The 123,135-nt window shown below is 35.4% G+C and overlaps 7 protein-coding genes and 1 long non-coding RNA gene across 10 annotated transcripts; 5 read left to right on the forward strand and 3 right to left on the reverse strand.

Annotated features, from left to right (window-relative positions):
• The first annotated feature begins 14,529 nt into the window (after nt 1-14,529).
• Nucleotides 14,530-19,279, forward strand: LOC107187712 (serine/threonine-protein kinase SIK2-like). Its single transcript, XM_015575865.1, has 9 exons — nt 14,530-14,759; nt 15,982-16,186; nt 16,303-16,449; nt 16,522-16,842; nt 16,921-17,044; nt 17,156-17,367; nt 17,465-17,610; nt 18,182-18,726; nt 18,816-19,279. The coding sequence occupies exons 2-9, from the start codon at nt 16,061-16,063 to the stop codon at nt 19,244-19,246; spliced, it is 2,052 nt and encodes a 683-aa protein (XP_015431351.1). The 5' UTR covers nt 14,530-14,759; nt 15,982-16,060; the 3' UTR covers nt 19,247-19,279.
• Nucleotides 19,280-22,601: 3,322 nt separating this feature from the next.
• LOC107187739 (39S ribosomal protein L41, mitochondrial) lies at nt 22,602-23,733 on the reverse strand. 3 transcript variants are annotated; one of them, XM_015575901.1, is made up of 3 exons: nt 23,658-23,733; nt 23,077-23,244; nt 22,602-23,007 (listed from the first exon to the last, which is right to left on the reverse strand). In XM_015575901.1, the coding sequence occupies exons 2-3, from the start codon at nt 23,234-23,236 to the stop codon at nt 22,667-22,669; spliced, it is 501 nt and encodes a 166-aa protein (XP_015431387.1). In that variant the 5' UTR covers nt 23,237-23,244; nt 23,658-23,733; the 3' UTR covers nt 22,602-22,666. The 3 variants fall into 3 exon arrangements, with proteins under 3 accessions (XP_015431387.1, XP_015431388.1, XP_015431389.1); XM_015575902.1 differs by having other exon boundaries at nt 23,618-23,689; XM_015575903.1 differs by lacking the exon at nt 23,658-23,733 and adding an exon at nt 23,335-23,401.
• Nucleotides 23,734-24,499: 766 nt separating this feature from the next.
• Nucleotides 24,500-25,941, forward strand: LOC107187743 (general transcription factor IIF subunit 2). The gene is made up of 7 exons (XM_015575906.1): nt 24,500-24,639; nt 24,744-24,915; nt 24,993-25,144; nt 25,211-25,300; nt 25,371-25,495; nt 25,570-25,713; nt 25,784-25,941. Exons 2-7 carry the CDS (start codon nt 24,767-24,769, stop codon nt 25,937-25,939), a joined length of 816 nt encoding a protein of 271 aa, XP_015431392.1. The 5' UTR covers nt 24,500-24,639; nt 24,744-24,766; the 3' UTR covers nt 25,940-25,941.
• Nucleotides 25,942-27,174: 1,233 nt separating this feature from the next.
• Nucleotides 27,175-29,206, reverse strand: LOC107187748 (mannose-6-phosphate isomerase). Its single transcript, XM_015575913.1, has 6 exons — nt 29,125-29,206; nt 28,408-28,738; nt 28,024-28,339; nt 27,780-27,947; nt 27,463-27,665; nt 27,175-27,381 (listed from the first exon to the last, which is right to left on the reverse strand). Exons 2-6 carry the CDS (start codon nt 28,723-28,725, stop codon nt 27,175-27,177), a joined length of 1,212 nt encoding a protein of 403 aa, XP_015431399.1. The 5' UTR covers nt 28,726-28,738; nt 29,125-29,206.
• A 927-nt stretch (nt 29,207-30,133) lies between these two features.
• LOC107187710 (60S ribosomal protein L30) lies at nt 30,134-31,045 on the forward strand. Its single transcript, XM_015575863.1, has 4 exons — nt 30,134-30,217; nt 30,308-30,352; nt 30,465-30,610; nt 30,830-31,045. The coding sequence occupies exons 2-4, from the start codon at nt 30,332-30,334 to the stop codon at nt 31,005-31,007; spliced, it is 345 nt and encodes a 114-aa protein (XP_015431349.1). The 5' UTR covers nt 30,134-30,217; nt 30,308-30,331; the 3' UTR covers nt 31,008-31,045.
• A 323-nt stretch (nt 31,046-31,368) lies between these two features.
• On the forward strand, nt 31,369-32,962 carry LOC107187734 (O-glucosyltransferase rumi homolog). The gene is made up of 6 exons (XM_015575895.1): nt 31,369-31,520; nt 31,590-31,761; nt 31,828-32,029; nt 32,104-32,382; nt 32,451-32,683; nt 32,758-32,962. Exons 1-6 carry the CDS (start codon nt 31,394-31,396, stop codon nt 32,960-32,962), a joined length of 1,218 nt encoding a protein of 405 aa, XP_015431381.1. The 5' UTR covers nt 31,369-31,393.
• A 2,397-nt stretch (nt 32,963-35,359) lies between these two features.
• LOC107187698 (matrix metalloproteinase-14) lies at nt 35,360-93,643 on the reverse strand. The gene is made up of 10 exons (XM_015575850.1): nt 93,454-93,643; nt 57,666-57,789; nt 49,625-49,729; nt 44,353-44,504; nt 43,200-43,502; nt 42,944-43,109; nt 42,081-42,217; nt 40,958-41,278; nt 39,833-39,914; nt 35,360-35,483 (listed from the first exon to the last, which is right to left on the reverse strand). The coding sequence occupies exons 1-10, from the start codon at nt 93,580-93,582 to the stop codon at nt 35,437-35,439; spliced, it is 1,566 nt and encodes a 521-aa protein (XP_015431336.1). The 5' UTR covers nt 93,583-93,643; the 3' UTR covers nt 35,360-35,436.
• Nucleotides 37,056-37,789, forward strand: LOC107187699. Its single transcript, XR_001516214.1, has 3 exons — nt 37,056-37,104; nt 37,384-37,607; nt 37,727-37,789. It is a non-coding gene; the product is annotated as an uncharacterized LOC107187699 (long non-coding RNA).
• Nucleotides 93,644-123,135: the final 29,492 nt, after the last annotated feature.

Raw genomic sequence — 123,135 nt, forward strand, 5'->3', positions numbered from 1 at the left:
AGATTTCATTAACCATGTAAAAAAGATTACGTTTTAATCAATTTTTGCATGGCTTTAACTAAATGAGGTACGTTAAAAATATCGTCCCCAGCTTTCGATCACAAAAATGGTGTAGAATTTTCCAAATTTAATGTGAATGTAAATGAAACAGTGTAAGATCGTTGATCATAATAGAAAATTGATTTCGTCCAGAAATAGTGGATTATTTATTGAAACACTTAGTATTACTAATAACATACTGACATTTGATTATTAATAGTAAAATGAAAAATAAGCTTGGCAAATCTAGGAGGAGGAAACGGAAGATAATAGAAGGTGTTGTTATCCAGTAGCTACATGTGCAACCTGGCATTTTTCAAATATGCATACGGCAACGATATATCACGGCGCAGCACTGAAAGGGTTAGGAAACGGATTGAACGAGCTTCGAATCGATGAAAACCGTACTCCTGTTAACTCTTAGAGCTTATTAGATTCAAACCAAGGATTTCATTATTATAGTTGAAATTAGCTATTGTTAGTCAAGCATTGTTACCGTTGTTGTTAAATTAATCTGTAATCACATTGTGATATATCATAAAGTAATCTATTTGAAAGATTATTTAACGTAAAAAATTACTAAAAGTTAAATATTCATTTCAATTAATATGATTCTAGGATAGTATGAGGGCTAAATAATCTCACTGTCAATATTCCAACTCAAAATATGAACCAATCTTTACCCTAAACCTACCATAACCAATCAAAGGACTCGTTTTGCCGCTTTAATTTTTTCCTTTTTTGGAGGGTTCGGTAGGTTGAGTGTTAACTCGACATCCACCAAAGAGTAGCTTATATGTGTATGTGCCTCAGTGACAAAAATTATAGGTTTAAGAAAAAGCATACATTAATTAGTTAAGAAATGTATGCATGTACATTATTACAGTCACAGTCATCCAATGTCTCAGACAATGCACTGCCATTAATTGGACAGAATTTGCATGAGAAATTACAGACCAGACCATTTAGTAAGAAAAAGAAGCACTTTAATTATTGAGTATACCAACAAGTAATCAACTTTTTTTTCAAACTTCGTATTTGTTCTGGAATAATTCATATTCAATATTCATTGTTGAGGTCTATAATCCTTCAAAAAATATTTTTAATTTAAATTCTATCGCCGTAATATTGATGCGATAATAGATTACTTATTCATGCAGCCTAAAACCAAGTGTAACGTATTGTTATTACAGCCTTAACGTTAGATTACTAAATTATCGTAAAAATTACGACCTCGAATTTAAATTCTCAGGTCAGGTTCTCACGTGTCCAGGTTGTGCTGAATAATTACTCTCTTAATTTTTCATTATTTTTAAGTCTAACTATCATAAGTACTTATAACGTAGGTTTCTACCTCAATAAAAATAATATTTATATTTTTTTTTGTATGATTAATAATAACGTAGGTCACAAGACAGTTTAGTAATGTAGGGTTAGGTACGAATAACAGTAACACTATTAACACTTTACTGGCCGGTAATCTATTAATAGACTTAAATTTCAGTGCTTACAGATAAGAAGCCTATTAATTTACCCTTAGGCCAGGGTTAAAAAAGAAATTATTACATTATTAGAGTTTTGGTATTTTTCATGAATGTGATTTTCTACTGTTAATAGTCCTTTGGTTGTCAACCCATAAATCTAAACCTATTAAACATCAGCCGGTAGGCAACGTATTCAAATAAAACATCCAAAAACAACAATATAAACATTACCGAAGAACTCCACTTCTTCCGTAGGTACTTCAGTACTCTCCATCTACCCTGATTCCATCATAACGTAAATCCCACGTCTCTAATCCTCAAGCTGTCGCCAAACGAGCATCCAAGGAGTCCCTAAACCACCCACGGAATCTCTCCTGAAAAGTTTCCCCCATTCCACAAAAAAGAAAAACGGTTTTCACAAAAAAGAACGCGTTTCACAAAAACAAAACAAAAAACGTGTATCCCACGAACCGGAGGGAACGCGTTATCTTTTCTCCGTTCCCGCCAACGAACCTCTTCCCCCTCCCCGCGCTACGACCCTCTTCCCCCGGCGGTGAACCTCCTCCCCCCGTCCTCTGCCGGCGAACCTCCTCCCCCCATCCTCTGCCGGCGGCAAGCACCTGTTATTTCAGGTTGATTCCAGTTCTATTTGCAGATGCTCGGGGCAGAGAACATAGCGGTGGCATTTCGTAAATCTCGCCGGTTGAACCGTATCGGGCGACGTGTGTAGGAGTCACTTTCCGAGGGCTGATTTGACGCCGCCAGCCGGGTGGCGCGCGGTGGGTTGCCGTCTTCTTACGTTGCCGCGATAAAGCGCCGTTCGACGATCGGCCACGGGGCAGGGGGAGGGGATCCGCGGCGGGGCCCGGCCGATTGACGTCATTCGATGACGTCAAACGCAGGACCGTGCCGAAAGCGCGCAGGAACCACCGTCCATAGCGTGTGTGTTACCTACACCCGAATGTCCTGCTGCCTACGGCTGACCTACTGGCTCGGCCACCCTCGAAACAAAACGGGGTTGGGGGGAGGTGCAAAAAAACGGAACAAAAGGGATCTATTTCCGCGGCCCGCTACCAAAAACCTGGCGCAGGTAATAATAAAGCTTCCACCATGAACGGGAAGTTCACTCGTTAAACAGATTCCCGGCTCTGTTTGTCGAACCAACTGTTTATATCCGCCCCCGTTTTGACTGTCGCCGTCTATTGTTTCCGGTCGTAGACCGGGGGAAAACATCGAGGGGACGAACTTCGTGGGCGGAGGGATTGGAAATCCATTCGGAGACTGTGAAGAGGTTCTTCCCTTTCGATTTTCCGACTGGAACTCTTGAGTTCGAGACACCTTCTTCGTTGGTGCTTGACGCGCCGGGGATTCGGTGTTAATGGTATTACCTTTCAGGGGATGATGATGGGTGGAGTAGAATTTAGCTTGTGTGTGTATGCGTTTTTAACTTGTTCCTTGGTACTTCACTTGTTTTCGGTGTTATTTGTCAATCTTGGTTTGGTTGTTTAGTTATTTCATTTGTTTTATTGGTTTGAAATGTGGCTAGAGATTTTTGTAACTTAATGTATAATGTGTGAGTGATTAACAGTTGAGTAACTGATAGGATTTGTATTAAACGAACTCTACCGAAGAGAAATATGAAGTCATCCGGTAATCGCATTTTTTACTTCCATAATATATACAATACGTACGATCGAAGTTAAAAATAAAGTAGTGACGTTGGTAATAGAACTGCCTATTAAATTATTTATTTCCAATTCGATTGGCAGAGTGTTAAATAGGTACACAGATCCAGGTCTTCCTCCTCACTGTGAATGGTGCTCTAGTTTCTTGAAAAATAAATTATCACCGTGAACTTACGATTTTCAAGGTGAATAAATCACCCAGCTAAATAATTAGATAATTTATGTAAATAAGTCATCTAGCTAAATAATTTGATTATTTAGGTAACTAAATAACCTATTCTTTCTCTAAATTTCGTACAAGTTATTTACATTAACTTCATACCCAGTTTTCTGCCAATCAATCAGACGAACAATTTAAATGGAAGTACCCTTTGACTAATTGCGCAAGCGGAAGGTAGTTGTCTGTAAGCTATTTATACACGGTTTGTTAATTAACAATGCCTCGTATACCGTCTTAATCAACTCCCCGTCATTTGTATCTAGGCGATCTAACCGTTCGAACGTCAAGAATCATTGAAGTAATATTTATATACGTGTACGTGCAGTTACACGTGCGATCAAATGACTGATGTGTCATACGAACGATTAATAGATGACCTCGCCGTGGACATGTCATGTTATGGATTATTTCAGTTTACGTCTTGAGCACCGCCTGATCATCGTTTTGAGCGACTGATACGAAAAACGAAGGAAAACGCGGCTCCTATTCCGCAACACGTGTACCCAGAGGGGAGAGAACTATTGACTCGCAAATTAGACAGCTGAATATCTTTGAAAGTATTAGCTCGCAGACGTTCATTAAGACTTGTTACCTGGCTTCAAGTTCTAACAACCCCCAAAGTCCTATATTTATGGTTTATTTATAGGTACACGTTAATGAGTGTGTAGTACTTGATGAAATGAAGAGAAATTTATAATCATTTCAGTCTCTGACAATCATTTGTTTTTACTTTACGAGCTGGTGAATTTTTAATTCGATCTACGGTTTATTTACCACATTAACGAGTGTGTAATGCTTGTTAAAGTAAAGAGAAATTTATAATAATTCTAAACTGAAAGTTATTCAGGTGCCACCATTACGAGCCGAGGAATTTTTCTTTACGACACCACTGCACGAGAAGTGATTCCTCCGATACTGAAGAATTTTTATGAATGCAGGGTGTATAAATTTTACGACTGAGTAGTATGGGATATTCAGAAAAAAGGAATGCGTGGTGTGGTCCCTTGAAGAGGCTGAAAGCAATATCTTTAGCATTTCTCGTCGAAGTAGAATAAGTGCGTACTGGTAAGACACTTTCGGAAAGAGTCCAAGTAAATCACATAAAAGCAACATGTGAGTAACACTGATATTCAAATCACTTTATTAAAATATTTCAGATGATTTAAATTTAAAAAGTTATTACTAGTGAAAAAACTTTAGTATTTATATGTTTAATTTTAAATTTAAATAACTTTAGTGTCTTAAACTACGCTTCTTTTCGTCGTTGCAATCAAAACACATAATAATCTACCTCCTTTTGACTCATACAATTTAAAAAACACTACAAAATTCTAAATGCAAATAATGATTCTAACCTCTCAGAGTACAGAAACAGAAGCAAGACATTTTCATTATTAGAACTCTAACTCTTACTGTTTTTGTATATTAAATGAAAACTTTAAAAAATTCTTAACGTAAGCAGTAGTCTCAAATTTTTTAAGTACAGTAACGAAAATAGGGAACATCTTGTCAGATGTACAGAAAAATGACGGAACACATGTCCGTCGTTTATGAAGTTCGTTCAGTGTGCTCCAGATGACCAGGAACGCAATTCTCAAATTGTTTTGAAACAGAAGTATCCCCTTAACTAAATTGGCCTGCCACTCGACGGCAGGTTTACTATTGTTTCGGATTGCGGTGTCTGAAAACCAAGGAAGGCCATATTCGTGGGAGCGGGAAGCGTGATCGTAACACTTCGGAGGAGAATCCTTGTAAAAAGGTGGAAAGTGGACCAAGACGGAGGAGGCTGGGATGGGGGAAAGTGGGTTTCCTTGCGAAAGAAGTTTGTTTATCGCGGCCCAGAAGGCAAAATCATGCACGAGTGACGGACAAGTGGGCATTAACGTTTATTTGCGACTAACTATTGTCTCCTTTTATAGGAACAAACCAAGTAATCGTACGCAGATAACATCTAAAAATAACTTTCCTAATTGAATCATAAGAATATAAAATCTGAAATACATACCATAGTAAACATCAAATTTTTGTTCATATTGTTACTAAACCAATTATTTTTGCAAAAATAATTTTTGCTTACAATTTATCGTTTCTTTGCTCTGCAATTATTCACCTATTTCAATATATCTGGAAAATAGTTTTAAGATGAGCAATGTTCGATCAAGCTACATTCACGAGTCGCTTTTTTAAAATTGGATAAGTCTAATTTTGAAGAAAATAAGTTAAAGTTGGATTCAGCTACAGACGAATGTCTTCTTTTTATGTCTATAATAACAAAATCAATGTAATACAATGTTCTCACGAGTTAGTCAAAAGAAGTTTGCCTGTTAAATGAAATTTCATAAATGTTTTTTTATAAAATAGTAAAGGAATAGTGAAGCTTTCGTGGTATAAGTCCATTTTCAAATAACAAAACCACTGTTTTACTTTGAGCATATTCATATTGTAAAATATGTATAAATTATGTTTATTGAACATTCATAAATTATAAAAATAGTCACATAATAGAATTAAACATGGAATCTTCAAAGCATAAAAAAGCTTATCATATAAGAATATTTTTCGATAAAACAAAATGCAAGACATTAAATATCTCCTCGCAAAGAATAGACTTGTACCAGTTGAAAAAAAAAGACTAGATTCATACATGCCTATGATTTTAACACGTGAATTCCGATCGTATGAAAGAATATTCGACGCAAGTGGAGAGAATGCATAAAATTCAGTTCGTTCGATAAAAACCAAGGGAGGCTAAGCGGAGATAAGAAGTGAAATTCGGTTCGGCGTAATAAAAACCGAGCAAAAATCCGTCGAAATTGCGCGGGAACTTCGCCGCTAGGGTATAGGGAGGAAGTGAAACGAAGTAATGGTCGATTTTGAGACGGGTATTTGAGACTTCGACGAACGAACGCCCCTCCTCACGGTGGAAACCCTTTTACGGCCCTTGATTCCACTACACTGTTTAAGGTCTGGGGCCGCATAGAAATTCCACGTTCAAGGCGAAACCGAATGGATCAAGCGAAACGAAAAGAAAGGCGAGACCGTGCAATTATTTATTTTAGAGACAGTGTCGCCGTGCGTGCGCGGCTATTTTAAACCGCGTCAACGTGGAAGTCTTTGGAGGCACGCAGACTGGCTGACGCTAGGCTTCTTGTTTAAAATTATCAACCGACAAATTAATGTCCCGGGCGCTGATAAATTTTCCGCGGCGGTGTTGCTCGGAGTTTTCATCGTTCAACGTACCTTACGGCTAACCCGCTCGGCGGTTTTAAAACCAATCTTTCTGATCCCATTATTCTATGATCCCATTACTGGGACTGGTAATATTGCTCCAACAACTCGTGTGGCGTTGTTATATTCTACTCTGGTTCAAACAGTTTGTTCCCCTTTTACAACATTGTTTTCATTTTATACGTTATATTCTATATTGTAACCATTTCATTAAAATCGTTTTTAATTTTGTGTTCTAATATTACACACAGCCGACCGTGAGATGGAAATATAAATCACATGTCGTGTCGGTGTACAACGAAAATTCAAATATGGTGGAACAGATAAAAATGTAATAAAAAAAAAAGTGGTCAGAAAAACGTGTGAATTTAAAGCAACAGATGATAAATAAAGTTGAAAGAATGTCCGAAATGGTGGGAGTATTTATTTCCGTTTTTCTGTATTTACGTACATGTTTGTCTGGTAGGACTGACTGAATATGTTATCTTCGACTCTTGCTCGCATGCTCGTTTGTACGATACAATTCGATACCAAATCTTAAAATACTACAAATTACCAATTTATACAATCTTCGTCTCAACAACGTCACAAATCAATAGAATCATATCTTGCCGCCAAAATACATGAATTCTTGCGCCTAACCTAAAAACATATAATGCATACAACCCCCAATTCAAGAGTGTCGCAATTTATATTTCCCTCTAAATTATCGTTACCACTTATTCTCCACGATCTTTACAGCTCGATCAACGAAAATGTCTAGCGTCCCGTTACGCATAATCGATTCGAACGGATCACGAGAGCGAAAGTTTTATTTCGAGCGGCAACAACTAACGACGAATCGGTTAACGACTATGAGTCCGCGCATTTTCGTCCTGCCGTGAAAACGAGCCGTTAATTATCGCCACGTTAAGAACAGGCTGCCGATCGAAGCGCTGGTGATATTTTACATCGCGCCAGTGAAACGCGTCTGACGCACGAGAGAGAACTTTGTTATTGGAATAAAAAACCAGGACGAAAAAAAAGGGATGGAGAGACAGAGAAAGAAATCCTACACGCACACGATTTGTTGGTATCGAGAAGAAAACAAGGGAAATCACTGAACGCGAGTATTCGCCAAGTCTCGGCTACGAACTTCCTTCCGTGATCGTCATGAGCTTTCGACGAGTGCATCACGCACCCGCAGGCTGTTTTAATTATGACGCACTTCGAGCATATTACGCGAAACCGTCCGTGGCATGATGCCGAAAATACGTCGATGAAAGAACCGCGATGACGCTCAAGATCCACCGGGGGTACAGGGGATTACATTTTCGTATAACTTGGATGAATTGCAAACATCTCGACCGGGCTAGATCGACGGTTAACGTTGCTATTCGATTCGCCGTGGAGACTTGTTGCGTGTTTATTAGATGTGTAGGTATACTAACATACGAACCGTTCGGAGACCAAAGTGACAAAATCTATTTTCGGAATTTTATTCAAATTTTTTGTGCCAGAGAACTTGGTCGATGCTTACTTTTTCATATTTTTTTGGAGTTAATGACTTTGGCAAATGAACAGCTCGTGTAATTTACTATGGCCTCAATGTACAGTGAATCTTCGATTAATGCTCGAAACTCGAGACTGCTTTGGAACAGTTATCGTATAAGGATACTATTTCCGCAATTTCAGGTCGAGCTTCGATAGCTGGTTTTTGTATTTTTCCGACGGCTGACAAAGATTAAAAGCAGTAGTGGGGATGAAGCAGGTGCATTTAACGTAGAGATCTTTCCGAGCATTTATCGAGAATTTACTTAGCGATATACAGGGTGAACCACGAATCGTGATCAGTAGAGATTACTCTGTTATTAGCAGTCCAATCGAAAATGTTTTTATCCAGTATAGCATGGTTTTAAGAGAACTTTAACGTGATTATAGCAACTTTTTTTTCATGATTTTTCAAGGTCACATTCAATTTCTTGCAAATACATCTATAATTTTTTTACGCCTATCTGTTAGAGTTAGAGGATTTCAAGACGAATTCGATAAGTATCACAACATAACATGTGTTAGATGTAAAAAAATGATAGGTATATTTGCAAAAAATTGAAGGTGACCTGGAAAAATCATGAAAAAAAAGTTGCTACAATCACGTTAAAGCTCTCTTGAAACCATGCTATAACTAATAAAAACATTTTCGATCGGACTGCTAATAACAGAGTAATCTCTACTGATCACAATTCGTGGTTCACCCTATACATATACTACCGGTCATAAGTATGAGGACACCTGGTCTGTATGAAGAAAATCTGATGTTTCTTAAAGACGATCTATTTTACGTTATGTTTGTTACTTCATAGTAGTGTATGCATTGTCCATCGAGTTTCAATATCCCCGAAAGAATATTTACTTCAGAGTTTCAGCAATTTCGTAATGATTTGTGACATTTAAGAGTGTGTGTAGTTTCAGAATAGCACCACCGATCTTCTATCTAATAAAAATGGACAACGATGGAAACAAATAATAAAAACTGTTAGTGTAGTAAAAAGGGTTTTGAATTGTTTCAAAACAAATACAAAAATTCATAGAATATAGTGGACCTGGATTTTATCGAGAAAAACTGCAGCTCGAAAAGACTTCCATGGAATCTTGTGAAATGTGAATGTACGATAAATGGAAAAAGTGTTTGCAGACCAGGGGCTTCCAAATATAATAAATATTTGGAACACAACACGGAACACATGACAGTGAAAAAACATAGTTATTTGGAAGCTTACCACGATGGAAAGTGGATTTTCTAAGGTAGTCTAAGAATTTATAAAATCGTTTAGAGAAGAGTGTACGAATATTTTCCATTGAAACCATTAAGTACCATTAAAATGTCTCGCTATGCATGGCTGATGGATATTGATAATAAAAAATGTTATATAAAGATTCTATAAAGCGTTATTTTATATGTATAGAGAACCTCGATAAAACTGGCATTAAAAGTTTCCGAGTATAGGATACTGTGATACCCGCAGGAGTAAAAATATCGTAAATAAATTATAAATACGGTATAAAGTTTATAATAATAAATGCTTCAAGTTCTACGGGCAGATTTTTAATCAACTTCATAACTTTCACAAGTGCAATCGCGAGCTCCATAATAGGCAGTCCTTTCTTAAGGAGAAGTGGTCCTGTCATGGTCAGACAATAATGGCGTTCTCGTGAACTTTCCGTTTATTTTGCCGACCAATAAAAAATTTCCTGTACAATCTTCATCTTGTTCATTTTACGCGTTAACTACTTCCGTAGTTAATGTTACAAAATGAATATTTAGTTACTAATTAAACACGCTCGATCGATTCATTCATTCGTGGTTTAAACCTGAGTTCCGCATCCTGTTGCATAAAAAGTGAAAATCAAGACCACCACCACGTAAATTTAAATACTGCAACCCAGGCCTATTAAATACAAGGTATCCAAGTGATTCGACTTCTTTTTATCGACCTTGTTCAGGGTTGAGTTACGTCAACGGGAGACCTTCGTCTGGTCTAGATTAAACGGGAACGAACGTTTTGGAACAATTTTTTTATCAATTTTATAAAAAGGAAAGGCACCTACGTAACTGATTAGCTCATATTTACTGTCATTCTCACAGCGATAAGATAACGACAGTCTAATTATTGCCCATGGTCGTTTCGATGAAAAAAATCATCTATGCAACTTAATGAAACTCTCATTCATTTCCAAACGAATGCATTTTCATTCAATGGGACGGTTATGCAAGCAGTTTTTCGAAGTTATCTATCGCTTTTTTAAAAAGGAAACGCTCCTACGTAACCAATTTGCTTATTTTTGACGTCATTCTAACGACAAGATAAGGACAATCTAATCCTTGATGATCGCTAATTCGATAACAAAAAGTCATCTATGCAATCAATTGAAAATCTCATTCATTACCAACAAATGCATTTTATTCAATTAAACGATTATCCAAGCAGTTTTTCGAATTTCAAACAAAATTCGGAACAATTATCGAAATAGTTTTTCAAATCAATTTTCTAAAAAGAAAACGCTCCTACGTAACTAATTTACTTATCGTTGACGTCATTCTGGCGACGACAAGATAACAATCTAATTTTTGGCGATGGTCGATTCGATAACAAAAAGTCATCCATGCAATCAATTGAAAATCTCATTCATTACCAACAAATGCATTTTATTTAATTAAACGATTATCCAAGCAGTTTGTCGAATTTCGAACAAAATTCGGAACAATTATCCAAATAATTTCTCAAATCAATTTTCTAAAAAAGAAACGCTCCTACATAACTAATTTACTCACTTGTACTGTCACACTCACAACGACAGTGTACAACAATTTTTGGCAATGATCAATTCAATGGAAAAAACAAATCTTCCATGCAGCCGAATCATTATCATCGAACGAAAGCCTTATTCATCGCCGGGCGAATGCATTTTCATTCAATCAACCGGTTACGCAAGCAAAGTTTCTTATCCATGCGATTACCTATGATTACATACGTTATGTTAATTACACTGGACGCGTCTATCCGTCTTGTGCAATAAATCGTTTTGCGCGAGTCGCTCGCGCATCGTACGTACATATGTAACTCTGCATTAACCATGTATTATAAGATCCTCCTCCGTGGTCTTGCCTGATTAGAAGCGTAACCGCGTTCGATTAATACCATCAGCCCGCCGATGCGCTTAAATTATTAGAAACGTAATAACGCCACGTGAATGGAGGAACATGGTACGGCCCGTGTGTATGTATAACTTTACACCATAACGCCATTACATACCCCCGTACCCTCTATGTGTGCGGGGGAATTCTCTCTAGCTAGTGCAAGCTTTACCTAACATGCGATAAATACGTCGACGATTCATGAATATTTCATTTTACTCGCGCATGGAGCTACGATTACGTGTGGGTACATACAACGTACACGGGGAGACAGAATACGACGATGACGGTTCGATGGCCACCGATGAAACCGAGAAAAAGAGAAAAAAAGTGGCCTTCGAGTGCTCACGAATTGAATAGGAATTCAGTTACGAATAAACAAATGCACGCCGTTGTACATCGTGCAACGGTTCGATTAACGTGCGTATTGGGTTACCTGTCAGTCAGGTGTCGATCTTTTTACAGCGATATTAATGGCGGGAATTCCGAACTTGAATCTCGTTCCGAGTGAATTTTCCATACGGTATGACGTAGCTCGCGTGTTTAGTTCATTTTAAAGTGGGAATTTAGAATTATCGTAGATAAACATTGATTAGTATTACTTTTTACATTATTAAGATATATTCTTAATTTATTCTTAAATATTTTGTAATGTTTATTTAAAACAGTATTGCTATTTCTGGAATTAACACTCCAACGGTAAGATCTGGGTCGTATACGACAGAATTTATAGTTCCTCTTGTGCTGTCCCCACTACATTTTTTGTTATTGCCTTATTATTCTTGGTTTAAAATATTTTTCATTATTTAGTACACATTTAATATTTATTATATTATTATATGTTATATTAACAAAATTATTATTCCTTATTATGTAAATAAGTAAAAATTCAAGTTGAAAATAATAACTCATTTTCACCCATTTGAAAATAGCAAAACAGAGTTTGAGTCGAATCCGACAGATCAAAATATATTAAAACTAACCAATAGTCAAAATGTTTTAATAAGTACTCGAACCTTTGACTATGTTCCATCCTACTCCTACGAATTTCATATTACACAATCCACAATCAAGCTCCACATAATTTATTACATCAATTCCATCAGAGTTCAATAAGTCAACTAATTGAATCAACCGGCACGAATCCCCTTCTCACGCTCATTTTTAATACATAAAAATTATTTTTAGACACAGTTGCGTCACTACAGTTCCCTGCACGTCTAACTTTCATCGTGTTATATTTCCATACATCAAAATGATGCAATTTTACAACGTAAACAACAAACTGACAAACGTCGCGCGTTTAATCTGCCTGTCGCGCGCGAAGTAACTCATTACGCTTGTAATATAACATTCAGAGACACTGTACGAAGACGTGAATACACACACTGTATCTCTGCTCCCTGTTCCAATATCTCTCGTCTATAACACGTCGAGGAAACGTGACCGGCGCGACCGACACACGTATCTAAGTGAACAAGGAAGATTCGACTCTCTGCTTATGCATTTTATCAAGCCCGATAACAACGCGGTGAGAGGATAATCACGCGATGTGTGTGTCCCTTGACCTATGACAACAGGACGAGCTATATTACACGCGTACACGCCACAAGGCCGGTTTTTATTATTCCGTGTACCGTGCCCCCTCCCCCATCGCCAACACCGCCCTCCCCCCCCAAGAAGCACCGAAATTCCACGATCTACAAAAATAGGTAGGTTCGCGTGCCATTAAAAAGTGCTTACGGTAGTGAATCAAGCTGACTTTGACGTCAATTTCTCCAAAAAAAAAAAAACGACACAGTCACCAGTATTTGCCGGAATTAATTATCCATCGATCCGTCAATGACGGTGCACACACGCACGCGATCGTCGAACTGCTGACGATCAGTCGAACTGCTGACGATCGTAGGAAGCGAGAAGTTGTGTGAACGTATCCGAACGGCGCGAAAAGAGAACCGCGGGATCGTCCCATCGCGAGTAATAAAGTCCGGGCGGCATCTTGATCGTCATAGAACGTAAAATAGATCGCGACGAGTAGCTCGTGATCGCGCATGAAATCTTATCGAAACCGTATCCGCGGGAGACGTGGGGAGGGGATACGCAGGGGGGAACATCGGTGTCTCCGAGCCAACGGTGCATCACCTCCGTCACGTAACCGTATTCCATTTTCTCTCTCTCGGTCGCAATTTACAGGGGCATCTCGTTAAAACGACGGATCGAATTGTGCCGGCCGAGCCGCGTTTTCGGCCAGACATGCCCTCGCACGAATCATTTTGCAATTGAAATACATCCCGAGATGCTGGTGTACCCCATGTTGTTGCACGCTTGTTTAGAATCCGCGCCCTACTGCGCTTGATGTATCGAATGTCGAGCTAACCTATCGGAGAAGTGACAAATAACATTGGCAGATTGTATTTCATCGATTGTCAAATATGGAAAGCTTAAGAAAAAGTAGATCAGTTATATCTGGCGAACATACGTAATTCGGTATTATTACTACCGTAACGTAAATCGGTGGCCCCTAGTCAGCGACAAATGCACACAATGTATGATAAAACAAATTAATTGAATCATCCTCGTACAGGGGTCAGGTCATCCCAATGTCAATCGATAATAAATTCCAACGAAAGAAAACATTTTAATTCCGAGTGTCATTGGCACAAAAGATTACTTTCGAAATAAAATGAAAAAATTCACCATTTAAGATACGTATGTTACACCGAGAGGCCTATGGGTCCACAACGTGATCAGCGTGAGTGGGAAGCGTTCTCGTTCCGCGGTACAAAGCCGAAAGGAAAGATGCCCGGGGAGAGAAGTCAGTCGGTCGAACCACGTGGTGGCTGGCTATTTGCCTTGCAATTACACCCAGAAAACAATTAACGTTAAAACGATAGTAGCGCGTACGTTGACGTCAATTGTCGAAGATAACGTGCGCGCGCGCGTGCATCGCTCCGGTGACGGTGGTGGTACGCGCGCGACCGTGTCGTCGTCGCGGGTAGGGGAGGGGGAGGGAGAACGATGGAAGGGTGGCGGTGGTGGTGGTGGTAGCGGTGATGTTCACTAAGAATGGCTGAGATGTGCACAGACGTGCATGAGGGGGAGGACGGGGGGTATAGTGGGGGGACGGGTGACGGGGCCGGCGACTCTGGCGTAGCAGGGGGTTAGCAACATGGCTGTCCGGTCAGTCGGTATCGAACCGCCGCGTTACGCGAAGCTCCTACGAGTCCACGCGTAGGAAAAACGCCGCCTCTACGGGACGAGATTTGGAAATCTCGTGAACGTGAAGGACGACGTCTCACCGATGGCATCGGCTCTCCGACCTTACGCACCCGTCGAGGTCGGCAGCGCCAACGTGTTTCACTCGTGTCAGAAACGGTTCTACCGGTCCGCGCCGTGCAGCACCCGGTAATTCCGGGCCAGGATCGAACGTAAGTACCATACATACACACTTCGTCGGGAGTGCTTGTCAGACGACGTTCAAAAATGCTTTGGTTTGTCCCCTACTTCCGTATCTGTGTGCAGACAAAAGCGATTGCCCGAAGGACACGCACACGTATAGCCTTCTGTCTCCTCGGAATTTTTCTCTTTTTTTTCTCTCTCTCTCTTCTTGCTCTCTGTTCATTTTCGCTTTTTACCGTCGTCTCGTCGAGGACTATCAAGGGGTATCGATCCTGGACCCGTCGATGAGCAAGAGGTCGTTGTCGATCCGTGACGTCAGCCGAGAATACCTATTGTACTTGTTGCGGGAAGTTTTTGCACACTTTTGTGATGAAGCTTCTAGTTTGCCGAGGGGGTTCCGTTCCGATCCCTCGACACTCCGTCCCCGAAATCACAATGTCGGTTTTCTCGTAGATGGACCCCGCGTACTGACGCGTGAACGCTTCTACCGCGAGCACGTCCCTTTGGTGGTCCCACTTTAGTGAATTAAAAACCTTCCAAATGGTAAACAGTGAACGATTCGGTTTATCGGCGGGTCCCCGATCGAAGTGTAATGTTTGTTTTAAGGCGGATTGGTGTGACGGTAATAACGTCGTCTTGTTTGGAATAGTTTATTCGTCAGAGGAACTCATTTAGATCTTGAATAGTGATCGAAATCAGTTAAGTAACAGAAAGGGTATTGGACGGATCGTATAAACTTAGGGAACAATGAGATTTTATGTGAACAGTTCGGAACATTTTCTCTTCGTTTTTAATTTCGTTATGACAGATGGTGTATCGAGTATCTAATTTCCAGAAATTTCGTTGATTTTGATAGTAGTGAAAATAATGTATGGATTTTGAAATAATGATATTTTGTGCTCCATTAATTTGCAAAATCGGTTTTGCAATTCACAGTGTGATGACCTGAGACAGAGCCCCCAGTTTATTGCACTTTGGGGCAATAGAACCCAAGACTTATGAGACTCAGAATAAAACATTTTCAATTTATTATGTAGATAAAACTAAATTATATCTCAAGGTTTTATGATATATTTACAATATAATATCTGCAAATTTCACATGTCTGCAATTTTTGCATATATGACACACTGGTTGCATACATGACATAATGGTAATTGATGTAAATTATTCAAAGAGTGATTAGGTAGTTTAAAATTGAAAGATTATTTCTTATACAGACATTTCAAAATTGTTTGTTTCTCTTTGCAGTAATTTCAGTCATTTTTAAAATACAATAAGGAAAGAACAATCATCCAGAAGCTGTTCAGAGGACAATTTTTATAGAAAAATGGATTCTGGAGTAGGACAAGGCAAGAAGCAGATTCGTGTAGGATTTTATGACATTGAAGGCACCATTGGTAAAGGGAACTTTGCTGTGGTAAAATTAGCTAGACATCGCATTACTAAGACAGAGGTAAATATAATTTACAGTGACACATATTTGGTACTATTTACGTTATCAGAGCCACTCCCTTTAACTAGAAACTGAGAACTTGACTGAACCTTGTTCTGTTTTTTCATTTCTTTCAGGTAGCCATTAAAATAATTGACAAAACACAATTGGATCCTACCAATCTTGAAAAAGTTTATAGAGAAGTAGAAATAATGAAGCAATTGGAACATCCGCATATTGTCAAATTGTATCAAGTTATGGAAACAAAGAATATGATATATATGGTATGCTTACATGAAAATTTATGATAGATTTATGGAATTAGAGGGACAGTATAACAAGCATACCTTTCTTAGGTGTGTGAATATGCAAGCAAGGGCGAAATATTTGACTATATTGCACGGTACGGACGAATGGGAGAACCCCGAGCTCGTGCAACATTTGCTCAAATACTCTCCGCGGTTGAATACTGCCACGCGACCGGTGTAGCGCATCGTGATCTCAAAGCTGAAAACTTACTCTTAGATGCTCAGATGAACGTAAAGATCGCTGATTTTGGATTTAGTAATAGATTCACGCCTGGTGAGAGGCTAAGCACATGGTGCGGTAGTCCCCCTTATGCGGCACCAGAGGTTTTTCGGGGAAAACATTATGCTGGTCCTGAAATCGATGTGTGGGTAAGCATTTTTACATACTTGTCTCGTGCATAATATTTAGCGTGAATAGTTAAATATACTATGCTTTTATTGTTGCAGAGTTTAGGTGTTGTATTATATGTATTAGTATGTGGAGCACTGCCCTTTGATGGATCTACCCTTCAATCCTTAAGAGATCGTGTTCTGAGTGGAAGGTTTAGAATTCCATACTTTATGAGTACAGGTACTTTTCGCAACCGATTGTTTAAATATTCTAAATAAATTATCAATCTATAATTTTAATAACATTCGTACTGTTATACTTCAGAAGATGTATATTCAATTTTTGTTACAGACTGCGAAAGTTTAATTCGTAAAATGTTGGTCTTGGAACCTTCGAAACGATACACCATCCCACAGATAAAGAGACATCGCTGGATGGCGGGATCTGCCGACACTGTTTGTTCGATGATCATAACAAGACCATCTTCGTCTATACAAGAACCAAATGAACAAATACTTCGACTTATGCATAGCTTAGGCATAGATATTACACGGACCAGAGAGGTACTTTCCCTTCCTCGTTGTACGAAGTGTTTTTGACTGAACTAGTAAGCACAGACAAGAAATAATTTACGTTAAAATGTGATGATGTTTTCAACAGTCTTTAAAGGATAGCAGCTATGATCATCATGCTGCTATTTACTTCTTGCTGCTGGAGAGGCTGAAGCAACATCGTATCAGTAGTTCAGCGAACAATAGTTGCTGGCCTAGTGTAGCAAGAACAAAAGAAGACAAATTCAAATCGAGGTAAGTTCACATTAGTAACTAAAGTATTTCGTCGCACTTTATCATTTTCTAACTCTTGTTTGAACTGACATAACATAAATTTATCATACGACTTCCAATCCTGCCAGTCAGAAATAGTTTCGAAGAAATTCCATTTTAATTTTACAATTATTTCTTTTTCCAGCGATAGCTTAGTGGGACGTTGATCTTTAGTGTCGGTGACGCATATTTGGAGATTTTATCGGGACAGGTCGGATTGGAAACACTTTGGTGTCACTTTAGTTTTGGTAATTCTACATTTTATTTCATTGCTTTCTTTTTACTTTGAGTTTTTATTCCTTACAACAGAATGTACACGTGCTTTCTGTTTATATTTACATTTTCTAATAGTTTCGTTGTGTTCGAATTCATTGATTTGCATTCATAATTTTTAATATTCCTAAAGTATTAATATAATTAATACAGCGAACAGGACAAGCAAGAATATCGAATCTTCATAAGCGAATATCCACACTTTATCAGCATAAACATCTGCATGTAAACTAATCATTATAAATACATATGTAATACACGTTACATTTTCGGTGTTTAGAACAAGGGAAGATGCGACTCGAGGAGGGAAACGGTTTAGTTCGACTAGTTCTTCAACCGACGAAGGATGCTGCAGCGCAGAAGGTGACCTGGAAGAAGGTCCAAGCGGCGATGAATTGAGAGAAGCTCAGATTAAACTTGAAGAACATAGACTAGGCCTAGATCACGATATCAGTCAACGAATTGACAGTCAGATAGTCAATCGAAGATTAAGTGATTATCAACAACATTTTGATACCCCACTTATGGATCCTATTGATCCTCCTAGTCGGACAACATTGTTCATTGCGGGCGGTAGCGGTAGCTCGTCATCCGAACTTTTTGAATCCAGTTTTGATTCTGGTTGCCCGCCAGATTACTCGGGGGCGAATTCGTTCACAAGCAGCCTACCATCCTGCACACCTCCACCACCTTTAAGTCCATCGCCAATAACTGGTAGAATGTCTAGAGTATCTCAAGGACGCAGAGCCTCCGATGGTGGACCCAGACTGCTGTTCTGTCAGCAAGGCGGTGGAGACAGACCAACCAAGCAACGAAGTATTCAAGGTATTAAAATATAAACAGTAACGATGTCAATGATATATAATTTTACATTAGAAAAAGAAAAAAGCAAGAATTTTCGATCATTTTTATAGATTCGGGCAAGGCAAGGGGTCATTTAGATCTTGTACATTTAAGACCGCCGTCTACACCACCTGAGAATCAACCACAATTTAAACTTCGTGGTGACTCAAGCACACAGTTGCAATTGTTAGTGCAACAACGAATGTTACAACAGAAACGAAATCTCTATCATAGACACAGAGGTGGAGGAAGCCCTACTCCGATATCGGTGTCGACGAGTACGGCGAGCAGACGTGCTGATCACGTACCAAGACAAGATAGTTATAAACTAGCTCAGAGAACGCAAATTTTACCACCTTTATCTCAGGGACACGTTGACAGAGACTTTGATAGAGAAAGAAAACGAGACGAAGAAAGATGGAAAAGCCTACCATCGCGACTGGCAGCAGACTGTCAGTTGGCAGAAAGGACATTGCTGTGGAGTCAACAGGTAATTCTATAAATAGAAATTTAAAAAAAACACCGTTTGGATTGAGCCGCCTAATAAAAAAAAAAAACGTTATCGGGCTGAAATAAAAAAGAACATAAAATAACTCTGGTATCTGTTCAACGATCGTGACGTCATTGCTTTTTTGGAGCAAATTCAAATCGTGCCAGAAGTGCGTACTGATACTCAAATTCAAACACAGAGTATTATATTACGGTTCCTTTTGTAATGTCAACATTGTTGTGAGCGTGTATCATGTTCACAACGATGATTCGATGTAAATATTATTAGCATTGTTTATGACATTAGTGACTTAGATGTTACTTGTGATACGATAGCACAATTATTTGTGTTAGATGCAAATAAACAATTATTTTTCTTTAATTTGGCCGTTTATTGTTCACTCTGATTTGCCTTACTTCGTGCATGTACCGATCCTCGACTGAACACCACTGTACAGTTAACAAAAAGAAAAGATAGGGAATTATTTTTATCATTCGGACGCAAATTGGAGTATATAATTTGTACGTATTATGAACAAAAAATAAACTTTTGATAACTGTGCAATATAATTTTATATAGATATGTTTGCCTGTTAAATACACTATTCAAACAATAACACGAATTTATGCACTGATACACCATTGCTATACAGAGAATGATAGGCTCTGCCATACTTTAGCATAACTGTGACCAAGGACTCCCTGAACAGTACAATATTAAAACACCTAAACATGAAGCTTGAAAAATGCATATAATTTGTAGTACCTTTCCCTTATTTGGCTTCCTAGATATTATTATTTGGAACATCTTGATAAAGATATTGAGCACAAATATGATACAAAATGTAAATAATTTAAAGAAGAAAATATATCAGGTGGGTCTCAGTGGAGGAGCATCATACTTGCCACCTGGCAGTGTTGGTGGCTTTTTGTGGGCCACTGGAAGCAACCCTCATTCAACCATCTTCGAAAACGTTGGGGATCCAATGGAATGAGCATCTATCCTGTTGTACTTTTAGCGTTGAATTGGAGATTTTGAGTCTGAAAGACTAGATTCTATATACCAAATACAATAAACAGTATTGCCTTCCTAGTCTTTCCATATCAGTATTTTTATTTATATAATTATGTATATTATCATATCTATTTTCTATGTGTCCAAGAACGACTTTGTACACGTTTATTTGTAGAACTGTTTCCTCCATGTTACTCTCTAGCTTTCATACACAAAATCTTTGATTAGATGGAAGGTACGTGTTACTAAATGCCAAAGATTTGTTACCATTCAGAAATTCTTTTTTCAAAACTTTCTGCTTTGAGCATCAAATTTTATCACCTATATTTATATGCGTATACATGTACTTCATTCATGGAATAATTACGTACATACAATACATATATAACGAAACTGTAATGTTACTAAAAAGAAAAGAAATCTTTGTCATGTAGTAGCATACGCACCTGCCTTATTGACTGGCTGATGTTTATCAGTCAAATATCCAATTATATCATAGACTGATAATTAACAACAAAAAAAAACACCAATCAAGTTTATATTTATGAGCGAGTGGCATATGTCTTGCTATACAATGGGTATGTTTAATTGGAAGTAAACGTGCATAGTCATGCAGATTTTAATGATAATTAACGAAGAGTGCTTTAGATGTGCTTCCTGAATACATTTCAGCAAATTATCATGCGATGGTGGTATCGCGTATGCGTCTCTCCCGACATTTCTATTGTTTCGAAGATATTCTGGTCTAATGCAAACAATGAACAAAATTTTTAAGTTACTTCATCGATTCTATAACTTCCATTTAACGAACTGTCTGATATGGAAAAAATTAGTGTACTGTCACAGAGTGAAAAAAAAAAGTACCAGTGCTCAAATTAAGGACAACTAATTATATGTACATTGTAGCATAAGATAGAGAATTGCAATAATATTTCCTTCACAGAAACGACTGAAATAAGATTTATTTCGAATTACATGCAAGAGTTATGCCACTTCTGCTTTTCTATGCAATTAATTGAAGAGTGGATTTAAAATAATGATGGGAATTACGTTGGAGTCTTTTGTTACAAGTTTTTATTGATAACTCTTTCAATAATGTTGTACAAAAACTAGTCGTTTTATCAATCCACTCTTCATTATGATGGTTATAGCAAGTTAGGAAATAATAAAAACAATAATAAATAGCGATAAATAGTAGCTGCTGTTTGAAAAAAAAAAGCAAAGTGCTGCATTCTGTAAAGATGTTTAAATAAAACTGTTGTATACACGATCGTGAATGAGAATAATGATTGTTTACATGTTAAATTATACATTTTGTATGCGTCCTGGTTTTCTACGAAGGATGCGAGTTGCATTCATAATTACTGGTAATATTACCCGCGCATAAATGTTAGTACAAAGTTATCATTTCACTCGGAACAAAAGAAATGAGCAGTTCTGCTTCACGAGCTTCTTGCACGATTGCATTTAAGAAGAAAAAGAAACGAATCGATGACAACCAAAAAATGTTTGTACATTTTGATACGAATACAGCACTTTTCAAAGCAAATATATATTAGATTCTGGTAGTCTAGTCAGTAGGAAGCAATACCGGCCGCGCACAACTGACAACGATTTTAATATTCAGAGTTTCCGCCATTTTTTACCCAATAAAAAAAACAATCAAACTTCGCTCAAAGTCTTTTGATAAGTAAAAAAAAAAAACGATAGCTGTTAAGTTAGCATAATCAGACTGGGAACTTGTTCTGGCATATTCTTCTCAAAAGGTCCTTTCAAAAACGTGCGAGCAAAACCTCAGAAATTGAATATCAGTTTTGGCACTGTTGCGTATTTTTTTTTTTTTTTCGAACGACAGACTTTCAAGGTGCATGAAATAGATATCGTTTATGAAATGTATGGCGTTCGATTGATTGATGAATAAATTCTAAAATCTCATTTTTACGTCTAGTAAACTTTTTTGCGTGAACATCGTGAACTATCGTTGACAATGAGGCATTACTATTATTTTGTAATATGTCGTCCGATTATGTGAACAATTACTTTATGGAGTAATTGCTTACTCTCAGTGACGTGTTCAAATGTATTGTATTAAGAGTGAGCAATACAAAGTGAATGAAAAATATAGCAAAGTTGCTAACTAAATCATCTGTTTTTACATTGACAGTGAATTAGTTGTTTTGTTATTTCTTTACTGTTACATATGATAGTGAATAATTACTGTTTATCAACTGCAAAATTGTCAGCAAGTGTATACACTGAGTGTACGATAATACTAAATAAAACCATATGCAGACTGCAAAATTAAATACTACCTTATCTACGGGTTATTTAGAGCTTATTTAAATACTATAAATTATCGTTTTAATCCATTTTTTTTTCTTAATTAGTATTCACATTAAGTACAATATTGTGTGTAACTTAAAAACCTTCCTCGTTTAGAGCAAAAATATCTGTGCCAGTTTGTTCAGCCCTAATTCTAGCTTCCTCTGGAGTCAATTCCTCATATTCATTGGGATATAATGGTGTACCATCTGGTCCCAATCGATTTTTCTCAAAGTCGTCCACTATTTTCGCTGCATATATATAATTAAACAAGTCTTTAGCTGTGAATTCACGCACTGTAATTTCTTCAACTCTATAAGAAACATATGGTTTTAAATGAAAATCCTTAAGCGAAGGTACAATAATCTCTGGTATCTTTTCTGGTATGTCAACCCAGTCATCTCCTATTTGTTCTCCTGTCAGTCTTACTCCTCTTCCTAAAAAAATTGTTTAAGTACAGTGGAGATCATTTCTCATTTATATTTTCCTTTAAAAATTTAACTTACGATCAATTGGAATTGGAAAATTCGGATCTGTGGATTGCCTCTCTCGAAACTGACGGTTACCTCGTTTATTGTACATGTAAAATTTTCGAAAATTTCGCTTGCCATAGGAAATAGAGGAAGTAGAGATCTGTCGACTGATAACCATGTACGGGGATACCATTATGACTTCTAAATAAATAAATAATATAAATTATTCATTCAATTCCTGGATGATGATTTATTGCATTTGCTATTGAAAGCCAAATTTGTTAACTGTACAGGTTAGATTTTCTGCCGAAATCTGATTGTCTAATCAAACTGTTCTAATGTAGCATTCACTCAATTTAAATGACGTTTGGGTAGCTCATAGCGCTGTTACTTATAAACACAAAAACTAACTGTTCATCATAGCGCAATTTCATAAAAATTTGAATGAAAAATATGTATTGTGCATTTGCACGAAATTTGGAAATTCAAAATTACGAAATGTGACAAGAATTTTTAGCGTTATATACCATTTCATAAGTTTATTAAAAACTAACAAGAAAAGGACCAAATTTACCGTATACTGATACTTTATATATGGTTCACAATCAACTTACATTACACTTTGATATGTTTACTCTATAGACTCTATACTAGAGATGGCGTGCATTATCACTAACGGTGATTTATCAGTGTTCGCCGAATCACCATCACGGTCATGATTTAACTTCATTCACAACCGTAATTGCGATGTTTTTTATCTTGAGTGAATTTGCTCACTGCGATCATAAGTCCTTGATCAGAAATTCTAAACGAATGATTTGCTAGGTAACATGTAGATTATAATTTATAATCATTAATTTATTCATTATTCTTCATTGTTTCTAATTATTCCTTCACTTTATACGACATAACTCGAATTTTTATTTTGATATCGTTAATATAAAATATACAGATTATGTGTCGCGTGTAAAGAACTGTTAGGTTTCTCCACCAATCAGAAACGATCAGAGCGCATATGGTACAGACGTGGTATACTGATTTTAAATTCTATTTGATTTTTATATACTACTAAAAAAAATAATGTAATTAATTAAAAATGTTAACTCGATATAATGTTCACAATATATCACAGTTTGGTACTCGATCCTTATATCATAAAGGCTCTAAAAGTATTATATAGAAATTATTGGAGTTAATATTGTATTCTGTTCAGGGAATAGATGGATTTATTAATGAAGTATAATATAATGATTTAAGTACGTAACAATTATTTATATATATATACATATAAAAGAAATTATAGAGAATTGTAGGGACTTCTGATATTTTATAAATGTTGCTTAGTAGCCCTCTATTGGCGTATATGAAATCAGACATGCACTTTTGAGTACGTTATGAAACAATCTTGAAAAACTTTGATCATTGCTTCAGATCAGTTGTATTTCTGGAATTTCTGTAAAGGAAACTTTGTTTTCGGAAGAGTCAAATTGTAATCTTAATGTTAAGCGTATGGAAAAGAAATAGGGTCGGAAACTAGTTTCCTATGTTAGATAATTAATTAAACTATTTCTCTTCGGACTGGAATAATTACAAGTTGTAATTCTACGTTCTTTGATTGTATTTTTATAAAATATAAATATACCAAGTGTTACAAATAATAACTTTTTTTCATTTCACGAATATAATACCTAATTTCTCAGATAATTTGTTGAAAAAGACAACAATGTCGGCAAATACTTCGCACACAGAAAAGGACTTAGATTTAAGCAATGCTGGGAGAGGTGTATGGCTAGTCAAAGTACCCAAATATATAGCTAACAAATGGGAGAAAGCACCTGGCAACATAGAAGTTGGCAAATTAAAGATAACTAAGTAGGATTTCATTTTAATAGTGTTTTATTAGACTTTCTTGATCCTGTAAGAATAGTAAATTTTATATGCATTCTTAGAAACCCTGGTCAAAAGGCAGAGGTATCTCTGAAATTGTCAGAGGCTGTTTTGGCTTTAAAAGAGCCAGGGGAAGAAGAAATTCCTAAACAACATAGATTAGATGTTACAACTGTAACAAAACAGATGTTAGGTGTATTTTCTCATGTTATACGTAAGTTTATAACATCTTGTACTATTGGTTTAAAGACGTATTTCTTAATAATATTCTCTTTTGAAGCATCAAATAATTCAGACGCCATTGTTCCTGAAACTGAGAAACTTTACATGGAAGGGAGGATAGTACAAAAATTAGAATGTCGACCATACGGTAAAGATTTTGTAAAATATTTCAAAGGTCTACACAGAACATATTTGCTATTTATTCATATTGTTTTCAGCTGATAATTGTTATATGAAATTGAAATTACAAAGTATTAAAAGAGCTTCTGTGCCACAGAGGCAAGTTCAGCAATTAGATAGGGTGGTTCAAAATTTCAAGCCTGTTTCTGATCATAAACATAATGTAAGTACTTTATTTGAAATGTTTGGAGTTCTAATATATTTGATATTATATTAATGTAATTACATGGTTTGTAGATTGAATATGCAGAAAAGAAAAAGGCTGAGGGCAAGAAAATGCGAGATGACAAAGATGCAGTATTGGATATGCTATTTGCTGCCTTCGAGAAACATCAGTATTATAATATAAGAGACCTTGTGAAAATTACAAGGCAACCTATTGTAAGTGTTGTTCAACATTATCTGTAAGTCTTCCATGTATTTATATTGATTGTTAATCTTTATTTCCCAGGTATATTTAAAGGAGATATTGAATGAAGTATGCAACTATAATCTAAAAAACCCTCACAGAAATATGTGGGAATTGAAACCAGAATACAGACATTACAAGGAGGATGATAAAGCTGCTGAAAATGCCCAGAAAAAAGAAGACTCTGATGATGATTAATCAATGATATTTGTATATACACTTATTTTTCTTACGTTTGACTAATCGAAATCTAGATAAATATCAAATTTTGTATATCATCTTAAAATCAAGGCTGTGCAGAATTTATATGATTCTGACAATTTCTACAATTTTATAGTTATGATTGTAACAAATAAGTTATTCCTTTATTTTTGTGAACACATACAATCTCCAGTCGAATTAATTTACCGTATCATGTTAACGATGAAAACCTTTTATTGTTACATAAGAGAAAATTGTAAATTTTTAAACTATATATTTATACTTCATAAAAAGTCCACTGTATAGTTTTAACTACATGATTGTTACAAAGTCTTTAAATATTTCTTAGACTGTAAATAAAGAATAGCATGCGCATTAAGATTTTTCAAAAACGAATGCTATGAACATTTTTAAAAATAAATTAACCTTTTTTTTTTATCATAAATACGGCAATATGGAATGACTATTTGTAAATGCTGATTTCATAAGATTAAGCTACTTAAGCTTATACACTTAATACTACATTTAACAATTTATACATCGTAAAATAAGAAAGTGCCATTTGCAAGAACATTATACATAGTCTTTCTGTATACATATGCAGTGGCAAATGTAAATAGTTAAAGAAAATTGACTAGTACAGATTGCACATTGTCTGCAATTGCTACATGGTAATGAGCAAGTATGTAATTATCTAATTATATCTCTCCTTAAGTTGAGCAACTGACATAATTATGAAATTAACTATACTTTTTTAAGTGAAGTAAAAAAGAAACTGATGATTTCTTTAACATATAAAAATACTATTTAACAATGGAAGCCAGAAAAGTTTATGTAATACGTACATATATCATGGCAGGAATTATATACGATAAATGCTATATAGTCTAGGAATGTCTCTACATTTTCGCCCTCATGCATCGACGTCAGAAACATTATACACACGCCTTAACTCTATTGTCTAGTGTTTCTGATATAAATTACGGAATGCCCTACTATGGACATAACATTTGTAGTATATTAATAAAAATACAAGATTCTAAACGGGCTTTTTTTGAATGGAGTCATCGAATGCCGATTCATGACTAGTACTTATAACTACTGATAAAATTCAAAGATCAACAAGCACTTACGTTAATCTAAGAAGCCTTTAAAAGTGCAATAATACTTAGTACGTGCAATCTTGCCGTTAGCGTTCGTCACGTCTTCTAAATATCCAGAACAATTGTTTCCTAAACATTTACGAATGCCTGAAACATCAGCATCGGGTGACATCCGCACAAAACTTTCATTCCGATTTTTTCATTCGCCGGAATAAATATAACAGATCCTCGGTAAAGAACTTTCGACGATGAAATTTCACCTTTTCCGTTTATAATAATTAAAATACTAGCTGTACTTCTAGGAATGATGTTGTAAGAGGACCTTCCTGGAGGTATCTGAAAAATGTATACACATTACATATTGTGGTATTTATGATGCAAGTAATTAAAAAGAAATACAACGATTAAAATGCTCACTGTAATTTTAGCAACAGAAAATTCTGATACAGGAGGACGAAATACTTCTGTACATTCATCTTCGCGATAAGGCTGAAACCTTTTTGCGGACACGGGTTCACAGCTGTATGTTAACATTTCAATCAATGTTGGCACATCTTTCAATTTTGGAGTCAATCCCGCGCGTACTACGTTATCAGAACAAGCCATACACTCTATACAGTCTGGAAATATATTTAATATTGTATACCACAATTTACAATATATATGAAATATGTATATTTAATACTATGTATCACAATGGAAATATAATATAAAATACATGATAAAATACTCACCACCAAAGAGATATGCATGCGGTTCATTTGGTCCTAGATAAATAGCCTCTCCAGGCTGCATTGTTATAAAATTAAAAAAATAAATGCTAAAACATCCAACATCTCCTGGATAATCTGAGTACAGTCTTTCTAATAAGCTAGCATGTAAGGTCTGCCTTAATGAATCATCTAACATCAAGGAAGTCTATTAATCATAGTCACTAACAAAATTTTTACATATAACTAGTTGTTAAACAAAAATTACCCAAGTTAGATAATCTATCAAGTAGCTTTCTAAGTTGCAATGCTACTAAACCAGGATCACATGTCATGAGACTATGGAAACATATTTTCAAAGCTTTGCTAATGCTTGCTTCGTCTGTGGTCATAAATTTCAGTACTTTATCTTCTCCTATTACAGCGCGCAACTCTGGAAGAATTTCCAGAAGCTCTTTTATCTCTCTAATTGGACGGAAACCACAAAGTGCTTCAAATGGTGTTAAAGCTATCGCAAGCTCAGGCTTATGATTTGCATCTTTGTAAATAGTGGGATACTGTTGGTGCAATTCTTCTGCCTTTTCCTGCAATGAAATATGACATTTAAGAACACAGTACAATGATTAAATATTGTTGCAGTGAATATATGTACCTTGTTTGGATGTGCTTGAATTGATAATGCTTTGTTAACAGATAAAACCTTAAAAAGGAATGGTAGATGTTTGCCAAATATTTTCTGAACATCATTGCCTAAAACTATGCTATTTTCTTTTATATATTTATCTAAAGGTATATTCAACTCTTTCATATGTGAAGGGCCATTTGGATGTGTACCCATCCATAATTCTGCATATGGTTTCTTTTCATCTAATGTGAAGTCTGAGTTAGCAGATTTTGCTAATGTTGCAACAGTGCTGTCAATCCCATGTCTTCCCCAGTCATAAGTTTGTATTTTACATTTAAGTTCCATTCTATAAATATATCTAAAACAGGAAATAGAGAAATATCACGTATGACTATTTTATATACATACAATAATTATTTATATAATAACGAAAATAATAATAAAAATATTTTACATGTGTTTTGTATAAGTAATGACAAATTTATAGATATGCTATGAAAAATTTTAATTTCTAATTGAAAATATACTTTTATCGATTATTCCTTTTTATGAAATTACCAGATATGTTTCCAATACAATTATTTAATATTATATTTAAATTAACAGTATATGTTTATAATTTTTTATAACATTACGTACGACTCAGAATCTGTAGACGTTCTCGCAAGATTCAACTATTTACTTGTGACGTTTACGCAAAGGAAAGACCCGATAAAAAACGGAATTTATAAATACACTTATTACCAGTTGAACTGATAACACCTGCAACAATTCGCTTATATCTGTTATCATATTTACAAAACGATGTTTCAGCTGTGCCGTTTCATTTTTCCTGTTTCCTTGCTTCTTATCGATCTCATTGATTTTCAAATTATTTCCATGTTCCAATGTAATCTTTTTAATGTTTCTTTATTTATTTTGTAAACAAAACACTTTCGTTTATTCATCATTTTACATTATACATTATACAAAGTTATAACATTTTATTACAAGCATAAGGGAGGTATTCACGACATTCACGAAACCCTAATGAGCAAGGAATGGACGGGGAATCACAGATAAATAGCTCTTCCACAAAATAAACAGAATACACGGAATATGAATTAACAAAAAAATAGTATAGAATTGTCTTAAAAATAATACAAATTTTGAAAATGTAAGTATATATTGAAAATTACAAAAAAGTACAGAGCAAATCTACAAAAAGATATAGCTTCTTTCAAGTATATCGCAGTCTTTCTCTTGTTATTAATAATTTAGTGTTCATAATTCTTTTTACATATATATTAGTGTATTTTTACAGGAATTAAATTTATGGTATGGAATGTACATAAATACATATGTATGTAGTTGCACTTCATTTGTCACAATGAAGTGTAGCGCCATTTACGACAAAATGCCCAAGCTAATAGCCAATTAATACCATTGTGGTACCATCTTATGATAAGATAGCGATATTAATTAGTAAAAGTTTAAGCGTTTTACTATAGTCGGCGCTATAAGTTGTTTCGATTACTTTTCCATTACATATGTAAATATGTACAAGAAGTAAATATTAATTAATAATTCCACATTCGATGAATAATCTAGGATCTTTGGAAAAATACAAAGTACTTATGCGCGTGAATTACAGAAATAGTTTTATGCGAAGGGACTGTTTAATTTCCACACTCGACCTTGGCGCTATGAACCAACCGTTGAATATAATAAAAAATGTTCTGTCTATGTAATTTGTATTCCATGGCCATCTCGATCTCGAACTGGATACATTCGAGTTTCGAGATTGCTGAACTCTTTCACGTCCGGCGTGTTCCGTGGCAATACGTGTAGGAGGAAGGTAGCGTATCAATATTTTAATATTTGTACAATAATTCACTATATGGATAAGTGAAAACTTAACTAAGTGTTTCTTAAATGTTTTTTTCAGACACAGATTTAGTTAGATAAAAAAATGGTGGCTAAAAAGAAGCAGGTAAATATATTCACTTAATGCACATGTTTCATCCAACTTCCGAAGCACGTGTTAAATTCTATTTTCATAAGGCACTGATATAATTCCATGAATTGTGTTTCTGAATCAACAGAAGAAGTCCCAGGATGGTATTAACGCCAGATTGGCTCTGGTTATGAAGTCAGGAAAATGTGTCCTGGGCTACAAACAGACACTCAAGTCCCTTCGGCAAGGCAAAGCGAAATTGGTCATCATTGCTAACAACACCCCTCCTCTAAGGTGAGACTGAGATGTAGTACTCCCCTGGAAATGATGAAACAGTTGTAAAATTATAAATTTCAAACTTATATTGAACTTATTCTATTTGTTTGAATATTAATTCATCTACTCATAATGGGAGTTCTGCGGAGTAGTCTCACGTCTCTGCTTGTAAGTGCAGAGACATTTCACGTATAAGATCATTGGCTGGATCTATAAATATCTGTCTTTTTGTAACAGGAAATCGGAGATCGAGTACTATGCTATGTTGGCCAAGACTGGTGTGCACCATTATATGGGAAACAACATAGAATTAGGTACAGCATGCGGAAAATACTTCCGTGTATGTACACTTTCCATTACAGACGCTGGAAACTCTGACATTATCAAGAGTATGCCTACTGGTGACCAATCATAACTGTATATTTTTTATTTAATAAAAATTTCAAAAACCTACATTGTTCCATATTGTTCAATGACCTTTCCTACTTATTCTATAATTTCTAATTTGCCACTGGAAATATTCTAAGTTTCAGTCATTGCAACGGATCACATTCGTAAAATTAACTAAAGTGTAACAAGGTACTTGAACAGAAATGTCACCAAGTATTTTATAAATTTCGAATAACTTATACCTACTTATACACTTAACTAGAATTTCTCATAAATTCATTAGAATGTGCTGTGTATTTTTCGACCTTATAGATGTCGCTAGGGTTTGTCAGTTACTTTCGTATAACCATTAAACAATCCTGTTTGTCAGAATTGGTCAGAATCTGTCATGCCGGTGTTTTTGAAAGAAGTATGCTAACGTTAAGTTATATATTTTTGGTTACTATTTTTTGGATAAGTAATTGCGAGGAACAATATTGTTCCATCGAGAGTGTAGGGCACTGTAAAGAGGAAAAGAAAACTAACATTTACAATAAAGGTATTCGTATGTCATTTTTAAAATGTTCCTGTATGTATAATATTTTCCATAAATTGTTGTTTACAATAGATTTGAATAAACGATTCAATAAGTACTATCATGCACTGGAAGAAGCAGAACAAAATTACAAACCTTGTAATAATACAAACAATGGTTGTTACAAAGATGTTATTATACGTGACTTGAAAACTTTCAAACAGAAGGGTATAAACAAAGATTTAATAAATACTTCAAAGAATAGGTATGTAAATGTGTTAAAACATGCGTGCAATAAACTGTTTACAATATAATTTCCTGTTCCCTGCAGAGGAACATTTTATCAAATAATAGGAGGAAATGTATATAGACAGACAGATTGTATGTTTCCCTCAAGATGTGCTGGAATAGAGCACTTTCTTTTAAAGCTAGCACCTGACTTACCAGACGTGGATTTAGTGATAAATACACGAGATTATCCTCAAACTTGTAAGCACTTTGGTGGTCCATTGCCTATATTTTCATTTAGTAAGGTATATAGTATTATGTAGTAAAGCTTATATTTAAAAATAATCAATGATTTTGAGTATTGTAAATGTATTTATAGACCCCAGAATATTATGATATTACATATCCAGCATGGTCATTTTGGGAAGGTGGCCCTGCAATTTCTTTATATCCCCGTGGCCTTGGTAGATGGGATGAACATCGTGTATCATTAGATAAAGCTAGCAAAAATGCACCTTGGTCAAAAAAAGAAGGCAAAGGATTTTTTAGAGGGTCTAGAACTAGCTCAGAGCGTGATAATTTGGTACTATTAAGTCGTAGTAAACCAGATTTAGTAGATGCACAATATACAAAAAATCAAGCATGGAAATCTGATGAAGTAATTATTTTGTATTTACATGATTGTGTATGTTTATATGTTTGGTATAATTTTGGGTTTTGTTGCAGGACACATTATACGCTGCTCCAGCTTCTGAAGCTCCATTAGAATCTCATTGTAAATATAAATATTTATTTAACTTTAAAGGTGTTGCAGCATCATTCAGACACAAGCACTTGTTTCTGTGCCAGTCTTTAGTCTTTCATGTTGGTGATGAGTGGACAGAATTTTATTATGATGCAATGGTGCCTTGGATTCATTACATACCTATTCCTAAGGATGCAGATCAAATAGTATTGGAGTAAGATATTTCTCGTTTTAGTTCCTAATATTATTCTGTGATATATGAAATTTCTAATGATCTTATACATTTAGGGAGATAATGCAATTTGCAAAAGAGAATGATGAATTATCTAAGAAAATAGCAGATCAAGGGAAGGATTTTATATGGAATAATTTGAGAATGTCCGATATTGTACATTTTTGGAAGAAACTCATACGAAGATATTCTAAACTTTTAACATATAAACCTTCCTTAGACGAAACTTTGATTAGGATCGAAAAGAAGGAGAGATCTTAATAACACTACAATTCGCATTTAATATAAATAATTTTATATACCTTTTTATTAAAATTTCAATTTTATGATGTAAAACATTAATCAATAAAAATAATTTGGTAATAATCTTTAAAATATGCATTAAGTAAAATGAAAATTTATTTTTTATTGATACTGTACAGTGTCAGGGCATAGCACAGCGTGGCAAGTTTCAATATGAATCATTTTTATTGCCCTGACCAAAGATCTAGTGCAAATAAAGGCCTTGTACGTTGCATCACATTAAAGATATAGTGTGTTTGCATATTAAATAGTTTGCAACAATAATGATATAGAACTTTGCATTTGTCATAGTTTTTTTTCTTTCGAAAAACAATTTATTTAACAATTACTAGAAAAAACTGTACAAGGCTTTTTGTGCTTGGTTCACTCTTAAAACTAGGTAATTCTTAAGTACTCAATTATTTATTTGTAACAAAATTATGGAAACATTTCTTAGAATGTAAAGAAACATATGATAATGTCATTAATGTTTCTACGGCAATATATATATGCTATGAATTGTGAATGTTACTCACTTAAAATTTTTTAAATCATTTTTTATTCTTACTTGAAATAGTTAAGTAGTACGTATGAAAGAGAGATGTGCCTTGAAACACTCTCATAATTCACAGCATACATATATTCCTATGATGTGTACAACATACATTACATTATATTGCTTTTAATGTCATTTTGGTTTCAAAGCATAATAAAAATAATTATTGTTTTTAGAATTATAAACTCATTCTTGACACATACTACATTAAATCTCACATTTCATAGCATGGTCATCAGAGATTATTATTAGTAACTATTATTAACATTATTTAATATAACATTCTACTGTATAATGCAACAGATTATAGCAATGGAAAGAAACTTACTGAAGAAAACAGAAAATAATACATCTAAAGTAAAAAAATTTGTAATTAAAGGATAAGATTTTTCATTGAAATGAAAGTAAATAAAAGACACATAGTAGCTGTTTTTAACTAATAAACTCTAGTAACAATAGAATGGCAGAAAGTCATAAAAAAAAGTTAATGTTTATTACATTACGTCGAAAGGATTTTGAGGCACTTGTATGGAAGATAGTTATTGTTTTCTTTTTCTGGTATAGTCACTACCATGAGTACTATAGATGTTTCTATACGTTTTAACAATATCTAATGCTGTCCACATCAAACTTTCAGAGTTTCTATGTTTCCTTACATTCTGAGAAGTGAAAAACTCTATAATACTCATAATACTGTCAGTCAGAGAACCAATTGACCTCCTTCTTTATTCGCTATTTGTCATGTCTCAACTTATGTTTCGCACAAATACGCAAAATAAGTGCCTTCAACATTAAAGATCTATACAAAACCATGATGTACGAATAAAGAATAAATAGGCAGTGTAAAAGGTTTGGTGACACATTATTGCATGCGACTTACAACATTATGTATAAACATATTTTACAATATACTTGTATACTTTACATATATACAGGATGCCTTGTGAGATGCGACCAATTTATTAATCAACAAATAGACATATAGAAAATAATTGAATGAAACGCAGCTCGCAAGACATGCTGCGTGAAATACTTACAGCTACGATGAAGCAAAATATTTAAAACGATATTCGGGCAACATCGCTTCAACAATGGAATGATTGTTTCATGAGAGATTAAGATGGGCTAACAAACGATCTGTCACAAAAGCGTGTGATAATCCTAAAGGAATTAACGGCCACGATTCATGGGTATAAATCAGCGTATTGCCGTTTTGGCACTGTTTATCCACTTCATTCTCGGCACACGTCGAGCCACGTTTTCCCTGTTCAAAGGTTCAGTTCAAACGTTTCCAGTGGCAACCCTCTCGTCGAGAAACTTCCATCGCTCAATAATCCCCGTGAAAAAACGTTCTCTTACGTCGCGGCGATTATTTTAGCGACGATCATGGTCATCACATTGAGTGAAAGGTACCACCATTTCGACGACGATTTGAAAACGCTTCCCGCCCCGGAGTCCGTGTCCTGATTGGAAGACGTGACTAGCTGCTCGTCCGTTTCGCCTGTCGAATTTGATTGAAAAAATCGTAGGAAGGGGCCTATAGGAAGCTTTTAAGAGAATCGTCGCTGATTGGATGGCTCACTGCACCGGTCGCGGTCAAAACGCAGTTTCGCGGGTGAAACAACAGAGGTGATACGGTGGGTTACAAATCGTGTAGGCTCTCGTCGTTGTTTGGAACTTTATTTAGTTTGCTTTGGATTGGTTATCCCCCGTGAGTTCTGCTTCGTGAACCTGTCCCTCGTAATCCTGTGCTTTATTATTTATTTACTTTTTGTTTTGTTTTGTTTGCAAGTGACCTTTTCCCTGGAAAATTTGTCGTTCCATTTCGCTGCCTTCTAACCCGAGTTTACGACTCAACGAGATTCCTTGAACGAACAAGTTTTTCATTCTCGCTCGTTCACTTTTTCCCGAACCCGCGCGATTCCGAGTGCAGATTGTTGTCCTCTGGAAAAAGTGAGTTTTTCCGAGTTAATGGAACCGCGCGCAAGAGACGCAATACTCGTGAGTCATTTTGAGATCTGTCGCTGCCGCGTACGTGACAACATTGACGGTGCATCTCGTTTGGGTAAGTATAAATTATAAATAATTAATGTACATATTATCCGCAGGACCATAAGATTTTTGTGCTTCGAAAACGTTTCTTTCATTGTTCTTTTTCACGACTTTTGAAATTTGAAGTATAATTACTAAATAGGTATTACTAATGACAGGGATTACTAGTGGATAAAATTGATGGACACGTTTGTCTTCGAAAGCGAACAAATTTCAGGTATTGACTTTGTGCATCTGTGTGTCAAATGTATGTTAAAAAGAGTCAGGCTTATACAAAAAAGACATAATTCAAATAAAAGATTATGTATCAATGTGGAACGGGATTCAATTGTGACATCGCCTTGTTAAACGTAAATTTATAATAGTATACCGAACAAAACAGGTGGTCGAAATTATACAGTGCACAAAAATCTTTAGTATCAAGAGTATACGTGGCGAGAAACAAGCTGTTTTTCCATAATCATTAATGGTAGCAGCAGATTCTTTCGTTATTTAAGCTTCAGTGGAATTCTTTAAATGACACTTATCGGACTGTCACGTGACCAAATCTGAAGAGAGGAATGTCATTCAATTTTTTCAAATAACGTTTTAAAAAGTAGATGATATTTGTTCAAATATTTTATGACTAAAAATCCAAATTGCTGAAACAACTACAGAACAATTGTTACAATTTAAACAATTATAACGATGACCGTTCAAATTCTCCCTCTTCTAAACATAGTCACGTGACGATAACTACGCGAATCATAAGATTCCGGTAAATTCGAAGGAACTTTTGTCGTTACATGTCATCGCCAATGGCAAAACAGTTTGCAACGTCTTATGGTCCATCTAGCAAAATAACGTTCTGTAAAAAGAAACAGACTACAGGAACTAATGTTACGGGCATATCGTGTCAGAGAATAGAAATCAGAGGGAGAGTTCTAAATTTCCAGCAGCCTCCACATAAACCGTACCAAAGAATCACCCGAAGTAGAAGAATGGGTGCACAGGGAGAGACCGAGGATTCAACATGCCCTATTACCAGAATAACTCCTCGTGTAACGAAATCATTAGAACTAAAAGTAACTCGTGCATGTAAACCGCGTGTAAGAGATAAAGAAATAAAAAACACGTGCACGCGAATGTGGAAAATGGGTAAGAACAGAAGTCCCGAACAAAACAGAGAAGGATGAAAGGGCAGAGAAGAAATGAGTGAAACGGAGCTGGGACGTGTGGAGTTCAAGGTTGGTTCTGTTTATTTTGGTTAGATGGCGGGGCCGGGAGGGGAACGGGGGGAGGGGAGAAGGAGATACTGTCCTACGGTAGATTAAGTTCCAAACAACGTAACCGTCCTCTCCGTACAGTTTTACCATGCACCTGTTTTGTTTCACACTCGCGTAGAAAATATGTGCGTGCACACGTGCATATTGCTCACACGTTTACGCGCGACTCGTGCTGTGATGCATCCGTTTCGTGTATAATGTAGAAATTCGTGCAGAACAATCAGTGATTATATGCTCCTAAAATACAAGTAATTTCATCTAAAGCAGGCCTGTCCGTAGATACAGCTCGTTAGTATTTTCTTCACTTTTGTTTACGTTTCTCTTAATGTCATTGCATTTTGCGAAAAAATTTTTATAGTGGTATAATTTAGCTCTCTGAGCTGATCGTGGACAGGTCTGATTTTTGAAGTTTGGACGAAATATTATTTTGCACTGTCGTGATTAATAAGAGTGGTACAGAGTTTGTTTACGTTTTAAAAGAAACGTAGTGCATAATAATATATCATTTTTGAAAAAATACTTTCTAGGCAATACGGTGTTAGTGAACAAAGACGTGCAGTAAATGGTAATTGTGACGATTAAAAAAGGTAGTGCTATGATACCTCTCCGTAAATGAACGTTAGGAGTGGTGACACGCGGGAGCCGATATTTGAAATCGGAGTGAGGATGTACGGCACACGGAACAGCCAGAAAAACACAGAGAACAAGGCCAGAGAGAAAACAATCAGGAGAGGAAAGAGTACGCAATACCGTAAGTAGTTTGCAGTCGAATGCAATTTTTGTGAACAAGCAAAAACGTAAAAAATAACAATAGGAGAAAATGATAGACAGGGAAAGCTTAACATTATAATATTTACTGTTCTTTTTCAGCAAACTGGGCCCGGCGACGGTGACTGGCCATAGTTCACGGTTATCCCCCTTCTCGTGGCCGGCATTTTCAATTCAACTATTTCTTTTTTTTTTTACATATTCGTACTTTTTTTGTTGGGAACATAAAACTTCATGTGCCGCCTGGCTAGTAGATACTTTGGGCTTTGAGATTTTTGCGAATTAATGTTCGCGGAATGATAGTTTTGTATAGGGTTTTTTTTTAAGGTTGGATTTTGCGGGGAGGGTGATCGCGCACCAAATTGACCTTAGAACGACTTCCGGTTCCACAACCGATGCCGTGCGTGTCTCGATAACTTTTATTAATATTGATATCTTTAATAATATTTTTGTTTCTTGAAATTGAGATGTTCATATAGTTAAACATTATTCCAGACGTATTTCCAAAAATGAGAATTGTGAAGATGTTTAAATTAAGGAATGAAAATATGGACATTAATAGAATTGCATAAATATCTGCAGTCTACTGATTATTTTTGAAAAGTTAGTCAATTATGTTTCAGTATATTTGTAAAAATAGATTAATATCACCGCTTTTATTAAATTTGAATAAAATCGAAGCGTTTGGGAGTCAAATTTAGCGGAAGTCGTTCTAGGGACAATAAGTTAATTGGAATAATGATAATTTTGCATATCGGCAGAAACACATTAATCTGATTTTTAGGAATAAGGAATAAGGTTATCCAAATTCTCTGTTAATATCATACATTAAATAAATTATTATTTAATTAGAGGAACACTGAAATTTGCAAATACTGTTCTATAAAGCAACATATCTTCATACCTTTGTTTATAACAGTTTTAGAATTGAATTTCACTTGTGTTAGTATTACTGCCGATCTGCAGATATGATTCAACCGGGAACGAACAAAAACAGATGATGTATGAAAGAAAATTCACGTGTTTGTTAGTAAATCAAACGGGGATGATTTGTGCCGCGATATTAATGATTCTATAAAATTCGATCAGTTCGATATTAATGTTAGTACCACCACCATTTAACACTCAAGTCACAAGATTACCGCGTTTCTGATTGTTGTATCACCGAAGAAGTTTGTGCAAACAATATGATATAATTGTAGCGTTGTAACGATCGATCGAAATCTACACGAAGGAAATTAAATAACCTTTGCTTTTTCAATGTGAATGTCGACGTGCAATTTACTTAATTTTTACAACGTGATGCTGTTACGTGGCGTGGCGCATACTAACTGAAATATTGCGATAATGTGGACTTTTTCAATGTGGAAGAACTGTTGAATAACAATTGTTGCGATATCTAATGTCGTTACCTATTGTACTTTGAGTATCTACGTTTTAACACTTTACCCTTGAATATAATCTTTTTTTTTCTATTGTTCTCACAACAACGCGTTTTACTATGAGATTTTGTAGGAAACAATATCGACTAAAATTGTTATATTTACATATGCACAAATTTCTTCGATGTATGAGAGCCCTAGGTATGTAATAGCCAGGTGTTCGAGACACCAAATACTGTATCCTCGCCTCTTTACCCATTTGTACTAAAGTTTCAGTTATCCACTGTCCAAAACAACAAAGAACTTCCAATAAAACAAATGTACAAAAGATGGAAAAAATAACAGTATAGAATTATTTATAAAAGTTCATAGATAGTAAACTCTAATTTTAGTTACAAAAACTGAAACGATCTGCAGATACAGACTCATTGATAAATATTCTCATTATAAAAATATATCAAATTCCAAATATTTCCGAATAGATTGTAGAACCCAGAAATTCTTGAGCCAATGCACCTTTCTGTAGACTCTATTTCAATAAATCCTAAATGTTTCGAAAGTGATCACTTCTTGTTTGATATAAGTCTTTGCAACTTTTGGACAAAAAGTAGTGGATGCTGAAACTTTGTTCACGGCGAGGCAAGGATCTGGTTTGACTCGAATGAAGCTTTAGTACCTGCGTCTAGAATGATGTCTCCCACGTCCCCATACTCGTCATTATCGTCATCATCACCATCGTGGCCGTTAAAGTCACCGCCGGTGGAATCCAGGATGCCGGCATGCGGAAAACTGTCTTCGGGATTTTCACGCAGCCATTGGACATTACCTAATGTTCCTTTGTTCGCGGACCTGCACCCGAACCACCAGTAGGCTGTCGATCTTGGGAATGCTGGATCGGCCACGTCCACCTGAGGATTCGCGTAGATCGTCGGATTAACGGTACTGTGACTCCATTTATTTACTTTAGAAAACATATCTGAGATATTATCTATTTATAATTTGTAGATAATATATCTATCTATATGTATATTGTAGTAAATGTATATCTACAATATCTGCCAATAACTTGTAGAAAATGTATCTAAGATATCTGTCTATAAGTGGTAGAAAATATATCTAAGATATTTGTCTATAAGTTGTAGAAAATATATCTAAGATATCTGTCTATAAGTTGTAGAAAATATATCTAAGATATCTATCTATAAGTTATAGAAAATTTGTTTATAATATCTATCTATAATTTGTAGAAAAAATGTCTACAATATCTGTCTATAACTTGTAGAATTATGGGTAGTATCAACAAATTCTAATAGAAAATCATTATCGCAGAAAACATCCTTCAATTCTTTATGCAAAAGAAACATTATATAGTAACGTAATTAGTAAGTAAATTCAATTTCATTAATTGCTACAGAAATAATATATAAATATTGATCATGATCAGAGCAAAAGAGGCGGTGTCTGACCAGAGTGTCGCCATGTTTCAATGTTTCACGTTATTCTACTTCTTTTGTACTTCGATCATATGTTCTTCTATCAAGATTGTTTCTGTTACACATTCGATGGACGATGCCTCGAACTATTTAGTTACTTCATCAACACGGGGTAGCTAATAATTCTGTAGAAGAATTATTTATTCTAAACTTTCAGAACCGTTTCCGACTTATTTATAGATCAATTAATAAGACTGTATTCTGCTTGGAAAATTCGGATAAATTCCACGTTCTAGGTAAACCTGCATTATAAAAGAATAATCTGTTTTTGGAAACTCAAACACAGTAAATCATTTCACTAGTGCCTCGAAGAAATGATTTCTGTAAATTGTAAGTGAACAGTTTTACCTTTAATCGATCAACATTCTACACCTGTATGCATTAAAACGAATACAGTCGATTCGTAAAATCGAATAGACTGAGAGAAATTGTATGAAAAGAATCGACGAAATACTAACGGAGAAGGAACTGTCGTGGAATCGATAGTATGCGTCGCCTTTGAAGAAGTACGTGTAACCGCGATAGACGACCGATGCGTCGAGATTATCTGGAATGCCTTCCCAGTTCGAGATCAGTTTCGGATAGGTGTTCTTCACCGGCGGCTTCGAGGCTGGATCGAACCTCCAGAATTTGCTGCCCTTGTAGAAATAGATCTTCCCATTTCCGGTCCACACGATCACGGTGTCGATGTTGTCCGGGATCCCGGTGAAACCTTCGCTGATTTCCTTCGGGTAATCACCGTCCATTCTCTTGCCCACGTATCTCCAGTACTTCGAGCCCTGTGGCAATGGAATTGCTTATTCTTGTTGGTCAGCTAACAGAAACATGGTTTGAAATATCGTTCCTCTATGAACGTGACTAATAAGAGAATTTCTGTTTATTTAACCCTCATTTGTCCTTCGTGTCAATTTGACACATTTTTCTCCTGAGAAATTATGATATTCTGTCATGTGTAGATGAATTTACCTAGGACTTCATGATGTGTATTTTAAAGAATTTGCAAATTTAACTATTTATGCCTTCATTATATTAATTTTTACCACTGTGTCAACTTGACACTGAGAGACAAATTAAGTTGGAAAAATGAGGGACGGTTGAGGGTTAAAGGGATAAAGCTGGGATTGTTCGGATATGTAAGGTATCTTTTTATTAGAAAATTAAGACGTTTAACTAGTTGGATCTGATATATGTCCAGACCTATTTTCTTCATCTTATAGGTTTTCAAAAAATCGGAGAAAATTCGGGAATACTTCTCAGAGTCTCCACTACACGAACCAATAGTTGTTAAAGTTAAATGTTAAAAGTTTTTTTTTAAATAACAATCCCTTCGTTTCGGAGATATTTGAGCACGAAATTTCGCATATGCCATGAAAGACTCAAAGAGGCCATAGAAGGTTAAGTTGCTTCTTGTTGTTAAGATATTTCTCATTGAAAAAGTCGATGAAAGGTGATGATGTCGTTTTGGGAACTCAGTATTTTTATTGATGATTTAGTACCACTAGGTTTGAAAAGTTCTGTAGAATATCGAAGAATTTTTGAAAAAATAATGACAGTGGAAAATGAAGTTAATTGTTTTCTCACCTTGAAGAAGTAAGTCTTGCCGTTCTTATATGTAAACGCGGCGTCTATGTTCCCTGGCAGGCCCTTCCACGAGTGGGAAATCAGTTTAGGATAGCCGACTGCGACACCATCCGCTGTTAATCGCCAGTAACGATCGCCTGAAGTCAAGAAGATTTTATATACCATTAAATAATAATTTTACAAAATGCATAAATTAACTTGTAATACCAGTACTTGTTTCGATAGCTTCAATCACTAATACGTTCAACAACAAAATCTCTGATACCAATTAGGCAAGCAGAAAGTACTAAGTTTATTCCAGGAAATGAACTACTTAAATCTCATTCAAGAATCAGTTTCAGTTAATTAGATATCATTCTAGATAGCACATGACGCCCAATGACGTCTTGAAGATGGCTTCAAGGCGCCCTAAAATAGCCGTAACATCGGCGTCTTTAAGGCGTCGTGTGTTATCTGGAATTGGTAATCTCCAAGATTAATGTCACATTATTTAATTCTACAGACCTGTCGACAAAATTATTAAAAGAACGACAGTGTTTTGAACTCTGACCGAAGGAAGCTGATCATTCTCGTTAATATATAGGTACGATGAAGTTCAAAAGAATTTTCAGAATATTGAAGGATACTTTAAAAAAAGATTAAACTCCACGGAGGATCATAACTTACAATTTTTACATGACCACACAAGATTCTTTTAAATTCTTATTATTTTTCTTTCGTTCCAGGGTAGATGAATCCCAGATAATACATGACGCCTTGATGACACCTTAAAGGCGCCTCAGATCTAAAATAGCCGTAAAATGGGCGTCTTCAAGGCGTCGTGTGCTATCTGGGATGAAATATTTCCTGTGAATCACACGTACCCTTGAACACGTATATGTGACCCTCCGCGGAATTGAACATGGTGTCCACTTTCGGGTCGGTGCATAGTTCCGAGTCCTCTTCGCTAGGCGGCGCCACGGTCGTGGTTCCGTATTTCGGCCCAGTCGGGATACTCCCGGTATTCGAGGATTTCTTTCCGTACAAAGACTGAAAAAATATATAATTCCATGGAAACCGTGGTCGACGATACATTCAGAAATTCGATCGTTTCTCTGTCAATGTAATTGGTTTGTTCACCTGAATACCCTGGACGTCGTCTTCGTCCAACCGGAAGTAGGGCTCGTAACCGCGGTAGAAAGGTGCCATTAGGGCGGATTTGACGTCGCTGTGACTCAAGCCAAGGGAATGACCGAACTCGTGGGCAGCGACCTGGAAGAGATTCGTGCCGCGAAAACTGTCGATGGTCCATTGTTCCGCGTCGTCGAAATGCGCATCGCCGCCGTATACTGGGAAATAAGCGTGGGCCAAAGTGCCGCCGGGACCGTCGAACGGATCTCCGTCACCGTGCTCGCCTTTCTCGAATCTGATCTCGATGTGCACCTGAAATTCATTGATAATCAATTCCACTGGACTCCGATAAATTTAAGATTAGTACACATGAGTTGTAGCGATTTTATGAGGTAGTCAAAACTATCACAATTTGAACCTTTTTTGGTGGATATTTTATTGGCAATAACCACTTGTGCTCTGCGATATTAGGTTGCCGAATAATTTCTGTTCAAAAGATAAAGATTTTCTAATCGGAATTAGTAAGTATTCTAATGGGAATTAACCCGTAAATAAATAAATAAATAAAATGGAAAAATAAAATTCAGTTATTAAGTATAGTGTTGTATAGAATATGAACTTTTTCTTTTTTATGAAATTGTTATCTAATGTATGTTAGAAAGGATGAGAATTGTTGCAGTAACTTAATGGAAATTCTTAAATACTTCAATTCTGATAGCAGTACATAGTTCCGATATAAATATTAATGCTACTTTATGCTTTTCGAATTGCATTATTATGAATCATTTTTGCAAGGAATTGGAAACTGCTATTATACAGGGTGTTCTACTAATTACGAACATCTAAAATATTTCTGAGAAAATGCTTTAGGACCACGCATCACTGACAATTAGTCATTTTCTTCTGTCTCTGATATTGCTGAAACTAATAATATAGATGTTTATGAACAGCGAACCCTAAATATTAGTATAAAATTAACTAGTTAACGCACTGTAACTTTCAAAAGTTCAAAATGTGTTGCTAAATCTGGTGATACATGAACATATTATGATGAAACCGAGAATTTGCTTCATTTTTCGAAATGAAAAGGTTATTCAAATTTTTTAAAGAGATGAATTTATCGTCAAGTGCAAATAGTATTTTATTGTTTTTTCCATTTTACCTGTCCGGATTTCTTCTGAGTGAAAACGAGATCGGTGTACTCCGACCAGACTTTGAACGCTTTGTTCAGCTCCGCGTCGACTTTCTGCTGCGGCAGATTTCGGGGGTACTTGCTGATCTTGTAGGTCAGTTTCTTCACGCGCCATCTCGAACCTGCGCAAATACGATGACGATGCGTTGAACAAAAAACGGGGAAAAATATTTACGACATGTTTCTGCCGGGTAAAAATGTAACAACGATTCTTGTCCACGGTTCCACGCGACCTTTGGCCACCGCGCTTACTCGAATATTTTCGTTTTTTTTTCGCTAAATCTTTTTTTTCATTCTTACGATCGTTATATTATAACCGTTTCATTCTCATCTTATTTTCGTGAATGTCTTATGTCTTTACTGTACAATGACTTTATTTATTATTCCAGAGTGCTATCACCCATATTTATTAACGAAACAAAGTGATCCCAGATTTCTTGTTACATTTAGATTTTTATTCAGCTTTGGTCAAATTGATTTATTTTATAATTAATAGGAAAACTTTATGTCTCTAAGAAGCTTCTTTGTACGAATTTCAATGTTACATGAAATTTTTAGTTAATTATTATACGGGTGCAAGCCCAGTATGCATATATGAAAATTAAGTCAAAACAAAAACAGTTACAGCAACATAATATACAGTAAGGAATTAATCGTAAAAGAGAATTTTTAATTCAACATTAATTTAAATTAAGTAATTCTCAGTGTTTTATGTAAGGATTTCTTAGAGTACCCTATAGAGCCATTGAAGAAATCAATCATATCCATAAATTTATTGGCTGATTTCAGCAATTCGATAAATTAATTTTTCCGATAATCTTTTCTCAGATCGACGAAACCGTTTCATTTCCAAAAGTAGTTTTCTGTGAATTTTCATTTTCGAAATTTCGATTTCCGTATGTTTATGGAGAATCGAAGACACCTACGAGAATACTGTTCTTATAAATAAATTATACCAGTCCCTCATGCCAGTAATTTGCAATATAAAAATCATCAAGCGTCGCATGAGGATAGAACCGAGAAGATTGCCTCGTCATCGCGACAAGAATCTATTATCTGCCGTTGAAACGACAGATCCCAGACAAGGTTCCTCTCGTCCAAGGTCGAGCATGATTAGCGTCGCTGTTATTAAAACTGAAAAAAAAATACCAGCCCGGGCGGCCAGGCTTAGATCCTTTTTTTCAGTCTGTTTATGCTTGGTGGAACGTGGACCAAAATTATTGCGGGACCATTCAGACTCGGACAATCGTCGGCGAGCTGTTGATTGTCCGAAAGAATTCGCACGTTTTTCGTTTGCATGGGAACAGACGAAAAAAAGGGAAAAAATGAAAAATGTGCGAATGGGTCCAGGGAACTGGTAGCCAGTCACGAATCGTTATTGTCGGTTGTTAGTTCTGTCATATATACCTGCCCAAAGACTAGTTGAAAATATTCCATCAAATCGATTATTACAGGATCTTTTTTTTTATTCGAAATACAGGACCTTTACAAAGATGTGTTACGATACTTCAGAGGATAAGCATCTTTTTACCAAATTTTAAAATACTTTTAGAAATTGAAGTCTGGTAGGTGTAGATCGAAAGATCCCTTTTCATCATTTTTTGTGACTTCGAAATTTCTGCAAACTTTCCATTAGCAGTTAACATTATAATTGTTAAAATTGTATCTGAACTCCAAATTGATATTTTTAATAACGATCGGTAATATTTTTAACTAGAACAGGATACAATTCTTTATGGTTATTGTATATAGTAGCGGTCAAAAAAGTATGTATCACTTTTTCGATTTGTTTCATTAAAAGTTTGAATATTAACTTTACTATTCGCGACCCTCCTGAGTTTTTTATGGCACAAGCAAAATTTCGCGCTAAAATATCTCCGAAACGAAGGTATTGTTATTAAAAAAAAATCTTTTGACATCCAACTTTAAAAACTATTGGATAATGTCAGAAAAGATCCTGGGAAGTGTCCCTGAATTTTTTCAGATTTTCTGAAGCCTATAAAACAAAAGAAAATAGGTCTGCACATAAAAGGCCCAGGAGGATGATAGAAGCAATCAAAATAACGGGGATCACAGAGGGTTAAAACTTTAGTATCCATTTAATATATATTCTAATAGAGAATTAAAAGCTGTATAAAGCTCAGTAGATATATTAATGTTTCAAGTTGCTAAGAAATAATAAGATCAATAGAAATCAAGAAAGTGGTAACTGTTTCGTTCGCTACTGTAAATTATCTCATTTAACGAAAAAAAATAACTCAATATAATTCTTTAATAACCAAAAAAAAAATCCTTCCGTTCTCGTAAAATGATCTGTAAATGTACTTTGCACGGATATCCGCAATAAATAATAGTATAGTTTTTACGTGGTGTTACACAAAACGAGCTGAATTTTCGTTCCCGTCCGATAAAATGGCGACCGGAAGTCGGTTGCGAGTCAGCGAACGCTCGGTACCGAGCAAAGCTTTAAGGACGTTCCATTTCGAATGCTCGACGAGTGTGATCTACTGGGTCACAGTTGACACCCATATTATGCGGCTAGAATTCCGTCGGATTCACGCGTCAGTGATCTCGTCGCCCCGCGGGTTCACTGGAACCGGGGAATGTTCGCGTGCGCGCGCGCGCTGGCGAGGTTCAAAGTCACGGTTAGATCGGTCGGACCTCGCTAGTGGCTAGTAGAGATGGCGTGAATAGCTACTTGTCAATCACGATTGATTCGATCACGTTCGTTCTAGACCCAGATTTAATTTTTTCTACTAATTTTTCAAAACGCAAATATTAAATCATATTGAATATGTGTTTTTTTAAAGATCAAGAATTAAGATCACAGTGAGAAAATTCACTGAAGATAAAAAAATCACGATCACTGTGATAAATAATTATTAGTGATTTTGAACAGCTACTTGTCAATCACAATTGATTCGATCACGTTCGTTCTAGATCTAGACTTAATTTTTTCTATTGATTTTTCAAAACGCAAATATTAATGTAATTCATTTTTAAAGTTTTTCTCTTTAAAGATCAAGGACTTACAATCGCAGTGAGCAAATTCACTCAAGATAAAAAACATCGCAATCACGCTCGTGAATGAAACTAAATTACGACCGTGATCGTGATTCGGCGATCACTGTGATAAATCACTTTTGGTGATTTTGCACACCATCTCTAGTGGCTAGGCTCGATCATTCGTTTCACGAACGTGTCGTGCCTCGATGATTTGTCTTCCAGGAAAAAGGGGAAAGCTGATTAATCGGACTGTTATGGAGAACGTATGCGCGACTACGGTGGGTAATTGGCGGCACTCGTGGTCAAAGGATAATTAGTATGACGATAGGGGAAGAAAGTTCAGAAGTTTCCGTTTGGGTCACTCGATTGAACGGCGAACATGATTCTTTAACGAACTAGAATACTGACAGAAAGTATCTGATTTTTGTGGATCACTGTTCATATCGTTAGTGCTGGAGTTTTATGAGGTTTATTTCGAGATAAGGAATTATTATTTCAAGACAACTTCGAAGGTTTCCTTTTGGGCAGTTGATTGAATGGCGAATATGATTTTTGAAATATTCTTTTTAAGTAAACAGAATACAATTGAAAGAAAGTATCTAGTTTTTGTGGATGACTGTTCATATCGTTATTGTTATAATTTTATGAGGTTTATTTTAAGATAAGGAAAAATGTGATTAAGTAATTAGCGGTACTTGCTGTTGAAAGATAATTGGGTATGAATTTGGAGGAAGAATGTTCCAGAGAAATTGTGTATTTATCAAAATTGTTTTAGAAATTTGATTGAAAGGTGAATACGATTTTTAAAATGCTTTTTACGAAATCAGGATATTATCGGAAGTATCAGATTTGTTGGAATTAAATGACCGATCACTATTCACTTCGGTAATCTAATAACTTGATGAATCTTATTGTATATGTTAAAATTAATTTATGTTCTATACAGTCTAATCGTTATAATGTTATAAAAAGAACTGAAAAAATTCTATGTCGTCTACAATTATAGTAATCTTAATATATCCAAACGATTATTTATTTTTTAATAACCCAATATTTTAGAAATATAACAGATGTCGTAATTTTGGAGTTATGACTATTTAGTTATAACGCAATTTGAAATCGTTATAATTTATTAATAGGTTCTATATGGGAAAAAAGATTGATGTTAACGGTAATGTTTAAATAGTAGTCTCATTTGGTAACTCGGAAATGTATTTGGAGCATTTTCAACGTTTAAAAAATGCATTCGGAGCATCCAACAAATACCTGCGGTACAGATGCGCATGACCTGTTTAGGGTGACTGGTTCCGTGCTGACGATAATGAGGCAGGAAGTTAAAAGTAACACCGTACTGCTAAACATTTTTGCGCGGATGAAAAGAGCCTGTTGCAATACTTATTCATTAGACTGCGGATATTCCAATAAATTCAAATTTTTATAGACTCATCTTCGATAATCATAACTAAACAGACGTTGTTTGTCTGAATGAAATATTTCTTTGCTTTAAAAATACAAATAAAAACCTTTTCAGATTATTAAATTTATTACGTTCTTATAGTTCCTATGGTCGAATATGTTATAAATGCATAATATCATAGATAAAGTAATTAAAAAAATTAATAGATTCTTCACGATAAATTAATTTTGTTTTAATACAATCCTTCTTATTTTTAATTCAGTTTTAATTAAATCGAAAGAAAATTTATGGTTTTCAGAGTACATATTAGATTAGATAGGATACTTATGTGTTTTTGCTGTGGTAGTAACATACCATAAATTGAAAGAATAATGCAACTTTAGTTTTTATAAACTTTATAAGAAGCTTGTGATTGATGACAAGTGTTGCTTGTAATTACTTAGAGTGACATTGGTTAAAATTCTATTCCATTCCAATGATTGTGACGAATCCTTTCAGAATTATATCACAAGATACTCGACTGTTATATAATTTCGAGAATTGTTACTGTTGTGTCGACTGTTAATGGAAATACATTTTAACGAGATCGGATACGACACGGTGGCCAAATATCGATTAGTTTCTGATTCCAGCGTTTATGGGCATTTAACAACCGGTGATCGATTAGATAATCGAATGATCGATCGAACGTTATGTCACATGTTAGATTCGGTCGCGGAAACCAAATAAGTGGAATTCGTTTTAATATTATATAACGAATAAATGAATATACACGGGAGACAGTAACATTTTAAATACATTATTTGCGATTCTATTTACCTTGAAGAGCGTACCGCTTCGATCGTCCAAAGCCCGGGCCAACTTTGTCCTTCACACCACATCTTGGTAATGCCATCAAATTGTATGTTTCGGCATCGAAGTCACCTGAAAAAGAGAAAGTATTTTTTTAACAGGTTATTTTTTTAATTATAGTACATAACTGTGCAAGAAAAATATTGTAGAAGGGCACATTATGTAATAGAATTAATATCAATTTTATTAATAGAGAGTGATCTTTTTTAATCTTGATGTGTGCATCGTTTCTTAAGATTTCCTCTGATTGGAACAATATTATTGATAGAGAGATGATCTGTTTTGATCTTGATATGTTATGTCACTTGATAATTGGAACACAAAATCGGGGGAATTTTATTTCATTCGCATTTTATTGTTTCATCAAGACAAAATAATCAACCGCGGAATTTCTTTTATATTTCTAATAATATTCTATATATTATATATATACATATATATATTCGAGTTGCGATAGTTTCAGTTATGAAAACCGAAGAAAAGTCAACCTTGTTCTCTCGCCCAAATGCCAACAACAATGACTTTGTTTTTGGTTTTTATATAAAAACGTTTCTCGAAGACATATACAAATACTTCCATCCATCATTACGTGTTCCAAGTACATCTGATTCGATCATTCTTAAACGTATTCAAGAGGATCTTTACGATCGTTCCTCTAATGCCACAATTTTCACGCAAACAGGTATTAATAAACGTGCGACTTGCAGTCGCGTGACCGCAGGAACGCAGATAGCAGACGCTTGTTTTCACGTGAGCTGACTGAAGCTGCTTATACACTTGATCGAATCTAGTAAACAGTTTCACATTGAACGTTATAAAGTTGTATGTTTATAAAAACAAACATAATATTTCATAAATCAAAAGTCTAGAATAAAATTTGTCCATTCGAGGTTTAGTTTCCGAAAAATTTCAATTTTGAAAATTTATCCAATATATATGTATTCGTGCTGGTAATAAATAGAAACGGAATGTAATGAACAGATTTCAAATTCGATTATTATGACAGATTTTCAAATTCGATTATTTTGGAAATAAAGCATCATATAAAAAAATTTTATTCCACAGTCTCGATTTATTTTTGCATATAGAATTTGCATACCATTTTTTCGGCAGTATCCTGTAAACAATTGATTTATAGACAAAATTCGATCGATTTCATTTCGTTCGATTGCGAATTGCCAAGTGTACAAGCGGCATAAAGTTGTTACATACTCCTCATATTATGCATACACGCGTTCAAGTTACGTTGATGCATATATGCACCGTGATACAAGGCAACACACGTGGCACGGAAGATCGCGGGATAGAGAACAGAGAGCGTGCGGTTAAACTGAGTGATCGATAGCTGAGGATCTTGCAATCTGTAGCTGTAATTTGATGCATTCGCAGCGTTTCCAAATGGAATTATACGAAACCTTCGTTTGAACCCTGAATTAACCCTGACAAGTTGAGTTCTATTAAAATCTATTGTTTGTACATATTTAACGTTTTTAGGTCAATAGGTTTCCATAGAGAAATAATTTACAGATATAGTATCTAACACTATTTACTGTAATTCTTAACAGAAAAAATTCAGAATACCTTTCTGATCTTTAGTTTAGTTAAAATCACGTGAAATAATGGAAACAACGATTACTGTTCATATAACACAGAGTTTTGAATTGTTTCAATGTTAACATAAAATTTTATAGAAAATAGTGGACTATTTAAGCCATTCATAGGATAAAGTATCTAACATCAATTTTGGAATATTTTTCAAATTCGAGATCCAAATCACTTGATAAGGTTCCTAACTTTTATTATTTCAAAATAAATTTCCTTGATAATTTTCACGATGTTAACTAATTTAGCAAATTGAATGGCTCATTTATTGGTATATTTAATATACTTATAGACTTATACGATGTGTTATAAAGAGGCAACCTTTTTTATCTCGATGTTACAAGTCAAAATATGGATCTCTTAATGCAATTAATCGAATAATAAAATGCATTAGTCTACTATACGTTGATAACATAGATTTCTTCTCAGGTAATATATCATCATTTGAATGTAAACTATTAATTCAGTAATATACATAATAGCGTATCATGGAAACCTTATCACGTCATAAGTATTGTAACAATATTCATTGTACTATTGGGTCTTCAATTCTAAATAAATAATATACGAAATGGTCTATTATATTTATGGTGGTAATCGAATCCAATAAAACGTATCTTAGGCCTCGATCGATATTTATTTATTTAGTTATTTAACGGGTATAAAACCGGTATACATACATAACAATGAATGAAAATAAGATCAGAAACAGTCACAACAATATATTATACAGTATGGAATTAGTCGCGATAGGAAATTTTTAGTAAAATATTAACTAAGATTAAACAATTCTTAGTGCTCTATGTAGGGATGCCTTAAAGTCTTCAATAGAGCCACTGAAAAAGTCAATCAGATCCGTGAATTTATTGGCTGATTTCAGGATTCGATAAATTGAATCACCTGAACCATATTTCGTTTTTACTATAGTATAATAAAATATATGATAGCATAATAAGATATTAATACAGTAGATGTAGAATTTTGTCTAATTGTTACCAGTAACTCTGAGAATAAAATTTCTCGCCATAATATTTCCTAATGATGGTGAAACTCTCGTCTTTGCGACACCCGATTCCAATCATCAATGGAGACAGACTTTCTTTCTCTCTTACAACACGCTGGAAACACTCGGTCGCGTGCGATTATCTCGTTTTTTTCTTCTTCTTTTTATCTTTGGGAACCTCCAGATCATAATCTTTCGACACGTTCGATTTCATGTCGGTGTCTGTGGATGATTTACTGAAAGCAACGCGATGCCCGACGAGATATCGAACGGTAACCAGGAAGCAGAAAATGCTTGGCGCACGCAGCGGAAGATTACTGTCAATAAACGCGTCTCATCTCGAATAATACCGCCACCGACGGTCTACAATTTTATAGTTAGATCATTCTTCCGTTCACCTTCGTTCGTTTTTTTTTTATTATTATTATTGGCGACCGTCGAATTGTCGTTTCCGACCGTCGATGCTCGGCGTTGAAATTGCTCGTTGATCATTGAAAGTGTAAGGTGAGTATTTGGAATATTCAGGGTTTCTCGAAAGGAATGAAAATGAAAAACAATGCTCAATGTTTCACGATTGTAATTTTTGTAATTTTTTTTTTTGAGAAATAAACTTTTATTATTTTTTTTTTGTTATTGGAACGGAGAAGTTTTTAATGGGGGCAGAGATGAGCTACAAGATAGATTTAATGTTAGCGTTGCAAAATATTATAGGAGCCATTCTGTTTCAAATTAATGTTAAAATAACAAAAGAGGATGGAATTTTTGGAAAAACTGAACTACGACTGGGCCAAACAATTTTTCGTACTTTCAGTTAAAAAATTTGTGATGGTTTATCGTCAAACGAGGGAATAAGTTAATAAGAAAAATAGAAATTCTTCTGAAAGAATAGAATCGAAGCTCTTGTGTCATAGACTGTTTTGATTACTTAATTTAACGCATAAGATATTGTCCTGAGAACGGATGAAGTAACAGTAGGAAGCTAGATCCTTTCTCTGTGTGGTAATTCGTTGCCTCGATTTCGTGGTAATCGATGAAATTTGATGTTTTTTTTGTGGTATAGATAACTCACTCTTGGGATTCAATTGTTGATAAAAAAACTGCGTGACTTTCTATTAACAAATACATAAAATGTAACACGTTTGTGTCGGTCTTAATAAAAAAGTTCTTACGAGATTTGAAGAATATTTCAGGAAGTATTTGATATCGTTCAAGATTTATTTTACCGTATGTCTTATATTTTTAGCACATATTTTCCTGCTTACTCTAATAGTACTTAATTGGGCTATTTGACATTATGTAATATTCTTTGTAGCATAGTTCTATATATTTTTATATAGTATAAATTTTGTGAAAGAAAAAATTAAATTAACGACTGATTATCAAACTATTCGACAATATTAATATTAACATTTTTTTACATAATATTTAATTTAATTTAATTCAATTCATATGGGTGAAACCCCCATTTGACAATATATGATTAAAACGTTACGGCATACTAATACAATAATCATCAAATGAGGTATAGAGAGATATAACAATTATAAGAGTAGAATTCAGATAGATATAAACAATACATTGGTACTTAACCTAATAATAATAATAACCATGCTACCCTATCATAGAAAACACTGTGTAATTCAGACCTAAATTTATTTATGTTAAATATTATATAACAATTATATCTCAAGATTGGAAAATTTGAAAAAAGAATCCTAAGATTCGAGAATAGAAACGTTTGAACATTTGAGATTTGCAACTCGAGGTTCAATGAGTCATCTCGAAAAAAATTCAAACACAGATTCAAATCCGAAGTTCATCGAAAGAAACGTGCCCTAGTGACAAAGTTGCAGCGTGAGTCATTTTCGAAGCGCCATTAACAAATCGGTTGCGTTTCATCGAACTCTGAATCATCGTTTAGCATCATCATGAAGCGTCGAAAGGATCTGGCTCCTACTATTCTCCGACATAAAACGGTTCCAGTCGAATTCCTTCATTTTCATTTTCCCTTTAATCTACAAAATCCAACTTTCTCCTTTCCTATTACCATAATCAATAACAACCTAATCGTACATACCTAAAACGTTCATAATTAATACTCAAATGCATCCCTACATAGAGCACTAAGAACTGTTTAATCTTAGTTAATATTTTATTAAAATTTCCTATCGCGACTAATTCCATACTGTATAATATATTGTTGTAACTGTTTAAATCTTATTTTCATTAAATGTTATGTATATATACTGGGTTTATATTCGTTAACTAACTAAATAAATAAATATTTCCCAAATTCATTTTCAAACATCCTCCACTGACCCAATTTCCGATCAACTCGAACAATTCACCGAGAGCAAAATTATTTCTCACCACTGAATTACTAATAAATCAACAAATTTACGCAGATCAACATCTGATTCTCACCCACGATCGTTTCCCCTATCATCTTCCCAGAATCGTTTTGTTACAAAACATTTCATCTATCAGTGACAATAACTCCGTTCATCTTTCCTCGATAACCGTCTTATCAAACGTCGTTCGATGTCATTTCCTCCTAGAAAGTTTTACACAATCTTTCAGATCCCGTTCCGGAAACAATAATTTGTTTCCTTTGTTCCACCACTCGCGGGGTCTTGTTTGCCGACTTGGCGTGTCAAGGTTCGAGCCATGGCAATGATCGTTCCATGGGCCTCATTTGTTTAATGGCTTCTCTTGAGGACGATTTTCTGGCGACCACTCAGACGTTTGTTTGACGTTCGCTCGTTCATTTTCCCGGCTTTTTGCGACGGCTACGTCGTCTGTTTTCATGCGAACGCTCGAGACGTGTATGTGTACGCGTGTACCTCAAGGTCGACGAAATTCTAAAAATTCGCTCTTTATTCTGGAGCCGGTCAGGCGAGTATTGCGGGGAGTTGCCTAGAGCGTGTTTTTATCTGTGTTGCATCGCGAACGACCTGAACCAGCAGCCGTCTTGTCATCTTCTTGCAGTCTTCTGTTCTCTGATTGCGAAACAAGTTCTATGCACAGACTTCTATATATTAGGTCTGCTGAAAAGTTCTGTCTGGTTTTGAATTAAAAGAAAATAATACATTTTCTGTGCGTTTATTAATATTTACTGAATAATATAATTTCCATCGTTTAATCACCCTGTACAATGGTAAAAAGTAACCCCATCAATGCTCCTATGAGAAAGGTTAGACACCCTCTAACATTCACACCGTTACTATACACCTCTAGATTTGATCATACCGATGTCATCACCAGACTATCAAATTAAGTAATAAATTCTCTAACACCAGAAATTTCTTTGGCGACTTTATATAATCTTTTAAATCAAATGTACAGATCTTTCTCCGAGGCGGATTAGACATTTATTTATTTATTTAATAACTTAACGAGTATAAACCCAGTATAACAATTAATGAAAATAAAATTAGAAACAGTTACATCAATGTATTATACAACTTTTGCTTATATATTATATTTAAGCAACCTAAAAAGATTAATTATATATCCTGCGACCTGTTGCTTATGTAAACAATTTATAGAAACAATGGGGCCAACCCGTTTATAAATAAATAAATAAATAAATAAATAAGTAAATAAAAAGGGACAGTCATATATGTTTCAAACGAACACGTATATTTCTATTTGATTCTCCATTCGATCCTCAATTCGATTCTCCATTCGTTTCTTCATTCGATCCTCGATTTGATTGTGAATTCGATCGTTAATTGGATTCTCGATTGGATCGTCGATTTGCTCGTCAATTCGAACCTCGATTCGATTCTCCATTCGATTCTCCATTCGATCCTCGATTCGATTCTCCATTCGATCCTCGATTCGATTCTCCATTCGATTCTTCATTCGATCCTCGATTCGATCGTAAATTCGATTCTCGATTTGATTGTGAATTCGATCGTTAATTGGATTCTCGATTGGATCGTCGATTTGCTCGTCAATTCGAACCTCGATTCGATTCTCCATTCGATTCTCGATTCGATTCTCCATTCGATTCTTCATTCGATCCTCGATTCGTTCGTAAATTCGATTCTCAATTTGATTGTGAATTCGATCGTAAATTCGATTCTCGATTCGATTGTCGATTCGATCCTGAATTCGATCCTCGATTTGATCCTCGATTCGATTCTCCATTCGATTCTTCATTCGATCCTCGATTCGATCGTAAATTCGATTCTCAATTTGATTGTGAATTCGATCGTAAATTCGATTCTCGATTCGATCGTCGATTCGATCCTGAATTCGATCCTCGATTTGATCCTCGATTCGATTCTCTATTCAATCGTCAATTCGACTCTTTATTCGATCGTCGATTTCATTCTACATTCGATCGTCGATTCGATTGCCAATTTGTCGTTCGATTCGGCGCACGCCGCGACGATAATATCGTGTGTTCACGCGAACGCCTATGACGCGCGCCTCTCTTTTGACGTATGGGAAACGACTTTTGGAATCGGACTCTGGCACGGTGCTGTGCGTGATGATTGTCGATACAACTCGGAACTATTTAATCGTGAACGATCCAGTGGATGCTGGTGCGACACACACGGGGGCCCTCGGTGTGTGAGTCAGAGACAGACCCGGGGCGGCGGACTACGATGAATGAATACGTCCAGTGGGATGATTCATGTAACGGGCACCCACACGAACGATTAAACTCAATTACAGTTAAATATAATACCGGGCACAGGCGATCGCAAGGACGTAAATAAAGCTTAATTGGTGGTTGCGTCCGACAGATCCGTAAGTCTGAGCTCTCTTCCAGAGTTTAACCCTTTGACTACGGTTATACAGTATGTCCGGTTTAAGTGTATGGATGCTATTTTTATTTATTTATTTATTTAGTTATTCAACGGGTATAAACCTAGTATACATACATAACATTTAATGAAAATAAGATCAGAAACAGTCATAACAATATATTATACAGTATGGAATTAGTCGCGATAGGAAATTTTTAATAAAATATTAACTAAAATTAAACAGTTCTTAGTGCTCTATCTAGGGTTGCCTTTAAGCATGCAATAGCGCCACTGAAAAAGTCTATCAGATCCGTGCAATTTTGCTGTTTCTTGTCTGGCGGAACGCACAAATCATTATTTATTTGTATCAATAATATCCGATACAGAGTCTTAAAATTTTGATTTTATCGTTGTTGATTATGGCGTTTAATCCTTTTCATTCTACTTGGTGGAATTTGAAACTTGCTATTTTCAATTCTTTTTCCCTGTTTAAGTGCAACAATAAAGTGCTAACTCGACGAGGAAAAACATTCTAATTACAATTATTTTCGATTTATAAAAAATTTGAAAAACTAGAATTGAGTATTCAAATAGAGAATTCCATTAGGAAAATAGTTATTTGTAACATGTCGCTATTTACCTGTTATATTCAGTCCAGCGAAGGATTGGAATTCGGCGATCGCTTTGGATAACGCGTCCTTGGATATAATACCGCCACTTGTTGGATTTATCGGTTGCAGGTAGCCGAACTGCGAGAGGTAGTTCTGTAACAGGAAAACAATATCTATTCAATGTAAATTCTACAAAGTAAAGTTGACATTTTTTTATGATCTCAGGCCACAATAATAAGAATATAACGTTCATGTTTTTCTCGGATGAGTTATCCAGAAACAACTTGGACGCTGTTGCTTTGACTAATTAACATTCTGAATGGTGAACGATATCGCGTTACAAAGCAGCAGTTTCTGTCAATTTCTCTAGTCATTTTTGCTATATTATTAGTCGTCTACTGCACTGCGTTTTTTGCCCATTAGAGAGGATAATCGGTTTCTTGGCAAAAAGTGTCTGTCCACAAACGACTCATACCCCTTATTATTTCGAAAAGTTAAGACTGGGATCTGTTCCTTTTACATCGACTTCGTGGCATATTAACGTGTTAACTATAGGACGAATACCTATAAAAAGTCCCAGTAACGTTTATAGAACTTTTTTAAAAGTAAAACGGGAACATATAAAAGTTGGTTTTTCACAATGGGTATGCTTTAAACATTTTAACCCTTATTCGTCCCTTGTGTCAAATTGACAAATGTTTCTTCTAAGAAATGATGTTATTTTGTCATGTATAGGTAAATTTAGTCGAGACTCCATGACCTTCATTTTAAAAGATTTGCAAATTTAATTATTTATATCTTTATTATATCAATTCCTTACCATTGTGACGTGGTTGTCAGAGTGTTAATATCATTTCTTGGCAATTGTTATCAGTCGACCATGGAAGATTTTAATAATAATAATAATAATTTACAAAAATTTTGTAAAACTACAGTGGAAGTTCATACAGTTTACACAAATTGTAATCATTATAATGTCTAAGTTTATCTGTTTGAAAATATTTCTAGAATTGAATCTCTAACTGTTTTTGAGTAATTAATTATATTCTGTTATTGTTGTTTCTTTTCGGTAATGGTAATTAAATACTTTTCTTTCTTATTATGTATTAGGATAGAAGAGCACACACTATTCTCAGAAACTAGTTTCTCTGAGCTGTCGAAAAAAAATGTTTCTTCTGATTCTCGATCGAACGAGAGACAAGGAAAACGGAAACACGTACGCGCCGTGCGTTCTGTTCGCCGGAATATTAATTGCCTTCGCGGGACGTGGTTAAATAACAGTATTATACCGCAACAGACCGTCATCAGCCAGGTCAATCCCCCCTGGGAATCATCGTTCTTCCTGCTTGTAATTCGAAAAAGCACGAAATGTACCGGTCCGATGATCGAGCCATCGATCGTGGAGGTCACCCAAGAAAAGTAATTTTCATTTTCAGATGTTCTGATTTCCCCTTCTTAAACGTAAACTTTCATTTTCACATATCCCAATTTCCCCTTCTTAAACGCAAATTTTTATTTTCAGATACCCGTGTATCCTAATTTTCCCTTCTTAAACGTGAATTTCCATTTTCAGATATTTTTATTTTCCCTTCTTAAACGAGAATTTTAATTTTAAGATGTGTATCCTAATTTCCCCTTCTTAAACGAGAATTTTAATTTAGATGTGTATCCTAATTTCCCCTTCTTAAACGTGAATTTCCATTTTTAGATATTTTTATTTCCCCTTCTTAAACGCAAAATCTAATTTTCAGATATCCCAGTTTCCCCTTTTTGAACAGGAATCAAAATTTGTGTAACGACAGAGCTATGAAAGTCACCAAACGCTTCGATTCTCAACTCTTTTTTAAAAGACGATTCCACATTATCATAATGTAGATCGATGCAACGTGAAATTAGTGTGGAATGTTAAAATTTTTACAAATTTTTAATACAGGAATTTTCATAATTAAACGTTCCTCGAGATATTCCAACGTCCCTACAATTATTTTAATATCAGTGGAGATGTAGATCGCTGATTGATCGATGATCGACGAGAACGTACGATTTTACCAGATTCGTATCGGGCACGGATGCTGAATGTGGAGCGTTAAATGATGAATGTGCGTCGTTTCGAGCTCGATATAAAAGCTGAGTCAGCCTTAAAAAGATAATCTGTACTTCACATGCTGCCCGAATTAAACGTAATAATGACGATCTACTGCACTCGATGGCTGACGATCTGAGAGACCTGAGAATTAGTATCTAAGAACGTTGTGTGTCTCTTCATTCTACATCATTAATTCATTTATTTAATTCAGTCAGTGAATTCTGGTGCATTATTTTGAAACTAATGTCCATCATTGAAAAACTTGAAACTGAAATCAGGTCTCTATCATTTTCTACAGTGGAACGTTCTTACATTCTTGATTAGGCATTAACCCTTTGTCAACCAAATTAATTTTCGATATTCACAATTTTTCTTCATTTGCATATATTGTTCACTACTGACTAGTAGAGCATATAGGACTTAAACTTTCAATTTTCAATGTTTTATGTAAATTCTCTTGGGTCCAGCATAAGCGCGATCACTTTACAACGTTGCTGCCCAAATGTTTATTTCCGTTCTTATTAATTTAAAAGGAGATGCTACGTTTCATTCCACTTGGCTTACACAACTCTAACATTTAGTTCTTTTTTCTCTTCAAAAGAGCTTTCTCATTTGTTTGACACTAGAACTACCAAAGCAGTCAAAATGACTTGTTACTCCCTTCTAACGATGATTAAAATCTTACAACAATTACATTTCCTCGGATCTTTCACAACATTCATTCCAACATAAAGACGAAGAAATGAATTAATTTCTAAATTTGTAAAAGTTTGTCATGTTTATCTATCTAATAGACAGATACACGTTTATCGTCTCTAATTCTAATGTTAATAATGGCAAAACAGGTACGTGACTTCAAAGTTACACTGACTTAAAACGATACAAAAAAGAGATAACAAATAATGTCAAATATAGGCGAACATTGAAAAATTCATGCTGCTTTTATCAAATAAAGTACGTTGACTCAGAAAATCGAGCGTCACACGTACACGCCGCTGGTAGAGCCAACGTGTAAAAAAAAAATACAATTTAACGTTGAGTGTTAGGTTTCGTTAAATAAGATTAATTGTAAATCTTCACTAACGTTGTCTCGTACGTGCTCGAAAGATCGTAATTTAACGCCTCGGGGCAGAGTCACAGCACGATCTCGATGAATGCACGTCGGTGAAACTGTAAAAATTAGATGAAAACGTTATCGTAACCTCGAGCATCGCGCGTTGCAAGTCGTAAGTGCGAAGTTATGCCGTGAGTCACGGTCGAACAGCGACTCAGGACCGGATAAAGAAGATATTCACTCGAGTACTTGTGTATCCGATCGAGTGCAGATTTTATAGTTTATATACATATATACTTGATGCTCGCCCGTGAATCTTTTAAGTCTACGGAGCCTTGAATGCCGCTGATTCATCGGTTGTAGCCAAAGAAACAAGCTAAATGGTACTTTTTTTTTTCACACTCGAGTACCCTGCAGTTAGTCTTCGGAGACAGTCGTTGTTCTTGGTTCCGGATGAACACGAGATACACTCGAGTAGCTCGTTTATTGGAATGATTTTTTATAGCGACTGTGAAGTAGATATGGGTTTTAATTGATTATCAGGTTTACGCAGGTGTGTGGATTCTGTAATTTTATTTTACTTACTGGGAATTTAGTTTTAGAGAGTAAAATGGTAGAAACGTGTAGAAAATGAGGGGAATTAAAAATTATGACACGATGTATTCTAAATTAAAAATATTTTCCTTAACTTTCACCGAGTAACAATGATGTAGGGTGTTGAGAAATCAAACAGTATCAAACAGAAGTAATCAAACAGAAATCAAATAGAAGTAGTCATCTAATCCTTGATTATACAAAACTAATACAGATTTCGTCAAAAAATAGTGGATTACTGATTTGTACACCTAATATTTTCAGAAATAATTGTTCGATATTAGTAAAGTTTTTTCGATGGAGAAACGGCTATTACTTTTGCATACACTTGGAATTATTTGAAATTTATTGAATTGTGGAACTTGTAATTAGTAAATTGTAATAAATTATCTTACTTGATTGAATGTAACGGTATAAATAAAGGCACGTTGATTGCTTAGATGAATCAAATTGTGTTTTTTTTCATAGGATGATATTTGGGCTGATGTTTGGAATCTGTTTTAAGGGAAAAAGTCTCCGGTATTCATCGAACTGGTGACACAGAAATTGTCGTTTCTTCATTTCTGCCGTGAATTCAAATGAGATTCATCAAACGAGATAATATGAAAGTAGCAACAGTAATATTCATTCTGCGACTAATAGACTGAAACCTGATTTGCATAGCGTTCTGTATAACACGATTACACGTGACTAAGACGTCGTAAGAGCTTGTTTAGCATCGCCAATGGGCACGCAGAATCTTAATTCTCGTTGCTGGACTTCGTATCATTATGCAAATGTATACTTTCACAGATTAATTTATGAAAGTAGGATTCAAACAGGTGTTTCCCCTATCTGTTACAGGTTTCGCTATATTCAAAGTAGCTCTGTTTCCATTAAACTAATCTGAATATCATATGTCATATAAGCTTACTCATTCAAAAAGTAGTTCTATTTCGTTTCACATTCCAAATTCTTTTACGTCTATTTAACAAAAATCCAACTTCATTTTTATCCTTTTTTTGTGTATTTATCTATGTCTATACAAGTGGACAGGAGGTGATTTTTTATGTAAAAATAAATCTTAGAGGCTTGGACTTCCAGGAAAATCGTACTTGAAAATTCATCTGAGACCAGAATTGGGTAAAACTTAATCTAATTACAAAATATAAATTGCAATTACAATGTAATTGCGCATACACTAAATTACAATTACAATTACAATTACATTGTAATTTTTATTGTAAATTTAGTAGAGTTGATTACAATACAATTGAGATTTTTATTGGAAATTTACTATAGTTAATTACAATGCAATTGTCTTACAGTTGTAATTGTGATTTGGATTTTGTAATTAGATTACATTCAGCCCAACTCTGTCTGAGACGCCTGCATTGATGCTAGCATTAAGTAGAAACGGAAAGTAACGAACAGACGGGTTAACCAAGTTCTATTCAATGGCTGGCGTATCCAGTTGATTTTCAAATACTTTTATCTCTGAAACGAAGCATCGCAAGAAAAATGTTATTCCACATTTTCTACTTATTTTTTCATGTAAATTATGTTCGGGCAATAATTACCTACTTTTCGAGCATCAGCACTCCTTAACTAATACATTTTTATTTATTGCAACAATAATCGGTGATCATATTATTTTTCCACTTTTGGATTCACATATATTATCTGCAATTACTTCATCACTAGTATACGTGTTTAATTTACTAGAAGATGCATCACTAGCACCTGATAAATTATCTTCAATTACTGATATACTAAGATCAGTAGAATCGGAAAAATATTCAAAACGGTTTTCCCTCATTTTCGGGCAACTAACTGTTGCGACTACTTGCTTGCAACTGAATAAATTTATTTGTGGCGAGTTTCGTTTTCAATCGCGGTGTTCCTTACTGTTCTCAGATAACCAATTGTTGTTAAATCGCCAACAAAGCTTTACCGACGTTTATATTTTACCAATACCGATTTCGACGAATTCTACCTAATCATTTTCACGTTTCGGGTAACAACAATAGAAGGAAACACAATAGAAGGGTTAAAGCGTCTAATGATGTGTAGGTGAATGAACTATACCAAAATCTATTGTTTTCCAGTGAAACCACGGTAAAACCCAAGTCTCCCAAACTCTCCGAAATTCGTCGACCGTTCTATCCGGTGTCAATGATGCAATTCGTTTCCGTGTCTTACGAATCCTCGTAATCCCAGTGAGCTCTGCGTCGGCTTCCCGGAACGCCGCGATTTTTATGAATGAACGTAACCGTGGTCCCCGTACTATCCGCGCTGGCGGCGTGTGTCACGCGTGAATGGACGCTCCTTCCGCGACGCCGCCCTCGTAACAGGATCGCCACGTGTGCCAGAACACGCGGCGCACCGACACGCTCACCTGTCGTTCGTTTGTTCGCTCGCGGGAACTACGATTCTGAGTCACCGTCTTGAATTGTTTCTTTTTTTTTTCCTCGGGATTTCGATCGTGACTCGATCCAGTCTGATGATATCGACTCTCAGAATCTTGGGAGATCTGGTATTGTCTGGTCGATGGAAGACGAGGAAGTGGTGGTGAAGATTTTTTGTATAATGTGGGGGGAAATAGTATATTTGGACTAATGACTGGAAATTAGTAATTTTAGATATTATTTAATATTTAAAAATTAATATGGGAACGAATTCTGTGATCTGTATTGGAGGTTTCACTACAGTTAAGCTGTAGTGAGATATTATTGAGATTTTTTTTATTGCATGTTTTGGGTTAAGGGATGGTATAAATTCATGAATATCCGTGGTTTGCTAAGTGCTTGAAATTGAAGATAGTGTAATTTAGGTATGACTGTATTTATGGAAATGCCAATTTATTCGGTCTTGTCGTTGGTTATTTCTGTAACTCTTTTTCTGCATTTAAACTATCTGTATTATTTTTTCCTATTAAATTTCTACATATTAATATATTTCTTTCTGTTTTTTTTAAATGCATTAGTTACTTTATCTGTAATTACGCATATCTTTTTACAAAATTGTAACTTTCTGTACATTTTTGTTCATTTTTGTTATTCTTTATGTAGACTTGCAGAGCTTTTATTAATTTCTGTTAAACTTTTTGTATACTTAGTATAAGTTTTTGTAAATTCTAGTATATATCTTCACGCATTATTGTGTACCTAGACTTTTTGTTTGTCCCCTAGACTTCTATATATTTGTACATAATACCAAAAGGCTCGCAACCCGTATATAAAAATAAATATAAATAAATAAAAATTGAAATGAAACCAAATTTTGAATTCTGTATTAGATACATTAATACAGTTCAGCTATAGTCGTACATTATTAAAATTTGTATTTTATTGCATTTTTCATGCTAAGGGAAAATATAAATTCATAAACATCCGTGATCTATTAACGACTGTTGTTTGAAATTGGGGATAGTGTTTTAGGTATAACGCTCAGGTAAAAATTGTTTAGAAAGGTTTCAGAGCATTTAGCCAATTGTTAAACGTGTAATACCAGTAAGACTGAAGCGAAGATTCAAAAATTAAGTCAATTGATTTCCATTAAACGAAATCGATGAATAATTTAAACGAAAAAAAGGAGTTACACAAGACGAAGGTTATTCTATAAATAAATAATCCATGATTTCTGCGTACGTGCTCGCACCATCCACGAATAAAAATTCACTTATGTAAAACAGAATACACAAAGTCCCACAAGATCCCAGTCCCTCGGTTTCGACTCACGTGGGCGAAGATAAGAGGATCATCTCGCTAATGAACCTCCACGGAGTGCATCCGAACGAGCTGAACAATTGCGGCGGAACGTGTCCAGTTCATTTGGTACGTGGTCGGTATGTGACGTTACTGATTCCGCAGCTAACCGGTTCGTCCGGATATCCGAACAACCGGTTGCTGACCGATTGCATCGTGGAAATGTTTCGAGTGATCAAAGGTCTGCATCGAAACTCGTTCCTTACTTGAGAGTTGAATGCTCGTTGTGTAAGTACCTACCGTCACAGGAATGGTATTCGGGATGCCTCGATCTTCCAAATATTTCGATAATTTTCTGGTGTTGCGATACCTTGTGTTGATTTTCGATCAATTTCGAATTTCCATCGATTTCAATTTTAGAACAATTTCGATTTTTGAACCGTTTCGATCTTTGATGGATTTCGACTTTTCATCGATTTCGACTTTCCATCAGTTTCGAATTTTCATCGATTTCGGACTTCCATCGATTTCGACGTTCGATCGATTTCTTGAATCCTGCTACAAAAAATTCTTTCGTACCGTTCATTTATACATATGACGTGGTATTTTATAAGATTTCGAGATTTTTAGGACAGTTAATAATTGCAGAAACTACTATAGTGTACTATTGTAGGTATATGTATACTATAGTTTATTTATCAATGTCATTCATATTAAGAATATTTCAGATATTCCACTCTGTGCAGACACTTAAGCCTGCAGAAACGTTTCACTCTCGGAATTAAACAGATTCGATTTTTCCTTCTAAAAGAAAAAGAGTTGCGTGGGATCATACGTGATTATTCGCAGTTTTCATGACGAATCGCAGTTTCTTCGACTACGTGACGAATCTCGGGTGTGTACAATCGCTCGTCGGAGGATCTCCTCATCGTTCAATTCTTACGTACGAAGCGACGACAATAGTTGCAATTTTCGCGGAATTAGTCCCTAAATAAAAGATCCGAGATTAAAAACACGGAAGCCACCGGCGGAATCGTAGTAAATCACGGACGTCAGGCTTGCAATTAGGCGACACGTGCGCGCGCACGAGACGAAGAAAGGAAAACGGCACGTACATGATCGTGCGTTTTTCACGGCCGAAATTGCTACCGCGAGCAGTCAGAGGAAAATTAACCGTCATAAGCTGTTCTTCAGTCTCGTGATTCTACGAATTTCTTTGCCACTGACGTTCCCTTCTGTTCCCATTTTTTAGCCTGTTCATTGTTGTGTATGTAAAGTTTTTGTTTGTCCCCTAGGCTTCTATATATTTGTACATCATACCAAGAAATTTATATTTCAGGGATTAAGGTGTTATAACACAGTAATTGTTGCCTACGAAATTCGAATTTATGTAATCTTTTCTTAACAAAGAAGTTTGTGATTATAAATTATTATAATTATTAATAATTAATAATTTACAATTTATTTTTTGTCGATTTTGACCTAATCTTTAATTTCGAGTATATTATATAGTGACCGTCCTAATGAACATAATAAGTAGGTAATAATAACAGTAAATGATTAATAGTTTCCTCATCACTAACTGCTCTATTTGCATCATTGTCTACTTCACTGTTATCACTTTCACTATTCATATCACCATACGAAAATGTTTCTTCTTCGTCGTCTATTGACGATAGGTGTAAAGAGTTAACCATGAAAAATATGCCTGAATTGTGCCATGTACTGACACTTTCTCTAACTAATCGTATAAAAGAAAAATAATAAATACTACCAAAAACGAACAGGACACGTGGAACCTCCTAAATATAAAACTGTGTATGGACAAGAGATTATCATTCAAATTGAATGGCGGATTCAGTGTTAATTGCATCGAAACATAAACTCGTGTATGCGATTCCCAAGGTGTTAAGTTACTCTGAATCACATTATCCTTGAATGTCCCGAGTTTCCAATGGACACGCAGGAATTGTCAGCGAGCCCGGAAAGATGAAAGCTAATTTCAATGTCAATGTTAAAGCCATCAAGCGTTTTGACGTTTTCAAAACAAGCTCGCTTGGAAAGAAAAAAGTAAACGCGGCATAAAAATAGAAATCGATTCCGATAATCGTCGTCGACGACAGCTAACCGCACAGTTGATGCGACGTTAAAAATTCTTATTTGTCCTGGAATAGGGGCGGTGTTCGTAAACGTGGGGTAGAGAATCGTGATGGGCGGCACGCGAACTTGCCTTGGAAAATTTTTCTTCCCCCCCCCCCCCCCCCCCCCCAACCCCCCCCCCAACGTAATTACCGTGCCCGTGGACACGATACGTATTTCACGTATGTACGAGAGCTACCTTGAAATCCGCCTTCGAACGTGCAGAGCAAACGATAATGCAATGTAAAATTACGGGGTATGATGCTGTTGTTAAAATTGCGACCTTCGGTTTCTTGAGAACTTAGACGTCAATAAATTCTGGAAGTTGCTAAGTTTCTTTTTTGTTCACTTTCTTCCTGTGCGATCTATCAAGAGAAGGGGTTTAGTACTCATTTTTGTAGAAGGTGTAATAAAAGTTTTGTGGGTCCCTGAAATGGATTACTCGTGAGGTGATTTGGAACAAGTTTTTCCTTAGCAAAAATGTTATCCGAGGCTTCGTTAACGAGATATTAAAGAAAAACCCCGACCAATGAGAGCGCGAGTCCGAACCGGCCAAGCTCCCGCGGTAGTGTCAGCTAGGCGCTGTGATTGGTAGGGAGCTCGGATGGTTCGGACTTGCGCTCTGATTGGTCGGGGTTTTTCTTTAATATCTCGTTAACGAAGCCTCGGATAACATTTTCGCTCAGGAAAAACTTGGTCCAAATCACCTCACGAGTGACCCATTTCAGGGACTTACAATACTTTTGTTACACTCTGTATATGTTATGTGGCATTGAATGTGTGTACTACGCTCAATGACGTGTGACAAAGTGGTGGAGATTTATATACTGCATAGCATAACTATAAAATCATCCTAAAATTTTCAAATTAATATGTATTATAGTTAAAAGAAAAACGAAGTATGACATGCCTGAAATCGTGTTGAAAAATAAGGTTTCTCCAGAAAAGAATAGATTATATTCCCTAGAAAAAAGTGGTTTGTTTTTATCTTAACATATATATTTTTATAACTTTTATATTATACATATATACGGGTTGCAAATTTTAGGGTGGTTTTATAGTTATGTAACGTAGTGTTTATTAATTTGTTGTTTTAGTTGAATCTAGTTGGTAGATGTAAGAAGTGAGGTCTACGCAGTCTGTATTTTTTGTTAGAAAGATGTAGCAGAGTTGCTAAGTTGGGATGAATAGATTTTGAATAGTTTTTCTTTGCGATTGTTAGTGCAAACATGGTTGAAATTATAAAATTATTATTAAGTTGATGCATTAGTCCTGCTGTAGAGTTCCATTACATAAAAGAAAAATGTTTTATTCCTCCTGAGAAATTATTTTTACAATTAGGAATATTCTTTTGGAATTCGTTATATAATTAGTGATTACACCATGTAATTCCAAGTGTAATGAAATTTATAGTTAGTGCATATCGAGAAGTCAGAACTTTTGTGGCAACTTAATATTTAGCGTTTTATCAATGATTGATATAGATTTGAAAAACGGAACAGGAAGCTTTTTGTTTCGTGTAGTTAATTTATTGGATTTTGAGAGGCTTATTTGTCTATTCGAGTGGAAGTTGTATCCAATTATTTACAAAAGTATAAAGTATACACGTATTTAATCTGAGTGTAAAATACAAATTTTTGAATTTTGTGCAATGATTTAACAGACGATGTTATAGACGTATATGTATGTCAAAAGTGAAATAAGGTGTAAAAAGAAGTCGCGTACACTACAAAGTTATTTTCCTGTACGAGGACTCTGTTATCGGGGAAATTAATTTTGAATGTAATCGATTGCGAAATGCACGCGAATTTGAAATTAAATCCGTTTTATAAGCATATTACATGCAACAGTACTTTTTCCGAGAATTTCTTTTACATCTCTCTACTGATTTTTATTACATTTTCTGCATAAACGTGATAGAAACTTGTGCAAAGATATATAGAACTAAGATAAATTCTTGTATAATGTTTAATTCCTTAGCTAACGGTTTCTACGAAAATAAACTTTTAATCTAATTTCGCATGCGGAATCGTGCAATTTATCATTGTACACACACTGCATAAAAGTGTCTGACGATTAAGAGGCATTGTACAATATTGATGATTCACGCCAGTTTGCACAGGTAATGGCTCTTCTTTCGTTCGAGATAAGGAAAAATAGGGGAAACGAGCGTTGCGATAATGTAACAGGGCATGATTTTTATCAACAATGCAATCGAATATATATTTGCACCTGTAATGGAACCTATAGTTTCCCTTCAGAAAAGCGATTTTGCAATGATTTCTTGGTAATTCAAACAATTTTTTCTTGTCATTTACACTTTTGTTGAAAACACGCTGTTAACTGTCAAACGGACGACCTCCAAATTAACGTTTTATAAATTATAGACACCTCTGTGGACGTTGTAAAATGTCGTTTTCGTTTCTGTTCCAAGAATGGTGCTCGAGCTCGCTAATACGCCAGCGAAATTAGTACCTCGGCTTCATCACCAATTACACTTTATGGAATTTAATCGCTTCCAGCGAACGTGAATCAGTTCGTTTTTAGGGAATGATTATTGTATGTTTGTCTTGTGTAACACCAGATTTCTGTTTAGACGAGTGAATGATGCAGCAAGAAAATAACTGACAATAGGTGTAGCTTGCTGTATAAACAAGAAACCAAATAGGAATAAATAAACTAATAATAGAAGTATATTTCTCAGATGTTAGACCATTTGTTTTCCATTTTTATTAAAGAAATATTCTATGCCATTTTCAACAGGCAGAAGACTAGAGAAATATTTTTTGGTTAAACTGTGCTATTATTTTGAGAGCAAACAGTAGATTACTACTAATATTATTTATATAAATATTTTTATTATACATTGGTTAATTAAATAATTGTGTGTACAGAGATATAAAAATGGAGGACAGAACGTATACCACGATGTTGTTTATTAAACCTAAACATACGATAGATACTACAAAGAATAACAAAAACAAAAAAAAGGAGGATTCGTAGAAATAGTACACCAAGATAAAAATATTTACAGAGTGAGACATTGAGATAAGATCGTAGGAAATTCAGCAATGCCAGATTGATTATATAAAATTGTCTGTGTATGTATCTTCCACGCTTCAGGTTCGACTGTTTCAAACTCAATACTGTTCCACAAATTAAAAGGACATATAACAATATATTATTAACAGTATAATAAACATATTATCTTCTTTCTGATCGTCATTAATACAGAGAATTAATCGCAAATGGAAACGAATCTAACAAAAGTATCGTGCATTTACTTTTAAATTATTGTTCAAGAAATTAAAAAAATTAACCGTTTGTTCCTTTTTAAACAAAGACATCTAAGAAAGAGGAATGCATAGATTGACCTAATATTCCCTTTACCTATCTAATAGTATAAACATGATGTTTCGTACAGATAACACCTACTGCTCTACTTTCATCATCTCATTAATTGACCTATTATAGTTCTAAAGGTTGTTAAAAAATATATCCTTAAAGTTTCTAAAAATATTGTAATGTAGTTCTCCCACATACCGAAATGTTTATGCAAATTTAGACTTTTATACAGTGCCTTTCCTGGGATGTTAGCCACCCGGGTACAAGAACAGTATCGTTGTCCTTATTAATTTAGGATTATTTAATTAAGAATTTGATATACAGTGTTTACTTTTATATCTATATGTATATATATACACTGTTTTTTTTAACATTTATCATGCAAAATGGACATGTTTAGCACATCCGTAATCACGATAAGTGCTCGAAATCTGTAGTCCACTCACAAGGGCAGGCACGGAAGTGTCCCCCTCTGATTGTGATGAAACTTCGCATGTCTGTTAAGCAGTCAAAAATAAGGAATACGTATTTTTTTTGTATCGGCTGACACGCAACTTTCAGGGGTGAAACCACCCCTGGAAGTTTCGATCCGAAATTGTTTTGTTATAAACAAATTATATTTTGGACAATTTGTTAGCACCATATTATTATACATAAAAAACCGCAAACCTAGTTCATTAGAAGTTTTCATGTATCTCCTCTGGTTTTCGAGACAGTACTTTTGGGACGAAATTTCCAGGGGCGGTTTCACTCCTTAAAGTCGCGTCTCAGCCGATAAAAAAAATACATATCCCTTATTTTTGACTGCTTAACAGACATACCATGTTTTATCAAAATCGGAGGGGGACACTTCCTCTTGTCAGTATAGTTAGTATAGTACATTTGAAAAGTGTCTTAATACTTCTGAACCAGAGTGTACAGCGTCACGGTCGCGCGTAAATGACACCTTCAAAAGTACGGTTTTCCGAGACATTACGGTTGCACAAAATCAACGGGACGCGTTCCTATCGCGTTCACCTGTCGAAAAGTTTACATTTTGATTGGACGAGTTATCGGAACCGACAGTATGGGCCCCGTTTCCATGACCTGAATCCCGAACTCGCACGGATTTCGTGCCTTCGACGAGCCAGCCCCGCGTCTCCTGTAATAATCGTGCTTTTTCTGTTTCGTAATGATCTTATCTAGTCCGCTTCTATGCGCCTCCGAAAGCATTGTTACGTACCACGTAACCGTAATAATAATCGCACGGGAAACATCGGAACGGCTATTATAATAATACGAAACAACCAGGAAAACATTATCCAGAAATGCGAATGGAATTGTTCTTTGAACTTGAAAAGGGGCGATTGCATTGTGTTCCAATCACGAGACATCGCGTTCTAGTGGTTTTATTCAAAATCTAAAGCTAGATCTACGGTAATTCATTTTAGTAGTTAAGTTTATAGTGAATACTAAAATCACGCCAGTGGTACACAGATACATGATACACTACTATAGATCGTTCTTTACACGACATTGATCAACTTACAATTGCAATGGTTAGTTTGATCTACAGTGATGAGAAAAAATGAACACACTGATAATATTTCAATGTAAATGTCGCGTATAAAATAAAAAATATATGTGCTATTATGTACAGCACTTTGGCTTACCACGACAAATGTGAAATTATTGTGTTATCATTAACACAAATTTTATATTTTTCTTGTAAAGCTAAAGCATTGTACACAGCACTTTGTTTTGTGCTCTTTTTATCTTCATGTTTTTGTTATTATTAACACAAATTTTATATTTTTCTTGGAAAGCTAAAGCATTGCAATACAAAATTCTTTACCAATGATGACGATTGATGGAAATTTCAAGCTGAATGGTATGATCACTAAACTGCAGGTGCATTTGCAGCATCCCTTAACTCCGAAAATGTAATAAAATGAAGATTTTAATAATGTTTAACACCTTTTGTGCGTTGTTATTAACGCCACTAAAGCCTCGACTATAGAATTTAATTTTAAGATATTAAGGACCTGAAAGTGTATATTTGCACTCTATATAGTAAATAATTTTTTATATAGTAAACAACACGAATACTACGTGCTTAGTACCAATCGTTGCCGATAACATGACACCAATAGTGTCCAATGACTGGACTACTTTAAACGTCACTAGGCTCCTATAGGCGCCAATAGCAGTGAACGGATCGATTACATATTGATGCAAGTGTACGCCAAGAGATAGAAGAAAGTAATGACAATAAGGTTGTTTGTTGGCGAATAACACCTTTGGTGAGCTCTGAATACTTTATTCAGTGTGTCCACATTTTCTTGGATATTAAAAGGCATTAATGAACTTTTTTTAGGGTCGGTGATATATTATCTTTCGTCAGACTTAACATGTTCGATCTCCCAGAAAATATTATAAAGGGTGATTCACCTAACGTTGCCACCTTAGTTACCTGTAATCTGTTTGTTATGTGAAAAAAATATTTCTAACAGAAGTTGTATGATATCAAGGGGGGCACACAATATAATTAGTTTTCTGCTATTTTCAACACTCTGAATGGTCCAATTTTACGCATTACGATTAAAAAAGTAATTATTACATGATAATGTAATTCCATAATAATGTAATAATTAGTTTTTTGCTGTTTTTCTTTTTATCGAGATATGAAGGTCACCTTGAGTTTTTTAATCATAATGCGTAAAATTCGATCATTCAGAGTGTTGAAACTAGCAAAAAACTAATTATTATATTGTGTGCCCCCTTGATATCATACAATTTCTGTTCAAAACATTTTCATCGTATAATAAACAGTTTACAAGTATGCAATCTACGTAGCAACGTTACGTGAATCACCCTGTATATTACATAGCTTCAGCCGTTCTGTTCCCATGTATTCTTTCCGCAATACAAACAAGTGAAATTGTATATAAAAAATTAATGGACGAGGCCCTTATGACGCACAAAAGCTTTCCAAGCAATCTTCTATTCAAACTCTATTGTCAGTCAAGTTGAATTTTTACTAATCTCCATCAAAGTATGATAAAAAAGGTGCAGACATTATCGTTGGTCTGGTTCGCAACGTTTAAGAAAATCATGGGGGAAAAAGATCCGCGAGGCTTGATCGATTTCCAGCGGAATTTCTGCGTAGGCATCGCTTGATGAATTCACTGGTGCAGTAACGAAGTGAACCGGGTAACTGGGTCGACCGATGCATCAACCAGCGACCTTTCCGATTAGAAGATATCAGGACACCCCGAAAGGCCAAACGTCCCCGTGGAAATGCAAATTCACCCGCTTCCGATGTCCTGAGGGGGATCCGTGACTTTTAAATAACGCGGGAAAATTCACGTAGAGCTGCTGCTTCCGTCAAACTGACGAATCAGTTTCGTGTTTCGATACTTTTATCATCAATTGACAGTTCTGTAGTTTTTAGTGTAACAACAGGTTGTCAATGATTTCCACCAAGCTGTACTTTAACCCTAAAAATTATTATCTCGAAAATTATTACCGTCAATATTGTTGACATGTGTGCAGGTTGTGCTGAATAATTATTGTCCTAATTTTCTATTATTTTTAAGTTTGATTGTCATAAATATTTATGACGTAGATTTTTACCTGAATAAAAATGGTATTTTTGAAAAAGTATTACGCGTTCTGTTTCTGTTGTAATTTTTACGAATGATTAGTATTAACTAGACTGCGGATGTTTATGCATTTATAGGATCTCTTAACTTGATAAATGCAATGAAGTAAAAATTTTAATAAAGTTCAATACTATTTCTGTGTTATTACTAACGCAGTGAAGTCTTTAATACAAAATTCAAAATTCTTTCCCATTTGAATTTTTAGATATTCGTATTTGAAATTGCAAATTTGCATAAACTTCCGCAGTCTAGTAATTACGTAAGTCAAATGATAATTTTGCGGTGTAGGGTTAATACGAAGCTAACTTATTTTAGTATACTTGGATGTAAATCATTTTTAACCTTGTATTACAGTGAACATAGTATTGGCAATTCGTAACAAGCGTGTTTGGTGTTTGAATACTTTTTTTCTTCGACTACATATTCAAATAACTTTCTGAACTCATCTCTTATCCATACGTTATGTAAAATCAACTTAAAGGAATGAGTGAAAGAAAAGTTATACACCATTTTGGATTATTACAAGGAAGGCTCAGGTTTGTTGAAAGTTATCTTTACTGTTGATCCAGTTTAGGGGATAATCTAGTGTTTTAGAAATGAAAGTGTAATTACGTCTTTCTAGTTATATTATTGTTACTATTATACTATTATTACAACATTATGAAAATAACGAAAAAACTAGAACTGTTCAATCATCCCTTTGGGACCTATGAAACCTATTAATTTAAATTAAAATGGTTCAACGTGATTCCCTTTAACGCGATTGGCTCGATAATTATTGCGCGTGAAATGATAGTTGGCGTTTGTCTGCCCGCGGAACCTTATCTAACCGCGTTATCGTCGATAAGCGTGCTTCCCCAGTGAAATGCAACGTGGACTAGTGGGAAAAACAGCAAAAATAATCTCCTTCACAATCGAACTAACTTTTGTCGTTGCTCCAAAAGCACTATATTAGGTTGGAAATTAACTCTTTGCGTTTATGAATTTAGGGAAACGGATTCTTCAATGATCATTTTCTTGTGTTGCCATTTTTCATCTTAGCTGCTGTTCTAGTATACACGTAAAACTGCAGCTTCTCTAGTAATTCAAAGAAAAAGAAACACACACTTTTTCAATAAAAAATCGTGATTTCACAGCACAATGCACTATTACACATTGTAAAAGTGATATGAAAAAAGTTAGCTGAATTGGGAAGTGTTATCATAATATCCTCCATATTCATCAGACGTTTCATCTTCGCATTATGTATCCTTTTTCTAATCACTTTAGCATTTTATAATTAAAACAAAATTTACCCTTGCAGAGAAAATGTTAGAAATGCTAGACAAGAATTTATTCATTCGAAAAGTGCAGGTGTTTTTCAACCTGGTAAATAGATGAAACAACGTTGCAGATAACGATGGAGATTACATAATTGATTAGAAAATCTCCTTATATTTTTAGTTCGCCAGAGCAAGTATAGCGAAAAAGAAAACGCAAAGACTAGTTTAAAACTGAATAACAGCGGGACAGGCTACGTGTGTCGCGTTTCGTGCGGTTCTAAAGCGTGACTCACAGCCTTAAGGGCCGCCGGATGCATAAGGTATGATGCACGATCATCTAAAATCCCGTCACGTTCGCTGGGGAACTAGGTCCTCGACGATATTTAACCCTTTGCTGCACCGGTAGACCACCCAGATCGTAGAAATCTGAGAGATTTCACGATTTAACCCTCGTAAGGCGGATTTTTTTGTATGATCCAGTGGACCATACTGCCTGGGATCAAATATTAGGACTACCAGTAAGTTAGTCTGTGAAGTGAAACTCTATTCGTTTCAAAATAATTTAGATATTTATCTAATTCTGGCGATACTCGTTATTTGTTTCGATTATTCTTCGCGATTTTGACTAACAAAGATTGGAAGGATATTTTGAATTTAAAGTGCATGGCCATTGCCGCTGTATTGGAACTATAGTGAATTTATACACCTAATAATAATCATTGAATCTGTTTTCAAACGAATTTCTTAAAAATATGCTGGTTTTCTTATTAAATTCTAATGTAAACGACAGTACGATTCGACGAGTTTTCGTAAGCTGAAATGGTGCGTGGTGTTTCTGACATTCTGGGTCAAAGTAGATCCAGACATCGTCATCCTTATAATACTGATGGTATAGACTTCCAATTAAAAATTGTGACTAACCAATTAAAAATTGTGAAATACAGGAAATAAATCTATATCCAAAAATTAAGATCAGTCGAATTTCAGAGGGGTGAGAAATCGTTAGTATTGTCTGATGGGGAGACTTTTCGAGCTCCACTGCGTACAATTGTTATTTAATATTTCACAACTAATCTATAACATATTTACTATTTGATCGAAGTCAATAAATATTTCTAGTATCATAAATCACCTATATAAAAAAAAAATGCAAAATTTTCGTGGGCATACAACTTCAACCAAACAAATTCACAAAATATTAATAAAACACATTTTAAATACATTATTCAATCTTGTACTAAACCAATTAAAAAATGGTGAAATACAGGAAATAAATCTTCATCCAAACAATTTCACAAAATATTAATAAAACACATTTTAAATACATTATTCAATCTTGTACTAAACCAATTAAAAAATTGTGAAATACAGGAAATAAATCTGTATCCAAAAATTAAGATCAGTCGAATTCCGTAGAGGTGAGAAATTGTTAGTGTTGCCTGATGGGGATGACTTTTCGAGCTCGACTGCGCACCTTCGACGAACAATGCAATCGGCAGCGCGTTTAACGGTGCAGTAAAGGCGCGCGCGGAAGGATCTGTCAGCCGTGGAAAGGCAAAAGGTGCACAAGTATCGAGTACCGACCCCGACCTTGAAGAGGTCTTTGTCGACGCGAAACGGCATCAGTATTCAACGCCCTCGCATCTCCTACCATTCGTTCCTTGAATACAAAAGCTATATCTCTGCCGATCGTCCCGCCGTAGCAGCATTGTACGGGACGGACAATATATTCTCACGTTAATGGTCCCGCGATTCCCCTTTGTACCGATGCTTTTTTTTCCAGCGGAACTGCCGACGAAACGCTTTTATATGTCTTTTAAGCTGTGATTCCTGACACGAATCTTGTACACTTTGTTTAAGGTATCGTGTTGATTTTTATTGATAGAAATAAGATATTCCAAATATGTTTTGAAAAAAAAAAAGTGATTGAGTAGAAAGTAATTTTTATTTAAATGGAAACCAGATATTAATAAATATCGAAGAAATTTTGCAAAAAATGGCGTGACTAGAAACGAATTTTTATTTGAATCCAAACCAGATATTAATAAATCTCGAAGAAATTTTGGAATTTGGATTCAGACAGTATGGATTTTTAACTATTCTGATTACGAATAACCATTATAAATAATCAAATTTTTGTTTGGTTACCAATAACAATTATTTTTCATATTTTAGCACCAAAACACTCGATCGGTGGTTAAATTTTTATATTTTTATTTTTGACTGTTTAACCCCTTTGCTTACGATCTCATTGATGACATTGCTCGCCATACTGTATTACTAATATTTGTACAGAAGTAAAATCCATTCCATGGTTATAATAATTATACCTATACTTATTCGAAAATTGAAATATTAAAATCAACGAAACAGTTGCATTTCCATTTATATAAATAATATCTATGTATATTAATCCCAATTTGAAATCGTCACGACGTGTCTAGATGGATATTATAAGGCAAGGGGTTAATTTGATTGGTGATTTTTCGGTATTGAGTGATGTCTGTTTTGTACAAATAATAAGGTTATTCATAATCGTTTGGTGCTTCTAAATTTAAATTTAATAACAGTTCTATAAGATCAACGTCAGGTATTATGTTTTATATGTTACCTATTAATTTCGTTCTCCGATTTAGGTCAGATATGACAAGGAACGTGTTAGGGGCTCTAAAGATCACGTGCAAGTAATTTGTTTCTTGAATATTCATTAATTAACATAATTTAGGCGTTTTTTTATTGAAACATGTGGTCGTAGAAATACTGTTTACCTTGACCGTGAAAGACGATGCAAAGGTAATCTTAAGTTTGGATACAGATTGTTCTCCTATTTGGAATAGAATAGAAGAAAAAAAATGTTTTGATTGGCTCAATAAAATATCGAATTTTGCATAATTTGTACTGTGCCAATATACTGTAATTTTTAAAGTACACTCGAATTGCTTTGCAAACCTGTATCCCTATAAATATTTGCACTTTTCCAAAAATAGATGTTCCATTGATTAATGTTCCTAGAAACGTTTGTTCCATCGCTGGAATATTCATCACTAGACTGCGGATTTTTATGCAAAATAACATTTTCTAAAGTAATTTATGAAGTATAAAATAATATTTTTCTTCTTAAATATTTTATTGGGTTCAGACTAAAATAGAAAAATTATTGGATCCGATGAAAGTTTTGTCTTTTATTGTATTTCACAGAACCCTATGGGCTATAAATGTATAAAATCCGCAGTCTATCGGTATAAAAACCTTATCGTTTGTACCTTCCTTATCATTAATACTAAAAAAATTAATTAAAAGAGACATTTATTGCAAAAATGTGTAACTCACTATCTTGATGAAAACAAATTTGATACGAATCATTTTATCGATCGAATTGCTATGAAATTAGAGTGATGCAGTAAGTACTCCCAGCACTGTGTTTAATCGAAATCTCGATTTCACCACTTTTTATGCACCTTTTCTGACGTGTGCACAGGTGCTTGACCCTAACTGACCTTACCCGACCTGGGCTCAGGTATATAAGAGGCCAATTTAAAATCTTGCGTGCACCTGTTCGTGGAATACCTCCGAGATAACAGATTTCACGAATGAGCCCCCGAGGTCCGTTTTCTCGGCTCGTTTCCGCGCGGAATTAAAATGTATTGCGCGGGGAATTCACTGCTAAGAATCCCCTCTGGCGACCGTCGCGATTCCTCGAGGTCGGGTGTTTATACAAATTCGTTGTCGATTTCGCGATAAACACGGATTCAGATTGCATTTACTAAACTTCCCTCTCCGAGAGTAGTTAGTTAATCCTCTGCGATATGAACCATTCACAGGCCAAAGTTATTTCATTTTTTTGTTAATTTCAATGCCACAGCACTTGATTGGTGCTTAACTTTTTATATTTAAAATAATTTCTGCAAGGAAATAATAAATTTTAAAATAATTTTCTTGGTCATCTTTGTGGAGTTAATCACTTTGGCGAATGAACTTTTTCTCCTGAATGTAGATAGTTATCTATGATGTCGAAAGCAAGGAAATTTGTATTCATTTTAATTTTCAGGAAAATTAAATTTGAAAATGAATTGGTTATGCCTATTCTATTGACAGCAGAATTAATAGACTCGTTGAAGTGACGGATTTTAGAATTCTTGCTTTACAGTTACAGAAATCATAAAGGTGCTTCTGTGGGAACTTACATTAATTTTTCATTTATTCAAAATTTTATACTGTACTATAATATCAAATTATACTGATCATGTTATTACTATATCATACATTTTAATTTAGTATACATACAATGCTGGTAGTTTTGATATTAAGGAATAATTGACCATCCCTCAATAATTATTGTTATGCTGCAGATTATATGCATTCATCGAAAATCTGATTTTCTAAAATTCAGTATACTAAAAAGTTTTGAAGAATTTATTTAAATTTCATTTACATTTCCCCTATGTATGGAGAATTATTAATATTATGAGGAATTGTTAAATATGAAATATAATTGTTAAATATGGGGAATTATTAAGTATTTTACTCTACAGATAAATAAATTTTTCTTTGCGTTCAGTTTTGTAAAATTAATCGACAAAATTCTATGTTTGCACAAAAATCTACAGCTAATTATTATTCAATTCTTCACAAATACAAAACATCCATGTTATTTACAAAAATAATCAGGTAGGTCTATTCTACCGAAAGAAAAATCCAGAATTTTGTAAAGCTCCGAAGTTACTTAACATATCAATTCAGAGGTTCGATCGATAATATCCCAGGATCATTTGCTAAATATCATCGCGACAACCTCATCCTTGACCCATTTAAGAAGCACAAAACGATTTTCCTATTCATTCGTGCCTCTACGTCACACGTTTTCAAGACTAATGACTCACAGTAAATTGACAGACGGACTAATTATCGGGCGATTGCATTGCAAAACAGTTTACACAAAACTGACAATTCTCCGTTCGGTCGTCTTTTCACGCAAATTTATATTTTACAAATGGAAGGTTGCCGACCCGCGACCGCGTGTGTCGCAATGCGTCTTCGAAGGCGTCGTCGCGAAAGGAAGAAGATAATTAAACAAAAAAAGTATGAACTGGATGGCACGCACGAGGTGGAGTGACTCATTAACGAAAGAAAAAGTGAAAAAGTCAGGTTCTGATTCAGCTGTCTATGCTCTGGAAAGTGTGGTTCTCGAGTGATTTCACAAAGGCACCAGGGATGAGCAAAGTTGATCCGAATGCGTCTTGATCATATGACAATGTCGATATGTAAAGCAGGGTTATCGGGAATGTTAGAGGTGACATCATTAGAGATGCATCGTCGTTAAATGGTACGATCGATCTGGATCGATCGAGTCGCTTTTAATCGCGGTTTGGGACGGAGGTGAACGGAGGGAGGATTGGAAAAAACGTAGTGAATGTTAATCATCGATGAGTCAGTGTTCGATCTACCCTGCAGTGTTATCTGAAAGCGATATTTAATTGATGATGATTGTTTGTTGTTAAGTTGGGTCATGAATTACTTGCACTATAGATATTCAGAATCACTAAATGATCGTTAAATAACAGTCATAGTAGAAATATTTCTATTCTGTGAAGATATTTCAGTTAAACTTGTTTGCTTGAACTGTGACTGTTGGAATAATATTGTTATGAAATATATCTATTCTTTTTATTATGGAGAATATAAGTATTTAGGTGTAGAATATGAAGATTTATATTCACGTGCTAGTGACAGTGTGGCTGTGGATGTTTGTGCATTTATAAGATCCCTTAACCTTTAAAACGCATTAAAATAAAGGTTTCGATAAAATTTAATACTATTTATCTACTATTACTACCACAGAAAGACTTCTACTAGAAAGCACAAAATTCTGTCCAGGTTTTGTTTTCATATATTAGCATTTTAAATCGTGAATTTACGTAAACTGTCTAAGGCTAGTTATTAGATCGCTGTAAAAATTTCTATCGTTTAACAGAAATATTGACGATTGGTATTCAATTATATAAAATATATCGTAGTTATAACTTAATGTGTATTGTCCAACTGATGTTTCTCCTTACTATGTTATATTAACCCCTTGCCTTACGATTTTTTTGACGACTGTACGCTCGAAAATTACTTTACCGTTAATAATTTCCCAGATACAAAAGGAATTTTATTTTTAAGGCAAGTGTAACGTTTACTCTAAATCTTAAATATTAACACCAATGAAACAAATTTTCACTTCGACTCAAAGAAAATTAATAGTATACATGTTTATTAAATCCAGTTTCAAATCGTCATCACGTGTCTGACTCGATGTTAATTGAAACGGTTTCCCTTACGTTCTATCAGCTGAATGATGAACAAAATTGATGCATCAACCTAATATTGTCGGAAAGTATGAAGATTCCATCAACAATCTGTAAGAATGAATTCAGCACTGGTTAGAATCGACTTCCGTGGACAACGAAACGGTTCTAAACAGCTGAAACCGCGCCGTCTGAGTCACGAGCGTACCTTCCGCGTCTTATCAAGCTTCACGGAAGGTACTTGTCGATGCAAAGATAGCAGTGCTCTTGGCGACTGCTTATTACAATCACTAATCGCGGCTGATCGTTAACCGAGGCGCGTCCACAGAGCAATTAGACGTGGAACTGGCGATCGTTCCGTTGCGCAAACTCTAGTCGCTCGTCCCGGTGAAATGTCGTACACGATGTCAAGACGAGGTGACGTGTCATGAACGTCCAATTTTGGGAAAGATGCACTTTGTGCATCGAAACTTGGCTCGATGCCTCCAAGCCTTTGTTCGGTCGCGCTTTGTCTCGTCTGGGAACGATTTATACACTCCACAACAGCTGACAATTCTGGATTTAGTTACTTTGTTTAGAGTCTATTAGGTGCACCAATCGGTAATTCATCGAAACAATACAGATTGGGAAACATTTGTACACTTTATACTCGAAAATTCTAGGTTTAGTTACGGTTCTTCTAGGTACACTATTCGGTAATCCACCAGAATAACAGATTCGGAACGATTTGTACAATCTATAATGGAAAATTTTGGGTTCAGTTATAGGTCTTCTAGGTGTATTAGTCGGTAATCCATCAAAACAGTACATTCGGAACGATTTGTACACTCTACAGTAGAAAATTGTGGGTTTAGTTATCACATTTTGAGTGTTCTAGGATCACCAATCGGTAATCAATCAAAATAGTAGAGGTTCGTAACGATTTGTACACTCCACAGTCCATAATTCTGGGTTTAGTTTACCTGGTTTAGAGTCTATTAGGTGCACCAATCGGTAATTCATCGAAACAATACAGATTAGGATCGATTTGTACAATCTATAGTTTGAAAATTCTGGGTTTAGTTACACCATTTAGAGTGGTTCAATCTATTTATTTTATTTTCATGTCAAATGCATTCTGCTCAAATTTAATCAAACATTTCGTCCAGATGTCTTTCGTTCAGATCTTTATCACAACAATCTTCAAACCTCTTGATTCCATTTCAAATACAATCTACAGAACTTTGATTGAAAATTAAATTCATATGGATCATTAACGAAAAGCCGAACCAGATCCTTTATCACAACAATCTTCACGTCTCCTAGTTCCATTTCAAGTCTAATCGACTCAGATTCGATCAAAGATTTCCTTCAGATAGATCATTAATGAAAATCCCATCCAGATCCTTTGTTTCGCGGATTCTGTCGAATTCGACATCGCTACGATGGAAAAATTCCGTGCGATCGGGCAAGGTGCCAAGTCATCGATTCTCTCGCATCTCTTTCTTTTCCCCGGCACACGGATCATACTAGGAAATGGTAAATAATGTATGTGCCTCGACACGGAAATACACGCGGCCGTAAGATCGCGAATGTTGGCCTTCGTCGCGGCCGATCCCGCAGTCGGGACACGATTCGGCCGTCATCGGAATATTAACGATCGCCCGATAGATATTCTCATCGTCGCTCGATCCAGCGATCGTTCGCTCCTTTACGTGCTCCCCTCCGTTTGGAACTCATCTCCATCGGAGCCCAGCGAGTGGTGCTGTTCACTCTCTTCGGGAGGAAATTTAATCGAGACGATGCTTTCGATTAGCGACGCCTTTGGAAATACCTTCTGTATATCGATCTCGATCGAATCTCGACGAACAATCGATCGGATGAGAGCCACCAAATGCACGACCGGCTGTTAGTTCAATCACACCGAACGGAAGACGCAGGAATTCTGTATAGGGTGTGACAGAAGTAAATGATAGAGCCTCTTATAAGCTTGTTCTGTGAGCAGGGCCCTTTCTGGGTTGTCCGCCCGGGTGCAAAAACACTATCGCCGCCCTTATTAATTTAATATTATTCAATTAAAAATTTGGTATGCAGTGTTTATATACATATAAAATATTCAGTTTTTAAGGATCTTTGTTCCATTTTATGAAAATAAACTATATTTTTGAATGGTTATTTTCATAAAATGAAACAAAGATCCTTAAAAAATTCATGGTTTTACTTAAAATGAACATTTTATTCCACATATAAGTACGAAAGTAACGCATAAGGTTTGGAATAATGATGTTATTCATTCCTACACGAATTATTTTCTACACGAATTTAATCCAATAAATATGGCTAAATGTCATGTACTATTTTGGGCTATCCATAAAGATACATAGTTCCTTCTGTATATGAGTACTGTTACAAAGATTACATATACAATATTAATTTGCTCAAATTCTGTTGGTCTAAAATATTCACAATCATCAGAAAACTTATGATTATTATTCTTACTAATCCAAGTTTTCCAACGGCCCTGTCTGAGTTTACTGAGCGAACTTTAGGTTTATCAGCGGTTTTGGGTGTGATTGATGTAAATCGAAGATATTGTGACTAATTATGAACATTTTAGAGCAGGTTTTGTTAGATGATTAGGTTTGGGAAGATAGTAAAGGTTTTAAAGATTTGACCTGTGGACTCTTTCTTATTTGTGATGGTGCTTTCGTTGTCTCCATACAGGTGTACTTGCATTAAAGATGAAACAAATGATATGTGAGTTCGGGACTTCCAAATTCGTTCAGAAGAATTAGGACACCTAGTAAGAGGTGCCTAGATCACCCAAAGAGTCGCCAGAAAATCGGGTCAGAATCAAGTCCTGAGGGAATCACATAAATTGTGTTACCTTATTATTAAATCAATGAAAAATAAATGTTAGAAAAGTGGGGAAATGACAGAAAAATAGTTATTCTTCTCTACAACTACTATATTCACTGAAAGCTAAAGACAATAGAAGACGATGAGTTATTTGGTTCACTATCAAAGTCAAAATATTTTCAATAAAAATCAAATCAATCTTTCATGATACGTAATAAAAATAGAATTTCTAAATTTTATTAAATACAATTTTACGATTATTAAATTCATGTATAACTTGTTTTGCATGATCGACGCGTGTTCGACTAATAGCATTGCCTCTTAAACCGACACCAGCTCGTTTCCAAACTTTTATTAGAACGTGTAGACGCGAAAGGGTACACGATAGTCCCGGTGGTCGTTTGAGAGTTGGCGAGTTGCCCGGCACATAAATTCGTGTCAATTACTGGCAAGATGGCTTAGACAAAGTATTGTGCTACACGTGTTGAGTGACATATCACGATTACATTGTCGTTGCACAGGATCATAATAATTATCGAATAAATTAACGACTGACCCCCTCCTGGGTCGTACCACTCACTGAATAATTGATCACGTTTGCTACAATTTCGATTACGACCTGTCTTATTTATCAATTTTCGTAGGAGGGTTCCAGCTGCGACTGGTTAACCGATAATAACATAAATTTACCACTTAACGCGTGAAGTATTGAACGTTCTGTCAAATAATATACAGTTCAATGAAAATTATTGTCTTTGAAAATCTTAGTATCAACTTAGATGCAATTTTTATCATTCTTCGCTGTAATATTGGTCACACGGTATTTATCAAATTGTAAAACCCATTTGTAATTAATAGAGATCTAAAATTTATTCAGTTTTCAGAGTTATCGTTCTTGTATTTCAATTTTTGTAAAAAGTTTCTAGTAGAATAATTAATTTTTTTATTTGATCTGTATTGAGAGTTTCTGTCAGAGGAAATGATTAAAAGCATAATAATGCAGTGTTTTCGAGGTTTCTGTGTTTGAAAAAATTTTGTATGCATGTTAAGAATATTACAAAGCGAGTAAATTGATCCCGCGAGATCTCTGCAAACAATGACCGCGCGGGAATATGTCTGATTGAAGTAAGTACGATTCTACTGCCTACGTTCTCGACTTTTACTACTTGGAACGAGCGTTTAGCCTAGTTTCCACTGTAAGCTGCAATTTGAATGTACCGAGAAAATATCAGGATTCCGTCAGATACATCACTATCTTCTTTTCCAGTTCAAAATTAAAAATCCAAAGATATTTTTTAAACTTTCCTTTGACAATACATTCAATTATAAGAGTACTTGAAACATTGCTGTTCCAACCGTTTCTCAGTCCTCATCTTTTATTTTTCTAATTTTTATGCTACAAACTTAAAAGAAATATCAGTCAATCCTATAATAAATTTTCTACCAATAGCGTACTGATCACACAAACGATAACTAATTCCTTCCAAGCAATCCTAAATTCCCCACTTTTACGACACAAACATAAAATAAATAATATCACCCTACATATAGAACGTGTTGATACCAACATAAATAATATCACCCTACCCCGTACCCGACTAATTATTCCCGATATTTACCGAAACTTTCCATCCACAAGTCAAATGATCACAGAAACGAGAACTAATTCCGCCAATTCACTTTTAATTTCTCCACATTCCAAGCACCATTCCACGACCCCTATTTATGGCCCTTGTAACACAAAATTAAAAAGCGTACAGGTATCCTTTCGTTCAATATGTAAAAAGGCCCGCGAACATTATCGACACCCATAACCAACTCAGAACAAAGGGAACGGCGATCCATAATCGCGTTTACGACACACTGTTAATACCTAAAACCGTCGTAAAAAAAAAACACATCGAAATCCTCTCCTCGAGCGATGTCTATTGTGAAAAAAAAAATGATTCTTCGTATCACCTTCTAACGTTATTACGATCGAAACGAGCGGTTAATTAACCATTGTTGTACCCAGTCTTGTAAACCTAAGGAATTAGGGTCGAGAGAGGCGGCTTGTGAACATTTTTTTTCTGTTCTCCTTAATCCCGTGACAAAGCTGTAATTAAGGGCCTGATGCCACGAAATGGGCCGCGAAACTCTGTGATAAAGTGAACTCGCGGTTCGTTCTGTTTACCTGCGTGAAGATAATTTCACTCGCGTTATCACGCGTCGAGATTGCTTAAGCGGGGCAGACAAAATTGTGTGACGTGATCTCTGGTGATCGTCGTTTCTGTTGGATCATGGGAATTGTTTAAACTATTCGGTTATTGTATTGGGTCGTTCGATAAGTAATGCTGTATGTCGTTCTCCAATAAGTTTTCAGCCATCTTGAAATCGTTAATATGTTGAATGTCACGGTTTTTACTCTTAGGACAGTATTGTGATTAGATACGTTTGTTTAGGACTTTGTTATTGATAATACGAGTATTTACAGGTTGACTTGAGCACTCATCACTTTCCTTATCACTCTACTAGTAATTAGTATTATACTATTAATATTTTATAAATTATATTAATAATATTTAAAATTTTTAAATATTTTATAAATTATATTTATAAAATGTTAAATGTTCCTGTTTAGAAATTCAATGTTTCATCGTGTCATTTAACACTGGAACTACATAGTACAATTTAACATATAATATAGTATGAAATGTTTGACAACTATTTTTTTTAAAGAAATTTGTCAACAAAAATTCAGCTTCCCTTTAAGCCAAAGGATACTTGCTAATCAAGCAACACGAAAACAAAGCTACATTGCTTGTATAAACTTCTTTCATTTCCTTTTTCTATCCTCTTCGTAAGTGAAATCCAGATATTGAGAAACGCTACGTACAAAGTGCAGCATTTAAGTTGACACATGGAAATATATGGATGAAAAAATTTTTTTAAATTAAAATAAAAAACCGCTTCAGATAAAAATTGTTTATTTTCCTGCGTTGATTAATGATCTATTAAAAAAACATAGGTATTCATTTAAGAAAACGAAGTTGACCTTCAATTGACCTTCAAAACCTTCACCAAATTAAAAATAAATAATGTCATTCTCTTACCCCTTCAAAACCAAACAATTTTTGTCCAAAATAATTTCTTATGACATCCTTTGTTTTTATGATATTTCCATGTGTAAACCTTAATGCCGCACCCTGTATATGTATAGAACATTTATTTTATCCAATCAATTCTATTAATTAAATTTTTAGTAGAGAAAAATATACAGAACACACTGGATACAAAGTGATTAATTCTTTCCGGTGAAGAAGAAGGAAGAGGTTTACCTGACGTTGCGCTGTTATTTATTTACCGACGTTAATGACACTTGCGCAATTTCGGCTCGCAACAATCAGAAATGAATCCCCCCGTGATAGTCGTTCCCAGTTGCGGACGTGTTGGCGCAGAAATGAAAAGAATGCCGCATAAGTGACTTTAATATGTTTCCGACGTAGCGAGGCTGGTATGCGGAGTATAATGCAGAAATACACCAAGACCGGTTCCCCACCAACGTAATGACATAAGGTTGGACAATGTGACGTCACTTGGCTACCTTCGCTGACAAAGTTCAGGTACATACGCGCGGTGACTCGTTCCCGACCTTCGATTCATTGAAACCCGTTGCTATCGACGGCGAAGTTGAAACTTTACGCGGTCGAATCTCGAGACTCTTTGAACAAGATTCGATCAGTCGATTAGATAGAGAATTTGTGAAAAAGGAATTGTATGTTTCGTGAGAAGTGTTTCACTTTCAGAAAAAAGGTCTGTCTTTTTAGGGCAAAAGGGTATTTCTGGTCGCTGTAGGTTGTTAGTGGTAGTTAAAACCATAGATTATTCATAATAATAATCGGTGAATGCAATAAAATTGAAATAATCGAAAAAGTACTCGTTTCTTGGAGTTTTGAGAACGTCTGATCACTAGTTACCGTTTCTACTGCAGTCGATGCTACTTTTCCATCGAAAATTTCTTGTAGATTATTATTTTCATATGACAAAATTGAATATTTGTAAAGGGAAGTTATACATTGAAATAAATTCGGACAGTAAAGAAAGTGTTCTTTTTTTGAAATCATCAAGTATTCACAATAGTAAACTGTGAACATAGTAAAATTGATATAACAGAATAAGTACAACTTTCTTGGAGTTTTGAGAATGTCTGATCACTAATTACCGTTTCTACTGCAGTCGATGCTACTTTTCTATCGAATATTTCTTGTAGATTATTCTTTTCAAATGACCAAATTAAATATTTAAAAAGGGAAATTACAAATAGAAATAAATTACGTTAATAAGGAGAGTATTTGTTTCTTGGATTTTTAAAGGTGGTTTGACTATTGATTGGAGTTTCCAGTCTACTAAACTGATGTAAACAAACTCAAAGAGTTTGGAAAATACATGTCGAAAGTGACTGATATCGTACTGGACATACTTTTGATCAATATCAGTTGGTCTGACCACAGACTACTATTTTTACTTTATCTTGGAGTATAAATTAATTATAGATCAAGTCTACACCCTGAATATTCATGTAAAATATACGGAATAATTCGACGAAATCGTTGAAACATAAATCAGGTCACACAGACATAATTTTTTTGAGTTTCGAGGAAGGCCGGTCGTAAAGTGCCTTTTCTACTTCGGCTTAAAATAGATTTCTGTCAGAAAGTCCTTTGTGACATAGCGACGTTCGTGGAAAAGCCACAACATTGAGGAACAATACATACAAAACAGTGAAGTTGCAGCAATCAATTCCTTTCGGCAAATTTAAGAAAAGAAATCTACCGAAGAAGTGCCATTTCTATGTTTCCTTAACATAGAGACGTATTCCACGTCTTTTCCAGATAAAAGAAACATTCATATAAAACGCAACAATTCATTGAAAGTGAATTTTAGAAAACACAATAGATTGCACTAATTATTCACTTCTTAAGATTCAAAAAAAAATAAATATTATTGTAAAATTTTGTAGAAAATAGGAATGTTTATTCAGGGAACAACAAGCAATTCACAAAATAAACAAGTCCAAAACGACCATTTTGCAAAAATAAAGAAAAACTAAGTCTGATCATTGATCACCATTTCCACTTCCACTGGAAGTACCTTCCAATCAACCAGAAATTCTGAAGGACTAACATTGAATCGCGTCGTTATTAATGTTAAGGCGTGAAAATGTCAATATTGACGAATCGGTTTTTTTGTACAAAATTTCTGAAGAGGAACTCTCGATCACAGGACTGAACGTAAAAGATAAGATAATTTTGCTGCGCGTAACTCGTTCCGTCTATTCTCTCTAATAGTAAAGCAACGTTTCAAATGAAATTCCGATACCAAACTTGATTCCCTACGTACATCTTTAAATATCACTAATTCTGAATCGTTACGCGAATTGAACAGTTATAAAACTTTCAAAATCCAGCTTTAATAAAACTCGACTCATTTTTGTTCAGAGAATCGACCAAACAGGAAAATTGCTTAACACATTAGCTTTTGGTGATTATCCGTCACAATCCACTGAGATTAGAACTAAAATCACGGAAATACGTCACATTCTGCATTCAACAGTCCAGTAAAATATCTTTTAAACTCAATTTATTTCAATGAATCCTCATTAATAGCGTTTAAGAAATATTGTCTCTTTCGACAAGGTTTTTTCACGTGTATGGTAAAAATAATTGCTACGTAATTCTCCACAACTTTTTCAAGAATCTATATTAATTCGTCAATGAACAAATTCGTCTGCATACAGAAAAGGCGAATAAATTATTAATGGTATTACACATATTCCCATTTATTAAAATCCTCCATCGTTTCTGATCAATGACGCTGCATCATACTCAATAAAATCCTCTTCCCCCTCTCCGTTACAATCCACAGAAACGTAACCCAACAACGTGATTCGTCGTATGCGTATTACTCTTGGACGTTTACGCAAATATAGATTTTTGTGGTCTATTATATAAAGACAGGAATCAAATAGAAATTTGTTCACCTCTCTAATATTCCTACACAATTCTCCAGAAAATAAAATCCTCACTGAACAATTGTTAAAAATTGACCTGTACCGAGTTCAGGACAATCCAATTAGAAACACAAAAATTTACAAAAATTATTTCAGCGTATACATCAGTCTGTATTATTTCCAAAAGACTGTCGTATCTACAAAATATCGATCGAACATGAAACGATCGAGGTTTTAGTTTCGTTTGCCACAGCCCAATGCGATAATAAAGAGGGAAACGTCTGATATCGTGTCACAAGGACAAAGGGACCTGTTTTCGTTCATTTTTTAAAATAAATCTAGGAAATCAGCGAAAGCAGGGGGGGGGGAAGAACCGATCGTGGATGAAATCAATGTCGTAGCGTCCACGAGCCTCTCCAAAGATAGCTGGGTATCCATCGTAATCTGTATATCAGTGTCATTGAGATAAAACGTTTCCTTTGGAATGTTATTCGCGTTGTCAAAAGACCACGCACGGTGTGCCATTAACGTCGTCGCTGGCTATTACTCACACGCTCGTTGTATGACACACAGACTGTGCAGAAAACGATAGATTTCGCGGGAATGAATTTTTCCTACCAATGGAAATCGGCGATCTAACGAACAGGTATTTTCCTCTGCGACAAGTCTACGTCGAACGGAGGACTTGTTGCGTTTTCTCGGAACCGGCGTGGAAACGCTTCCGACGACGGTTCCGATTGCGCAACACCGACGTTCTATTCAACCGTCGGGCATTGTCGTCGAATTTGTCACGGAAAAATCGGTGTCATTGCCGGAAGAACGTGCGTGAACCTATATACAGTCGACTTGATTCACCTTTTTTTTGGGGGACATTTGGGCTACTTTCTATTGTTAGGTGTACCAGTGAGAGACCAATCCAGTGTTATCTTAATTGTGAAGCGACATATTTTAAATTAAACGTGTTTTCCTCGATCTTTTGTTCGGTAACAATGGTGTAGAAACGAGTACTGATATCGTTACGGAATAGTGGATTATTTATTGATAGACCTAAATGCTGTTGGTATTCTAGAAGTTTCGATCAGGTAGAATAAATTGAATAGCTATTCTTGAAGTTTCGGTCAAGTAGAATAAATTGAATAGGTATTCTAGAAGTTTCGATCAAGTAAAATAAATTGAATAGGTATTCTAGAAGTTTTAAATGTGTAGAATGAACCAATTAAATAGTTGAAATGCTTGATGTCAGTAGAATGAATCGAGTATAAATGTTCCAAAGGTTACGAATAAGTAGAAAAATTCGAGTAGATTTCATGTAAGTAAAATGAATTGAAAATTCTACATTTCGAAAAAAAATGTGTGTTTGTCGTTAAAAAAAAGTCACACTCTATTATGACTTTTGATAGTTTTGGTCGATTTCATTTTTTAATGATTTGTTTTTTCTTCGTGATACATCTTACAGCTTTAGGGCTTGGAAAGATTTTAATTTATTCTACTTTTTGAAGCTTTTGTGGAGTATTTCTGGCTTTTTGAATGTTATGCGGTGTTTTAGTAAGTTGTTCTACTTCTTTGAGAAGGCTGGGGTAGTTGATCGATTTATTCTACTTGTTTGGAACCCGCAAAACATTTGAATATTCTACTTGTTTGAAGCCTGTAGGATACATGCATATTCTAGTTGTTTGAAACCGGTAGAACACTTAAATATTGTACTTGTTTGACATTTTTCACGTAGTTGTTTGATTTTGTCTGTTTTCGTTTTTTCGAAATGTAGAATCTTCGATTCATTCAACTTACATGAAATCTACTCGAATTGTTCTACTTATTCGAAACCTTTGGAATATTTGACATCAAGTATTTAATCGGTTCATTCTACATATTCAAAACTTTTAGAATACCTATTCAATTTATTCTACGTGTTTGAAACTTTTAGAATACCTACTGTATTTATTCTACTTGTTTGAAACTTCTAGAATATTCAATTGATTTATTGTCCAAATTCGAAACACTAGAGTATTCTCGCGATTTATTCTACTTTCCTCGGAACGTCTACAGTACTTCATTAGCTTATTCAACGACTTCGAACCTCGTGCAATATCGACGCAATTTATTAAATTTTATTCTGGACCGCATGCTCACTTCACTTAATCTTTTGGAATCTCTAAACTACTTGCTCAAGGTATTTCACGTTATTCTACTCTCACTGAACTTGATTTCTTCAAAACATGACCTTCCATAGAATTGGCCTTAATGTATTCTGCTTCCTCCATTCCACCTGTTTAAGTTATGCTACTTCATTTCAATTTCAGCAACTTTAATCGTTTTAGAAACGGTACTATTAAAGAACCCGTTATTTACATATAATTTATTTTAAGAGAAAAATACCTTCCACAAACAAGATATTAAGTACCTTTCGTATTGTCTAGTTACAGAATAATTCATTAGTGCCTATTACTCCCAGAGTACCAACTATAACCTTCTTTTTAATGACTTGTGTATGTCTATTAGAAGTTCATGTTCTCACCTATATCATACCACTGCTCTTATAACTTATTCATAACAGAATCTATAAAGCTACCCATATCCATCAATCTGTACATCGATGACCTTTGCACCGTTTCAAATCATCAAGTCCATACAAAAAGTAGACCCTAAATCATACTAATTCCCAGAAATCCAGCCTTGCATCTACCTGACACAATCCCCACGTAAATTCCTGATTCACCAAAAACCCGGAAGTACATTTCCTCATTGAGTCATCACAATCTTACACTGGAGTCCTAACCCATTTCAAAGTCCTAACTCATTCCAGAGTATTAAACCCACTCCAAACTCCCAAATACCCTAACAAACCCCATCGATCACCATTCGCACGAGCATACCCTAAATGATCTCTACTCACCATAGCCGCAGTCTGCGAGATCTCCGGCGCCTCATCCTCGCTCCTGACGCACGCGACAGCAAAAAGCACCGCCAGCAGTACACTTCCGGTACACCATTTCCATCTCATAGAACCGTTCCGCCTGGCCATGGTTCTTTCTCCTTTGAAAATTAACTAATTGACAGACCCCAACCAAAAATGATCTGGAATACTTTCTCCGTCTGCTAAGACGTCAGACTTTAATTCCCAACGGCGGGTTCACAAAAAGGGCTACCCAGAACCCGAGACACACTGACACACGTGGCTTCCGGATCACGCTGGATCGCAGGACACCGCGCGCGCGCGTTTGTCCTCTCGATCACTCGAGTCCCCTGTAGGATCGAGACAGGTCTCTCTCCTCTCTCTAGCCTGGTCTCTAGACAATATCGATCCCCTAACCGCCTCGTTTGGTTACGTTCCACGATATCGGGGACCACCGTTTTGCACGGCTGTTCAAGCGACAGCCGCCCTGGCGGTTCCTCGAGGTGAACCTCTTGCCTCGTACTGACCAGGTGGATTCCCACCAGGTGTAAGTCAGTCGGACGGTGGCGGCAGGGTCAGGTCTATCGTTGCCACGACACTATCGATCTCTCGACGTTCTCCACCGCGTGTTGGCTGTTGCTGGCTTCGCCACTGATTGTCTCCTCCTCCACACACGTTTCCGTAAGCTTCTCGTTGGCCACGAGTTTCGTTTGTTTGTTGGTTCTTGGTTGGTTCCTTCGAGCTGGAGTCTCTTCGTTTTGGCCGTGACGCTGATCACGGGCACACGAAGACTACTACGGTCGGACTGGTGACTGTTTTCTTGTTTTTCGACGATGCTGTCTCGCGGTGGCGAAATCCAAACAGAGAGAGAGAGAGAGAGAGAGAGAGAGAGAGGAGCGTGGAAGAGAAGAGACGCGGAGGAAGAAGAAGAACGTGCGTGTACGCGGCCGTACAGGGGACTGGTACCGGTGTCTACCGCCACTCTGAATTACAATCAGTCTGCCACTGACTTTTATTGAGGCCTCCCACCACGCGGACAGCGCGACCGTATCCCCCACACACATCAACGGCCTGGCTGGTATACCCTGTCTGGTACACGCGTCGGGAGACCCTTGGAACTCTGTTATCGGGCTTCGTGGATCGTTAGGCTTTCCCGGTTCTGCTGGAGATTTTGGATCGAGGATAGGGGAGACTCGGTGATGGATGTAGGGGGATATGGTTGTGGATAGATGCACTGGTTTCTTGGTGTTTTGTCAGTGTAACAGGTTTTGAGGGATTTTGCTGTGGATGCTATGATTGACGTAGTTCTGTGGAAGGAATAAAGGATTATGTATCGATGTCAATGTAAGAGAGTTTAGCGGTGTTTAGGTGATAAATGTAGAGGGATAGTGGACAGATACACTGATTTTTAAGTGTTTCGTTAGTATCGAAGTTTTTATGGATTTTGCTGTAGATAATATGATCGATGTGGTTTTGTGAAAATAATAAAGAATTATGTATCGATGTCAATTGATGTTTAGATGATAAAGCTAGAGGGAAATGGACGTGGACAGATGCACTGGTTTCTTGGTGTTTTGTCAGTCTACAAGGTTTTGAGGGATTTTGCTGTGGACACTATGATTGACGTAGTTTTATGGAAGGAATAAAGGATTATGTATCGATGTCAATGTAACAGAGTTTATTGGTGGTTAGGGGATAAAGCTAGAGGAATAGTGGACAGATGCACTGATTTTTAAGTGTTTGGTTAGTTCAGAAGTTTGTATGGATTTTGCTGTAGATAATATGATCGATGTGGTTTAGTGAAAATAATAAAGAATTATGTATCGATGTTAATTTAATAGGGTCAAATGAGAAAGCTAGAGGGAAATAGATGTGGATAGATGCACTGGTTTCTAGGTATCTGGTTAGTGCAGAAGTTTTAATGGAGATTGCTATAGATAATATGATCGATGTGGTTTTTCTGGAAATAGTAAAAAATTATGTGTCGATGTTAATTGAACATAAGTTAATTGGTGTTTAGATGATAAACACAGAGGGTTATGGACGTGGGCAGATGAACTGATTTCTAAATATTTGGTCAGTGTAGCAGTTTTGATGAATTTCGCTGTAGATAATATAATCGACGTGATTTTAATAGAACTAATAAGGTTTTATATTAATGTATTATGTGTCGATATCAATGTAATAGAGTGAATTGGTGTTTAGATGATAAAGCTAGAGGGAAATGGACGTGGACAGATGCACTGATTCTTAAGTATTGGGTCATTGTAAAAAGTTTTACTGGATTTTGTTATAGATAATATTATCGACTTAGTTTTTGTGGAAACAATTATGTTAATATACACTGCTGAAAGGAATTAGAGGATCGTTAAGGTGGGTGGTCCTGACATTCATCAAGTGAACAAAAGAGTGCTAAATTAATATCTTTTCTGTGCAAAATTACAACTATTAACATCTAGTTACATGTGTTTAAAGAACTTTTCAGAGATTATACATTGTATTGCTGAAAGTGAATTGTTGTTTAGAAGAAAAATGAATGCGATTGAGTGTGGTTTATTGTTTAAACTACAATTGAAATTGAGCTTTTGAAAATGAAAGGAATAAACGTTATAAATACCATCGAAACCTTTGTGATTTGTTTACAAGAGTTGTTTGGTTTATCCCACTGTATGGTGATCTGTAAGTTTAGTATAAAAAATTTGTTTATTAGAATAAAAATTTCTGTTGCAAATACATATATTGTAAAAGAATCATTGTGTATTTCAAGCAATTATTATAAGAATATAATTAAAATTATTATTAGTCTACTATTTTACAGCAAAAAGCATCAGATATTCCATATTCACTTAATTGTTTGGACGAGACGGAAATATGGTATAATGGAATGATTGCACTATCGATTTAATGCGTCTATAGCAAACTCATTACACATAGTAAAACGCTTATTAAGGGTTTTATTTGATTTAGGTTGCCCTACACGCTGTGGTTAAATGATAAATGATTCTAATCAAGATAATGATACTGGATTTTAATATTTGCTCAATTTTTCTACCTATAGTGAATCTTTTAAAACCCATCGTTCGAATACACTATCCTACTTACTGTAAGTGTGAAATCGATTAACATTCGAGAGTACATTTTGGATTTGGTTCCATCAGTAATCGAAGTGAACGACACCGTTTTGATTAGCGTACAGGACACCCGTGTAATATTGCGAGTACGTGTTCTGAGTACCATTCGGCGGACGCTAAGGACAGGATATATCCTTGCTGTGATGTGATCTGATTGGAATTGAATAAGGATAATGGCTGTGTTGAATCGATAAAGCTCCGAGATTAAGATCCACGAACGCGGGACGTTGCGTCGCGAAATCTTCAGGCGACTTGTTTCCGTGTTTTACGACCTTGAGTTAACTTTGTGTGAGATGTTTGTGATAGAAGAAAATGGTCTATGTTGTTGGAAACATGTATTTATTGGTACATGTCCAATTGGATTAAACCTCTGGAAGACAGACGACTTTGATTAGGTCCTCATTCGTCATTCCTTCTACTAGTTGTACCAATAAGTAGTTCACTATTTCTTTTCAGGAAACTTGTGATAGTTCAAATTCAAGACATCTTTCTGCTCCCTTCATCTTTATAAATGATAAAGGGCTTCGAAGAACGTAAACATATCGCTATTTTGGACGAAAACCGAAACAACTATAAAAATTGAAATTTAGATTGAATATTTGAAAATTAGAAATTTCTTACTATTTGTATTACCACGAAGAAGATTAAACAGGGTAAAAAAGATTATTGATAAAATTTTGTGAAAACCAGCGATATTTGACTTAAAATTTGATTAAATCTTTAAAAGGCGTTTTCTCTAAACTGATACCTTTTGAGATCCAGTTTTCTTCCAAAGTAGCGATATTACTGAAGTGACCATAGGTTTTCGATTTTCCAGAGAAAAAGAGTAATGAATTTGACTAGGTATAATGGATTACTTATTGATACACGAAATAAATGCATCATGGAATGAACTTTTCTCTAAATTTGCCGTCGTTTTATTCGACCGAATATAAACAGCTATTAACTGAAATTAATTATCAGAAACTATTGAATTGGATAAGGTTTCTGGCAACTCATGTCAAAATCGATCCAGTTGTCCCCAACCAAGGGCTAAACGACCAACGTTGACGGAAAGATTCATTGCGAAGATCGATGAAGCACGTCGCGTACGGAAATTTTTTTGTCGATCGTCCCGACCCGCTGCAAATTAAAAACGAAACAACGGAAAGAAACGGGGACACAACGGGCCTGTAAACAATACAGTTTACGTCAGCGACGCAAACTATTTTCAGAGACGTTCGACTATTTCGGCGTCGCTGGATCATTTATTCATGGCGTCGCGCGGCGGACAGGTATTCGCGGAATGGCTAGATGCGCTCGCAAAACAAACGCGAGTGTTTTTTTCGCGGAGAAGCCACCGTTCTTTGGGATTAATGTCCTTCGATGTTCATCGTTAGTGGTGGTATCTCCGAACAAACAGGTCCAGAGACATGTCTAATCTTTTACGAGCCTTGAGAAGTTTGAAAAGTACAAATAAAGTTTGGCCGTGGTAAGGCGTTCAATCTAAAGGACACGTTCGAATTTTCTTAAATGTTTGGAAAGTTAAAATTGTTTGGACAGTTTGAATACCTCACTACGATCAAACTCTGCTTTTGAAACGTTGAAACTATTTGGAAATTTTTTACGTCTGGTCAACACCAAATTCTGGACTATTCAAACAGAGGATTGCGCTCAAATTTTCTAAACATCTGAAACGTTTGAACTGTTTGGAATGTTTGAACAATATACCACGAATATTCTTTGTTCGTTTGAAATGATTCAACCATTTGGAAAGTTTAAACATCTCGTCACGATTAAACTCTATTTTTGAAACGTGTGGAAATTTTGTACGTCTGGTCATGACTAAACTCTGTTTGGACTATTCAAACAGAGTATCGAGTTCAAAGTTTTCAACCAGTTTAAACGTTTTTAAACTTTATACGAAACCTATAGTTCAGACGTCTCGTCACAGTCAAACTCTGTTTGGACTATTCAAACACAGGATCATGTTCAAACTTTCCAAACATTTGAAACGTTTCAAAAGTTTGAAGGATACCTTTGGTTTGAGTACCTCGCTATGAACAAACTTTGCTCTTCAAACGTTAAAACTCTTAGAAAGTTTGAACGTCTGGTCTCGACCAAACTTTGTTTGGACAGCTCAAACTCCGTCGTTAGAGGTCCAAACACGTTTGAACGGTTAACAAGCCCACCGTCATTAATCATTACCTGTTGATGTTCGATCGAAATGATCGAAACGAATAAAAATCGGGCACTGTCACGATCCACAAAATCGTTCGCCGACAATCATCTGGTCGTTCCGCTCGAAACCGCGCCAATAGGATTTGCAAAGGGGAGAAACGGCGTTTCTTTGGCGCTCGGGAGAAATAAAAGGTAGGTACGTGACAATGGCGCACGAACTGTGCCATTGTGGGACACGGAAATGCCTGTCGCGGAGATAAGTGCGCGATCGATGGGGATAAAACTCGAGATAAACGTGGACAGCCGCGAAGAGGAAGTTCGTTCGTATAATCGTTCGATATTTGAAGCGAATGACGTTGGCAATTGCTTATTAAAGAGCTCGAGCAACGTTGTTAGTTGTTGTCACGAACGAGCTGTGGATTTTTTTGTATGTTTTCCTTTTTCATGAAAGAATTCGGAGGAAAATGAGATCAGGTGGACTCGATGGCTTTAGTAGGTTAATAACATGAGAGAAAAATGTGCTGAACATTATTAGAGTGCTCTGTTGTTTTATGAATGAAACATTTGTGAGCTATAAAGAAGAAAGAATCTATAGTCTGGGTAGAATGTTTAGCAACGTTAATTTCAAAAGAAGCTCTCTTAACCCTTGTGTAGGCCGGGTACTCAGGTACCCAGGTACCCATTTCTAAATTTCCTTTCACAATTTTTTATGTTCTTGTCTAAAACAACACTTGATATATTATGGGAAGGGAAAACTAAGAGTTTCGGAAAAGTATGAAAGTAAAATTACCTATGTTTATCTAAACTGTCACAATTGGAGTATTCCGATTGCTCAATTACCGTGAATATTTTGATTGCCTATACGAGGGTTAATTGGTTGAGGTGTTTGTTAGATTAAAAAGAAAAAAAAACTTTAATATCACTTGTTAGAAATTTTTATTTCGTGTTTTGCACGTTGCCAGATGATACAAGTGATTAAAAAAGGTACTTGCAGAATGAAGGAAATTAGAGAGAGGATTGAAGTTTTTTTAATTTATAAAAAGTCAATTAAAACAATGGAACTCCATGACAGAGAAAACATTGTGGAATACTCCAAAATGCTCGTTAATAATTTTGCACTAAAATTTATAAATAATGCATGTAGGTAAACAGTAAAATTATTAGTGTGTCGATCTTTTAAACGTAACAAATGAACTGGAAGAATAATACGGATTTAGGGATCCAGGAAAATCGATGAATCTTATCCTTTTATCACGCGTCATTGGGGATATTATTTTAATGGCGTTTCCACGTCTGGCTCGTACATCGTTGATTCACTCGCCGGCGAGTGAATCAGACATTTGGTGCATAATTTTATTTTGAAACGTTTCCGGTCGAATAAAACCACGAGTAAGCCGTTTAGGCATTTCTCTCTCACACCTTTCGTAAACGTAAGAAAACGACGCCGCGAAGAATGTTTCATGTTCGTAATATGTCTTTTAAATAAACAACATTAAATAATTAAATTATCGAGGGTTTAAGATACAAACCGAAATTGAACGAAAAATTAAATATTCCTCGACAATACAAGAAAAAAGTGAGAAAGGAAGTTGCAAATAGAATTTAATCCCATACAGGAATTTAAATCTTCTCAGAGCTAAAGCCTTGACCAAATTCTAATAAAATATCATTTAATTTAATCCTCAAACAGCTTCCAATACAACTCTAATCCACCGAAAAATTTTATACGACGAGATTGCCTCTGGCCAATACCAGTTTGTTTAAATGTTAAATATAGTATTCTAGTTTTATACGAAATTTCAATCTGTTTTGTTGCATTTATAGAAGTCTAAAGTTGATCGTGAGTTGCAATTCAATGTATATAATATTAGATGTACCGATTTATTTTATCTTGTTAAATTGAATACTTACAATATTTTCGAGGAAATCAGACGCCTGAGCTGTTTCAATGATCGTTGTCCTTATTCTTTAATGTTCACTGCCATTTTGAACGAAGAAATAGGGTAGAAAAATATTTTACATTTAAACTATGTTACCGATTTATTAAATAAAAATAGTGGATTACGTATTGGTATACCTAATAGATCCTGCAGATCTCGTGAACCGCGAAGCGTTGTTGTAATCCGTCGCGTTGTACACGATGCACAAACGGTTTTGCTTGGTTCCCGCGTAATATCGCGACAAAACATTGCTTCCTCCTGGCAATCGGTGTTTCGAAAACCTGTTTTTTGACCAGTCGTCCGCGGTTCCGTTTATTTTATTCTGATATCCCCGGATAATTCGACGCTCGATCTTCGAACTGTGGAACATTCGTACTGTCTTAAATGTGGATTATTCGTTAATTTTCTCTTGCATTGGTTAAATGGAAAATTGACTGCACATATTTATTCTGTTGGTGAACTATATTTACTGTCTATGGAGCAGAGATACTTGATTAACTTTGGTGTTAAAGGAAAGGTAATGTGGACGTTAGTGAAGTACAGGTATTTATTATTTTTTTCTTTTACTAATATTAATTGGAAACAGTACTTTTTTGTTGAACTACATTTACTAGTCACAGGAAAGTGTACAAATCTCGATTAAGCTACAGAGACGCAAAAGTCGAGTCACATGTGGTTCTTCTTTGGCCTATTAGAAGATTCCATTGTATTTTATTGATACAGTAATTTCAATAGTAATTTTTTTTAGTAAATCAATATAATTCAGTTTCACTTAGCAACCTGAGTTCGTGCATATTTTGATTATTCATGATGACAAGCTCATTCAATGTTTCGCCATTAATTCGACCATCTGATCAACAATATAGAATATTGTTTATAATAATTAGCCTATTAGAGCAACTGATAAAAGGAACCAATTTTAATTTATGCATAATTTTCAGAAAGTATCCTACAAAAATGTAAAATTGCATAAAAATCCGTATTCTAATAATAATAATACATTTATCAATCGACCAAGAACTAAAAATCGATTGTATTTTCATACTTAAAGAAACATCTTGTACATCGCATACTTATTTATTATTACATTTACATCACATCAATAACACGTTAACTTATATTTTTCCAATATAATCGTTCTCACGATTATCTAAAAAAAAAAACTTCGCAGAATTCAGTGCCTCTTAAAAAACGACTAGTAACTTCACGAGTGCAATGACTGATGACGGTCAATGAAACAAAGAACAATGAAATCTCGTTACCAGAATACAAAACAATGGCGATTAACAAATTTCGCGTGAACACCATTGGTACACACAGGGATCGAGGAAGTGGCCACGTTGTGGGCTCGCCAAATCATTTCTGAATCATCCCAGAGCTCCTAAGCCCCGCGAGAATCCCGAAAGAATCCTTTTCGCGATGCCGACGACCGCAGTGTCTCATTCTGAATCGGGATTGGTGCACGGATCCCGAATGCAAATCAGCCTAGTGACTGATGACTAACTACGAAAACCGATTCAGCGTGGCCACGACTCGCCCTCCTTATGATTTGCTTCTTCACGATCATTATTTACACACGATGAGTCGGAAATATGTATGCATAATCGATCTAATGGAAATTAAAATTCCATTCTAATTTAAAGCTTTTTTTTTATTAGTACACTACTGGGTAAAATTATTGCCTCACTTATGCACTAATGAAAAATTGTCGAAATTTAATGTTCCATAACGTTGTTAATATTTATCAATATTTGTTTAATTGGACAAAAAATTAATGATTGTACTTTCTATTTTCTGACCTTTTTGTTCGATTTTATTTAACTGACTGCCCAAGGGGTGGAATCTTCTTTTATAAAGAGGATCGTCAAATTGTAAAATATAGTAATATACATAATTAGACTGCGGATTTTATGCATTTATTGCATCCAGGACTGTGAAATAGAATAAAAGGCAAAACTTTTATCGGATCTAACGACTTTTCTATTTTATTCTGAACCCAATAAGATACTTAAAAGGAAAAATAAATTTCAACATTTGCTTCTGTCTTTATACATCACCTTAGAAAATGTTATTTTCCATAAAAATCCGCTGTCTATACATAATTTATAGTACAATTTAACATAACGTAGTACTGTGGTATTAAAAGTCAATATAAAATCTGCCAAAAAAGCTATTTTAATTTCAGTAATCTTAAAATAAGAAATCTGCAGTCCATTGTTTTGGCAAGTTTGCTGGTTCTAGTCTTAACAAGACTTGATAAAGTTCAATTTGCATAAATATTCGCAGGATGATTGGCCGAGACCTTGTAAAACACAACAGGCATCATTGTCTTCATTTATGAATCATTAATAACTGTTTTAATCAATTTATTGGATGAATATTTTTAGCAAATGAAGAAGTTGTTCCCAACGATTGTGTTGTTTAAAAAATTTACAGAGATAAAAATGAATTCAGTATGCAAGGAGTAAATATAACCAATAATGTATACGTGGATAACTTAATCTCCTGTTCGATGGATAATTTGATTATTCTCAAAATTTCTAACGAAATAACCATAAAAGTAACGGAAATATATGACTTCTGTGTAGAAATTGTTATCGATCAACTACTGAGAACGTGGCCGCAGGATGTTGTTGTAAGCACGCAAAATAAGATTAAACTGTTTGCATCTCGATGTATCTGAACGCGAACGTGATTCTTGTTTTGTTTAGAGAAAATTCTTCCATGGAACAATCACTTTTAGACAGAACTTGTTTTTTAGAAAACCTGAGAAACGTTCGGTCTAAAGTATAAATCCAGGAATGAATTTTCTCAAACGTTCCTTATCGCCAGGATTCACATTTCTGATGACCAATTCGTGAAGACAAATAAAGGCTTCCGAGGACGAAAGTGTTATTATGTAAACATTCAGTTTATAGTAAACTGAGTTTAACAATTATTCTTCAACACACGCCCTTTGTTCTCTTTGTACTTTTTAAGTCTGCGATAGTATAAAGTGAAATAAGTTATTATATGAAATAACACCAGATACTACCTCTATTCCCTAAAAAATTTCAATTTCCATAAAAATGTTACATTATCCCTTTGTTCTCCGAAAATGTTTCTGAAATGTCCTTCGAATATTATATAAATGTTAATATCTTGCAGTAAGGGTTGGTTCAACAAATCATAATTAACTCACCTGTAGATCTACCGTTTTTATTCCACGAACAAAGTTCCAACTAAATCAGAATTCAGTTCTCCGCTCGTTCCAGTCAGTCCAGTCTCCGAAATAATCTCGCATTTCCCCGAAACACGGGACCCACACTAGTCGTACGCGAAACTACGAGTAGGTACGTCCACGTGACTGGAATCTGAACGGTGAACGCGGATTCGAGGCACGTGATCGAGAACGCGCCGCTGCAGAGGTGACGATTATGGATCCGTGCTCTATCAACAAGTGGTCACGGCGGTCCAGTGTTCCTCAAAGGTGAACTTTGATTTTTGGGAGAAAAAAATCTGACCTGGACAGGGTGGAGGGGCTTCATGAATGAAAGCTTCTCTACTCGAGGGGGACGTGATTCACATGAGAAACGAGCGAACGAGAGGAACCACCGGTTGATTCTACAGGGTACTCTCTAAGTATAGGGAAACTACCTTGAAATCTGATGAGAAAATGGAAAGCTGCGTGAACTAACTATAGTAAGCGTATAGGAACAAATGAGAACTGTGCAGTTGAGGTAAATGAGAAGAAACCGTTTATCATATTATTGTTTTGACTTAAAATTAAATTAAAAAACAATAATTGACAAACATATGTTTTCACACAGTAAACAGTAGTTATTGAGTTGATAAGTTTTTGTTTCTATATTTGGTGAATTTTTCCAATTTGGAGCTACTTGCAAAACAGTAATGGATGCAGGTACAAAATTTGTAATAAATTGCTCATTTGTTGTCCAATTTGTATAAAAGTGCACCAAACGATGTAGATTTGTTTTACGAATATTACACGTCATAACTAAAAAGCTGTGAAAAGTGGAGCTGCACTACTTTTGTTGCAAGGTCCTCGAATGCTCTAAATTTCTAACATTTTAGTGTCAAGTTAAAACACTTGTTTATAGCGCGAATATATAATAATAATGATTTTTCATATTTTCAAAAGATATGCAACAGTATAATTTTAACAGTAGAACTGTCGAAGATAAAATTGTTGCTATTTCTATCGCGTTGGTAAAGAGGGCGGTTTGTTGAAAATATGCAAATCGATAAATTAACGAACTTTTTCATTTCAATATCACAATCAATATTTTATCACTTCAATATTTCAATGTTACAATAAAAGTTGCGAAGAATCTCAGCAAATACACTGCTATAATATTTTAATCATGCTTACAAGAATTAAGGAACCAATCATTTTAACTGTTTTGGTAGTTGTAGTGGCTATACTGTAGGAACCAATCATTTTAACTGTTTTGGTAGTTGTAGTGGCTATACTGTAGTGGCTTTACGAAGAGTGCTTATAGACAGGTAATACTGTACTGTATCTTCCATTCTTTCAAAAAATATTCTCGGTATAATTCTATCAAAGTTGACACAGAGTGCTTATAGGCAGGTACCACTGTACTGTTTCTAATTCTTCCAAAAAGTTTCATGATTTCCACTGCAATGGGGTTGATGGTACTTATAAGCAGGTAATGTTGTATCCTGTACATTACATTCTTCTCAAAAGTATTCAGTAGAACAATTCTAAGAGTGCCTATAGATAGGCAATGCTGTACTGTATGTTTCACTCCTCCCAAAAGTATTTACTAGTACAATTCTAAGAGTGCTTATAGACAGGCAATGTTGTATCGTATATTTCACTCCTCCCAAATGTCTTCGTTTATACAATTCTAAGAGTGCTTATAGACAGGTAATTCTATACCCGCATGTGTCATTCTTCCACCAGACATAAATCCTCCAGCGATGGAGGTTTTAAGGATCACCTTGTACAGAATAAATTGTATTCTGAATGAAAATCGGCGGAAGGTCGCGTAAAGAGAGAGAGATCAAGAGGCAGAAAGGGGGTTCGCGGTTGTTTTATTCCCTGGCTGCGAAGGGAAATGTCGTGGGCCTTCTTTTTCTCGACTGACCCACGTGACCCGACGATAGGATCGTAAGTTTTGGAATGCATTTACATTAATTCGGTCCTGAGCCTATTTAAATGCAGCCCCCGGCCCCGCCTGTAATCGTATCTGGGCCGTCATGCACGGAGAAAGAAGCGCACAAAGCCGGCCGGAGGTCACGGAAATTAGCGGATAAATCAATTTCGGGGAATTGGCGCCTTTCGGATGGAAGCTTCTTCCTCGAATGAAAATGACAGCCTGTGCAGACGGTGTCCCGGGGCGAGCCATTGGGCGTTGCTGGGATCGATTTTCACCACGATTATTATTCAAATGATATTAGATACGTTTTATTCATGATTCGTTTGCTGTTAGGAATGCGTGATTTAATTATTTCGGGATGGATTTATGGAGGAAAATGAAAAGCAAAACGCAACAGGTGGACACCTTACCCCTTTCGTAATGTCAAGGGAACTTTTACAATGTTTGTTGAGATATATGCTCACAAATTCAATTATTTATATTCTTGAATGAAATTTGTGACGGGTAGAAAAACAGACTAAATAGAACTGTATGTTGAAGCTGTAATATTGGACTCTGTATTCAATGTTTTATATCTTACCATTTATAATATCATAATTATTCTGATAGTAATATAAAATAAAACCACCAATACCAATTTACATACAAGAAACATTACTTTTGTATACATGTAATATATTAACACAAAAATGCCTGAGTACATTTCTAAACGTTTCTATTCTTCATAATTCTTTGGTAAAATATCATTTATTATAAATTATTATTGATATTTTTCGTACATTTTCATTCATTGCATTGACAATGCTCACTTTAATACGGTTTGCATTTTATCTCGTTCTGCTCGGTTGCGTCAGTAACGTACTTCTAATATTTGTTTTAATTAGATAATGGTTAAACATTGTCTGCTGATAAAATACCAACGAGAGCATCGGCTGATAAATTATTTCAGATAATTCGAGCTTCAGATAGTCTTTTAATCGAGTCCTTTGTTCGATCTTCCGGCTGGATCTGATTCACGGTCCATCGAAGAAACAATCGCGCGTTTTCACAAACGATAAAATACATCTCGCGTAGGAATTTATTGTCAGGTTTTATCATATCTCGTCCGAGGCGCGTGCCGCGGCGCTACGAGCCTGTATTTCTCGAGGAACCAGCTTTCTTCCGCGGATCCAGGACGTGTTTCTCGTGAAATCGATTCGTTTTAGTCTTATCGTTCATCCTTTGTGAAAAGTGCTCGAAAATGTCACGAATCCCACGATAAGGACGATGGCGATGTACTCGTTCTTCAAATATCCCTTTTTTAATGGAAATTAAAACTGTTTAAATAAAATCTATTACATCGGTATAAATTAGTATTATATATTAGTAATATTATCGATATAAATTAGTATTTCAGAATTATTATGGTCAGTTGTATAAATTTTCTTTCATTGATTTTCAAATTGTACCTTAACCGAAACCAAGTCGTTTCAAATGCTCATGAACGGTTGAATTCGATAAATTCGACTTCCCAGCAAATTCTCGTGTTGTTATCCAACGATTTACTTCCACTAGTGTCTTTATTTGGTCTTCATCAGCCTCAACTGGCCTTACAGAACGTGGTGTATTTTCGACATCGAAATTAGGCGTTCAGTTAACACATCCTTTCCATACACGGTATACAATTCTTTTTTTTGCACTACATATTTACTTCTACGGCCAAAAATAACTAACAGAAGTCTTCGATATGTATTTATTAAATTTTCATTATAGCCTCAGATTAAAAAGTTGTAAAAAACGACCTTTACTATTTTCTTCGCGATTCCGACCAATTGCAACTTTTTCCATTTTTTGTTACACATCATTTAGTAAACTAGTGTGCCTAACTTCACAAAAGAACTCAAGTCATTTGGACCAATTTTAAAAAAGTTGTCCCGTTTTAAAGGGTGTACGAATACTTTTGTCCGGTACTGTACATGTAATATAATCATTTATAAATCATATCATATAATACGATTAACGACATCTAACTGAAAAAAACGAAATTATTTTAGGAATAACTCAATAGTACCAGAATGCTGTCTGCAAGGATGATGATTTCTTCTTTTTTCTTAGAGGACTAAGTGGATCGCAAGGCTGGCCGCGCCCAAAATGATCATCTACGGGCCAACCCCCTGGTTGTCATCAACAGACGCGTATAATTCAGATCGTCTAACGATCTGCAAACTCATTCTCACCCCGGTTTCAGTCTTTTCTTTTCCTTCATTCGATCGTTGCCGTCTCGGTCAAGGCTGTCGCGTGACGACTTCGTTTATTTGTTTTCAACCCTGGACGAACGTAACTGCAAAGTTGCAACGAGGTCTCAGAAATTTCAACCAACAATTAAACAGTTCTTAAGTCAGTGTTTCAGCTGTTTCATTTATGTAAATGACAATGTTGCAATTTTTAAAAAAATTGCGCTTAACGCGTGAAGGGTAGTTAAAACAGTGTTGGATGATTACAGGTTATTAATTATTTTATTGAATACTGACTTACGACAACAAAGTTCTTTATTCCTTTCATTCTTTCGAAATAATAATCATTTTACATTAGATCGTTAAATTCTATTTTTGTTGTTTTCCTCGAGATGATTCACAACCCTTTCGTACAAACAATTCGGTAAGAACAAAATGTCGAATTTATTACAATGGCAAATAGTAGAATTGAATTACAGGATTCGATGAATGCGACACCAGCAATTGCAAGATCTATTACTGTTCTAAACCAAATTAAAAAATCAGTGCTACATCTGGGGACCTTTTCTTCTCATTGTCGAGGAGCGTTCGAAGACTTATCGAGGATTTACTGTAACTATAGAGTAAATGTCCACCCTGTATCCTCAAGTAAATAGACCACAGTGAAACAAATCATTTTATCGAGATTAACATCAGTTTTTATATCATTTTACATGGATACTGTAAGACGTAATTCCATCAAAAGAAATTAATATCGATCGACCGTCTACGTCACGATTTTCTCGAGCGAGAGAAGATGCGCGAGTCTAGTTTCGTGAATCGTACGCGAAGCAGGCGGAATCGATGCGATAATCGTTGATTCATCCATCACGTTCGTTTTTTACCGAGCAACAAGTAACTGGCTTCAATTATGCACCGAAGGAAGAGGGTCCGCTCGTGTAATATTATTCATAGGCGATTCGATCGGAAGGGATTTGCCGCGGAAATGAAGCCCAATGAGTTCTCGCGTCCATGCATCATTCAGTCAGAATTCACCAGCCGCAATTTCCTCGAAATATTAAGTCCACGATCAAGTGGCCAGATATTAATATATTTTGTAGAGTCACTCACGAAAGTCTTCGTACAACCCATAGAGAAGATCACTTTTGTGAGATGCATAATTCGTTTGTTTCTTATTCGTTAAAATATGTATTCTTATAAACTAATATACTTTTTTTTTAAATTTAAGATTACACATGATTTCACTAGATACATTTTTTGTTAATTACATAAGTGATTTTTTTATTGGCTTTATCCGGTTTTTCAAGAACGAAGTTCATAATGTCTTGTAATTACCATTTTGCTTTTCACTTTGGAATTACCTTTTCGTCTTTCTCTTTTGTGTATTCCAGTTATATATTTCGTTTAGTTTTAATATTCGTCGAATGTGTATTTTATATAAATATGTTTTTATTTTTTTCTCTTTTATTCTAATAGGAATTAACCCGTGAATAAATAAATAAATAAATAAATAATTAAGTGGTACATTTATTTTACGAACATAACAAAAGTATTTAAATAATTCTAATTGACTAATATTTGAATACTAATCTCATTATTTATTTAAATTCATCTTGCTTCTGCAAATGTTTCGATTAGGTGGAAAAGTATTACACCTGAAAAGTTTATTTATGCGACAAAAGCAAAAAATCTGTTCTTTTATTTGTGCCACTATCAAATTAAAGCAGCGATATGTTACCAAATAAACATGAAAGTACACATACAGTTATTGTTTATATCAATCAAGATGACCTTATGGGATGCACGAAACTTTCGCAGGCACCGTTGCTAGATGTAGGGCCAACATGATCGCGTAGGGACAAAGTGACCTAGTAGGGAGTAGTAGGGGGAGTATATTTGTGTTGGGGACGCGACGTCACGCTTCCATTCGTGGTAGTATTCGCATCGTGTGCACAACTCGTAATTAGTGTATATATAATACCTCTAGGTGATATCACCTTGTCTTTAAGGTAGGGAATTCTCTTGGTAACGCTGTTCCTGAGTGAGTGGATGTGACAAGAAAAAAGACAGTGATTTCTTTCCTGTTCACTTATATGTAAGTACATTTGTGATAAATTGTTTAATGGTTTACTATTGAAATGATCTTCGTATAATTATTGTTACATTACTTTGCACAATCCGTAATCGCATAATGATTTATTACAATTTATTTCGTTAAGTGAAAAATAGAAGAAGAATTTTAAGTATTAACTGTCAAGTTTTAATTAATTATTGTTATTAAATTACTTATTCTTATTAAAACCTTAATTATTAACTGTCAAGACACGAACAAATAATTAACTGATTCTAGAAATTTCAATGACTAGTATTGACCTTCCTCAGGAATACAAATATGCTGGATAAAATCAGTCGCAAATAAACATTAGTATTTGTGCATCTATGAATTCACTTATCTTAGAAAAGGAACATTATTAAACTTTGTCTCCAAATTTTTCTTTCGTTTGTTAGTTAGAAAGTCTTAGAAAGAATCTAAGGAAATGTAATGATGGGATCTAAATTTCCAAAGGATATTTCCAAGGAAAATTTAGATCTATTAATTTTAAAGGAGTCAAGAATCCTTTGTTTAAGTTAAGAAATTAGGAAGCCCTATTTTTTTTATAAGTTACGAAGTTAAGAACTCCTATTCTGTCTCTAAAAACAATAATCTTCTCAAATACAATTATTTCCGTTATGAGCTCTATCCAGTAATGAATAATAGATTTCAACGAATCGTCCCATTAATTAAAAGACCACGAATTCGATCATTCTTTTTCATAATCGATCCATAAATCTCGTCAATTTGCTACCCAGGAAAGTGAAACCCAGCTGGATTAGGTCACTGTAATACGTCGAATCGTCCAATAGATTTCCAGCGAATCTTCGGTATGATTCTCGATATTTCTCGGAAAATTATCCCTCTTACGACGACCTCTGAAAGTGGCCCCTTCAACGTGTCGAACAGGTTCACGAGCGATTCTCATTAAAGATAACACGACTGATCATTATATTCGAGTTTTACACCGACAGCTCGCTAGGGCTTCGTCCATCGTTCAATGGACACGAGCCTGTCTCCCCATGTGGGACCACAGGAATCGTCCAAGTAATAATAATAACACTGCGTCTTTATGACACCACGAATGACATGCATAATAAATAGATGGCGCGGGGGAAAATAACGAATACGATTATTGCGCTGCTGCGTCGTGTCAGTTTCAAGAGAAGACAAATTTTTATTGCGTCTATTAAATATTAAGTTGCTATAAATGTTCTTGCTCTTTCGACGATACATTAAATGACAATTTAATTTTGGCGAAAGAAAGATTTTGCGCTGTGTTACAATACGGGTGTCAAGTTGGTATTAATATCTTCTGAATGGTATTCGTACGGCCAATTTGTCAATGGATATTATAGACACTTTGTTTTCATCTTTTGGAAATATAATCGAATCGATAAGAATGACATTAATAATAAGACTTTTTTTTAGTACATACTACGTATACATACCAATTTGTTTTTTAAGGTAACGTATAATTGATATATTGTTTTGATGTCGTGGGTCCGTTTGGACCTTCATTGCATTTTTAAACAAATTTCTTCATAAATTGCCTTTCTTTTTGTTTGAATTAATGTAAACAGTTACTAAAATAAATTAACTATCGGAAGGTGTTGAGCCGAATGAAAATTCTTGCCAAATGGCCCTGTTAGGACTCCGAGCGCGTAGTTTACGGCACCCTTTAAAAAACCTTGCTATTTCTTGAGGAGATATTTCCACGTCGCACGTGAATGTTAGAAAAAATTTTAAACTTTTGCGATGAAAGAAAGTTCAGGGTCCCCTGGATTTTTCGCTCGGCCAGGTCAAGGGAGCCATAAATTGGGGTTTTTTCGAGGGGTACTTCGAGGGTACACGGCGCTCGGCTTTTAAGAGTCGACGGGTTGTTTGGGGACTTAGGCTCGAGGAATTTCCGCGTACCTCAATTTTCCGCAGGGCTGATTGGGGTCAAACTAATCAGCACATAAGGTCAATGTCCCTATTTCTAATCACGTCCCAATTTTTGCTCAGTACGTATATTTTTCATGTATTGTAAAAAGTTAAATAATTTGAAATTTTGAATACCATCTTTGGGCTTTTCTTACGTTTATTGTTTCATTACTGAACACATTACACAAGTTTTCAGTTGCTTCTGTCGCATTATTGTGTTTTTGATATTCGTAAAGTAAACAATAACGTAAATGTTCTTCGTTTTTATCCATTTCACTGCGTTGAATTATTATCTAAAAAAATTTTTTCACAGTTGAAACTATAACACTTTAAAAAAGTATACGTCTGCATTCAACAGAGGTAGAATTACGACTAACACATGTGACAGAACTGCATCAGCACAATAAAAATGAAAACACAAAGAACGACCCAATAAATATAAGTAGACTGCGGATTTTATGCATTTATAGCCTATAGGGCTCTGTGAAATACAATAAAAGACAAAACTTTCATTGGATCCAACGAGTTTTCTATTTTATTCTGAACGCAATAAGATACTTAAGAGGAAAAAAATATTTCCATATTTGCTCCTGTTTTTATAAATTACTTCAGAAAATGTTACTTTGCATAAACATTCGCAGTCTAGATTTATTAACGTAGAAAGATGAGAGATTAACAGAAATTTATTTCCTCTATGAGAGTATTTGTTCTCCAAGAAAAACGTTCTGAAAAACCCCAAGGTCCTAATCAAGATCAATCGTTAATTGCTTTCATTACTAGTTCCCAGTACATACTCCACTCTCCAGAATCCATTCGTTTCGCGAAAATTACAGTTTAGATTAAGATTAGTTCAGATATTTACCCGTAGGCATCATCGGGAAAACGTGTATCGTGGCGCATGGACTCGAACGCCTATCATTACCAGAAATCTAGTCCGGCGCGGTCGCAATTGCGTCGACAGGAAATCTGTTACAATTAAGTAATTGGCCGCGGCGGCAGATAGCCCCTGAGGGCAGACGCTCTCCATCAGTTTGTTCAATTTATGGAAATTCCTCTAGCGAAAGCAACGCGAGAACGCCCGTGCGTCATTAATCGCCACGGAAATTCATTCCCCCTCCTCCTTTCACGGATGATTCTGGTTCGATCTTAAAGTTAGCACGGGTCTGGATCGATCATTAACAAGATTTTTCGTCCTATAAACTGCACACTTTCATAGAAGTTACTCTGGTTATTCTGCTATTACTTTCACTGAGTAATTATTAGGTGTACAAATTAATTCGGTGCACTTATATTAAACCAGTTATACCTTTATTTTAAATTTAAACATTTTCCCGCGCATTTGTGATTTTAAAGTGTCTTATTTTATTTTAAAGGACCTTCACATTGACTCAGATATATCGTCATTTTAAATTGAAATACTTTCCCGCCCATTTGTGATTTTAAAGTGTCTTATTTTATTTTAAAGTACCTTTACACTGAACCAGTTATATCGTCATTTTAAAGTTAAACATTTACCCCGCACGTTTGTGACTTTAAACTATTTTATTATATTTTATTTTATATTAGTTTATTTTATTTTATAGTACCTTTACATTGAACCAGATGTATCGTCACTTCAAATTTAAACATTTTCCCCAAGGAGTACAATATTAATTTCGCACAAGCTTATCTACAATAAATTAATACTTGATCTGATATCCCAATATCATTCTAAACCTGAGCATTGACATCATCGAGCGCGTCCTTCCATTTCATCTCGGAAATCGGGCCAGCTACGAGCGATTCCTATGCAAGGAACGGTCCTAGTCGCTTAATTATGCACAAGGTTTCCAGGACGGCAGCCTGCATTTCCCTTTTCCGTTCGATTGACATGCAACGCGATGATCCACCCGCGGAGAGGCCGCCGGACAAGGAATAATATCTATGCGTTCGAGAAACCGTCGGCGAATTTCTGCATTTTCCCGTGTATACGATGTTGCCGATTTTACAAATGAGTAGGTAGGGTAGGTGTGGGTATTATTGCAAATGCCCCAATTACTGCGGACATTTATAAAACAAATAATATTTAATGTTGAAAAGTGCATAAGCTCTTGAAGATCAATGATAAAATTATTTTAAACTTTATTACAGATAATTATTAGTAAATATACAGGGTGTTCGCGATAATTTGTACCATCATTTTTTCGTAAACGGAAAACATTAGAAAAAAACTGAAGAGGAGGGAGTTGTAGTATATTTTACTAGTAATATGATAGCGTATCTAAAGTTTTTGTATTTTTAATATTTTTCTAGAAACAACGGTGACCTTAATTTTTTTAAATGGAATGCTACAAATTAACTATTATTAAATTAAAATGTTTTTAAAAATACTTTCATTTAAATTTAATTATAATGGAAGGTTTAAATTTTATATCTAATATGTTCTTCTGTCGATCGTGGCATGAATAAATAATAAAAATCAATTTCTGCGATAGCAGAACTCTTACATGATTTGAAATAGGGATATTGACCTTAGTTGCAGCGTCATCGACGACGAAAATGTGTCACTTTTTAGCCGGCTGCGGTCGATTAGTGACTCACAGTGACAATAATGCTCGTTCTTCGTTTTCTTCTTCGTTTCCGTTTCCGTGGAAGATTCCCTTCTCGACGAATCGCTGACGCGTTGCTAGTTGGGTCTATCTCTCATAGATCGGCTCGCGTCGATCGTTCAGGAATCTGAACCGCCCAGGGGACTAGGAACTCGGAAACAAATCGATGATCACTGACTCAAGGTCACGGTCGACGATTCCGAAATCATGTTGCAGCGATCTTTATCGATGGTGATTAATCCTGAATCGACTTCTGTACGAGGATCATAGCTGGAGGCGTATGATTCTTTTTATTGGTGTTTTATTGAGCTTTTGTTCTGAGGGTATTCGTTTCTTTTTTCTTTTAAGAAAGAGAGATTTCGTCGTGATTGGATCGGAATTGAAGAGCTGGTGACAGAAATGATTGTTGTGAGAAAATTACTGTATTTAAAGAAACAATAGGGAATTTTCTTTTAGAAAGAAATATTTTCAAAACAAGAAAATAATAGTTAAAAAACTTTTTTTTTTACTTAAAAAACGAATAAGACATTTTAACTTCGTAATTTAACAAAAATTAAATTAAACTTGAAAGTTAACACGAAATGTAGTGTTTCGTAACTTCTTAACTTGAAAAAGAATAGGGTTTCTTAACTCGATTAAAATTGAACGCTCTTATTTCATTGTTTTTCGCCTTGAAGACTGCATGACAACTCGTGATAGAACTTATTAGTGACATTTTGGTAGTAGAGTTCTCTTGAACAAAGTTTTTGACTCGTGATCGTTGGATAAAAAATTTAAAAAAAATTTTGAATCATGTTTTAGTTGTATGATTATGAAAATATACATAATAAGTTAATAAGAATGTCCAAAATATTAATGATCAATGTTTAACAAAATCGAATAACTTATCGCTGAATCTCATTCATTATGCTACCGGCATTGCTTCATCTTTTCTTTCGTTCATGTTTCTTTTTCGTTATTATTCCTGCAAACATAGTAATCATAATAAAGTCTAAACATTAAATTTATTAATTACAAAAATATTAAGAGTACAGTTACATATCACTTTCAGTTGAATTTTTTGCGTTTCTACAATTTCTTCGTCACAAAAGACATTACCGATTCCTCTTTCTAAGTATGCAATCACCGATAACTATGAAAAAAGTCGCGTGGAACAATTACCGACAATTTACTACGTTACGTAAGCTCGATGTAGTCATAATGTGCAATAAGACATTACAGAGAATACTTCTTTTAGCCTATTCGCTTAATTGGTCTTTAAAAAGGAGTGGGAAATGACGGAAATGGTCGGAGAAAGAGTGAAATAGACAGTTAAAATAAAGTGAACACCCGTTGCACTGCGGATGAACGGTGAAAGCAAATGAAAGAATGAGGGTGAACGATGCATAATAGGAAAAGTGGCCATAAAATAGAAGATTGTCGTATATTTCTTGAAATCCATACAGGATATAATGTTCGTACAGTGTCGTACTTCTGTGCTTCAAATACAAGTGAAATAATAATATCTGTAAATTGATGATTCTTATTCTTTTAAAATACGATTAAATAATAGTATCTTTAATGTTATAATATAGTTAAATGATATTCCAATATCTTAAAAAAAAAATTAAAAAATCATTGAAGGGATGAGGTTCTTTTTTAAATCCACAGATGACATATTATGCACCCATGTAATTCTGTGTCAAAAATCGAGCAACTTTCGTTTCAAACATTCTTCGATTCGACGATTAGTTTACATGTAATCCTAAAAAGAAACTTTGAGAGGCTGTTGCATCCCTTCAGACCGTTTTTTTAATAAAAACAAAAAAACACGTGTTCGATAGATTTTAATTCTCTACAAATTTTTGCCAGTTTGAACTGAAAAATAATTTTTGCTGTATGTTCCTCCGCAAATAAAGTAATATTGGTTAAGAGTTCTTCAATAAATTTGCAACGTTTTTTTGCAATTATTCCATACAGAGTAGGGTGTCCTAATAAATATGGCCGATACTGTACGCTATAAATCCTTGAGATCCGCAGTCTATTTATTATGTTTCGACTCCTGTATATTACGTTGACTGCCACAGTGAAAAAGTCTGTACGTAGCCAGACACACTTTATTCCAATTTTTAAGTCATATATCATCGAAAATAGATGCGTTCGGTTAATAAAATCTGTCAGTCTTGTTTGAAATTACATTACGATATTAATTTTACATACAAATTTTGTAACGTTATTTAAATAATCCAGCCACTGCAACGTAGTTTGTATTATCTATACTTGGTCGACGTGGCAGTCAAAGTGTTAATTCGGATAATAGATCATCATATTAATACAGGATGTTCCAAAATAACTGTAAGTTCTTGAAAGGGGTGATTCCTGGGGTGATTTGACACAAGTTTTTCCGTAACGAAAAGGTTCTCCAAGGCTTTGTTAACGTGATATTAACGAAAAGCACCCCAGGAATCACCCCTTTCAAGGACTTACACCTACTTTGGGACACGCTGTATATAGTTCGGATAATAGATATGTCTATAATTCGTATAGTAGATATATCTATAATTCGGATAATAGATATATAGATATAAATGTATAACATTCGGATAATAGATACATACATACGAATATACATATATACATATATTCGTATAATTCGGATAATAGATACATCTATAATAGAACATCAGCTATAACTGAAATTCAACGAGCAGCCCTAAACGAGGTTCAGGTTAATTTTAATAATAAAATTCTTCAGGGTGAATCAACGGCACGTGTGCCGCACGCGAGTACTCCACTGTATTTATTAACGGCGCACCGCCAGGGGGGTGGGGGTGGAGGGGAGTTTTCGAAAAGCCAGGTGGAAACACGTTTCTGGGTGTTTCGACCATCGTTCGACGGAATACGATCACGCAGGCACGTGACTGAACGTTCCGCTCGGTTCGCGGATTTATGCGGTCTCGAATGACGGAAGCGGGGCTGCAAAACGGTCTGCCGCCAGTAGGAAGTCGTTCGGTTCGCCTCGATCGTGTAGTACACGGTGCTCAATGCGACCAGCCACTCGGAATTCAATCCGCGGACCATCGGGACGAATTAATGACTCCGTTACCCTGAAGTCAAGTCGATATTGATGATTAGAAATCGGCTGAAAATCTGGACTTGAGATTGACTCTCTTGCGGCCTTTTAATCCAACATTACTAAACTATTCTGTGACTTACGGTATTACTAATCTTTTATGATAATATAAAAATTACTAATCTTTATAACAATATAAAAATTACTAATCTTTTATAATAATTCTGATAATCCAATCGAAAACGTGTTTAACGAGACCTACAAAAATGAATTCTCGTAAAAGAATTTGTGCAATTGTATCATTCATTTTGTTTAGGATTTTTTACTAATACAGTAGTGGACAAAAAAATTTCCATTTTCTCAATTTGTCTTATTTTTATTATTTTTTAACGTCTACTTAAAACTTCCTTATGTTTTTAATATATCTTCCGATAGAGAATTAAAAGCTGTATAAAACCCGGTATATTAATGTTTTAAGTTAACGTTAAGAAATAATAAAGATAAGGAAAATCAGAAAACTGCTAAGTTTTTTGTCTGCTACTATATGTGGAATATAGTCTCCTAATTAATCCTTAAAATACAGATAATTTTGTCCATTTTACAAAAATTGGCATCTAACAGATATTTCTTTAACAAATTATACAAAATATACAAAATAAATAAATAAACAAAATAAGAATCTCATCAAACTTTATTACATATTTTTGTATACTAAATTTTAAACAACCATATACGCTGTAAATGCATAAAAGTTCGCTGTCTAGTTATTATGCACTGATGCTTACCTATTCTTAGCTAGAAAAATTTAGATAGATTAATTTAGGTCTGTTCGTTTGTCTTTGAGAGGATTTATACTAGAATAATTGTACGAATTATAATACAAAATTAACTGTAAAGATTCGTTGAAATTCCATGAAATGGAATACAGTTTCGTCGGGTATTCGATTAGTATTCATTCCTCGATGGGAACAGTGTTTACTGGGCGATCAAGTGTAAAGCAATTGCATACAGATCAGGCTTTCTCAAGTGGACGTTGACACAACCTGTCGCGAACGTCTTTTCTGTCTTTTCTCAGCCCCGAATGTCTAATTTCACGGTCCAGTTCGCTTTGATTTGTGCAACACTTGCGTCGAGATCATTGCGATACTAATTAAATAAGGAGCATTATATAACGTCCTAGAAGATTTGAGTATTGCAATCGTGACTTGAGTATTCTCAAGAGAAACGAGTTAAGAAACATAGAAGTAAAAAGTTAGATCCTTCTGTGTATTCATGATTACGAATTGATTTCAAATTCATCGTCTTTCTATGAGACAAGGGATTGTAAATAGGTGAGAAGGTGGAAAATGATTAAATTGTGGATTTTACTCATTTATGTTAGAAATGAATGTTTAAAACACAATAAAACAAAAAAGTTGATGAAACATTATAAACCTTACGTTTTCATGAAATATTATACTTAACACCTACAAGACCAGTGACATAAATTTATGTCAGTTGTTACGTTTCAATTTAAACAAAGTGTCCCAAATTACGAAATAAAATAATAGACTTCTTGTCTAAATATTTATGTTCGTATTTTACTAACGCAAAATATTTATAATTATCTTACATGAGATTGTAACATTTATTTATACTTAAATTTGCAATTATAGGAGTTGTACAACAGCACTCTCAAAGTGTTAAAAATCTGTTATTATAGACTGATCTATGAAAGTAGAAATTTGCATAAAGATCCAAAATTTGCCGATGACAAATTCTGTTTACCAGTTAATTTTTTTTATTTCCATTTTGTTTAAAAAAGAAATATCCAGAACACATGAACGCGAAAACGAAGAATTTTCGAGTGTTTTCGGTCACAGTGAAAGTTTCCAGATGCTTTCGAGCGAGTAAGATCCAACGGGGATCTACAAAGATCCACGGCGTCCATTCGTTCGGGACGAAGGTTTTCGAGCGTGCAGGCGGCATTTCGAAAAGCACGAAGGGATTCCAGTAACGCGACTAACCGCGTCCCGACCTTGCGGACCGGGAAATCGCTTGAATAATTCAACGTTTAATTCAGAAACCGTCTATGGCATATCTAATTTTGATATGCAAACGGTAGGAGGGTACAGCTCCGAGTCACATGTAGTCGAACTCGCGACCGTCCCGATGAGTCGAGAACGTTTCCTATTACATTCGCTCTATCGTGAGCGAAATAACAAACCGCAGGACCGAATCGCGAAATTATCGATCTAAAACCAACTAATATATCGAAGTTTCTATTTAATCCTTCACTGTCACACTTCACTGGAGCTTCATAACGGTCACACGTGGAGTCACAGTTACCACACAGACTTTAAACGGTTACCATACCCAAACTATTAATTAATTTAGGTTGAAAAAGTACTGAACAATCTTCAAATAGTGCAAAGTAAGAATGAAATGTTTTATGGGTGTTAATTTCATTTTGAGTGTAGTAAAATAATCTGAAAACTGAGTGTTGTTACTTAAAAAATCGTAACTTATAGATTTTTAATAATTATTAATAAAATTTTATGTTTGTAAGATTTAGCCTCAAGCTCAGGATAATTCCCTTAGATACTGCAGCTTTTCACTATATATTATTCGAACAAAATTCTGCTCAACTCTGGTTACAATATATTATATTAATAAAAATGAACTTTGTATAAAAATATTTCATTTCAACCTCACGGTCAAGAAATGATACTTGGTTTACAGCTTTTATTTTTATATTCATACTCATCCTCTAATCACCCACACTCATCCACATTCACACTTCCATCATTAACTCTTTATCCTATATACTTATTACTACTAATATCCATTCTGTACTAACAACCATATTCGCCTGTTCCGCGCACTAACCTATTTATTACACCTATTTATTGTTTGGTCTCCTTTCCCTTCTTTCCCTCTTTGTCTCTTGCTTATCTTAATCTATCTTACTCCATTCCTTCTGTTACTCTTTTTTTCAGTTCCCCTCGATACAAGTAGGTATCGATACTTTTTATGCCGTACTAAGTAGATATCGATACTTTGCTTTCGGTATTTTGCTTTCGTTACTTTGCTTTCGATACTTTGTTTTCGATACTTTGTTTTCGGTACTTTGCTTTCGATACTTTGCTTTCAATACAAGTCCTGAGAAGTCGTACCTATACCTTGACAGTATCAGTTTATCCCTAACCCTATCACAATCGAAACACAATAATACATTACATAAACATCAGAGTGCCACGACGTGTCCAGCCAGATGCAAGACGCGCGATTCGACTCGCGAAATAACACGTGAAAGACCGTCGAACGATGTTGTTTTCGAACAACGACATGTTGTACACGTGCGCTCGTCATCTCGACGCAAAAGAAAAGAAGAAAAAAAAAACAAAGTAACGAACGGACCCGTTGGTCAAGCACGTTTCGTCCGTGCCTCGTGTTTTGCGCTGCCTCGCCCGGTGAAATTTGTATTTAACGCCCAGCACAAGGAGGAGGAGGAGCGACGATAATAATAAAAGGGGTACCCGCGGGAAGATTAATGTCCGACACCGCGCGTGGCTCACGTGAAAGAGAGACAGGAGCGCAGGGAGGGAACAGGGCGCGTCGTATTGCATCCCCGGCATAAATGCATTCGAATGAACTTGTTGCATTAGGATGCGCCGCGGCGATGGCGCTCGGGGATATTTTTCTTTCATCTGGCCCGGCGTCTGTACGTGGAAACTGGGTAAAAATTCGTGGAAACGTTGCTTTACACGGGACCCAAGGGCTGCGATTTTAACCCTTTAGCGAACATAGAACTGTATGGAAAAATATACAGTGTAACCTCTGTTATCGGGAGATTGTTTATCTGAACGTTGCTTAGTCGAGTGTTTTATTATCAGAATTTTTACATAATAGAAAACTTCTTTTGTTGCAAATGAATTTTTGTTAACCTTTATTCCGGTCAAGGTAAGTCCAATGGAGTATCCAAGGGCTAATTAAAGACGAGATTTTTAAACCAAGACTGAAATGATACTGATACGAATTACGGGAAATGCTGGGCGATACGGAAGTTTGTAAACAAGGGGTGACTTTCCGGAACGTTTTAATATTTAGAGTACGGAAAGCATTAGCATCGTCTTCATACGTTAATTTATGCTTTTTGAAGAATAACTCTTGTGGAGGTCATTTGAAAGTCATTATATTATACAGTTTGAATTTGTCTTTACCTTAGCTACAACGCTAATCAAAGTACGTCATTCTATTTAAAAAACGACGATGACTTTGAAATTTCAGAAGATATGACCTTGAGAATAAAATCTTCTCTGTCACAATAACTGCCCAACAGGAGCAAACATATTCTTTCTTGTACATTTCCTAGTATCGTTAAAAACAACGTAGATATTTTAGGTAAAAATGTTAGGTGACTCGCTCAGTATACACTCATATATTCCATTGATAAATAGACTGCCCGGATAAGGATTAACACTATCACAGGGTTAGTCTCCTATCGTGACGACTTCAAATAATTCGTAAATTATTTTCTGTGCGAAAAAATATTTCATATTACCTCGATTTATTACTGCCTAACCGTGTTCTAACAACACCACCAACCACCAAGTAATCGCTAATATACCAAGCGATCGCTACAATTTCATATGATCTTTGAATCACCAGCTTATCATCAACGGGACTCATCATCGGATGATTTATGCATCCTGATTCTCTGACCACGTCGTTTCATCGGTATGGTAGCAAAGTCTGGAGGGTGCTGGTCGTCCCCCTTTTCTCCATCTTCCTGCGATCCGTCGATCGGTATCGGCGGCGATATCGCGATGACAAGTATATACAGGGTGTAACAAAAATGTTGGAGGACCCGGAAATAGAAGACTCGTGAGGTGATTTGAAACAAGTTTCTCCTTAGCAAAAATGTTATCCGAGGCTTGGTTAACGAGATATTAACGAAAAACCCCGACCAATCAGAGCGCGAGTCTGCCGGCCGCGTTCCCGCGGTAACGTTAGCTACGCGCTACGATTGGTAACCAACGTTACCGCGGGAACTCGGCCGGCAGACTCGCGCTCTGATTGGTCGGGGTTTTTCGTTAATATCTCGTTAACAAAGCCTCGGATAACATTTTTGCTAAGGAGAAACTCGTTTCAAATCACCTCACGAGTCTTCCATTTATGAATCCTTCAACATTTCTGTTACACCCTGTATATATGGTTCATGTTACTCATACACTCGTTCATTCGAGGTATGTATACGGTTCATTCCACGGAGGGAGTCGCGGCCCGGGGAGGACGATTGGGTGCCTGGCCATGGGCAAGTTCACTGATCCCAGACTGTGTTCGACACGACGACAGCGACTCGCTGGGGCAACAAGAGACGCTGGATGCGCGTGTACACGCGTCGTCCCAGCGCGCACTCGTGCGTTCGGACGAAAAAATAGAAACAGAAATGACAGAGGTGGAGAGGGTAGGGAA

The sequence above is a fragment of the Dufourea novaeangliae genome, unplaced genomic scaffold (genome assembly GCF_001272555.1).
Source record: "Dufourea novaeangliae isolate 0120121106 unplaced genomic scaffold, ASM127255v1 scaffold101, whole genome shotgun sequence".
Taxonomy (NCBI): Eukaryota; Metazoa; Arthropoda; class Insecta; order Hymenoptera; family Halictidae; genus Dufourea; species Dufourea novaeangliae.

Excerpts from the sequence above, each read along its gene's own strand:
- LOC107187712 (XM_015575865.1), top strand. The coding sequence starts at position 16,061 with ATGGATTCTGGAGTAGGACAAGGCAAGAAGCAGATTCGTGTAGGATTT. Across the intron at positions 16,187-16,302 it reads ATCGCATTACTAAGACAGAG|GTAGCCATTAAAATAATTGA; the intron begins GTAAATATAATT and ends CATTTCTTTCAG. Across the intron at positions 17,368-17,464 it reads ATATTACACGGACCAGAGAG|TCTTTAAAGGATAGCAGCTA; the intron begins GTACTTTCCCTT and ends TGTTTTCAACAG.
- LOC107187739 (XM_015575901.1), bottom strand. The coding sequence starts at position 23,236 with ATGGTATCCCCGTACATGGTTATCAGTCGACAGATCTCTACTTCCTCT. Across the intron at positions 23,008-23,076 it reads TTTTCCAATTCCAATTGATC|GAAGAGGAGTAAGACTGACA; the intron begins GTAAGTTAAATT and ends CAATTTTTTTAG.
- LOC107187743 (XM_015575906.1), top strand. The coding sequence starts at position 24,767 with ATGTCGGCAAATACTTCGCACACAGAAAAGGACTTAGATTTAAGCAAT. Across the intron at positions 24,916-24,992 it reads GGCAAATTAAAGATAACTAA|AAACCCTGGTCAAAAGGCAG; the intron begins GTAGGATTTCAT and ends ATGCATTCTTAG. Across the intron at positions 25,145-25,210 it reads TGTATTTTCTCATGTTATAC|CATCAAATAATTCAGACGCC; the intron begins GTAAGTTTATAA and ends TCTCTTTTGAAG.
- LOC107187748 (XM_015575913.1), bottom strand. The coding sequence starts at position 28,725 with ATGGAACTTAAATGTAAAATACAAACTTATGACTGGGGAAGACATGGG. Across the intron at positions 27,666-27,779 it reads GCATGCATATCTCTTTGGTG|ACTGTATAGAGTGTATGGCT; the intron begins GTGAGTATTTTA and ends ATATATTTCCAG. Across the intron at positions 27,382-27,462 it reads TTTCTGTTGCTAAAATTACA|ATACCTCCAGGAAGGTCCTC; the intron begins GTGAGCATTTTA and ends TACATTTTTCAG.
- LOC107187710 (XM_015575863.1), top strand. The coding sequence starts at position 30,332 with ATGGTGGCTAAAAAGAAGCAG. Across the intron at positions 30,353-30,464 it reads TGGTGGCTAAAAAGAAGCAG|AAGAAGTCCCAGGATGGTAT; the intron begins GTAAATATATTC and ends CTGAATCAACAG. Across the intron at positions 30,611-30,829 it reads AACAACACCCCTCCTCTAAG|GAAATCGGAGATCGAGTACT; the intron begins GTGAGACTGAGA and ends TTTTTGTAACAG.
- LOC107187734 (XM_015575895.1), top strand. The coding sequence starts at position 31,394 with ATGCTAACGTTAAGTTATATATTTTTGGTTACTATTTTTTGGATAAGT. Across the intron at positions 31,762-31,827 it reads ATAAATACTTCAAAGAATAG|AGGAACATTTTATCAAATAA; the intron begins GTATGTAAATGT and ends TGTTCCCTGCAG. Across the intron at positions 32,030-32,103 it reads CTATATTTTCATTTAGTAAG|ACCCCAGAATATTATGATAT; the intron begins GTATATAGTATT and ends ATGTATTTATAG.
- LOC107187698 (XM_015575850.1), bottom strand. The coding sequence starts at position 93,582 with ATGGCCAGGCGGAACGGTTCTATGAGATGGAAATGGTGTACCGGAAGT. Across the intron at positions 43,110-43,199 it reads ACGACGTCCAGGGTATTCAG|TCTTTGTACGGAAAGAAATC; the intron begins GTGAACAAACCA and ends ATATTTTTTCAG. Across the intron at positions 41,279-42,080 it reads GCAAGACTTACTTCTTCAAG|GGCTCGAAGTACTGGAGATA; the intron begins GTGAGAAAACAA and ends CCATTGCCACAG.